The sequence below is a fragment of the Schistocerca piceifrons genome, chromosome 7, assembly GCF_021461385.2.
Source record: "Schistocerca piceifrons isolate TAMUIC-IGC-003096 chromosome 7, iqSchPice1.1, whole genome shotgun sequence".
In the NCBI taxonomy this organism is placed as follows: Eukaryota; Metazoa; Arthropoda; class Insecta; order Orthoptera; family Acrididae; genus Schistocerca; species Schistocerca piceifrons.
Genome location: NC_060144.1, coordinates 542,642,195 through 542,786,373, shown reverse-complemented (window position 1 = coordinate 542,786,373; position 144,179 = coordinate 542,642,195). Strand labels below are relative to the sequence as shown.

Genomic DNA, 144,179 nt, shown 5'->3' with positions numbered 1-144,179 from the left:
GGGCGACAGCCACTGGGTCATTTCACATGAAATTACTCTCCTGGCAATCTGTTGACATCCTGAGGTATTCTGCCCAATATCAGCATCGTTCTTGCATGATATTTCAACAATATGACTTGTCATCCATCAGGTGCTACCTGAGACTATTCATCAAGTAAGATGGGTCCAATATTTATACCTATGCTCTTCCCCCCTCCGTCGTTGGTTCTGGGTGTTCCATCTGCTGTCTCCTTCCACTAGCAGTGTCCCTAGTGTTCTCTCTTTGGTCTGGAGCACCCTTCTGTAGGCTGGTATTCCACTTTTGTTCTGCTGTGGTTACCCCTGTTCTCTCTATAGTCCACTCCCACTAGAAATATGCTTAGGCATTCTGTCTTTGGTCCAGTGCACCAGGCCAAGTGCTGGTGTTTCATCTTCAGTCTCATGCATCTGTCTGCATGCTGGCATTCAATTTTCAGTCCTATGCAATTCTAGGTGTTCCCTTTGCAGTCCGTTCCCACTGGAAGTGCCCTGCAACATCCCATCTTCAATCAAGTATGCCAGGTGACCTATATGGGATTCATTTCTCATATTCACACTCTCAGTTCTCATTTATGTGGAGTTCTGCTGCTGCTCCCATTGTATTTTCAGCAACTCCAGTTCAAGATCCCTGGCTCTATTGAGTTTGGTTGGTACTCAGTGTCACACTTCTTCAGGTTATTCATCACCTTTATCTCTATAGTCTCTTTTAAAGCACTGTCCCAAGATCTGTGGGTCTGTGCCAGAACCCTCATTTCATCATAGTTGGTGGAAAGACTTGAGTTCCAACCAGTGCTTGGCAATGGATGATTTAATTGCCCATGTTAGTTGAAAGTGGAATGCTGAAGATTAGATGGGTAGATCACATAACTAATGAGGAAGTATTGAATAGGATTGGGGAAGAGAAGTTTGTGGCACAACCTGACCAGAAGAAGGGATCGGTTGGTAGGACATGTTCTGAGGCATCAAGGGATCACCAATTTAGTATTGGAGGGCAGCGTGGAGGGTAAAAATCGTAGAGGGAGACCAAGAGACGAATACACTAAGCAGATTCAGAAGGATGTAGGTTGCAGTAGGTACTGGGAGATGAAAAAGCTTGCACAGGATAGAGTAGCATGGAGAGCTGCATCAAACCAGTCTCAGGACTGAAGACCACAACAACAACAACAGTTGAAAGTGCCTCTGATGTTCTTTGCATCTGATGTCCACTGTCCTCATTGTTTGGTCAGTGCACAACATGCCACATTGGCAAGGTATGTTATAAATTCCTGGTTTTCATAATCCCAGATCATCTTTGATATTTGCCAGTAGCCCTCTTATTTTGATAGATGGACAAAATTAGAGCTGTTGATAAAACATCAATATATCGATGTTTTTTTGAAAAATATATCAATAAATATCAACTTTATTTTGTATCCCAATATATCAATATTCGAATGGCAATATCGGGTGCTGATATTTTTATTTTATATTCATATATGTAGCTGGGGCTCTGTTGGCTGTGGTGTTCCTCAGGGTATGTGTACTTGGCCCCCTTCTCTTCCTCGTCTCCATGAATGACCTTCCCTTGTGTACTAGCTTTAAAACTCATTTTACTCTTTTCACTAATGACACCTCCATCCTTGTCAACTAAACTCCCAACCACACTCTTGAGGAATTGACCAATATTGTCAATAATGAAGTACTTAATTGGTTTGAAAATGATGGGTTATCACTTAATGTTAACAAGATCCAGGTTGTTCATTTCCAAGTAAGAAAAAAGTGGAGTAGCAATTAATAATTAAATGTAATGGTAGAGAATTACAACAAATTGAGTCATCCAAGTCTGTAGGTGTACACACTGACAACATTCTAAAATGGTCAGAATATATTTGACAACTTCTCAAAAAACTCAGCTGAGCAGCATTCGCTATTTATATTATTTCCACTGTCTGTGACCGAGAAACCAAAAAAATTGCTTATTTTAGTTACTCCCATGCACTATTGTTGAATGGCATAGTTTTCTAGGGTAATCAGCCACTCCCCCCCCCCCCCCCCAAAAAAAAAATATATTCATTGCCCAAAAGAGAGTTATTAGGATAATCGGGGGAGTTCAACCTAGACATTCTCATAGAAACCTGTTTAGAAAATTAGGGATACTGACAACTGCATGTCAATATATCCACTCCCTGTTATGTTTCATTGGTAGAAATGAGCAACTATACAAAATGAATGATTCATACCATACCCACAATACCAGGAGAAGAATGGACCTCCGTAATGAATTAAAAAACCTTAGTATTGTACAAGATGGAGTCCATTACATGAGCTGCAAGGTGTTCAATGCACTCTCACCATCACAGAAATCACTTGTCCACATGCTTACCAAGTTTAAACAACCCAAACACTATCCAATAGATGCTGCTTTTTATTCAGTTGAAGAATATTTCAGTTGTTTTAACTCTTAATTGATTTTTCTTTTATTTAAATCTGATTTACTCTTATGCATTATGATAGTTGGAATCATTGTCAACATTACTATCTTTTATGCACTTTTGTAAGTGTAATTTTGTCTGTAACCATTAATATGTACTTTGTCTTATATGTATATCTTCCCTTGCAAGAGGGGTTTTTGTGTGTTCCTTTTTATAATTTGTAATAATCTGACACCTCCTACGTCCATGCAGATGCCTCCCTGTATTGGATTTATGGGATCTAAATAAATAAATAAAACTTCTCTTCTTCAGCAATACTTTTCTTGCCATTATCAGTTTACATTTTGTATCTTCTCTACTTTGGCCATCATCAGTTATTTTGCTGCCCAAATAGCAAATTTCATCTTTTTCCTAATTTAATTCCCTCAGTAACACATGATTTAATTTAACTGCATTCCATTACCTTTGTTTTGCTTTTGTTGATGTCCATCCTACTTTCAAGAAACTGTCCATTCTGCTCAGCTATTCTTCCTAGTCCTTTGCTATCTTTGATACAATTGCAATGTAATCAGCAAACCTCAAAGTTTTTATTTCTTCTCCCTGGACTTTATTTCCTACTACAAATTTTTCTTTGGTTTCCTTTACTGTTTGCTCAACGTACAGATTGAGTAACATCAGGGATAGGCTACAACCCTGTCTCACTCCCTTCTCAACCACTGCTTTCTTTTCATGCCCCTGGACTCACATAACTGACATCTGGTTTCTGTACAAGTTGTCAATAGCCTTTCACTCCCTGTGTTTTACTAATTCTACCTTCAGAATTTCAAAGAGAGTATTCCAGTCAGCATTGTCAGAAGCTTTCTCTAAATCTACAAATTCTATAAACGTAGGTTTGCCTGTTCTTAAACTATCTTCTAAGAGAATTTGTAGGGTCAGTATTGCCTCACATGTTCTTACATTTCTCTGGAATCCAAATTGATGCCCTGGGGTTAGCTTTTGGCAGTTTTTCTTTCTTCTGTAAAGAAGTTGTGTTAGTGTTTTGCAACCATGACTTATTAAACTGATAGTTTGGTAATATTCACACCTGTCAGCACCTGCTTTCTTTGGAATTGGAATTATTAGATTCTTCTTGAAATCTGAGGATATTTTGCCTGCCTCATACAACTTGCACACCAGATGGAAGAGTTTTGTCATGGCTGGTTCTCTCAAGGCTATCAGTAGTTCTGATGAAATGTTGTCTACTCCCAGGGCCTTGTCTTGACTTAGGTCTTTCAGAGCTCTTGTAACGCTACCGCCCTACTCGGATGTACGTTAGCTCTATAAAGCCTGTACTGTAATAAGTTCACGGGCTTCACCTTATAAACAAGGATTTTAGTACATTAGTTGACCGCGTGTACCTAATAGAAGCAAGATCGGACTTATACTCAGTCAGTAACTACAGTGATGCATCAAGCAAATGTGAAGTATAATTACTCTTTCGCATGGACAAGAAGTACACACAGTAGATGCTACCTATAATTAATAATTCGGTCGCCAGCCTACTTAGGCAATGAGTGAGTTTTTCCTTGTACAAGTGGGTGCATGTACAAGCATAGTAAAACGTAGTAATGATGCGTTATATGGAAAAGTTTGGAACCAGAAAAATCCACTGAACTAAAGTTTTCTCTTTTTGTACTAATTTGGACGAGCTAAATTTACACAACAGCACACAGCAATGATTACTACGAACTGCATTTTGTATATTGATCAGACCGAAATCGGGCATAGATTGCCCTAGCATCGACAATCTTGAAAGTACACACACAATGTCACTATTAAGGATGGAAAAACACTAATACACTTAGGATTAATATAGAACTTAGCTTTACTGGACGAATCTGATCAGTACACTTCAAGGTTTGAAAGAATGGACAAGAGAAGGGGGGGGGGGGGGGCCTGAAACTGTTATGGTCGTTATACTGAAACTATTAAGTACTGAAGGCAAATTAACACTCAAAATTATCAATCTATGGATAACTACTCTTTTTGTCTTACTTCTGAATAATTTAACTGTCATTATTTCTGTCTCAAATTAATTAAATAACATCACTAACTCAATTAAAAAAAAACTCTCTTCCAATTTAGTCATACTTTTGTTCTTTACCAACATTTGCAATAACACACAGAACCTTATACTTCTTTATTGCATAGATTAATCTGCTGATAATTTTCGTTAACACTAACATTAAACTTTCAGTTCAGGACACTCGGGTTGCACAATACGAGGTAAGGACCCTGTCTAGGTCAGTGATCAGGATCAGTAATGGCTAAGACAATTCTGGTAAAAGTCACGTTATTATTGAACAGTTAGAAACAGTTTCGACACTGGTCCACACAGATACACTTCTAAAGATGAAATAAATGTTTGACCTGTGCAAGTCGATGCGGCGGTTGGCGGGCAGCGAGATAGCGTGCAGCACGGCACACATACAAGCACGGCTAAGGCTCACACTACGTCGGCACTTTCCATCTTCTTAGCGTCGTAATCTTTCCAATTTTGTGCCTCAGAATATAGCCATGCCAAGTAGTCATCGGAATCGGTTCATCCGAGGCTCAATGGAATCCACTTTCCCTGGGTAGCCGCCTCGGTACAGTATGTGTTCCTCTGACCGATTCACAACTCCGACTGTTGCTCGCCTCCGACTGTTATACTAAGCCCGTTGTGCCGAACCGCGCCCAGTGTGTGTTTTCCCGCCTCGCCTGCCTCCACCTTTTCCCGCTTCCCTACAGGTAGGGTATTCACCACAGGTTTTCTACTTCACATATCCTAATGCATTACCTACGTATGGACCAAGTGTATAAATTACAATTTTCACATCTTACAATAGTTTTAACATTAAATACACTTCCCTTTGATTACCACATTATTTGAAATCTAACATAAATAATAATATTCATTTCAAAAGTTGCTCACAGTTTCTTTAACATAACGAAACGAACCGAAACAGAAGTTCAAAACATTGCTTACATTAATTTATCTAAATTCATAAGGAAAAAAATTATTATATGTACAGTTGTCGTTACACTCTGTCAAATTCTTCTCACAGTAGCCTGTCTCCAATCTCATCTTCATTTACGTTCTCTTATGTTTCTATAATACGCACACCAAAAAAAGTTTTGCATCACCCCGGTTATCAGAACATCTGAAGGTAGATATTGACTGTGGATATTGTATCACAGTCCCTTTGACTGTTCAGGGATGTCACTAAATCCACCCAAAGATGTAGACAGCCATGCATGTAGACGGAGGGGGTCCAACAGCTGATCAGTTACAGTCATTCCATCAGGAGGGAGGTATGCGGCTCATATTGTCTGTAGTTCAACCATGTCTAGACAGTCAATACCATGGTTCGATCATGTCCGCATTGTTACTTTGTGCCAGGAAGGGCTCTCAACAAGGGAAGTGTCCAGGCGTCTCGGAGTGAACCAAAGTGATGTTTTTCGGACATGGAGGAGATACAGAGGCCAGGAACTGTCAATGACATGCCTCGGTCAGGCTGCCCAAGAGCTACTACTGCAGTGGATGACTTCTACCTATGGATAATGGCTCGGAGGAACACTGACAACAACGCTAACAAGTTGAATAATTCTTTTCGTGCAGCCACAGGACATTGTATTATGACTCAAACTGTGCGCAACTTCATTCCCAACATCCATGGCGAGGTCCATCTTTTCAACCATGACACCATGCAGTGCGGTACAGGTGGGCCCAACAACATGCCGATTGGACCACTCAGGATTGGTATCACATTCTCTTCACTGATGAGTGTCGCATATATCAGACAATCATCGGGGACACGTTTGGAGGCAACCCAGTCAGGCTGAATGCCTTAGACTCACTGTCCACTGAGTGCAGCAAGGTGGAGTTTCCCTGCTGTTTTGGGGTGGCAGTATGTGGGACCAACGCATGCCATTGGTGGTCGTGGAAGACACCGTAATGTCTGTAGGCCATACAACATGTGAAAGCCATTCTCCAACTGATAGTGCAACTACATTTGCAGCATACTGGTGAGACATTCGTCTTCATGGATGACAATTCGCGCGCCCATCATGTGTATCTTGTGAATGACTTCCTTCAGGATTATAACATCGCTTGACTAAAGTGGCCAGCATGTTCTCCAGACATGAACCCTATCGAACATGCCTGGGATAGATTGAAAAGGGCTATTTATGGACAATGTGACCCACCAACCACTCTGAGGGATCTACGACGAATTGCTGTTGAGGAGTGGGACAATCTGGACCAACAGTGCCATCCTGAACTTGTGGATAGTATGCCATGACAAATACAGGTAGGCATCAATGCAAGAGGACATGCTACTGGGTATTGGAGGTACCGGTGTGTACAGCAATCTGGACCACCACCTCTGAAAGTCTTGCTGTATGGTGGTACAACATGCAATGTGTGGTTTTCATGAGCAATAAAAGGGTGGAAATGATATTTACACTACTGACCATTAAAATTGCTGCACCAAGAAGAAATGCAGATGATAAATGGGTATTCATTAGACAAATATATTACACTAGAACTGACATGTGATTACAGTTTCATGCAATTTGGGTGCATAGATTCTGAGAAATCAGTACCCAGAACAGCCGCCTCTGGCCGTAATAGCGGCCTTGATATGCCTGGGCATTGAGTCAATCAGAGCTTGGATGGCGTGTACAGGTACAGCTGCCTATGCAGCTTCAACCCGATACCACAGTTCATCAAGAGTAGTGCCTGGCGTATTGTGATGAGCCAGTTGCTCGGCCACCATTGACCAAACGTTTTCAATTGGTGAGAGATCTGGAGAATGTGCTGGCCAGGGCAGCAGTCGAACATTACAGGACCTGCAACATGCGGTTGTGCATTATCCTGCTGAAATGCAACGTCCACTGTTCAAAGTGCCGTTAATGCAAACAAGAGGTGACCGAGGCGTGTAACCAATGGCACCCCATATCATTACGCCGGGTGATATGCCAGTATGACGAATACACACTTCCAATGTGCGTTCACCGCAGTGTCGCCAAACACAGGTGCGACCATCATGATGCTGTAAACAGAACCTGGATTCATCCGATTAAATGACGTTTTGCCATTTGTGCACCCAGGTTCGTCGTTGAGTACACCATCGCAAGTGCTCCTGTCTGTGATGCAGCATCAAGGCTAACCGCAGCCATGGTCTCCAAGCTGATAGTCCATACTGCTGCAAACGTCGTCGGAACTGTTCATGCAGATGGTTGTTGTCTTGCAAACGTCCCCATCTGTTGACTCAGGGATCAAGACGTAGCTGCACGATGCGTTACAGTCATGCAGGTAAGATGCCTGTCATCTCGACTGCTATTGATACAAGGCCGTTGGGATCCAGCACGGCATTCCGTATTACCCTCCTGAACCCACTGATTCCATATTCTGCTAACAGTCATTGGCTCTTGACCAATGCGAGCAGCAATGTCGCAATATGATAAACCGCAATCGCATTAGGCTACAATCGGACCTTCATCAAAGTCAGAAATACGATGGTACGCATTTCTACTCCTTACACGAAGCATCACAGCAACGTTCCCCTAGGCAGTGCCGGTCAACTGCTGTTTGTGTATGAGAAATCGATTGGAAACTTTCCTCATGTCAGCACATTGTAGGTGTCGCCACCACCTCCAACCTTGTGTGAATGCTCTGAAAAGCTAATCATTTGCATATCACAGCATCTTCTTCTTGTCGGTTAAATTTCACATCTGTATCACGTCATCCTCGTGGTGTAGCAATTTTAATGGCCAGTAGTGTATGTTGATCTTTATTCCAATTTTCTGTACAGGTCTATCTTTCACCTAGTGATATATGCTACTAAATCCTTACATTTATCCTCTGACCATTCCTGCTTAGCGATTTTGCACTTCCTGTCAATCTCATTTTTTAGACATTTGTATTCCTTTCACCTGCTTCATTTACTGCATTTTTATATTTTCTCCTTCTATCCGTTAAATTCAATATCTCCTGCTTTATCCAAGGATTTCTACTTGGCTTGTTTTTCTACCTACTTGATCCTCTGCTGCCCTCACTATTCCACCTCTCAATGCTACACATTCATGTTCTATTGTATCCCTGTCTTCTATCCTTGTCAATCATTGCCTAATGCTCCCTCGAAAACTTCCAACAGCCTCTGGTTCTTTCAACTTAACCATATCCCATCTCCTTAATTTCCCACTTCTTTGGAATTCCTTCAGTTTTAATTTTAATTACCTTCATTACCAGTTCTTTGGCATTCGCCAGCCATGGCTGGACAGGAAATGCCAATTTAACAATAACATTACCACATTAAAATTAATAAAAAATGCAGTTTAAACTATGATACTAAAATGGGTACTACAAAACATATATTTAAGAAATAAAATTTAATTGAATAGACAAAAAATCTACTCACCAAGTTGCAGCAGAACAGGCACGTAAAAGAAGGTTATAATTAAGAAAAATTTCAGAGCAAGTGGATCTTTCTTCCAGCATAAGGGTTGAAGGGGAAGGAAGAGGGGCAAAGGAAATGACTGGAGAAGTATATAAAAAGGGGTAGAATTCAGAAAAGTCACCCAGAACTGCGGGTCATGGGAGACTTAGCGTATGGGATGAGAAGTTTCCTTTCCTTCTCATCTGGTTCTAACAAGGCGTGTGCTCTGTGGACCAGTGTCTTCAGTACTCTGCCCTCCTGCACTGAGTGGTGACATCAGCTGGCTTGCAGGTATAAATTAGTGTGTATAGGTCTGCAATACACATTGTGGCCAAATGAGCCATTTGCTCTTCTTTTGACAAGTACATCTAGAAATGGGAACGGTCCTCCTCCTCCAGTTCCATGGTGAACTTAGTATTTTGGGTGAAGTGAGTTCAGCTGTTCCAGAAATTCATTGAGCCTATTGCCACCATGAGGCTAGATCACAAAGGTATCATTCGCATACCTGAAGAAGCATGTGGGTTTTTATTTAGCCGTCAAATGCCTCCTCTTCAAATCTTTCCATGAGCATATTGGCAACCACTGGACACAGAGGGATGCCCATGGCTACACCTTCTGTCTGCTCTGAATATTGGCCCCCATACAGAAAATAAGTTGAGGTCGGTATATGCCTGAACAGGTCCAGCAGACCTGTAATCAGTCTTATGAGCATTTCACTGGCACCCTAGTGAACAGGGATACCACATCAAAAGTCACCATTATAATCAGATTATGTGCTGTTTAGTTGCCTGAGGCATTGCAAGAAGTCCCCAGAGTTGTGAATGTGGTGAATACATTTCCCCAAATATGGAAACAGCAGTTTCTTCCAGTACTTGGCTGTTGGGTACATTGATGTGCTAATGTTGCTGACAACTGGGTGCAGTGGCGTGCTGTCTTTGAGTACTTTTGTCAGCTCATAATAGTCTTCGTGGAACTAGCACTTACATTTGTAGTTTTTAATGGGCTTGTCAGGCATGCCGCTTTCCCTCAATATAGCACTCGCCTTCTTATCCACTCTGTTTGTAGGGTCACTTTCCAAAAGTCTGTATGCAGGGTCCTCCAGAAGTTGACATACTTTCTCACCATAATCATCCTACTTCAAAATGACTATAGAGTTCCCTTTGTCTGCTAGCAACACCATGATGTTGCTCTCTTCCCAGAACCTCTAGAGTGCAAGCCACTCATTACTTGAGATGTTCAGTTTTGGAGGCTTTGTCATGGTGAGTGCCCTGTATGTCTCCAGTGAATTTATTCTGCCACATTTGGTTCCACCGTACTGATGAAACCGGAAATGGGCACATTTTTAGGAGTTGTTGCAAAGCTGAGCCCCCCTGCTGAGCCCCCCTGCTGAGCACCGTCTACATGGTGTCACAAAATTGCTTGCCACTTAGGTTAATCGCAGTGCAAGTGTCCGCCATCTTACAGGTTTTTTTACTCATGTGGTCAAACTACACAGCTTGGCATACTGAGGCATTCTTCTCGGTGCACTCCATTAGAGACCAAGAGGCACTTTTTATCCTGTCTCAAATGTCAGTTGCTAAGGATGCTTATGTGAAAATGAAGGTGTAAAAGCTCCCTGACTACCACATCTAGCCTGTGGCACATATATCGAATCCTGTCTCTCACAAGTGTCATGCTCCCCTGATGTTTTATCTCATTTGCCACTCTGGAGTTGATATGATGAAAACTATCTACTCAGAATCCTTCACTTCCTCTGTTGAAGCTTGTCCAGCTTCTTGATGTTTTGGTGTATCTCCTCCCTGTAGAGTCCTTTGCTGTGATTCTTTGGACTTTCCCAGTGATCTGTTGACAACTTGAGGTGTTTGGTATTCTGCCATGTATCAGCATCATTCTTGAATGACATTTCAACAGTGTGAATTGTTATCTTCACCAGGTGCTACCTGAGACTGCTCATTGAGTGGAACAGACCTGCACTCTTCCCCATCCATCATCAGTTCTAGGCATTCCATCTGTGGCCTGCTCTCGTTTGCAGGATTCTTCTGCATTCCCTCTTTGGTCCAGAGTGCCTGTCTGGGGGCTGGAATTCTGTTTTCAGTCTGCCACAGTTCCAGCTTTCTCCCTGTGGTCCATTACCACTAGAAGCATTATTAGGCATTCCATCTTTCGTCTGGAGCTCAGGCCAAGCACTGGTGTTTCATGCTGGAACCACGCCAGACCAAGAACAGAACGTCAGAATGCACATGGGTGCATAGGTTTGAAGACAAAGCAATTGGTGCCTGTCAGTGTGGCACGTCGGACGTTGGCCAAACAACTAGAACAGTGGACATCTGATAGAAAGAACAGAGGCACACCCAACTAAGATACATGACTAAATCAGCCATTGCTGAGCACTGCCGGAAATCAGTCATTCCATGTACTGTGATGGCACAGACCACCAGGTACTGGGCCTAAGACTGAAATCAAGACTATGAAATAAAACCTGTTGTACAGCCAAATGGCAGTTACATCTTTCAGAAAGCTTTATATGACTCTGGCTCCATTCAAAAGTAAAATCATTAATCCTATATATTCTTCTACATCTATGCGTACATCTTCAGTTCAGCTGCACGATGAATTTTGTTATATGCCTTGGATAGGTCAAGCTAAACTCCAGACACTTAAAAAAATGTTCGGGGGCTACACATTGGATTCCGTTAAATCTTAAATTGCTACTTATTTTGATTTTTCTTTTGGCTGTCCATACTGAAGTAATTACATTCTCTTTGTAGTAGATGAGTGCAGGGACTTGACTGTTCAGTATGAAATGTAAATTAAATCACCAGCAGCTGTCTCTTTTACATTTAATTTCTATATACAACTAGTTTCAGTGTTCCATCACACAACCAACAAAGGCTGTCGCATTTTCTGCTTCTTCCTCAATACACGGGAATGACTAAAGCTGAAGCATACAGATCCAAGCCATGACCTGTACCCAGCACATTTGAATCACATGCGATTTAGCCAGAGTGCTGATTTTCTTGAGCATTTGGCATCACACTGTTTTGGGGCCATGCTGCAGGCTGCAATAATGTGCTTTTACTGCAAAAGAAAGCAATGGGAATCATTACTTCAAGCGAAAAAACAGACCACTGTAGACCAATTTTCACCAGGTTAGGAGTTCTGACTGTTTACAGCCAGTATATATTGAACTGCCTCTTCCACATAAAGAGAGACCATGATATCTACAGAAAGAGAAATGAAGTTCACAAAGACAGTATCGACATGCCAAGGTGTCGATTAGCAAAGACACAAAACAGCTTCCCAATGGTGGCCCTAAAATCGTTTAATGCTCTACCTGATGACATTCAGTCTTTATCATGGGAGCAGTTTAAAGCTACTATTTTGTGTAAGCTAAAAGAGCAACTCTTCTACAACATTGGAGAATTCTTCTCTGGTAATAGCATAGTGTTTACTTGAGCTGCAGCTCAGTTCCATGACTCCAACAGCAACCATTACATTTAATTTCATTATATACTTCTATCTGTTTTGTTGTTGTGATATTATTGTAATTTAATTTATAACATAAATTTGTCTTGTGGTATTAAATTACTATCATAGTAGAGTTGTATTCATGTATTTTGATAATGTTGTATCTTGATGCTGTCTGTCCAGCTGTGGCTGGTGAATGACATAGAATTGGTAATAAAGGTAATAATAACATCCTCACACATGTAAGACCTGTAACAGAATATAATGACATCAAAGGAATGTTACACGGCCCAGAAAAATGGTGTGCTCTAGGTAACATATTGTTTAAATAACACTGCATGATGCAGATCTTGAACAGACATACAATAAACATGACAACAGAATCAGTGGGAGGCCACAAACTCAGACACAGTCAGAGACACTGATACAAATGTAGACACAGAAAATGATACAAACACAATGACAACATTAGACACCGACTCATACACAAGGAGTGTAACACTTAAAATAGATAAATAAGACAATTATAAAAGAGGTAGACATAGCACGTGATTGGTTCATGTATTGCAACTGCATTTTAAATGTGATAACTAAATAACGTAAAGGAAAATAACTAATATAAGCAATGAAACAATCATCTCATATCTAAGTAATAAGGGGAGGGGAGGCTCAAAGTTTAAGTTTCGAGGCTTCCCTCCTGCCGCCTGTGGCACTGGTCAAGGGAAAAAGCGTCATGCACACAAAGATACAACATAACAGCACACATGCAACATGTAGAACTACATCTAGTTATAATAACACAAGCAGTGCAAAGGGTATGTGCTACATAAGCACTTAAAAGATGTAATAAGTGGTACTAATTTCTTAGACAGTAGTAACAAGCACACAGAGTTACTCACAATGTATCTCAATTAGCAATGTAAGAAGACAATTTTGTACACTACTTCAGATGAAACAGACACTATGTTTCTCCCAAGGCCCTCCCAACTAGAATATCAACACGAAGTATAATCTGTATGTTGTCTTTTGTTTTAACTGTTAAAAAAAATGCAGATTGTCCCTTTCCTATCTTTCTATTATTTTCTTCTAAATCGCTAACATTTATTATTTGAACACTCCATTTCCTACACGCAATTTAATTTTCTTTTAATGCGTTACCATCACCCTTGTTTTATTGCTCAAAACAAATTTTGCTAGTGGAACAATGTACTGTTACATGTAAACTTGTATTATGTACTACTGGCTTTTTAAAACATCAGGCAGCAGGTCTTAAAATATGCAGCAAATGAAATGAAATTAATACACCATCTCAAACCCTTCACCAACATTAATTGAGAGGAATCCAGTCTAGTGTGCAGTCATAACAGGAGCCAGTATTAAATAATGTGTCTGTAGATCTCTGGTTTACATGACAATATCCAATCTTTCATCAACCAATAACTGTCAGAACAACATTCAAATTTTTTCATGAAAGCCAATGGTCTGTTAAGCATGAGCGAAAGCCTGACTACAGATACTGGTCTGTAAACGTTAAAATCACACACACTACCTTAAGCATTTTAAGTTGGTCGGGAACTATAATTTCTTGGGATCAACATTTCACAATCTCCAATTGTAGTACAATTATTTCCACTGCAAAGAATTTGTCAAATTATGATCACATGACAGACTAACTAATCAAACAGGAGTGTTCGATTAGCTGTCATGTAATCATAATTTGACAAATTCTTTGCTTTTACCTTTTAAGCAACTTTTGCCAGCTGCATCTTAGTTATCAATTTCAATAAGCTTTCAGTTTCTGTGACTATAGACTGATTACTCCTTTAGGTATTATTTCCATACTTCAATTTCTACTGAATCTCTTTAGTTATTATTCAGGATATTGGCAATATGTCTCTTACCTCTGATGATTTTATTACACACATTCATATTTTTTATTTAGTTTGTTCTATGTTTATGGTTTTTTTTTGACACTTGGTGCTGATAATGTCTCAAGCATTTTTTTTTTACTTTATTTGTTGATATTTAAGCACTCACCTTTATTGATTTAATATACCAACAAAAATAATCAATTTTTGAAAATGTAATATAGCTGAATTAGACAAAAAAATCTACTCACCAAGCAGTGGCAGGAGAAAGCAGAAATAAAACTTTAAGAAACATACAAGCTTTCAGAGCCAGTGGCTTCTTTTTATGGCAGAAGGGTTGAAGGGGAAGAAAGAAGGAAGATGGGAAAGGGCTGGTGAGGTTTAGGTAATGGGGAGAGTTACGTAAAAGTTGCCCGAAATGCTGGATGAGGAGACTTACCAGATGGGATGCAAAAGAAAGACTGATCAATCAGTATTATTGATTTGGATTTTGCTTGACTTAACAAATGTGTATATTATTGCTTCCTGTGTGCTTTGAATGTTCCATTACTTCTGTTTGATTCCTCATATGTAGCACTCTGTTCTACTAAGTCCTTTGTCATCCACTGTTTATTTTGAAGTAGTTTTCTTTTCTCGAAGTTCATAGAAATGCTGCTTTGACTCATTCCACATCATTACAAAACATTGTATTCATGATCCATGGAACTAGTATTAATCTAATCTAATCTAAATGAGGTAATGTGCTAAAGTACATTGAAAAGCATTGTACAATTCACTTGTCTACTGGGATTAAAAACTATTCATTTCTCAAAATTGCTTTTAATACATTGATGTTTTGTTAGTTGAAAGACCTGAGATCTCATCCTTTAATTTTTGTTTTCTGTTTACGAGTTTCCTGCTATGCATATTCTGTCACATTGTGCCACTGATATTGATGTCCAATTGAATCTTAATGAAACAAATAATCTATTTCCATCCACTCATAAAAAGCTCATACATTATTAATATCCATAGAGCAAGATTATCCGATTATTTTATGGAAACTTAGGACACCAAGGTAAAAAAAATGTAAAACATTTGACATAATTGCAGGACATTACTGGTCAGTACAAAAATGATGTAAAGTTTGAACTTAAATTCTATTTACATATACTCACAGGCATACACATTTATATTTTTCTTAAAATCCTGACATGTAGTGTTCAATGTGATCATCAACAGCAATGATTTATACTTCTCTCAACTCATCTTGCACAAAACATGTAGCCTGTTTGAAATACCATATAACTGAAGTTTTTAAAATTATGCTTCACAAAAACATTGTCATTGATTGAATTAATAGCTAATCTGTTCCTTTCATCTGTCCACTGCACACTTATTAATGAAAATACTCTCAACATTAGCATTTTTAGTTTAGTTTAGTTTATTAGCATCCTTTGCGTCACTTACACGATACAGAATTGACATAACACTATACAGCATAGGTGCAGCACAATTCTATTAATTAATATGAAATTAACACTTTCAGTGTATTAAAGAAATTATACAATGAACTAATGAAGTGGTATTACACATGTTCTCTGAATAAGTAAATAATAATTTGACATGCATGCACTGCACTTTGGTGAACACATTCACCACATCGTTTACACTTAAAAGAATACACAAAAAAATAAAAAAATTATAATGAGAATAGGATGATTTAAATAATATTGAAGAAAATACAAGTGTTTGTTAGTGATTTAGGGATTCAAAATATTCCTCTACATGATAAAAATATTTCTTTAACAGGCAATTCTTTTAATTCTGACTTAAATTTTCCATCATCATTATTCCCTTGATGCAAATTGGCAGAGTACAAAATGGCTTTATTCTGTAATGGGACACATTTTTTGGGTTTTTATTTTTCTTGCTCTTTCCACATGCAGATTCTTGCTGATACATGTATTATAGTGTTGGAAATCTGAATTTATATGTAAACTACTCAAGTGTGTTCTTACATACAGTACACTTTTGAATATGTACAAGTATGGTACTGTAACTATTTCTAACTAAATGAATAAGGGTCTGCAGTGTGTTTGTAGAGAGCTGTGTGCAATAATTCTAATGGATCTTTTCTGTAATTTAAAAATGTCTTTTAATTGAGATTTTGTTACATCCCACAACATTATTCTCTAAGATACAATAAAACGGAAATTAAAAAATACTCTATTCTTGCACATTCTGTGCTACAGTTCTAATGCTACAAATTATTTTCAGTGCAAAACATGCAGAACTGAGTTTTTGGGATATGTAAATGACATGGTCTTCCCAACATTGTGTGCAGGAATTGGGGGGAAAAATCCTCAACTAGTTTCAGCAGTTCAGAGTGGCACTAAAATATCTAATCCACTTATCTATAAGGGCAATTTCCCAAGTTCAGAGCTATGCCAGTACAAAAGCTGGTTCACACTACACACTTTATCACAACATTTTACATCCTCTATTACAATTCCTTTATCACTCAGGAATTGCACACACTTTTGTACATCATCTGTGCATACTTTATCATTTAAGTTCACTAAAGCATTTGAGTTCTTAAAATGTCACACACCATTTGTCTAAGTAGTCTAGGCATTCACCAGACAACGAAGTAGCCATCTGCTCAAAACTGTCAACTTTTTATCAAGGCTCTCCTCCCTAACATTTATCAATGTTTTTTCATCTCTAGTGGCATGAAATTACTTTCTAATCTGTTCTGAAGAAGGTGAGTTGTTAGAACAGAAGTCCTGGTCGCAGTGTGCAAATAAATGTTCACTGCCATGCACTGAGTCTCTCTCAAATAAATTGCATTCTTAGGTGACACGATACAATAATGATTTCTCAGATTTATGAACAATAATTTCATTGTTTTCTTAATAAATATATTGCTGGAAGTTTGTATGAGGTCCAGTAGAATGAAAATTTGTCAGCGACAATGTTTTTTGCCACGTACAACAGTTTCACACCTATTATGGTATTTTATCTTTTGTTTCTGAATACTTTTATCTTTTCATTATGCCTCTATAAACTCAAGAATGTTCACGGTGCAGATACACCTTACTTTCACTGATTCTCTCAGTGGCAGCACCATATTCAGGTTCATCAAGTTGCGGAGTTCCTTAAAGATGATGAACAGTGTTAGGTGTTTGTGTCATCTTCCCTGCAATGTCGCGTGATTCGGCATATCCACCAATCCTGCTAGGAGATTTCCAGGATGAAGGAACTGGCATGCCACTGTGTTTACTGGCCTTGTATGTTCAACGATGATGTACAGGTGGGGCAATTGTCAGGCACACTGGTCAGCTCCACTGCAGTTCTCGCCATTACCAGCTCAGAGGCAGCAGTAGGACAGAGTTCACACCAACTCCTTGGGACTCCTTTATCCACTTCATCTATGTCCTCCACCTCTAGCAGACAACCACAGTGGTAGTCTTGGAGAGGATCTTTAGAACAGAGGGTGCACCCCTGCACGCTGGTGACCTAGAAGTCCCCAATTCACAGTATCAAAATTCAAAAAAGTTTTGCACCCACAATGAATTTTAGCATCTTACCACACCCCTCAGCCTCAAACAGGCTGGCAGAATGGTCCATGCCAAAGTGCGACATATACCGGTATGTCCTCCAGGGATGCCTCCACACGACATTTCCAGATCTCCTGTGCCCACTACTGAAAACACGAAGCAAATGCAATGACATTATTCTGAGTGGGTGCCCCGGAGGGGGCATGCATGTCTGAGCAGAATCTGTAATGGACCCAGGGTCCATGGCAAAACAGCAAGGGTGTCAAGTGTTGCTGGTGGCTACAAAATGTAGGATGCTATATCGGCACCACAACCAGGTCTGGTTGCAGCATCCTAGCCAGTAGCCTCCATTATCAGGAAGCACTTCGCTCTCCCATTGTAGCTTTCTCCAGCTGCAGATGACATGGGTGGCCACCTGGCCCCCTCTTACCACAAGCTACGGGACACACAGACATCGATCCAGCTTTATTCAGAGTTGAATCACTGGATCTGCCACATGCTGCAGGGATGCCTCCATTCTCAGAAGACTGAGCCTACACAAGAAACTCCACATACAACACCACTGTCACCAGCAGCCCTGGATGTCTTCCAGGAACCTTTGATCTTGACATCACCCAGTCTCTGGCTATTTCTGCTGCCTCTTCCTCCCTCATACTGGCCGGACAAGTACTGGAATTACCTGCCAGTGCAACAGGATGGAGGGGGTGGGTGGGTAGGTTAAGTAACCCTACCGAATGTATATTGGAAGGTATGGGCATAGCAAAATGTGTAAAATCACCTATGTCTCCTTCTGTAATGGGCAGAAATATGACACCCCAGTGATGATTTTCCTGTTATCTGATTCACCTCCATCTGTGGACCAACTGCCGTGACTGTTTACTATGTCCATAGTGCTACAAAACCAACATTTTGGTTTCCATGACTGTTAGGTTTAATGGCACTTTGACTACTAAACACCTTCATATTGGCTAAGTAGTAATTGGACTTTCTGACACTTAACTAATCAGGAACTGTCTAGCTTTTATTTCTATTGTGGCTCAGAGGAACAGTCTGCTGAGAACTTCTACTGCTTGGTTTGTCAACACACACACAATTTTAATTTGTTGTTAAAGAAGCTACTTGTGTTCAACAAATGTTGTAACAACTTCCATTAGACTTTACAAAGATAATGAAAAATCCAGAATCGAAATAGGAGTCAGGCAACAGGTGTTATATCAAAACTATTGTCATTAGTCCATTTAAGTAGGTATAATACGCAACTTGTCACTTTTTGAATTTGATACAGTTTAACTAGTTTGTGAGACACTGTGGGCTCATGTGTTACAGCAATACTACTGGACTGTGCAGCTACACTCTAAGGTTACCATTATTGTAATGGCTCACGGTATCCATGACAAATTCATTTCACTTTCAGACATCCCAGCACAACTACAACAATTTACAACTACAATTCCGACTGTTCCTTGATCCAAGCTCGTCCTGTATTTGCCATGCACCCTTTGAGATTGCAGCCCACCCCGTACTTTCCCGAGGCCTTCTAACCTAAAAAACCGCCCAGTCCACACCACACAGCCTCCACTACCCGTGTAGCCGCCAGCAGGTGTCCAATAATCTGGATTCTCATTTAACAAAAGAGTTAAATTATCTCTTCCCTCCCACTCTTAATGACTTCATGATCATGGAATGTAACAATACCAGAGAAAGAAAGTTGCTACTCACCATGTAGTGGAGATGCTGAGTCGCGATAGGCACAATAAAAAGATTCTCTCTCTCACACACACACACACACACACACACACACACACACACTCTAACAAACTTGCACATACGTCTGCAGTCTCAGAGAGCTGAAACTGTCAGTGATATTATCTGTCCATTTGGTTTTCAGAAGGGGCCTGTAACAGATCTCAAAAGAATTCACACACTCCCTTTTCATTCCCCAAAGTCTAGTTCTCATACCCATTCATTGCCCTGTCCAAACATACTTTTAATAAACTTTTGATGTTTCTTACACTGTATCATGCCTCAACTTCTGAAGTTAATATCTTCTTTTTATTGAAGTCATACCTCTAACAGTGATATTCCACTACCTACTTGACTTACACAGTATCCTAGCCCCTCCTTATTCAATCTTGCTCCCAACTGCTTGCCCCATAGCTTGTATCCCTGCAACATACCTAGATGTGAGACCTTTTCCATACACTCTCCCACTACCACCCATTCCAGTCCTGCCACAGGTATCTCCTACCCAGTCATGTGAACTACCAATGTAGACACAACCACTGTACAGCATTCTACATGGGCCTGCCAATAGCAAGCTGTATGTCCATATGAGTGGCGACCACTAACTGGCAAGGGAGAGCTGGACAACCCAGTTGCTGAGCAGGCCATTCTACATGATGGGCCTGGTTTCAACAACTGCTTCACAGGCTGTGCCACCTGGATTCTTCCCACCAAAACAAGATTTTCTGAACTGTGCACATGGTAAATCTCCATGGAACTTATCTTTCATTTCCAGGAAGCCCCCTTGCGTCAACCATCACCACTCCCTGATCTCCACCTGCCGGTATCCAGCCGTAAACATTCCTATCCCAACAGCATACCTGTGCAGTCCTTCCCCCCCCACCTCTACTTCTCTCCTCGCACCTTTGCAGGCCCAAATCTTTCTCACCACAGTCTAAATATTTCTATGATAGTATCCATGGCTTTAAAACTTCATTGTGGTCAAGAACACTTTTAACACAGTTCCTTAAAGATAAAGGCCCTTTAATACCACATGCATTAAATTTCTCAAAAATATTGTTAAATATTTGGTACAAAATTGTTGTAGTAGTAGTAGTAGTAGTAGTAGTAGTAGCAGCAGCAGCAGCAGCAGCAGCAGCAACAGCACACGACAGCATGGTGTCACAAGCAAAACACACACACACACACACACACACACACACACACACACACTCTTGACTGCAGTTGGGGTTGTGTGTGTGTGTGTGTGTGTGTGTGTGTGTGTGTGTGTGTGTGTGTGCGTGCGTGCGTGCGTGCGTGCGCGTGACCTATTTTTAATGAAGGCCTTGCTGGCTGGCAGCTTATTTGTGACAGTCTTTTAGTTGTGCCTGTCTGCAACTCACCATCTCCGCTATATGGTGATTAGCAACTTTCCGTTTCATAATATTGTTACATTTATGTAAGTTTGCTGTATAAATCAGCTTTTATATGTTTCACAGATTTTGAAAGTGAAATTATAGTAATTTGATTACAATAACATGTTTCAGGGATAAATTTTCACAAGCATTTGAGTTAATTTAAAAAAAAAAAATGTAACACTAATCACTTTGATTATGGTTTTGGTCACTATGATTATGGTTTTGGCTGGGTATACTAGGAGCTGGAGATTATAAGACAAATCAGCTTTTGATTTGTGTTGTACTTTTCTTAAAAGAAAGTTTTTATGTTCCCTAAAAAATATGCACTTAACGAAGTTATGCTATTTCTAAAATGACTGATTCAACTGCAGAGCTTACCTTATTTTTTTGGAAAAAGCTGGTAGTTGGATGAGCTGGGAAATGTTCTTCCACAAAGCAGAACCAAGCCACCCGCCATCTGAAGTATGAATTATGTTTGACCTAAATAAACTGTTTCTGATGTTACAAAATTAGATTGTTTTCTTTCATGTACTAGGCTTGGAAAAATTTTATAGTCCTTAGTCTGTACCTCCAATCTCTTAAATTTCATCCTAAGTCAGGCACATTTCTCCAACGAACCCAATTTCTGGGAAGTCTTGACAACATAAATATGAATCAGATGTATAGCTTTTACTGTTGCTTTGAAAACTAGCACAGTAATAGCTGTCAAACTTCAAAATGCCATTACTCATTGTGACCCACACATTATTGTAGGTAAGTGTCCTCAAACCCAGATAATGGAGCTATAGTTCAATTCTTTTATCTTGGCGGCTCGCGCATGCCTGACCAGACGCGGGAGATTGCTGCGTTGCCAGTTGCACACGACGCACGCGCCAAGAGAAGCAGCGCCATAGTATAGCATAGCTCGCAAACTTACGTTTAGGGGGGAGCGCGCAGTTCATGAAGTAAAGCCACCACGGCCGCATTAACCCTTTTGCTGCTACAAAGACGTGCTCCCTGCCTTCCGCGCTGTGCGCGATTTTGTCACTGCACTGCTCGCCTGTGCAGGCACATCGTGTTCCGACTGCTTTGACGGTCTTATCAATCGATTCCACAAAAACTATTTGGCCCAAAAATTAGATTTTCACACATCATCTTGACTGATACCTTCCCCCCATAAATGACTTAATTTTGTTTCGATGTTCAACACAGTTATTATGCAGCATTAAATATAGTAAACCATTGCACGAAATTTTGAAGAGTTTGCAGAGGTAAAAGTCCATAGAGTACACTTTCCGTATGGTCGATTTTAGTTGCCACAATGTTGAGAATGAAATGTGGACAAGATACCTAAATTTCATATAAAATTTACTGTATAACAGTAGCTGATTTAAGTACCACATAGGTGTCGTATGTAATATTGAGAAATATTCCGTCTTTCGCGACTGTAATAAAAGTTTTATTTACACTGAGCACGTTTGGCTTTATTTTAAAGCACTTCAATCTATCAAAAGGAAGTAGACAAAACACATTAAACAAAACTGTGGACTTACAAAAACATTAGGACTTGAATATACCGTCTATCAGTGAAGTGCTCTGAGCTATGTCAAATATAATTTTTGTGTTTGGCACACACAAACATAATTTATTTGCTAAAACACTGATCTGCCAACACAAACGTTGAATATTGTGTTACCGCAGCACAAAACTACGAAAGGTGACTTTGCAATGGAGGAGACAAAATACTGTCCACTGAAGATGCTTCAAAAGAGAGAAACGCGTCTGGTCTAAATAAGCCCCTTATTACAGTTGCAGAAGAGGAATATATTTCAGTACCATTGGTAAAACTGCGACTGTAGAACAAAAACGAGAAAGAGCATGAGTACCATTGTGTATGTGCCATACCTTTCTTTGATTGAAGTGCTTTAAAATAAAGCCAAACGTGTCCGGTGTAAATAATACTTTTATTACAGTCGCGAAAGACGGAATATTTCTCAATATTACATACGACACCTATGTCGTACTTAAATTAAATGAGATATTGTTATACAGTAAATTTTGTATGAAATTTAGGTATCTTGTCCACATTTCATTCTCAACATTGTGGCAACTAAAATCTACCATACGGAAAGTATATGCTATGGACTTCTACCTCTGCAAACTCTTCAAAATTTCGTGCAATGGTTTACTACATTTAATGCTGCATAATAACTGCGTTGAACATCGAAACAAAATTAAGTCATTTATGGGGGGAAGATATCAGTCAAGAAGACGTGTAAAAATCAAATTTTTGGGCCAAATAGTTTTTGTGAAATCAAACGATAAGTGTGTCAAAGCAGTGGGAACACTATGTGTCTGCACAGGCGAGCAGTGCAGTGATGACAAAATCGCGCACAGCGTGGAATGCGGCGAGCACGTGTCTGCAGCAGCGAAAGGGTTAATGAAGAGACAAAGCACTAGAAATTTAAAAAATTGCATTCAAACGAATATAATTCGTGAAGTAAGGCACTTCGATATTGTTTTTAAATCATGAAAATATTAAGCAGTGCACAAGGTTTGAACTCATAACATTTCGCGTAGCAGCCCAACACCTTAACCGTTACGCTAACGTACCTCGTCTGACTATACAACTCCATGAGGATTATAACAAGTCACGCAAAATACTGACAAACACTGTTGGTATGACTATGAATTACTCACGCTTCGTCGAAGTACAATAGGAAATAAACAATTATCGCTGTTCTTTATTGCGAAAAAGCGGTTCGTGAGAGTGATACAAACACCTTTCCTTGCTATCGCCTGAATTAGGAGTCTTATTGCTTGTTTGTTTTAATTAATTAATAGAATATGAAGCAATTGGTATAAAGAATGCTTTTTCCAAACTTTCTATAAAAGAATGTCTGCTATCAAGACATTGCTTTTGTTCTATTACTTTATTTATGACTGAACGTTTCTAAAACTGAAGACACTCGTCCATGCTCTGCACTGCAGTCGAGATGTGGCAACGTCGTTCTCTGTTCATTGGCTGACTGTGTTTTGTGACGTCAGATGCGTAGAACGAACCTAAACTCAGCCGCCAACATAAAGGACGCGCACTTTAGTAAACATTATGTTTGCCATTAAGGCCATCTCACAACAAACAGACAGTTTAATAGTTTCTGATAACTGTAGTATTTTTTACTTCAATTTCACATGAAGTCCACTGATTTTTGCACACTGCTTTCCAAGACATCAAAAATTTAATTTAATTACTTTATCTCTGATACAGTAGCAACAATGGGGGAATTACTGTCTTTTGCTGTAAAATAGGTTTTCTCCTCGTTTAACATTTCATCATTACATTTTTGTGGCAGTTTCCTCCTCAGTAACAGTGTCTGCTGGTTAATTTTGTACAGTAATAATTTTTCTGCAAAATGTCTTGTCTTCTGCTACTTACTTGCCATTTCCTAGTCCTAGAAAGAAATGGCAATCTTTACTTAATGTAGGTTACATGAGAACTTTTATTGAACAATCCCCTGCAATGTGATGTTACATCCCCCTCAGAGTCATTACAAAACCTAAAGAATGACTAATGTGAATCCTTTGTTACTGTTGCAACTTACTGCATTACAATGCTTTTTTTGTAAAAAACAAAAAAATTAGAAGTCAACAGAAACAATACTATTAACATTCACATGTAACTGTATTCAACTGGAACCTGTTATCCACTTGGCATGCTGCCATCACAGTAGATAACAAAAACTAGGAGGAGGATCACTGATGAATGTGTTCTACTGTGTTAGCGTGATGATCACTGACTGTGATAGCTGGTTATAGTCTAGTTAGTCAAAGAAATTTTCATCACCAATGCTTGGTCAGGAATGAGGAGAATGAATGAAATGGTGATGCACATTTCTTTAATATCAGCTGCTGTTTCAAAGTCCTAGGTTAAATCACAAATCTGTGCATAGTCTATTACCTATAGAGGAGACAGGATGCTTCTGGTGATTAACCCCCCAGATATGATACAAAAAACACACACACACACACACACACACACACACACACACACACACACACACACACACTCTACACTACACTACACTTAGTTGCATAAAACTGTTACTTCTTTGGCAACAGAAAATGTGAATGAATTTTACCCGTTGTGGATGCTTTTGAACTCCCTGACTGTTCCTTTTTAGGGTGTAGAAAAATTTCCGCTACCAGTCACAATAAAAGGTTATCTATTTGTCATACGAGTTTCAGATTTCCCCTATCCTCAGGTGTTTATACATTCATGTACATGTTTATATTAAAAGCAGCGTTTGTGGAAAATATATCTGTAGTTACATGAAGATGAAGCATCATTTTTATGATGCTTCATCTTCATGAAAGATGAAGCATCTTCAGGTAAGTACAGATATTTTCCACAAATACTGCCTCGCCACTTACAATTGTCCCACTTGTATCTGTTTAGTCACCAGCAAATAATTTTTTGTATTTATACATTGATCTCCAGTAATATTAACGTGTACATGAATGTATGAACACCTGAGGATGGGCGCAAGCCTGAAACCGGTCGTGTGACAAATAAATAACCTTTTATTGGTTGGTTGGGTTGGATTGTTTTGAGGGAGGAGACCAGACAGCGAGGTCATTGGTCTCATCGGATTAGGGAATGACGGGGAAGGAAGTCGGCTGTGCCCTTTCAAAAGAACCATCCCGGCATTTGCCTGGAGCGATTTAGGAAATCACAGAAAACCTGAATAAGGATGGCTGGACACGGGAACTGTCGTCGTCCTGAATGCAAGTCCAGTGTGCTAACCACTGCGCCACCTCGTTCGGTAAACCTTTAATTGTGACAGGTAATGGAAATTTTTCTACACCCTAAACAGAAAACACGCCTTTGCATGTACAAAATTGTAAATTTCATGAAGTAGTTCAAAAAACTCTTGGGGTCTTTAGACCAACAGAATGATCAGAACATTTGTGACAAATTACAGTGGTACTATCAAAACCAGAACAAAATGGATTCAGCAGAATATGGTTGTGACCTACAAGGCTTTGCAGCCTCTGTGTCAAACTGACGCTCCCATAACATAGTACCCACAACCCTGCTTCCTATTCTATTGACTGCATGTCAAGAGGTACACATGCAACCAGTGCCAAGATGCCATTACGATTGTGATTTCCAATATTTTGTCTCCAGAATTCCCAAATATGTGATCATTCTACAGAATGATTGCGAGAAATATTAAACAATACTGGAAAGGTTCAAATATCAGAATAAAATTTATTGGCATGAAGCTATGATGTGGATACAGTGATTTTTCAGTCCCAACAAATGAAGATATAGCTGGTTGAAAATTTATCTTGTCATAAATCTTATTACAACTCTGTAAGAGAAAATGAGAGAAATGCGAGTCTTGAAAATGTCATTTAATAACTTAAAAATACACTAACAAGTAATATGCAACAAATCTACATTTTCTAAAAAAAAACTGTTTTTATGTAGTAACATGAAGGCACTTTAAAAATCTATAAATTATCATTATAAATATAAAAATACAGATTATATAAAAATACAGATTATATATAAAAACAAAGATGAGGTGACTTACCGACCGAAAGCGCTGGCAGGTCGATAGACACACAAACAAACACAAACACACACACAAAATTCAAGCTTTTGTAACAAACTGTTGCCTCATCAGGAAAGAGGGAAGGAGAGGGGAAGACGAAAGGAAGTGGGTTTTAAGGGAGAGGGTAAGGAGTCATTCCAATCCCGGGAGCGGAAAGACTTACCTTAGGGGGAAAAAAGGACAGGTATACACTCGCACACACGCACATATCCATCCAAGCAGACATATTTAAAGACCTTTAAATATGTCTGCTTGTGTCTGTATGTGTGGATGGATATGTGCGTGTGTGCGAGTGTATACCTGTCCTTTTTTCCCCCTAAGGTAAGTCTTTCCGCTCCCGGGATTGGAATGACTCCTTACCCTCTCCCTTAAAACCCACTTCCTTTCGTCTTCCCCTCTCCTTCCCTCTTTCCTGATGAGGCAACAGTTTGTTGCGAAAGCTTGAATTTTGTGTGTATGTTTGTGTTTGTTTGTGTGTCTATCGACCTGCCAGCGCTTTCGGTCGGTAAGTCACCTCATCTTTGTTTTTATATATAATTTTTCCCACGTGGAATGTTTCCTTCTATTATATAAAAATACAGATTTGTATACGTAGCTCTGAAATTAATTTCCTCTATTGCAGTTACATTAATGTGTAAGATTGTAGACCTATATTCTTTGGCATACAGATATCCTCTGTTTCTCTCTCTTTTTTGTTACATAAGTGAATGGAGCTATTATCAGTACTTCAGATCTTATGTGTTCTATAGGAATGAGCACAGCCAGTCACAAAGTTTGCAGTTTCTATTTCGTACCACCATTACAGTTCAAGAATGCAATACATAAATAGTGGAAGCACTAAATTGTCCACCTGATCTGTTTTTGCCTCAAGAAGGGATGTCAATACCACTGACATTACCAGCTTTGAAACAGATGCTACACTTGCATCAAGGTAACCTGGAACAAGACATTTTCAAAAGAGTTAGTTTACTCATGAACACGATGTCAATGTCTACAGTAGAACCCAACCTTTAACATGCAAGATACATCAGCTCAAGACTTACTAAGCAATAATTCTTTTCACACTGTGTAACAAAGTAAATGAGGGATGAATGAAGCAGAGGCCACAGATATTCCTAATATAAAGGAACCTATGTACAAAAGTGATTATAAACCACCATCACCCACAACCGCCACCTCACAGTTAATTTCTAGCTCAGTGGTGAATTTCTGGGGTTCGATTCCTCATCAAACCTAAGATTTTTATCTGTAGCTTATTACTTCTTTCACTTTTTATAATGTTTGAAAATGTGAAAAATGCCAAACTGCAGCGTGGTTCAGAATCCACATTAAGCTGTAGGTCCCCCTATAACTGGCTGGGTCAGTTAGTTCAAAAATGGGAGGAAAGCAATGGTATACCACCTCGAAGAGGACCAGGAATAGTAAATGTTGCGTTGTTTACGAGAGGAGACGAAACAGCGAGGTCACCGGTCTCATTGGATCAAGGAAGGATGGGGAAAGAAGGCAGCCATGCCCTTTCGAAGGAAGCATCCCAGCATTTGCCTGAAGCGATTTGGTGAAATCGCGGAAAACCTAAATCAGGATGGCTGGTTGCGGGATTGAACTGTCGTTCTCCCAAACGAGTCCAGTGTGCTAACCACTGCGTTACTTCGCTCAGTCATGGCTAGTAAAGCACTGAAGTGTTCAAAACAAGCTTCAGACTGATGACTACTTCACTTTTAAACTATGTTATAAGCCGGGATTAAGTACTTATTCACCACCATGAAACAAACTGCAAATAACCTAGTCTTGAATGGAAACATCTGGAATTTGATGAAGTGATGTTTTGGGACTCACAAGGCCAGTTATTTGTGATTATTAAGGATGACAATGTACTGTTAAAAGTGAGTGGTGTTCATACATGCTTCAAAACTAAGTGGAATCAGTGATAAGAATAAAATAACATGGTGATCTTGGCAAAGGTTCCAATGCACAGCATCACCTGGCCCCATACTGAGAAACAAACACAATGATCATCAATAATCTAGGTAGAGTAGAGAGGAAGGGGGGGAGGGGGGGGAGGGAGGGGGGGGGGGAGGGAGGGAGGGAGGGAGGGGGAGAGGGAGAGAGAGAGAGAGAGAGAGAGAGAGAGAGAGAGAGAGAGAGATATTCAGACACAGCAAAAAGATGAAACAAGCTGTACATGAGTAGTTAGAAACAAAAATTAAGAATTCTTCACCAATATCATTACAAAGCTCAGACTGATGATGATTATAATGGAAATTAGGGTAATGTTTAAATTATTTGTTTAGTTAGTTAATTCTCACTGAATATTTCTTTCTGCTTTCAAAATAAAATACCAACTGTCCCTTATACCTTTTGTGAATTCAAAAACCACCTCCTCTGCAAATGTACATACATTATTTGCAAAGATACACTTACACACAAATTATGGGCACGAAATCACCAGCTGCAACTTACCCAATGCCATCAAACACCCACTCAAAAAAATCTGGCTCAATATACAAGCAACAGTTCCTTCAATTGTTTTCACCGAATCTGTAAAAGAAATTACATATGCTGTATAAGAGACCAGAAGGTGTGTGTTTCAATACTGACTTCTCCCAATAAAAAATAAAAAATCCACGTTGCTTCTTTCCGAAGAAGCCAATTATAGTATCTACGATCATCATTACAACTGTGAATGTACCCACCCATGTAATAAACAATGCATTAATAAAGCTATTTGCACTACTGTCAAATTCGCTGTTATTTTCACAATATTATGAAAAGAATAGTTGGTACTCACAATGTAGCGGAGATGCTGAGTCGCAGGTAGGCACCACAAAAAGACTGTCACAAACTAGCTTCCGGCCAGCAAGGCCTTTGTCAAAAATAAACACACACACACACACACACACACACACACACACACACACACACACACGACCAGTGTCTGGCAGCTGAAGCCGGTCTTGTTTGCTGAAAGCTCATACTGTGACAGTCTTTCTGTTCTCCTTATCTGCGACTCAGGATCTCTGTGCTATGATGAGTAATAACTATCCTTTTCATAATATTGTTACATTCCATCCTGGATTTTCCATTATTTGATTTTGCTGTTATTTTCCATATTTATAATATAATTATTAATTATATTAGTAAGTGTGATGGGTGACACTCACTTGGCCACCTGTGACGACCTATCCAGGAACCAAATGCAGATGCAGCTGTATCTCCTATTCCAACAGCTAGAAGACCTGCTAGAAAGGATGATGGCAAATAGTTACTGACAGCAGCAGGGTGTAGCCACAATGGAAGTGACACACCCGTCAGCAGATACATAGGTGTCAGTGCTCCACCACCAGCATCTTTCTCATCTGCAAACAGTTCAAAACCTTGCTGCAGGCCAACATGTAGTGGTGGTATATGCAAAAGACGCATTGCCTGGAAATAGCATTCAGTGTTAGTAATGTGCACATAATATTTTTCTGTATGTGTAAATGAGTTTTCATTATTATTTATGAACAACATAAATATGCACTTTTGTCAGTTCACAAATTTGAGTACCACAAAATAAAGTTAAAAAATTCTTATTATAATAAAATAATTTTGTTTGTAGTGGGTAGAAAGAATGTAAAATAAATATGAGTAATAGCTTGGAACTTTTACACTGAGAAATTTAAAATTTGAGGCACTTTGAAGTTAATATTAAAGTCAGTACAAATAAATTATGGGATTTTTCTGCTTTTATTTTATGTGGTGCGATGTCACATTTATATATTACTGGCCATCCTGGATTTCAGTACATGCTGATAAGATATTGAAACCATAAAATCATAGGTAGAGACCTTCAAAACTTTGTTCCTCTTTTGTAACCCAAAAATTTTGTCCAACTTTAATATTTATGGTTTGGTCAACAAGAATGCATGAACCTACATGTCTTTTCTCTCTGCAAAAACTAGCTGCCAGCTCAGATACTATCAAGATTTTTAGAGCGACATGTGCTAAAGCACAGTCTTTTGCAGTATACCACTTTGGTAATGCCTATAAGGCTTCATCAACTTCACATTATCAGTTTTAATATAGTAGGTATAAAACTTTCACATATTCCTAATACTTTCAAGGAAGACTTCCAAGCCAATAAGCCTGCTTATCACTACTACTATAATTCTCTAATATTTAAATACATTAATTTGGAAAAAATTCTATTACAATAGAGCATTTTTAGTGCGTGCACAAAGGCTTGCTTCTAGTTTCATTTTTCTGGTTCTAGTCTGAGCTAAGCCTCCTCTCTTTCCTTGCTGATTTAAGTGCATGTTGTGTCCAGCAAAATTACTCATTCCATAACTACTTATGTCCAGTAACTTTACGTTCAGAAATCTGCCACTAAAGATTTTTAATATTTTATTAGGTAATCTAATTTCTCTGTTTGCACAAGACCGATGTGGTAGGTTATATGCGAGAGGCACAGTCATTACATCATCATTTGTGTAATATGAAATTTGCAGTACTGTGGTAAGTTCCCTTCTTCATTTCTGTAGGTGTCATTTGCACCTCTAGTAGAGCTTCTCTACTTGAAGCTGGCATTACAATGTTTGCTCTTCATAGATCTTAGTGTAACACTTTCCTCAGCTGCCTCAGCAACCTTTTTGGAGACTTATTCCCAATATAACTCAGAATGACATTGCTCAAGTTTTATTACACTGGCTACTCTTTATTTTCTCAAGTTCTCCAGGTACTGTTTCTTTGTGGGATCATGTGGATCATCTTATTTTTGAAGAACAGTGGTTTCTTAATATTAATTATTTTCATAACTTTGGTGGTAATGATTTCTTTCAGACTGTGTGTGGATATTGACATTCCTATGTGAAATTCTGCAAGTGTTCCGTTTGATTTTAGTCCTTTTGTTTGCTGACATGTTTTTACTAAATTCTGTTAGTTTTACACTGTTTCAATTTATCTTTTTCTGTGCAGCATACTCACTTGTCTTTCAGAATACATTACTAAGGAGACACCTAAGGCAATAATTAACATTTTTACAGTTTCTTTGACAATCTGTGTTTATTATCCAATTTTATTTGGTTACTTCAGCGTCTTTGCCCCTTTACTGTTGAAATGGCTCTGAGCACTATGGGACTCAACTTCTAAGGTCATCAATCCCCGAGAACTTAGACCTACTTAAACCTAACTAACCTTAGGACATCACACACATCCATGCCCGAGGCAGGATTCAAACCTGCGACCGTAGTGGTCTCGCGGTTCCAGACTGTAGCACCTAGAACCGCTCGGCCACCCCTTTACTGTGCATATCTACTTAAGGAAATAACTTTTTTTGGATACAAGAACAATCAATTTATAAAAATTGTAATAGGAGTTTTGTCAATTTTACTGAACAATCATTTATCTTCGAATTTTCTTGCATTTGGTGCTTAAATATAAGGTAGTATAATATTTTTCCCACTAATAAGTGGACCCCTTATGAAAATATATTGATGCAGTACATATAAACATTTAAGCCAGTCCAAAGCTGTGTGTGCATCATGAATGTTTACTGCACGTAGTATGCAGCGGGATGTAGGTGTAGCTGAATGGGGCAGTAATGTGTCACCAATTTTGCTGTATTACCCACAAAACTTGAGCATCTTTCAAATGTGTTCACAAGGAATAGCAGTCATGACATGGAAATAAGAGGAAATTATGAAAAACTCCAAAACACTGATACACAGGGACTGCAGATGTCTTTAGTGAGAGCTGAAACCATTTTGGTACTACTAATTAGTATCTGGAAGTAGACACACAGTATTGGAGGCTATTAGTCACTTACAGAAAGTCATCATGTGTGTTATGGCCATGAAATCTTGCACCACCTCTTATCAATACATGGAGCATCAGTTCCTTGAACTACGGATGTTAAATCCTACCATGCAGCACTCAATTATTATCCACAGGACAATCTGGAATGGTCTTTTCATTATAAACAAGATGGTGCCACCTCTTTGTTAGGCACCATCTGTAATAGCTGGTTTGATAAAAGAAGAGTAAAACAACATACCAAACTAAATAAGCCTCTCTGGTCTCAGACAGTGAGGAATAGTAGCCAGACTATTAATAACTAGCTGAGAGACTGCGAACCACCATGATGGAGAAGTAGATTAAAAATACAGAATCTTGCCATAACTTATTTTGGGTGTTCTACAGTGAGGCTGGAAGCTTTATTAGATGCAAAAGGTATTAATGAGAATGGTATGAGATGCACATAATAATGTGCATCATCAATAAAGAGAGAGACAAGCCTGGGCAAAAGTGGGTGTGGCTGACCAGCCCAGCGAGGTAACAGCAGACATTGATGTTGCTGGCCACAGACAGTGTGCGAGCCAGCACTGACAAAGCACATGCCGGGTCAGTGTCTGGTAGAATTCCCAGAAGTTGCTGTCCAACACTACCTGGTGGCTGCCTCTGGGTGCTGCCAAAGAATGCCGCAATTTCAGTTCCTTATCAATATAAAGTTGCGATAACACTGTATGTAGTGCTTATTAGGCAAAAACAATGTTACATTCGGAAAAATAAACATTATTTAAAACAAGAGTGCTTTTCATTGGATGAAAAATGACCAAGTCATGACAAAAGTAAGTGGCATGTTTCAACATTTATTTTTGATACTTTCATAGCAAAACTGTCATAGTTGTATTCAAGATGTCATTCGGTGATGCATTTCATGTGGTAGTGAATGATGTACGAAAAGTTTGATAGAATTGCAATTATAGTTAACTGATATTAGGTAAATGGACAGCAAATTACAACAGGAAATTTTAGAATACCTTAGACATTAGTAATATTAAACGTTTATCGATCAAAAACTGGATGAGTGCTCCCAGAATGAGATTCTCACTCTGCAGCGGAGTGTGTGCTGATATGAAACTTCCTGGCAGATTAAAACTGTGTGCCCGACCGAGACTCGAACTCGGGACCTTTGCCTTTTGCGGGCAAGTGCTCTACCATCTGAGCTACCGAAGCACGACTCACGCCCGGTACTCACAGCTTTACTTCTGCCAGTATCTTGTCTCCTACCTTCCAAACTTTACAGGAGCTCTCCTGCGAACCTTGCAGAACTAGCACTCCTGAAAGAAAGGATATAGCGGAGACATGGCTTAGCCACAGCCTGGGGGATGTTTCCAGAATGAGATTCTCACTCTGCAGTGGAGTGTGCGCTGATATGAAACTTCCTGGCAGATTAAAACTGTGTGCCCGACTGAGACTCGAACTCGGGACCTTTGTTGGAAGGTAGGAGACGAGATACTGGCAGAAGTAAAGCTGTGAGTACCGGGCGTGAGTCGTGCTTCGGTAGCTCAGATGGTAGAGCACTTGCCCGCGAAACGCAAAGGTCCCGAGTTCGAGTCTCGGTCGGGCACACAGTTTTAATCTGCTAGGAAGTTTGGATGAGTGCTATTTGCTAGAATCAGATTTTTTAATCTTAGATGTAGTTGACTGGTTTGAGGGATAAAGGGACCAAACTACAAGGTCATCAGTCCCTTGTTCCAGATGCAAACAAGGCTCACGGTAAAACAACTCTCAAAGTATGTTTGGGAAAGTAAATGGGGGGAAAATGAATGTGGAAGCACACCTAAAAAGAAAACAAATGGTACGAACAAAAAACAGGGAAAACATACACCATAGGGAAAAGTAGGAAGATTGTGTTAAAACTAAAGAGCAGATGGTCTGGGCTGGCTGATCGCACAAATAAAAGACCATGAGCCAGCCATTCTGTAACACCTTAAAATGTTCACCCCAAACAGACAAGGGGAGGTAAACACATGAATGGAAAAGACGAACACCAAGACCGACAAATGCAAAGAAAGTGTGACATGGTTAAAATGGAGGAAGGGTCGAGGCACCAGAAAGAAGACCAAATGCCCATCCTTAGATAGTATGATAAAAAAAAACCTCACGAACAAAATGTGACACTAAATCTGCCATTGTGCCACTGTCGCCCAACACCGAAGGTAGGGTGCTGGGAAGGTTAAAGTCCACCACAGAGCGGCTAAAATTGGGCAGTCAAACAAGATGTGCACGACAATCAGATGGGAGCCACAGGGACACCAAGGTGGATCCTTGCGACGGAGAAGGTAACCATGTGTTAGCCATGTATGGCCAATGCGGAGCCGGCAAAGGACAACAGATTCCCTGTGAGTGGCTGGCATGGATGACCGCCACACATTCGTTGTCTCCTTGATAGCACAGAGTTTATTTGGCGTACTCGTAGTGCGCCACTCAGTATCCCAGATCGCAAAAACTTTGCGGCAGAAGACTGCTCGCAAATTGGTCTCTGGTAGGCCAATCTCCAGAGATGATTTACTGGTGACCTGTTTGGGCAGGCGGTCCACAATTTCATTGCCTGGGGTCCTAATGAAGGTCACTAGGTGTCCACTGTTGCAGAGGGCATAAAGAGACTACTGGATTAACAGTACCAAAGGATGCCTATGGAAGCACTGGCTGAGAGCTTGTAGGCTGCTCAAGGAGTCACCACAAATGACAAAGGACTCACCAGAGCAGGAGCGGATGTGATTAAGAGCACAATAGATGGCAACCAACTCTGCAGTGAAAATGCTGCAGCCGTCCAGCAAGGAGTTGTTTGCAATGGCCAATGTGAGAGTAAGTGTAACCAACAAGACCGTCAACCACTGATCCATCGGTGTAGCTTATTTCTGAGCCCTTGAACTAGCCAAGAAGAGATAAAATGCCGATGGAAGGCCTCAGGTGGAACTGAGCCTTTGGGGCCTTGCAATAGTCCAGCCAAAGCCATGGCCAAGGTATGGACCATGGAGGTGTACGGAAGTAGACCAGCGGGGAAGGTGGTAAGGGGGAAGCGCCAAGTTCATGAAGAAGGGACCGGGTATGGATGGCAAAGGGAAGTCAAATTCTAGGCTGCCGTTGCAGGAGATGGACCGCCGTGTTGGGGAAAAGAAGACAATAATTTGGATGGCGAGGCGAATTATGTTATGTGGGCGGTATAATTTGCGAGCAATAGCTGCCGATGGAGCCGCAATGGAGGAATTCCAGCTTCCACAAGTAGGCTGTTCACGGGTCTAGATCGGAAGGACACCCGTCATGAGGCGAACTCCACAGAGATGGATGGGATCTAGTAGACTCAGTGTAGAGGGGGGCTGCCGAACCATATACCATGCTCCTGTAATCAATACGGGACTGTACGAGGCCTTCGCACAGCTGCAGCAGTGTATGACGATCAGGACCCCAGTTGGTGTGGCTCAGTTATCGAATAAGATTAAGGTGCTGCCAGCACTTGTCCTTAAGCTGATTAAGATGGGGAAGTCAACTTAAGCGGGCATTGAAGACCAGTCCCAGAAGCTGTAAGTCTCCACTACATCTAGTAGTTAGTCATCAAGATAAAGTTCTGGATAGGAGTGGGCGGTACGACGACAACAGAAGTGCATCGCTCATGTTTTGGCGGCCGAAAACTGAAAGCCGTGAGTGAGTGCCCACAACTGCGCCTTCTGTATAGCTCCCTGCAGATGGCGTTCAGCTGCAACAGTAGAAGAGGAGCTGAACAAAATACAAAAATCGTCAGTGTATAGGAGGGGAGATACTGACGATCCTACTGCTAATGTGAGACCATTGACGGCAATTAAAAAAGAGTGGGACACTCAGGACAGAGGCCTGCAGGACCCCATTCTCTTGTACATGGGATGCCCTGATGTGAACTCTGATAGTGTTGTGCGACAAAAAGTTCTGTATAAAAAAAATCGGGAGTAGGCCCTGAAGACCCCACTCACGCAGAGTAGCGAGGATGTGGTGTCGCCAAGTGGTATCAAAGGCTTTCATGAGATCAAAAGAGATAGCAATGAGTTGTCGCCACGAAAAGGCTGATCGAATGGCAGACTCCAGGTACACCAAACTGTCGATGGTGGAGCATCCTTGGTGAAAACCACCCTGGGATGGAGACAGAAGGTCCTGAGACTGGAGCCAACACAACCGCCAGCTCACCATATGTTCAAACAGCTTGCACAGTATGTTGGGGAGACTGATGGGACAATAGCTGTCAACGTCAAGTGAATTCTTCCTGGGCTTTATGACAGGAATGATTACACCTTCCCGCCATTGCAATGGGAATTCGCCATCACTCCAAATGCGGTTAAAGACAACAAGGAGGTGGCGTTGGGAATCTGCTGACAAATGTTTTAGCATTTGCGAATGGATGCGATCTGGGCCAGGGGATGTGTCAGGATAGTCGGCAAAGGCACTGAGAAATTCCCACTCACTGAAGGGAGCATTATAAGGCTCAGGGTGGCTTGGAGCAAATGAGAGGAGTTGTCACTTCACCCTTTGTTTGACGAGACGAAAGGTGGGGTGGTAATTCTCCAATGCAGAGATGTGAGCATAATGCTCAGCAAGACTCTCTGCAATTACATAGAGATCGGCAGATGTGGCTCCTTGTTTGAGAATTCCCGGTACACCTGCTGGGTTCTGATAGCCGCAAAGTCGGCAGAGCTTGGTCCAAACATGCAAGTGGGAGGTTCGTGTGCCATTGGTGGGGACGTAGTATTCCCAACACTCCTGCTTCGTCTGTTTGATGAGGAGGCAAACCTGCGCTCGGAGCCATTTGAAGGCAATAATTAGATGTAGAATGAATATTCAACGAACACACTTAAATCTAGGGACAAATGGATATCAGTGGAAAGAGCAAGATAAAATTTTCAGAAATCAATAGGCTCATGCTTATTTTTAATTATCTCTTTTAAATGAATATAAATGTAGTTACATATGACAATAGAAATGTAATAAATTATTGTTGAAGCTGGTAGGCTTTGAAAGCGGCACACTGTGAGGTCGATAGTTTTGATGTAGGTTATAAGGCATAGTTTTTATCTTCATTATACTGTACTTGTGTAGTAAATGTAAAGGGTTTGAAGTCAGAGTGGGGATGTGTCTATACAGTGTTGGGTGTGCAGAGTGAGAACTATAGGTTACTCAAGTGAAATTCTCATGTTATTTGAGGTGATAAGTTTAGTAGGTGCCACAGAGCCAGACACTGGGTGGCTAGAATGCTGCAGTGTTGAACTTTGTAGAATGCAGTGCAGAAGCGCAAGTTTTGGATTCAGAGAAAAACAGTATGCAATGCATGTGGCACAGTGCCCCTTTCCTATTCGTGTGGTACATCATGTCGAACTTAGCAAAACTTTCATGCAATGTCCCCAATCTTTAGTGATTTGGAGTCAACAATCAGTACTCTGACCTTTACTGGCTAATTAGTGTTAATCTTGAAGCTGAATTTACAGTGCTGAAATCTGTGGAATTATTTGACAGAAGAATGCAGCTTGGATCTGAAAGATAACTTGACTCTAGCACAATCGTATACTCCACTACAAACACATGTGCTCATCCTGGACAGGAGGTTACTAATATTTATTGCTGAATTCTGCTGATCAAAGTAACATTGAGCAAATTCTAGTATGTAGCCTAACATTAGTGATCTCCCACTTCTTACATTTTAATAATAACTGGTATTAGAAGCAGAAATTTTGAACTTGATTGAAACAAAGTGCAGCTATGTGTTGTCACTATGCTGAACAACCAACAGACAAACAATTTGGAGGCCACATATCATATTAGCATTCCTTAGTGCTGATAGGAAGCATTTATTATAGGAAGCATTTATTGCAGGTGGAACTATGTCAATCATACAGCTCCTTATTAGCAACTTTCTGCAGATGTCTAATCAGCAATGACTATTAATAGATATATTTTCAAACACTACTGTCACTATAACTAAAAAATTCTCCATCTGGAAAAATATTTCAAAAATACATACCTCTAACATGACGAAGAATGCCAACACAATGCCACTTGCTAAGTACAGGAGGCAGTATGTTCCAATAAGACCTGGTACATACACAGCAACAACCAAAATATGGAAGGACTTCCTGGTAGCTGTCGAAGCATGTTTACCAGCTTGTATTTGAACTGCTATTGCAGCCACCGCTACAGCGCAGCATGCAATCCAGTAGCATACCATCAGTATCTGTCTGACAGTTCCATCAGCTATTATTAGATCACAAATATTTGTACTATAGATACAGTGACACTGTACAAAAGTTTATCTAGTACTATAGCTCCAACATATATCACACGTTAAAAACATTTTTAAGTTTACAGCAGATTTATGCAAGGAAAGCTATTAAATTGAATGCAAGTATTTATAACAAACCAGCTGTGAATGTTGACAAAATTGGTGACATTTCTGTAAGTTGTAAAACAAGAATTCAATTTATGAATGCCTCCTTTCCTGAAATTACACATAATTTTGGTTGCCATATCTTCTTTCAACACACACAGTCAGGTACATCACAAACAGCAGTTATAAAATAAAAAATCAGAATCCAGCTTTTTTTTTAAAGATAATGGTTGAGTTTGTATGAGAGTTACTTATGATGGCTTACAAAAGCAGCTGGAAAGTAACATGGTTTTGTGATTAAAAAGGGTGAAAACCTTTCCTTTACCGACCCAAACACCAGAAATATTTGTTATTTACTGTTTAAAATTTCTGGAAGGTTCTTGAAATTTCCTATGTTTATAATGTTTGCATATTCTGGAGTAATACTGTTCATATAAATTTTTGCAGCACTTTCTATCCAGGAAACAGTTCTGTTCTCTATTTACATTTGCGTCTGCAATAAACATGCTTTCAGCACATTCAGTCTCATACTTGAATGATGGATCTGCTTATGGTTTTGCACTTGACTGCAGCTGCTATGTGACAATGGTCGGTGGAGGCATGAGGTATTTCAAAATGTCTACATTGCTCTGACTCCAATTACACAAGATAAAATTCATCGCCTGCACACACAGGAACCAAAATACACATAGCACACTGTTCCCAAAGTTCATTTATTCAGGAGATCAACGGATCTCATATGGCAGAAAGGATTTGAGAGAGTTACCAAATACGAAGGGTGCAATGACAAGATGTGGTGGCAAATGTGTACTTTTCCTAGGATGGCACAGACCAACAGTGGTTCAAGAATAATGAAGGTAAGCTCTACAGCTGCAACAAATTCCAGCACTAACTGAAGAGAACATTTGGTAACAATCAACTACAAATCTGCTTAGCATGAAGGATAAGGATAACATCATGAGGAAATAAACAGTCATCCTTACAGCATATTTTGTCCCTGTGCCACATTGTGATTACAAGTATGACAGAAGCCAACAAACCTTACATTTAATTAGAGGAGTCACAGAAGACATGTACCAAGTGCTTATTGTAAAGGATGTTACAACAGATAATTAAAGGAGTCACAGAAGATATGTACCAAGTGCTTATTGTAAAGGATGTTACAACAGAGGAATTCCGTAAGTTGTGCCAGCACATTGAGGAAATACAAGAGAAATAAGTCCAACTTCCAAATGTGGTCTATGCTGAATGTAGTAGACGGTCATGGCCTCGACTCTCATACAGCAAATACCAACTCCGCCAGCAGTCTAACACTCCATGAAGAATCGTCTTTCCCAATTTGGAGTTACAATGCGTGTGTCAAATGAAAACCCAGCATCTGACCAATTTAAGTACAACCAACTCCACTGTTTAGTGTAATGCCTCAAAGAAGAATAAACATTTGGAGGACAGAGTGCAACTTGCCAGTATATTTTTACTGTGGATGCCTTGGGCACATTGTATGTTTCTATCTACAGAGAAAGAAGATGAGGGTTTGAAAACAATTATGTTGCAAGCTGTCAACCATTACAACAGTCCTACACACGCCAGTGAATTGCAGCCAATCATAGTCTTTTCTTTGTCATTTGATGCGGCCCGCCACGAATTCCTTTCCTGTGCTAACCTCTTCATCTCAGAGTAGCACTTGCAACCTACATCCTCAATTATTTGCTTGACGTATTCCAATTTCTGTCTTCCTCTACAGGTTTTGCCCTCTACAGCTCCCTCTAGTACCATGGAAGTCATTCCCTCATGTCTTAACAGATGTCCTATCATCCTGTCCCTTCTCCTTATCAGTGTTTTCCAAATATTCCTTTCCTCTCCGATTCTGCGTAGAACCTCCTCATTCCTTACCTTATCAGTCCACTTAATTTTCAACATTCGTCTATAGCACCACATCTCAAATGCTTCAATTCTCTTCTGTTCCGGTTTTCCCACAGTCCATGTTTCACTACCATACAATGCTGTACTCCAGACATACATCCTCAGAAATTTCTTCCTCAAATTAAGGCTGGTATTTGATATTAGTAGACTTCTCTTGGCCAGAAATGCCTTTTTTGCCATAGCTAGTCTGCTTTTGATGTCCTCCTTGCTCCGCCCGTCATTGGTTATTTTACTGCCTAGGTAGCAGACTTCCTTAACTTCATTGACTTTGTGACCATCAATCCTGATGTTAAGTTTCTCGCTGTTCTCATTTCTACTACTTCTGATTACCTTCGTCTTTCTCCGATTTACCCTCAAACCATACTGTGTACTCATTAGACTGTTCATTCCATTCAGCAGATCATTTAATTCTTCTTCACTTTCACTCAGGATAGCAATGTCATCAGCGAATCGTATCATTGATTTACTTTCACCTTGTATTTTAATTCCACTCCTGAAACTTTCTTTTATTTCCATCATTGCTTCCTCAATGTGCAGATTGAAGAGTAGGGGCGAAAGGCTACAGCCTTGTCTTACACCCTTCTTAATACGAGCACTTCGTTCTTGATCGTCCACTCTTATTATTCCCTCTTGGTTGTTGTACATATTGTATATGACCCGTCTCTCCCTATAGCTTACCCTTACTTTTTTCAGAATCTCGAACAGCTTGCACCATTTTATATTGTCGAACGCTTTTTCCAGGTCGACAGATCTTATGAAAGTGTCTTTATTTAGACTTGCTTCCATTATTAGCTGTAACGTCAGAATTGCCTCTCTCCTCCCTTTACTTTTCCTAAAGCCAAACTGATCGTCACCTAGTGCATTCTCAATTTTCTTTTCCATTCTTCTGTATATTATTCTTGTAAGCAGCTTCGATGCATGAGCTGTTAAGCTGATTGTGCGATAATTCTCGCACTTGTCAGCTCTTGCCGTCTTCGGAATTGTGTGGATGATGCTTTTCTGCAAGTCACATGGTATATCACCAGACTCATATATTCTACACACCAACGTGAATAGTCGTTTTGTTGCCACTTCCCCCAATGATTTTAGAAATTCTGACGGAATGTTATCTATCCCTTCTGCCTTATTTGAGCATAAGTCCTCCAAAGCTCTTTTAAATTCCGTTTCTAATACTGGATCCCCTATCTCTTCTAAATTGACTCCTGTTTCTTCTTCTATCACATCAGACAAATCTTCACCCTCATAGAGGCTTTCAATGTATTCTTTCCACCTATCTGCTCTCTCCTCTGCATTTATAGTCTATGTGTAGGATTAAGACCATGACCTTACTCTGATCAAGGTCACACCCCAACACACTGCAGCCATTCCCCAGTCACTGTACAGAAGCGCCGGTCACTTTCCTAGCTGCCCAATTCAGGAAAACTATGCAACGTGACTGAGACCACCACAAACGAAAATGTGAAACACAAGACAGTTACACATACCTCAGGAACTCTCATCAAAGGCCAACCTATCTGGGTGTTAGCTGACTCATAGGTTCCTTTTTCTGTAATGTCGAATGCTTGTTACTGCCAGCTAAAGAAGAATATGCTCCACGATACAAAAGTGATTGTGTTGAAGGTCACAACTGGGAAATATGCCCACCTGATATGAACATGTACTGCAACATAACTATCAATTACAGATCACAATTCTTCAAATTTGCCACTTTTACAGAATGCAGAATACATATTTGTCAGAATATTCTAAGAAAGGACTTCTTGCAGGTAACGCAAGCATTCAGACTGTGGAATATCAGAGCTCCAGACTGATGAAGCTATTTGACAAGCACATAAAGATTGCTCTGGATGGTTGTTGGCCATTTACGACACTGCAGGTGGTCAAGGAGAACTTTTAAGTGCTAACTGCCACAAAAAACCAAACCAGTCCAGAATGGGCAGCCCAGTGCCACTGATGTATCACTACAAACAACACAGAAGAAGAAATTACTATCTAACTTGTGGTGTCATCCGAACGTGGTCATATGAGAAGATAGTCACTGCAAGTCGCATTGACAAATGGGCAACACCGGCATAGTCCCACCCAGAAAAGTTTTGCTGTGTCGTTGCAATTATTCTGCAACACAGAACCACTCAGCCCAGTCTTTATCATCGACTAGGATAACAGCATCATATCTAAACCATTCAGTCTAGTCAATGATCATCTAAGACAATGACATCGTCTTCTAGTAGGCCAGCAGTGTAATCAATGTATGAGGCAGATCTCAAAGTGAAAGTTATTATTAAATACAGTCTGAGTCAGAGACTTATTTTGTCTGTCTCAAGCAATATGTCAGTGTTCAGAGATGGTTGTAAATACTCATGACATTCCATGCAAGTGGACTGTAAAAGGTTAAGTAATTCTTCTTATCTCTATTACAATAAAGGGAACTAATATTTTGTGTGTTACAGTATCCACTACATCTCCACCTGCAGCAAATTAACAAACTCTCAATTTTACGAACGAGTATACTTTCGTTCCATTAAGTTTCGGGTGTGCAGCCGCAAGAAATCTCCTTCTTCTTATATTTCGGCTGTAAAACGTTCAACCCTCTTCAGAGTGAGCCGCAAGACTGCCGCTCCAGTGCTTGCTTTGTCCCTTTATACTGTTGTACCGCGCGACTGCACATGCGGCCACAGATGCAAATGCGCCAGAGGCGTTGGTCGGCGCATTTGATCAGCAGGGATCCCACTAATCGAGTGGCGAAGAAAACTGTTTCGCTTCTGAATGATTCTCCCTTTCCACCAGAAGTTGTTCGGAGATTGAAACCAAGTGGTCCGGTGCCTCCTAGACTTTATGGTCTACCAAAGGTACACAAGAAAGATGTTCCTCTACGCCCCATAGTGAGTAACATAGGCTCTCCGACCTATGACATTGCCAAACATCTGGCATCATTGTTGAGGCCTCTTGTGGGAAAATGTACTCACCACATAAACTCGGCTGACTTCATTAGTAAACTGAAATAATTGAAAATGAACCCGTCTGATATATTAGTTAGTTTTGATGTGGTGGCTTTATTTACAAAGGTTCCCCTTCCAGAATCTCTGCAACTTATTGAAAGAAGTTTTGACAAAGAGATTTCAGCTTTATTTAAACATGTTCTGACCTCCACACATTTCTTATTTAACAACGAATTTTTTGAACAGACAGACGGAGTCTGCATGGGTAGTCCCTTATCCCCTCTGGTGGCCAATTTATTTATGGAGGACTTCAAGAAGAAGGCGCTTGAATCTGCTGACTTGAAACCCACGGTATTCTGGAGGTATGTTGATGACACCTTTGTAGTTTGGCCCCATGGTGAAGACAACTTGCAAGACTTTTTAAGACATCTGAACTCCCTCCACGATCAAATAAAGTTCACAATGGAAATTGAAAAGGAGGGATGCCTTCCATTCTTGGATGTTCTGGTTCAGCGCAGAGAGGATGGCACTTTGGGACATGAAGTGTATAGAAAGCCAACACACACTGATCTGTATTTACGTGCAAATAGCTGCCACCATCCTGCCTTGACAATGAGTGTTCTCCGATCTTTGACTCACAGAGCGCATATTATTTCTGACGAAAGCAGTCTGTAAGATGAACTTTCCCACTTACAAAGAGTGTTTGAAGACAATGGGTACTCTCCACAACAAATACAGAGGGCACTGAAAATGAAACCGAAAGAGACCACAAAGAAAGCAGAAGATGATGAAGAAACCTTTAAATCGATGGCCTTCCTGCCATATGTGGGTAGTCTCTCATCAAAAATAGGACGCATTCTCGGCAGACACAAAATAAAAGTGATTTTTCGTCGTCCACCTAAGACAGCTGCACTCGTGGGCTCCGTCAAAGATGATTTGCTGCTCCGAAAATCTGGAGTTTACAAAATTCCATGTGAATGTGGCCTCTCTTACATCGGACAAACAACTCGTACTGTCCAAGAAAGATGTACAGAACACCAGAGGTACACACGACTTTTACAACCTAACAAGTCGGCCATGGCAGACCACTGTATTGATAATGGTCACAGTATGTTGTATGACAATGTCGAAATTTTGGCAACTACATCGTCATTTTGGGATTCGATAGTAAAGGAGGCAATTGAAATTCACTTGACGACGAACTTAATTAATAGAGACAGTGGTTTCAATCTTGATAAATCCTGGAATCCGGCACTTGTTGTAATAAACTCGCAAAGACGTTGTCACAGTGCAGCTCACAATGATATATCGATATGCCAACAAAGATCAACTGCGGAGTCATAGATACAACTCGCGCATTATGCACGTCTCTGCCGCCGACCAACATCTCTGGCGCACTTGCATCTGTGGCCACATGCGCAGTCACGTGGTACAACAGAATGAAGGGATGAAGCAAGCACTGGAGCGGCAGTTTTGTGGCTCACTCTGAAGATGGCTGAACGTTTTACAGCCGAAATATTAGAAGAAGAAGGAGATTTCTTGCGGCTGCACACCCGAAACTTAATGGAACAGTCTTTGTGCCACCAAAACCTGAAGATTCACAACAAGTATACTTTCATCTGGTACAACACAACTGCTAATACGATCTGGCCCAACCAAGGAATGATGGTGCCAATTTTTGGATGCTTCCAAATCTGGAAGTGGAGAAAATGTAGACCAAGCAATCTAATGTAGAACACTGTATCAACACTGGGTATCATCCACCCAACTAACCAGAACTCGCAAGGGTGTCACAGGCTAAACAATGGACAATCTAGGAGGACATGAAGGAGATGCTACAAGATGACATCAATGAACTTTCAGAGTGTGCTTGATCCTCTCCTGGGGTCCTTGTGAAGGACGGCACATGGCATGTGTGTGTCAGTTGCTGAAAGATGTCTAGCCACTCACTGATGCACATCCATCCTAGACTGCTTGAAGGAATAAAGTATTTCATAAATACAGACATGCAGACAGGGTACTAGTAAACAGGAATGACAAGGCTGACCAGATAAAGACAGCCTCCGCAACACCAGACAGCCTCTATGAGTTTAAAGTTATCTGTTTGCTGCCCAACAACCATGCTGAAAACCTCCACCTGAACATGAGAAATTGCATCTTGATCAACCAAGAAATAAAATTTTGGGATATCTAGGCTAGTTAATGGCAATGGAGTCTTTTCCAATCCAGAGAAAACAATTTGTCACTGGTTTTCCCGACTCCTCAGTACATTTGTGGCTTGAGAAAAATTCTCGCAATGTGCTTATTCTACCAGTGATTTATAATTGACTTCCGTACCACAGCATGTCCACTGCTAGAAATACTGATGGGATACACCAAGTTTTCCACGAAAAAGGTGCAAAAAAGATCTTTCCTTATCCTTAAATAGATGCTAACATTTTCTCGTCCTGGCATTCTATGAGAAGAGTGCGAAGACAGAACTTCACACCACTGACACTAGCAGGTAATGAATGGGTGCAGTTTTAGTACAAATTCAGCAAGGTGTTGAGAAGGTGACTGCTTAGGGTTCCAGAATTCTCTCTCTGTACAAGACAAACGATTCTGTAACTGAGAAAGAGTGCCACCCTGTAGTTATTACAGCCATCGACCAGTTCTTACCATACTAATTTGGCAAAACATTTACAGTTATAGCACACCACCATTCTCTACGCTGGCTGACTAGCCTGCAGTATCCATCAGGCCATTGGCGAGATGGATAATGAGACTTCAAGAGTACGGCCTCACAGTAATATACAAAAAAAGGACACAAACGCAAGTGACTGCCCTTCAAGGAATCCTTTGGTGGAACACTTCAGCACTGATGAAATCTAAGTCATCATTGCATTAAACTTCCTGGCAGATTGAAACTGTGTGCTGGACCAAGACTCAAATTATTCAGAAGAGCTCCTGAGAAGTTTGGAAGGTGGCAGATGAGATACTGGTGGAAGTAAAGCTGCAAGGACGGGTTGTGAGTTGTGCTTGGGTAGATCAGTTGGCAGAGCACTTACCTGCACAAGGCAAAGGTCTCGAGTTTGAGTCTCAGTCCGGCACAGAGCATTAATCTGCCAGGATGAGTGCACTCTACTGCAGAGTGAAAATCTCATTCTCAGATCATTGCATTAAGTGACATTGTTGCTGAAGAGAAGGAAGGTATAGCACTGCTGAAATAATACAAGCCTTGAAGAAGGGGTAACTGACTAAAGGTAAATTCCAATGGATAAAGAGACCGTTGTATGACATGTCCAGAAAGTAATTACCATTTTGGAAAAACACCAAAAAATATTTTTTTCAACCAAAATTTATTTTTACGAGAAAGAGCATTACTTGAATTATTTTTCTACGTAGCTGCCACCATTATTCAGACATTTGTTGTAGTGAGAAACAAACTTTTCTGTGCCGCCTTCATAGAAAGATGCCACCAATTAAGAGAGCCACTCCTGAACATCATTCTTTTGCACTGCCATTGTTGTCTAAGTGCTATTGTCCAAATTCAAAAACAAGTGATAGTCAGAATGTGTATGATAGGGGTTGTACAGCCTGTGATTGAACTGCACCCAGCTGAATTGTTATTCACTGTCATGATGCACGCAATACCTTGACTGAGCATTCCCGTATCTTGCTTTGAATTGTGAGCCAAAGTTGTCTCAGTGTTTTGCAGTATCATATCCAATTGAAGGTTTCAACCCTAGGAATGAACTCAACACACAGAATGCCCTGCCTGTCCCAAAACACAGAGCACATGATTTTTTTTTTTTCAGCTAACATTGTTTTGAATTTTTGCTTTTTGGGGGATCATGTGCACCTCCACTCCATCAACTGTTTTGATACTGGAGTGACATGAAAAAACCCAATTTTCATCACTGGTCACAGTTCTTTTTAAGAAGTCATCTCTCTCATCCCTGTATCAGGTAAGGAATGTCAAAGCAAAGCCATGTTACTTCACTTTGTGGACACCCATAAGCATTTACAGGAACATAATTTGTGAAAAGTTTGGCTATTTGCGACAATCTCATGCAGAACAGTTTTTGAAATTTGTGGAAACTCATCACAAAGCACTTTAATTGTGAACCATTTGATTTCATGAATTTTCTAATTAACTTTCCCAACCAATTCATCATTGACAACATAATGCTACCCATCAAAATGGTTCAAATGGCTCCGAGCACTATGGGACTGAACTTCTGAAGTCATCAGTCCCCTATAACTTAGAACTACTTAAACCTAACTAACCTAAGGACGTCACACACATCCATGCCAGAGGCAGGATTCGAACCTGCGACCATAGCGGTTTCTCGGTTCCAGACTGTAGCGCCTAGAACCGCTCGGCCACACCGGCCGGCTGCTACCCATCCCGAGCTTCATGATGAACTGTGGTTTGTCATCACTGAACTGTGGTTTGTCCATCACTGAACTATCTCACCAACTTTCTCACCATTCCATCAGTCATTACACCTTCACCATAAATCTCTACAAGTTGTTGATGTATTTCAGCTGTGTTAACATTCTTTGCACTCAAAAACCATATGCAGAATTCAGTTCACAGTTGGCAGGCTCAGAGATTCTCTTGAACATTTTGAAGCATCACTAACACACACAAACAACACAATCCATCTGTAATGGCATTAGTGGAAGGACAGTGAACCAGAAAGAAGAGTCTGAAAGTGTGGAACTGTGACACTAGTGCTTGAACCCCAATGAAATGGTACTTACTTTCTGGATGTGCCTCGTGTAAGAGGAATTACAATCTGGTGGGACAGAAATGACTGCTCAGCTGACAGCTCATCTAGGGACACCTATCCCAAAATTTTGCAACAATGCTGAGATTTCTGAAGACTAGACAGAATCAGATGTTTGAACCACTGTAAGGAATGCCAGTGACAGAAGCATGTACCACAATATGTGCAGCGCACCTGGTAACTATCTGTCTAGCAGTGACTTTCCACCAAATTGACATCAACTTCTTGGTGAGGTTTCTGGAGTCAACAAATGGCCTTAGAGAGCCTTTATCAGACAGATGGCTCACACAGGCTATGCATGCTGAGGGGGGGGGGGGGGGGGGGGGGACAGAGCACTCTAATGCAAAGTACCTACCAATAAGATACACCCTAGAAAACTTGTTATGGATTTTTACGCCTGCCAGGAAAGTGGGATTATTGTAAAAGTTTTTAAAATGCTACTTTGAGCCATAATGTGCCCTTTGTCACTTGCTGGACATCACATACAAAGGCAAGGATTATGACCCTTCATCATTAAGCCAAAAGTGCAGAGAGATGTCCAGTCTTTCCTCCATATGAAGTCCCACTATAGTCCTGAAGTGCAGAATAATGATGGGAATTTCTCACCCAAGGAAACTGAAGGTCCACTCAATGACTGCCTATCTCTGATGGGAGGGGCTACCTCCGTTCTCATAATGAAGAGGATGTGACCGTGCAACCAGAATGTTACAATCCTTCAGTGCTGCCATACAGAGGATACCTCTATATCTAGGTCGATGGTGCTACTGTCGGCTCCAATAAGAACCTCTGAAACAGTGGTTTGCCGTTTCTCCAAGACAGGGAGCAACGCTGCAAGCTGTGGTTCAAATCCAATCACCAGCAAATATGTGTTGTTCAGTGCTTATTTCTGGTTGGTTCCTGTAATTCTGTTTATAATGTTTACATATTCTGAAGTATTCTGTGTTAGTATAAATAACAACACTCTTCATTCATGAATTCAGATCTGTTCTGTCTGCATGTTGGTGTCATTAATAAAAGTGCTCTCCAGGCTGTGTGTTGTTCTGCAGTCACAACCCTGGTTTTGGATTTGGGCCTGAGTTGATTATTTTTTTATATATATATATATATAGAGGGAAACATTCCACGTAGGAAAATTGGCAGAATTCATTGCTTGACGGGCCCATGATGGATTATAGGCAGATGAATGCTAACTCAGCGACAAATGCTAACTCAGCGACAAATTCGGTATAGGATCTAATACAGATTACATCAGGCCATGGAGCTTTGTTCAGTTTTAAATATTTCAGCTGTTGCTCAACACCACTGACACTAATACTTATTTCAGCATTGAACTGAGGTGGTTCTCCCGGGTTTTTCTTTGTAAAGGAGCATTTGAAAATTGAGATAAACATTTCAGTTTTTGCTTTGCTACCCTGAATTTCAGTTCTTGTCTCATTCATTACAGGCTGGACACTAACTTTAGCACCACTAACAGCCATTACATACGATCAGAAATTCTTCGGTTTTGTGAAACATACTGCCATGGTAGTCACAAAGCATCACGCATTGCTTTCTTGACAGCCACATGCGTTTCATTCAGCATATCTCTATCTTAAGTCCTATGCTTTGTTTTACACCTATTGCACATAATCTCTGATTTTTATAGCAGTAACTATATACATTGGGGAGGTGGGGGGGAGGGTGGGGTGTCCTTCCCATTATGAACTGTTCTACTGGATATACATGTATCCAGTGCAAGGTACACTGTTCTTTTAAACTTGAGTCACAGTTCCTCTAGATCAGGCTGTTCCAGCTCGTCGGCTCCGTTGTGAGCTGCGGAGCGCTCCCTGCTCCAGGGAGCCGTGTCGCTCACTGTAACCAGTCAAGTGGGCCGGCACGCGGCACGGCTGGCTGAGGCAGGCAGCAAGGCAAGCGTTTTGATGTGCCAGCTGCGTCAAGATCGACAACCTCATACTCTTAGCTGCTAAGACGTGGTGACATGCTACACCAGGAAATAAATAAGAAACAACTGTTTTACAAGAAATTGCATACTAACTTTATTGGGTCTCTGTAGCTTGACATTTTCTTTTCATTACAAGATCGGAAATATCAGGCGTCGAAGTATTCGCAGAGTTAATGCGGAGGATGGCCTTCATTGTTGTGTTCTGAAGAAACGATCGTTCCTTGCTTTTTACTTTTTACTCTTTTCATTACAGAGAAAAGCTGCTCACAACAATACGTAGATCCAAACATGCACATGATCTGAGCGGCATTGTTGTGAAGCTTGGGAAATGTTTTTTGCTGTAATGAACGATACCATCGTGACAAATCCAAAGTGTTGTAGTACCTCTCTTTCAACAAAGTTGAATTTTGCAAATCAATGATCTCCAATTGAAGTGACGGTGACAAGTCATCGGGGGAAACTGAAAAAGGAGTGCTGAACACCTTAAGTTCCATTTCCAAACTAGTGAGGTCTCGGAATCGTGTTTCAAACGACGCGATGAGCTGCTTTTAACTTTGCTTGCTAATCGCCGAAAGTAGTACCTTCAGGTAGTTCTAAAGAAGCAAGACGACTGAAGAACATTAAATGTCCATTACTCATCTGCCTCTCAAATAAACGTAACTTTTCCATGAATGCTTTGATCTGGTCGTGCATGTCAACGATTAGCTGCCCTTTGCCCTGCAGTGACAGATTTAAATTATTCAGATGCATAGTTATATCAGCTAGGAACGCCAGGTCTGATATCCATTTTATATCTTTCAGACAACACATTTCTTCCCCTTTCATTTCGAGAAAAAGGGATATTTCCTCACGAATGGCAAAGAAAACATCAAGAACTTTTCCCAGACTCAGCCAACGAACTGTACTGTGGTAAGGTATATCCCCATACTCCACTTCGATATCTTTCAGGAATCCTTTGAATTGATGATGATTCATACCGTGACGCCGCACAAAATTCACACACTTCACGACATCTTTCATTACGCCACCTAGCTCTACTGTTTCAGCACACAGTGCCTCTTGGTGAATAAAACAATGAAGAGTCAAAATGTCTTTCCCGAATTCATCCCTGAGTATTTTTCAAACGAGAAGCAAAACCTTGGTGACGCCCGATCATTTGTGGTGCACCGTCTGTCGCTACAGAATGGAGCTTATCCCACAGCAAATTCATATTGTCCACTGATTCACAAACAGCTTCAAAAATGTCATGTCCTGTTGCGGTGTAATCGAGTGGTACCACATCCAAGAGTTTTTCAATTACTTGCAGCTCCATGTCCACACCACGCACAAAGACTGCAAGTTGAGCACAGTCCGATATGTCGATGCTTTCGTGAAGCGCTAGCGAAAATGCAACAAAGCTCTCCGCCTTTCTCCTGAGCTGTGTTTCTAAATCCGCTGCCATGTCCAGGATTCGACGAGACATTGTTTGCTTCGACAGGCAAACCCCTTCAATTGCCTGCACCTCCATTGGAAACAAACATTTTGCAACAGCTACCATGCACGATTTTACGAGTGGTCCCACCAAAAATGGCTTGCCACTTGTCGCAATAATGTGAGCGACCCTGTAGCTTGCTCGAAGTGCAGATTCAGTAGTGTTTTCTCCGCTCTCATTCACCTGAAAATTATAAGCGCATTACAGAACACGAACTATGTTGCATGTTTTGATACCCTCCGTATTACGAAACTGTTTTTGAACTTACGTCTCCTGCTATGTCGTTCTTAAGCCTGGCTACCAGTTCTCTGCGTGCAACGCCTTCTACCTGATCGTAGTGCGCAGCGTGAAGACGTGTATAATGTTGTTGTACATTGTACCTCTTCGCAGAATTGAATACTTTATGACATACAAGACATTGCGGACGACCATCCTTCTCAATGAATAGAAAGGTATCCTCCAACAGAGGTACAGGGCTCCCGCAGCTAGTCATAGCTGTCATTGAACAAGGATTATTGCGTCACTTGCGGCTGCATGCGGCCAGGGGGCAGTGAGTTCGCTTTCCCCCTCCACGCGGGCTCCGGGCTGCCGCAGTGAGTGCTCCGGCTCCCTGGAGCTCGGTTGGAACAGCCTGCTCTAGATGCTCCTGCTCTGTGCTGAAAGTTTGAAGTTCCTCATTGAGATATGGCACTGTTGATTTTTTTATCTAGTTTACTGGATGTACAGGGGAACTTTGCTTTTACAATCTCTGATTTTACATTTTTTGCAATTCTACACCATTAATTAGTGACCCCTATGAAAAATATATAAGACCAAAGCTAAAAATTCCCCGATTTTACATTTCCTCCTAGTAAGGTTTACCTTGATTCTAAGTACTTAATGTCTCACTTGACTTCATCCCTTTTTCTTCCTATTGACATTTGATGTGACTTAATGATTTGTAAGTGGCACAAAAGACAGATGGTTCGCACCAAGGATGGTGAAGGATTTAAGGGAATATTTATGCAGTTGTGGAGGGAAGATGTGAGAGAGCAAATACTAACATAATCCATGATCATTGTTGCCAACACAATTGCGCTTCACCACACAATTATGACACCACTACTGCATGGTTGCAGCAGTAATGGAAAAAGCGTTCTGGATTGAGCCAATATGTGACCATCTTATCTTGTGCCACTTATAACTTAGTTTCATCTTTTTGCATTTATTTCTGATGTACTGTATTCAGCAACAATATCAACCATCAACTCTTTAATTTGAACATTGAGTCTCTAAGAACATGCTCAGTCACAATCGTGGAAACATGGCCCACTTCGGCTAGTGAACTCTTATTGCTTGGTGACTTTTGTTAAGTCACATAATAGCCAGCATGGCCACCACACCACACCAACACATGTAAAATGAGCTCACCTACTGGATGTACGGAGAGGGGGAGTGGCTCTTCAGTGATGGGAGTACTGGTAGGGGTGAAAGCATTTTGTGAAGTGCTGAAAATATACTTTTCATACAGATGATGTGTTATGACAGGGATTTCACATGGAAACAGAGCAAAGGTTTTGCGATAACACATTTTAAAGACTTTCGTGTTCAAATCTGATGTGATATAGTTGCAACAACTACATACACTACTCATGTATACACTTTGCACCACAGGCTGTACATCATAAAGATTGGCTGTTGTGACTGAGGGAATGAAGCAAAACTGTAGCTACTGTGAAATGAAGAACTTGGCAGAGGGGAGGAATTCATGACAGGCCACATCAAATCAGTCAGAAGACTGCTTGAAAAAAGTTCACATCAGCTGTGACTGAGGGCATGAAGCGAAACTGTAGCACCTGAGCTTTCTTTCAAATTTAAATTTTACCAATGTGCAGAAATTCACTGAGTCCACTTCAAATAAGCTTGTAACGTCAATTGGGGAAGTGAACTCATTTTTTCACATCTACATTTCTCTCAGGAAGGTTAAAATAACATTTTAATGGTCATGAGCATATGAAGTGTGGCATGTAAGATACACATTACACAATAACAGCAATGGTGAAAAGTATGACATTAAGCAGATGTCTATACAGATTTTATACGAAGTATTGGAGAGGATTGAGATTTTTAATCATATATGCCAATCACATGTATTTTTGCTCACATTTTGGGTGGTTTTAATACTTTCCTTGATCCAGCATTTTCGTCAATTTCAAGTTTTTTCAAGTTTGAACCTCATGAAAACGTGAAATATGGGTTTCACTATATGTATCTTTCTACTTGTTTCAGTTGTCCTTTGTACTGAGGTAATCATTGTTGCCGCAACTGCAATCACGGTCACTGATACCAGTTTAGCTGTGGACATTCTCAAAGGGGTCATGTCTATTTATTGCAGTTACTGCAGATGCAATATATTCTCGTCATGACCGGTGCTCTTAGCTATTTGCTCTAGGTAGTGATTGGATCAAGGAACAGTCTGAATTGTAGTTGTAAATTGTTGTAGGTGTTCTGGGAAAGTCCCTGAGCTTCAAGCGCTAATAGAAAGCACAGAAGCTGAAATCGTTATAGGTACAGAAAGCTGGCTAAAGCCTGAAATAAGTTCTGCAGAAATTTTTACCAAGTCTCAGACGGTGTTCAGGAATGATAGATTAGGCAGAATTGGTGGTGGACTGTTTGTGTCTGTCAGTAGTGGTTTATCTTATAGTGAAGTCTAAGTAGATACTCTGTGCGAATTGGTATGGGTGGAGTTTATACTTAACAGCCGAACTAAGATGATAATTGGCTCTTTCTACCGACCCCCAGACTCCGATGATATAGTTGCTGAACTGTTCAGAGAAAATTTGAATCTCGTAACAAATAAATACCCCACTCTTACGGTTATAGTTGGTGGGGACTTCAACCTTCCCTCGATATGTTGGTAAAAATACTTGTTCAAAACCGGTGGTAGGCAGAAAGCATCTTCCGAGATTGTCCTAAATGCTTTGTCTGAAAATTACTTCGAGCAGTTAGTCCACGAACCCAAGAGAATTGTAAATGGTTGCGAAACCACGCTTGACCTCTTAGCCACAAACAATCCAGAGCTAATAGAGACGATCATGACTGACACAGGTATTAGTGATCACATGGTCGTTGTAGCTAGGCTCAATACCGTTTCTTCCAAATCCACCAGAAACAAACGCAAAATAATGTTATTCAAAAAAGCAGATAAAGTGTCGCTAGAAGCCTTCCTAAGAGACAATCTCCATTCCTTCCGAACTGACTATGCAAATGTAGACAAGATGTGGCTCAAATTCAAAGATATAGTAGCAACAGCAATTGAGAGATTCATACCTCATAAAATGGTAAGAGGTGGAACTGATCCCCCATTGTACACAAAAAAGGTCCAAACGATGTTGCAGAGGCAACGGAAAAAGCATGCGAAGTTCAGAAGAACGCGAAATCACGAAGAATGGCTACAATTTACAGAAGCGCGAAATTTGGCACGGACTTAAATGCGAGATGCCTTTAATAGGTTCCACAACGAAACATTGTCTCAAAATTTGGTAGAAAATCCAAAGAAATTCTGGTCGTATGTAAAGAACACAAGCAGCTAGACGCAGTCAATACCTTCGCTGCGCAGTGCCGATGGTACAGTTACCAACGACTGTGCCGCTAAAGCGGAGTTATTGAACGCAGTTTTCCGAAATTCCTTCACCAGTGAAGACGAATGGAATATTCCAGAATTTGAAACACCAACAGCTGCTAGCACGAATTTCTTAGAAGTAGATACCTTAGGGGTTGCAAAGCAACTCAAATCGCTTGATACGGGCAAGTCTTCAGGTCCAGATTGTATACCGATTAGGTTCTTTTCAGATTACGCTGATACAACAGCTCCCTACTTAGCAATCATATACAACCACTCGCTCACCGACAGATCTGTACCTGCAGACTGGAAAATTGCGAAGGTCGCACCGGTGTTTGAGAAGGGTAGTAGAGGTAATCCATCGAACTACAGACCTGTATCATTGACGTCGGTTTGCAGTAGGGTTTTGGAGCATATACTGTATTCTAACATTATGAATCACCTCGAAGGGAACCATCTATTGATACGTAACCAGCATAGTTTCAGAAATCATCGTTCTTGTGCAACGCAGCTAGCTCTTTATTCGCATGAAGTAATGGCTGCTATCGACAGGGGATCTCAAGTTGATTCCGTATTTCTAGATTTCCGGAAAGCTTTTGACACCATTCCTCACAAGCGACTTCTAATCAAGCTGCGGGCGTATGGGGTATCGTCTCAGTTGTGCGACTGGATTCGTTATTTCCTGTCAGGAAGGTCGCAGTTCGTAGTCATAGACGGCAAATCATCGAGTAAAATTGAAGTGATATCAGGTGTTCCCCAGGGAAGCGTCCTGAGACCTCTGCTGTTCCTGATCTATAAAAATGACCTGGGTGACAATCTGAGCAGTTCTCTTAGGTTGTTCGCAGATGATGCTGTAATTTACTGTCTAGTAAGGTCATCCGTAGACCAGTATCAGTTGCAAAGCGATTTAGAAAAGATTGCTGTATAGTGTGGCAGGTGACAGTTGACGCTAATAACGAAAAGTGTGAGGTGATCTACATGAGTTCCAAATAGAAATCCGTTGGAATTCGATTACTCGATAAATAGTACAATTCTCAAGGCTGTCAATTCAACTAAGTACTTGGGTGTAAAAATTACAAACAACTTCAGTTGGAAAGACCACATAGATAATATTGTGGGGAAGGTGAGCCAAAGGTTGCGTTTCATTGGCAGGACACTTAGAAGATGCAACAAGTCCACTAAAGAGATAGCTTACACTACACTCATTCGTCCTCTGTTAGAATATTGCTGCGCGGTGTGGGATCCTTACCAGGTGGGATTGACGGAGGCCATAGAAAGGGTGCAAAAAAAGGGCAGCTCGTTTTGTATTATCACGTAATAGGGGAGAGAGTGTGGCAGATATGATACGCGAGTTGGGATGGAAGTCATTAAAGCAAAGACTTTTTCATCGCGGCGAGATCTATTTACGAAATTTCAGTCACCAACTTTCTCTTCCGAATGCGAAAATATTTTGTTGAGGAATGATCATCAAAATAAAATAAGAGAAATCAGAGCTCGAACAGAAAGGTTTAGGTGTTCATTTTTCCCGCGCGCTGTTCAGGAGTGGAATGGTAGGGAGATAGTATGATTCTGGTTCGATGAACCCTCTGCCAAACACCTAAATGTGAATCGCAGAGTAATCATGTAGATGTAGGTTTCAGAGATGCTGTTTTCCCAGGATGTCTCATCAGACCCATCACACACAAAACTAGTTTTCCCAATTAATTATTGGATGATTAAAGTCTCCATTGATGATTATGGTACGATTGGGGAACTTACATAGATCTGAATTCAAGTTATCTATGAGTCAACTGGGTGATAGCACGATCCAATTATCATTTTATGCCCATCCCTGTTACTGAGTCTTGCCTTAACAATCTCACTTGCATCTACTATTTGTGTGTCAATGGATTTGTCTCCTGTCTACAGTGACAAATACACTACCACTTTTTCCCATTTGCCTATCCTTTTGATACATAATCAAGTTTTTTCCAAAAATCTCACAGCTATCAATTTCAAGTTATACTTTGATGACTTCATAAAAAATAGCTATTTGATTAATTTATGAGCATTACATTTAAAGTAATCAGTAATGTGTCTTTTTGATCTTGACATAAATAAAACTTGCTGCAGATTTCAAATGAAATGTTTTTTTGAATTTCAAGTAACCACAGAAATAGTTACAAATTTCAGCAAGATGACTAACTTCAGCAGACGTATTTTATTTTTTTCTAGGACATCTGATTTTCTAACGGAAGTCACACTGTTACGTGAGTGGAAAAGTGTAGATATGTATTCATGCTGCTAGCTGCTCAGTATGCCATAATAAGCACTTGACCAAAGAGCATTTACCACCAAAGTCTGTATAATGTTATTGGTTGCAGAAGTTTTCACAGTTGCTCCAACATGATAATTACTCTCTGTAAATCTTATCGCTTTCTGAAGCATAGTTAGAACCCTTGGGAAACATTTTTCCATATCTACACTTGTGTTACGAGATACATAGCCCATATGAGGCTTTGGGACTTAACCCTGAAGATATGCACAGTGAAAAAGTACCATAACACATCATGTCATTAGAACTGTTATTGTCATGTGTCGATGCAACTGTGGAGAGTTACTACAGTGAGCCAGTTTCTATGTGTTTTCTTGAAATGGATTAGAGGAGAAAGGAATTACATATCCCTTACAGCACATCAAGCCCATTCACAACATTCAGATTCTTGCATGTGTAATTTACCTAGACAATATTTTAGCACCTGGCTAAATTTTTGATAAGACCAGCCGTACTATTTCACATCGTAGGAAGGAATTTCTTCTATTCTTGACTCTTTTAAACTGTGACCGACTTTTATAGGAAGTAGCAATATTTATACTCACATTAGAAGAAGGAAAGAGGCATTTGACTTGATGCTGCTGTTGTGTTCAGTCCAAACACTGGTCTCATGCAGCTCTCCATTCTAGTCTATTCTTGATCTTTGATTAACTGCTACAACAAGACATTCATTTGCATCTGTTTACTGTAGTCAGGTCTTGGTATCCCTCTATCCCGTCAGCAGCTTAATTTTCCATCAGACTGACATGACCAGGGTCCTACATGAATGTCACAGTGGCACTGTCAACAGTGAGCAAGTGGTAGCTTTCTTGGACCCACTGCACAAAGAGATGTACATCACACACAAGCTCTGAAAGGCACAGAGAATAGGAGCATATGATGATAAAAAAAAGCCTGTGGCACTGGTTGCACTGGATGGTCAGAGAAAGAGAGAGAGAGAGAGAGAGAGAGAGAGAGAGAGAGAGAGCGCAAAGAGCTCTGCTGTAAATATTAAGCAGTGTTCTGGAAGCCAATACCGATAATAGTTGGTTATTTATTTATTTTCTTTTTTTTTGTGGTTTTAGGGCACACAACTTCAATGGTCATTAGCGCCCAGACTACGTTAGGAATGCACCATGAGGCACAAGTTTAAAACAGCAACTAAAAGGGAAAACACGATAAAAGACAGACTGACAGGCATAGGATTAAAAAAAAACAGCATAATCAAATGTCCTTAGAGAGGTTTGTCAAATTGATAAAACGAAGAACGTGAGCAGCTGCTCGTGGGTCATCCGCTAAAATGGCATCTAGAGTACATGGCAGGCCAAGATCAAGATGCAGTGTGTTAAAATCCGGACAGGACGTTAAAATGTGGCGGACCATCAGCAATTGCCCACATGGGCAGAACGGCGCCGGCGCAGCCGTCAGCAGATGGCGATGGCTGAACTGGCAGTGTCCAATTCGTAACCGGGCCAAAACGACCTCCTCCCGCCGAGAAGGGCGTGAGGAGGACGGCCAAGCCGCGGGAAGAGGTTTCAAGGCCCGAAGCTTGTTGTCCGTAAGTGCAGCCCAATCGGCATGCCACAGCGATAAAATGCGCCGACAAATGACCCTGCTACAATCTGATGAAGGGACACAACAAGAAGCTGTCCGAGGCTGGAGGACCACAGCCTTGGCCGTGGCATCTGCAGCTTCGTTCCCAGGGATACCGACATGGCCAGGAACCCACATAAAGCTAACCGGAGAACCGTCATCCACCAGCTGCTGAAGAGAGCGTTGGATCCGGTGCACGAAAGGGTGAACCGGATACGGATCACTGAGGCTCTGGAGTGCGCTGAGGGAATCAGAGCAGATGACATAAGCAGACTGTTGGTGGCGGAAGATGTAAAGAACAGCCTGGTAGAGGGCAAAGAGCTCAGCTGTGAAGACCGAACAATGGCCATGGAGCCGGTATTTGAAACTTTGTGCCCCGACAATAAAAGAACACCTGACCCCGTCATTGGTCTTAGAGCCATCTGTATAAATAAGGGTCATATTAACGGGAGTGGTATACCGAACCAGGGGTAACCTCCTTTGGGAGCGAGCTGAGGTCAAGGTGAACGCGAACCTGAGCCTGGAGCCAAGGTGGCGTGTGGCTCTCGCCCACTCGAAAGGTTGCATGGAGTGAAAAATCAAGGTGTTGAAGGAGGCGACGAAAGCGAACTCCAGGGGGTAGCAGGGCAGAGCCATACAACCCGTATTGACGGTCGAGAGAGTCGTCAAAAAAGGAACGATAAGATGGGTGGTCGGGCACTGACAGTAGCCGACAGGCATACCGACAAAGCAGTATATCGCGCCGGTAGGTGAGTGGCAATTCACCAGCTTCAGCATGAAGACTCTTGATGGGACTAGTATAAAACGCTCCAATCGCAAGACGTAAACCCCGATGTTGTATGGAGTTGAGGCGGCGTAAGATGGATGGCCGTGCAGAGGAGTATACGAAGCTCCCATAATCCAGCTTGGAGCGGACAATCGACCGATATAGGCGAAGTAGGACGGTTAGATCCGCTCCTCACGACATACCACTGAGAACACGGAGGACATTTAGAGAATGGGTACAATGGGCAGCCAAATATGACACATGTGGAGACCAGCTAAGTTTCCTGTCAAATGTAAGACCTACAAATTTTGTTGTCTCCATGAATGGGAGAGCAACAGGACCGAGTCGTAAGGACGGCGGGAGAAAAACTTTGTAGCACCAGAAGTTAATACAGACCGTCTTCTTGACAGAAAAACAGAAGCCATTGGCGACACTCCAGGAGTAAAGACGGTCAAGAGAATGCTGAAGACAGCGCTCCAGGAAACACGTAAGCTGCGCGCTGCAATAGATGGTAAAATCGTCCACGAAAAGGGAGCCTGATACATCAGCTGGGAGGCAATCCATTATTGGATTGATCACTATGGCGAAGAGAGCGACACTCAACACTGAGCCCTGTGGCACCACATTCTCCTGGCAAAAGGTGTCTGACAGGACAGAACCCAAACGTACCCTGAACTGTCAATCCATTAAAAAGGAACGAATAAAAAGAGGGAGGCGACCGCGAAAGCCCCATGTATGCATGGTGCGGAGAATGCCCGCCCTCCAACAGGTGTCGTAAGCCTTCTCCAAATCAAAAAACACAGCCGCGGTCAGGCGCTTCCGCAAGAAGTTATTCATAATGAAGGTCGACAAGGTAACCAGATGGTCAACAGCAGAGCGGCGCCTACGAAATACACACTGTACATTGGTAAGTAGGCGTCGAGATTCGAGCAGCCAAACCAAACGAGAGTTAACCATTCGCTCCATCACCTTACAGACACAGCTGGTAAGCGAGATGGGTCGATAACTGGAAGGCAAGTGCTTGTCCTTCCCCGGCTTAGGAATCGGTACAACAATAGACTCACGCCAGCATGCAGGAACATGTCCCTCAATCCAGATGCGATTATAAATACGAAGAAGGAAACCTTTACCTGCAGGAGAAAGGTTCCTCAGCATCTGAATATGAATAGAATCAGGCCCTGGAGCGGAGGACCGTGACCCGGCAAGTGCGTTTTCGAGTTCCTGCATGGTGAATGGGGCATTATAACTTTCACGATTCGAGGAGCGGAAGTTAGGTGGCCTATCCTCCTCTGCCTGTTTTCGGGCGAGGAAGGCAGGGTGGTAATGAGCAGAGCTCGAAACCTCTGCGAAAAAGCGGCCGAAGGCATTGGAGACATCCTCAGGGGCCACAAGGACGTCATTCGTGACCGTCAAGCCAGAATCTGGTGAGTGGACCTTAGTGCCAGATAGCCGGCGCAGGCTACCCCAGACAACAGAAGGAGTAAAACTGTTGAAGGTGCTTGTGAAAGCAGCCCAGCTGGCTTTCTTGCTTTCTTTAATAATACGACGACACTGTGCACGTAATTGTTTATAATTGATACAATTCGCCACTGTAGGGTGGCGTTTAAAGGTGCGTAAAGCATGTCGACGAACATGTAAAGCGTCTCTACATGCTGCGGTCCACCAGGGGACCGGTACGCGACGTGGAGAAGAAATAGGGTGAGGGATGGAATATTCAGCAGCAGTGAGAATGAGTTCCATGAGGTGTGCGACCTGACTATCGCAGCTTGTGAAGGTTTGATCCTGAAAGGTCGCCCTGGAAGAGAAGAGCCCCCAGTCTGCTTTGGAGATGTTCCAACTAGATGAGCACGGAGAGGGGGTATGCTGCAGGAGATGGATAACACACGGGAAGTGGTTGCTCGAATATGTATCAAAGTGCATACCACTCAAACTGGCGTGCAAGTTGGGTAGTACATATAGAGAGGTCTAAATGGGAATAGATGTGAGATGTGTCCGAAAGAAAAGTAGGGGCGCCAGAATTGAGGCAGACAAGATTGAGCTGGTTGAAAAGGTCTGCTAACAGGGAGCCCCTCGGGCAGGATGCTGGAGAGCCCCAAAGGGGATGGTGGGCTTTGAAGTCTCCAGTTAACAAAAATGGTGCAGGTAGCTGAACAATAATTTGCATCAAGTCTGCCCTGGTAACGGCAGACGACGATGGAGTGTAAATGGTACAAATGGAAAATGTAAAAGTGGGGAGAGTAATTCGGATGGCAACTGCCTGCAGGCCGGTGTGCAATGTGATGGGATCGTAGTAAATATCATCCCGGACCAGCAACATAACCCCTCCATGAGTTGGAATACCTACCACAGGGGGTAGGTCAAAACGCACAGAGGTGTAGTAAGGGTGTAGCTTTGTTTCCTGGAGGGCTACGACGAGCGGACGGTGCAAGCGGAGCAGCAACTTCAAGTCCTCTCGGTTGGAGCGAATGCTGCGAATATTCCAGTGAATAAGTGCCACCGTAAGAAGAAAAGGAAGATGAAAGAAGGGGTCACCTCGAAGGCCGCTGAGGGCCCGGCTTCGAGTGAGCACTGCCGCCGCTATCAGTAGGCGGACAGTCATCGTCCATTGGTTCTATAGGTTCATCGGCCATCTTGGTAAGATGGCCGGGAGGGGGAGCTTCCTCCGCCGGTGAATGGCCAGATGGTCGGCTACCAGCGGTGCGGCCAGGCGAAACAGATGACGGCCTGGGGCGGCAACCGCTGGGTGGCGCAGGAGAAGAAATGCGCCGTGGCGGAGAAGGAGAACTGTGCTTCCTATGAGCCTTCTTGGAAGGTCGTTTGGTGGAAGTACTGGTCGATGGCTGGGAGTTAGAGGTACGTAGGAAGTCTGCATGGGACGGTTCCTTCTTGAAGGCCCGTGCATCTGATTTCTGGGTCTTCGTCTTGGCAGAAGCTGATGAAGGGGCTTGTGTCTGTGGGGTGATGGGAGGAAGAGGAGACGTCGACCGTGCGATCTTAGCACTGGCCGAACGGACGACCGTGGTGCTGAAGGTCAGATCGCATGTCTGGGTTGCCACCTCCCTGGTAGTCCGAGGAGAGGCGAGGACAGTACTGTATTTCCCCACTGGGAGCAGCGTGGGCTTCCTACTAGCAAATAGCTTGCGAGCAGCCGAGGTGGACACTTTCTCTTTGACCCGAATTTCTTGGATACAGCGTTATTCCTTATAGATGGGACAGTCGCGGGAGGACGCTGCATGGTCACCCTGACAGTTCACAGAACGAGGAGACGGAGGTGGACAGTCACCCTCATGGGCATCCCTGCCACAAGTGACACATTTAGCCGCATTGGAACAAGACTGGCGAGTGTGTTTAAAACGCTGACACTGGTAGCAGTGTGTAGGTGTTGGGACATAGGGGCGAACAGAAATAACCTCGTAGCCCGCTATGATGCGCGATAGCAGCTGAACACTATCAAAGGTCAAGAAAAGTGTCCGGGTCGGTACAAGGTCATTGTTGACCTTTTTCATGACCCTATGGACAGCCGTCACGCCCTGCTCAGCAAGGAAAGACTGAATCTCCTCGTCAGTCAATCCATCGAGTGATCTAGTATAAACCACACCACGAGATGAATTCAAAGTTCGGTGAGCCTCCACCTGGACAGGGAACGTGTACAGGAGTGTGGCTCGAAGCAGTTTTTGTGCCTGAAAGGCGCTCTCAGTTTCTAGTAACAAGGTACCATTACGCAACCTGGTACAAGACTTAACAGTTCCGGCTATGGCATCTACGCCCTTCTGGATAACGAAAGGGTTGACAGAGGAAAAATCCTTTCCGGCCTCAGATCGAGAAACAACGAGGAACTGTGGGGCAGACGGTAGTACTTTTGTCACTGGTGGCTGGTCAAGTTTCTGTTTGTGGGCAGAAGTCGAGAGAGAAGAAGAAGAGAAATCCATTGCGGAGGAATCCCCCATGATTGCCAGCGTCTCCGATGGCGTGCTCCTTCCTTGTGGGGACCCTCTCAGAGGGCACTCCCGCCTTAAGTGAATGTTGACACCTCAGGTCACACCTCCCGAGAAACAGACGGAGGGACCAATCGGCATGGTCAGAAGGTATCAGCTCAGGCAATCACCCCTCCCTGGGCCTGGCCTTTACCAGGGGTACGTGCGTGCCTTACTTGTCTACCCAGGGCGGGGAATTACGCGTTACCCCGTCACCGGCTACGCGTGCGAATGCGTGGGTCGGCCTTCAGGCGCGCACAGGGAGGAAGGAAGAAGAGGAAAAAGAAGAGAGAGAGGACAGACTGTCTCAAACGCTGAGGCGGAGACCAGAAAAGGCAAGGAGAAGGAGGCAAGGAGAAGGAGGCAAGGAGAAGGGGGCAAGGAGAAGGGGGCAAGGAGAAGGGGGCAAGGAGAAGGGGGCAAGGAGAAGGGGGCAAGGAGAAGGGGGCAAGGAGAAGGGGGCAAGGAGAAGGGGGCAAGGAGAAGGGGGCAAGGAGAAGGAGGCAAGGAGAAGGAGGCAAGGAGAAGGAGGCAAGGAGAAGGAGGCAAGGAGAAGGAGGCAAGGAGAAGGAGGCAAGGAGAAGGAGGCAAGGAGAAGGAGGCAAGGAGAAGGAGGCAAGGAGAAGGAGGCAAGGAGAAGGAGGCAAGGAGAAGGAGGCAAGGAGAAGGAGGCAAGGAGAAGGAGGCAAGGAGAAGGAGGCAAGGAGAAGGAGGCAAGGAGAAGGAGGCAAGGAGAAGAAGGCAAGGAGAAGAAGGCAAGGGAAAGAGTAAGGTAGACAGTGAGATGGAGAAGAACAAAGAAAGGAACCAACCAAAGGAAGGAAGAAAAGAGAAGTAGTGAAAAACCAGAATGACCACAAATATAGGTCGTGGAACCGTCCGTCTCCAGACGCAGGCGCTAACTACCCCCTTGAGGGGGAGGGACTCCTTTTAGTCGCCTCGTACGACAGGCAGGAATACCTTGGGCCTATTCTAACCCCCGGACCCGCAGGGGGGCGATAATAGTCTGCGTCAATGGCGAAGGCATACCCGACACCACAGTCAGTCTTAAAGCCATCAGTGTAGATGAAGATGAAGTTGCGTGCGAAGGTCAAGAAACTTACAGTGAGAGATCAAATCTGGAGCTGTTTCCTTAGGAAGCAAATGAAGTCCAAGATGAACATGAGCTGCCACATGAAGCCAAGGTGGTGAAGGGTTCACACACATCAGGCACGTGGTAGGTAACATGAAGTTAAGCTGCTGGAGTAGTAGCTGAAAGAGAACTCCTGATCATAATAGAGAAGAAGGGTGAGCCCAATACTAGTGGTCAAGGGAGTCACCGAAAAAGGTGTTATCTGATGAAATGACAGAAGAAATAGGAGTTGACAGGGAAGAGCTTTGGATGACTTACGATCAAACAGGCAGGGCAGACAGGATAGATAACATTCCATCATAATTTCTAAAATCATTGGGGAAAATGGCGATAATACGAGGTCTGTTAGGAAAGTAATTGACCCATGGCCAGGAGAAACAAACTGGCTTACCTGGAGCACTGGACACCTAATCACCCTGAAAGCAGTTCCTTTGGGACTCCACACACTTCTCCCAGCAGAGCCAGCATGCCGAAAAAGCCTCTTTTGGAATGGAGTTTAGCTCAGCTGTTGTTGCTGCTGCTATAATGTCCTCCCTTTTCTGAGACAGCTTTCCTTTCAGTGGCCTCCTGAGTTTGGGGAACAGCTAGAAGTTGCAAGGGGCCAGATGACGAGAGTAAGGACCCTATTGAAGCACAGGATTCTGGTTTTTCACCAAAAACTTCTGAATGAAGTATGAGGAATGTGGTGGAGCATCGTTGTGATAGAGGCACCAATTTCCTGTTGACTGCAAGTATGGTCTCTTGCACCAAACAACAGAATGTAAGCAATGGAGGGCATTCCTGAGGTACGGTTTGGTGATTGTTTGACCCTGTGCTGCGTACTCATGGTGATCTGATAGGGTTAGGAATGAGGAATCAAAAGGTAAGGAATATATGTAAAAACACTGACAAGACAAAGTGACAGGATGGTAGGACATCCACGAAGACATCAGGGAATCACTTCCATGGACTAGAGGGAGCTGTACAGGGTAAAATCTGTAAAGATAGACAGGGATTGGAAAACATACAAGCAAACAATTGAGGACACAGGTTTGAAGTGCTACTATGAAATGAAGAACTTGGCACAGGGGAGGAATTCATGACAGGCCACATCAAATCAGCCAGAAGACTGCTTGAAAAAGTTCACATCAACTGAAATGAATTCCTCAGCAACACCAGGCTACACTCCGTTACCCTTGTTTCACTTAAGCTCACGTTCAACTTACAAATTATTTTTGAGTCACTATTTATTCCTTTCAACTAACTCTTGCAAGTGCTTTGCCCATCTGTGACTTAATTACAGTAACATCGGCAAACCACAAAGTTTCTACATTTCTTCTCCATGAACCTCAATTACTTTTCAAAATGCTTGTGCATTACCCCTATTTGTTTTTCCTGCCACTGCACTTCACTCAATCCCACTAACTTCATCTTAGCCATTTCTCTCTGAATGGCACTCCCAACATAAGTCAAGAGAAGCCTTCCTCAGTTTTTTTTCCATTTCTCTGGCTGCTCACAATGGTAAAGTGTACAGGTAGAAGTACACAATGGATTTGTCTCAAATACTTCCGTTGGTTTCGGGTGATCTTTGAACACCCGAATAGCCAATTGCTGCTTAGTTTGGAGCATGTATAAATATTGCCTCCTGTTATAATGTTGATTTTGGATTTCCTTGGTTGAATTTTTTGAGCATTTCCTAACATAAAATAATGCAAGTCCACTTTTGAGCGTGGTTGAATTGTCCACAACCCTCTGGGATACGATATTTTACACACCTATATCTCTTCACAAAACCAGATGTGCTGCAATATTCAATACTCCTAAGTATGTCTCTACCTCCTGTAATTCACATTCCAATCCTCTTCATTCCACACAATGTTGATGTTAATCTGGAAAAATTGATTTTGGTCAACATTCATGACTAGTATCATCAATGGCTCATCCAAAGCAACTACTAATAGTCTTATCTGAAGGTAATTGATTACCTGAAGGTGAATGAAGCTATTCGACTGCTGTGCTGGGCATGCATGAGAATCTTACAATGACAACCATATACCAAAAACCTTCATGTGAAATTCCATTTTTCACCTCACTGACCTGTGTTTGTTTTAATAATAAGAGACCCTAAAAAACTGCATTTACAATATGTGCGAATTCTGCCTCAAAATGGCGGAAAAATGTGAATTTATGTAATAAATGCTATTTCACAGAGACTTTCCCCCCCAGATGAACTCTATTTTATCAGAGATAGTTTTAAAAAGCGTTATTTTTTGCATATAAAGATAGATGATGAAAGTAAGCAATTATTAGTTACCGGTATTGCGTAACATCTAGTGAACCAAAATTTGGAAAGAGAATGTATGTTTGCAGAATACATTTCACACTTGAGTGTTGACACAAGGATATAACAGTACACTTATAAGCTGCACTCCAATCCCACATCAAAAAATGCATGGTTGAATGATCTCTAACATACATGCTGCATATGGCAACTTAGGACTCAGCCAAAGAGACGGGTCTGTTTTGTCTACTAACTAAAGTTGGTATTATGCAAAACTGCAGTCACTGTAACATGGCAGCTTCTGGTGTGGGGTACATAAGATACCAACAGAGGTTGCACTGAACCGCTTCATTTACGAAGTTGCCAACCACAAAATTCAATTTCGTGCTAGCTGTTGCCAAATGCTTTGTGCACGCCACTTTATTCTTGTTTTGCATAGCATGTTATTTTCTGTTCTTATTTTGAAATGAGAGACGAGACTGTTTCTGGTTCATCAAGGGATCAGAGTACGACTCGTGACACCACAAGGTATTGGCGATCCATGTATCAATTCTCCTGTCACAGAAACACAATCATTGAAGGCTATTGAACTGTGAGAAGGAAGCAGGGCTCATCTCTCACATGCATAGCACTCCTCGCCAACTGAACATCTGAAATCATCTGTTTACTCTCACACTACGTTGTAATGTCTGCACTGCAGGAATTGCATCAACAGTCTTCCTCAAAAGAATGAAAAAGAGTTATTTTTGCCTCTACATCCCCTATCTTGTCAGTCCTATATGCAGCACTGAAAAGGGCTCTACAGTATAGCCAAATTTGATTCCACCAGGAACCACCAAGTACAGTGACTGTAGACTATAAGAAAGGAGAGGTACACAGTCGTCAGTCGAAATTCCATTAGTTTTTATCACTCTAGCACATCTAGATTTCAGATATTAATAGCCATCTTCAATGTATTTTTGTTACGATTCAATAGACTTGTGGCAGTTCATGTCACCATACGTTCTTAAAGGCGGACAGGCAGAAGGCCTGTACACCTATAGGAACATGACATGAACTCAACGAGTCTATTGAATTGCAATGAAAAGGCAACAAAGACTGGCACTTATAGTCAAAACATAGATTTGCAACACTAATAAAAACTAATGGGATTGTGACTGATTGCTGTGTGGCTCTACTGTATGCTAACCATGGATTAAATGCCACAGATTCGATAGTGTTCTGCAGAATTTGTAATTATTGAACTGGGCAGGAAAAGAAACAAAAGGTCAACATACACCTTAAATCAGGAAAGCACACTGCTCACCAGTGAGAAATGCAGCTGTTTCTCAACAGCAACAATCATTTGATGAAAGTTTAAATAAAGCCAAAAGAAGAAAGTAAGCAAAGACTATTCCAGAGAAATAATTGAAATTTCTGTAGAGGCAAACATTCCACTCAAAAACTCTTCTTACTGAGAATAAAAACTAGTTTGTCTCCTTATTACTGTTATTTCAATCCAACAATGGCTTTTTTTCCTTTTTATCTTCTTTTGTGATGAACTACAACCTAGACACACAGCGTGGCAAACAAATTTATATGTCAAAAAATTTTAAACTACATCAATTATGGGAAAAAATGCTAATTTTGCTAAAAATAAATGCTATATTTTCAGTTCCCTAACAATAATAAATGACAAATTTGAAAACAATAATATTAGGAGATTACAATAGCATGATCTAACAGATGTTTGTAAAAAAATCCTTCATATAATTTACCGTTTTCACATCTGCAAACAGCAACTGGATAATCCACATAACTGGACTGGCTCCCATGATAATGTGCAATGGGAAGATCACAAGTCCAATGAGTACACTTGCACAAATGCTGTAGAAGCCAACTGTTGCTCTCAAAGCTGGAACCAGCCACAGTCCTAGACAAATAACTGTCACACCCACCAGGCCAACCTGTAAATTTCATTTGCAAAAGGACTTAGTATACCAACACACAATTTCTCTGCAAGCTAGGTGACACTGACCTTCATAATATATTAACTCATTTTAAAAGGGACACAAAGAAGCAACCAACATTGTAACTGCTTCTCTCTCTCTCTCTCTCTCTCTCTCTCTCTCTCTCTCTCTCTCTCTCACACACACACACACACACACACACACCGATAAACAACTGGAATTGCTATGCATAATTTGTTTTGCTCATGATTCCCTGGCCTCATAACAGACACAAAAATATACAGTAAATTAAGCAGATTTATTCATTGTTATTCCTAAAAGAATGCATGTATTTTATTACTGGGTGAGTAAACACCTTTTGTCACTTAAAAGAATTAACAATGTTTTTTGGTCAGCAGTCTTCCAACTATGCCACAACTGCCTCACCTGTGCCAACCTCTTCATCTCAGATTAGCATTTACAGTTATCAATTATGTATTACACAAGTAAGATCAGCTTTCAACAACTACTGTGGTTTGTCTTTATGGGGTACAATGTGACAAATCTATGTAAAAAAGGATTAGAATTGATAAATAATAAAAAAGGATTAGAATTGATAAATAATAAAAAAGGATTAGAATTGATAAATAATAAGTAGTAGTAAGAACAACAATATCAATAACAACCTAGCACATGAATGGATTAAAATCAAAGAATATGGAGGAAGAATAACTGTCTGGTGCAAGTGAAACAAGGCAAAATGTGAACTGCAATACAGAATGGTCAATGATTTTAAGAAAAAGTTGGACCAACACTCAAATTAGTTGCTTAGACAACATTCAGTGTGATACACTGAACCATAACTCTGACAAAATGTTACAGGTTGTTCAAGGTTTCTGAGTACTGTATTCTGATGTAAGGGACATGTGGTCTCTTGTGGCCTGTTACTGAGTGATACTATAATTACAATTCATCCAGTTTGTTCCTTCAGTTACCTATGTTTCTGGGTAAAAATCTTTGCAACAGTGAAAAAGCATATAATATGCAGTCATCAAAACAGAGTAATGCAACAACCCTCAGAAGAAAAAACAGATACTTTCTTAAACAGAAAAAATAATGTCACAAATAATGATTTTTATTTCAACATACAATGCACTTTGAGCCCAAGGGGTTCATCCTCAGGTGCTTGATCAGCTATACATTTTTAAAAAACAGATTATTACTGGTCCTGCTAAGTGTACATGGGTATATCACAATGTGGCACATTGCAGCTTTATTTTACAAAAATTGTAGTCACGATGTGCTGCCTTGTAGTATACCTATGTAGTCTTAACAGGGCCAGTAATAATTGTTTTCAAACAATGATGCAGACTGATGAAGCACTTGAATATGACTCCCAATCCTCACAATGCATCATGTATTGGAATAGAAATGACGATTTCTGACTGTAGACAGTTTGTTTTCTTTTTTTTACAGAATAACAGTCACAGCAGCAACACTGACAATGGTGGACAAAATTAAGACACACTTCTTTGGTTACTGTTTCTGCATTAACAGCTCAGCATAGCTTCTCTGTGCAGTCTCTCCCAATGCATTCAGCAAAACCATACACAAGGTGCATTCTCAAGTAAAACCATCCACACAAGTGTGTGACTTATCAGGGTAGAGTAGGTGGACTTTCATTGGTAAATCATATGGACCACATGAAAATTTTAAATCAGAGATGCATACTTGCTGGCATTTGTTTGCATCTTAGAACTCATTATACTATACAGTATTCCAGTCACTGTGTGACCTTACTTCCCTTTGTGATGAATATCAGTAATTATTTCAGTCCAAGTAAGTAATAATCTGAATTCTGGGAATACTCAAAGCTTTTTGTCTTTATCCCAGTGCTACATATAGAGTTCCCATATTCGTTTTCTGTGCCAAATTCCACTTCAATTTGAATCATCAATCATTTTATTATTAATTTCTTTAAAGGAACACAGCCATTTTTTGTAGAAGTAATATTAGGGAGGCTCCCGTTTTGTTACAAGATCTATTAAACCTGTGATAATTCACACTGCCATCCTTTCTACAAGTTGAGTATCTCCTGTTATTTCTGTTTGGTAAGAGTCCCACACATCTGAGCATAATTCCATTAAGTAATGAGTCAAATTTGATGTTGGACCTCCAAAACAGTCAAGAAGTTCAAGTGTAACAAAATTTCAAGGTTTATGACTGCAGACCAAGATGTGGAACAATTGCAAATACTTATCACACGCTTGCAAATGTGAAACACAGCATTTTGCCAATAGGCGGATAAGTAAAACGTGCTAACAAAGGGAAAATTGGTATGGAACTCATGTTTTCACCAGAGATTACTACCAAAGCACAAAGGGACAAACTTGGGTTATATGCTTCCACTTAAGACCAATTCACACTGGCCATCATGTCATGTCTGCTACATCATGTCAAAACTTTCTCAAATGCATTTCAAATGGTGACACACATACTGGCTTTCCGTCATGATATGGCATCATCAAGGTTTCTCTGGAAGAAAGTTTTGATGGTTGGCATCATCCAACCATTATTGATTACATGACCCCCAAGCTTATTTCCTCCCAATAAACAGCCGTATGGTGATCTTCATATTTTGTTTTGTCATGGTTTTCAAGGTTTATATCACTTATCTGTTTGATATTTGTTATATGTTGTTTTGTTTCATTATTTCTTTTGTTAAAGCTTATAATAAATGATGAAAGATTAATTGAAGCAACGGGTTTGCAGTCTGAATTGTATGACATGAATGTACTGAATTACTTGCCCTTTACTATGTTTACAAAGTGAATTTGTATACATACCAGAACCATTTTAATATTTTACAATGAAATGGTTTGCAATATGGCTGCAACTTTAAGTGAGAAAATACTTTGGGTAGAATCAGACTGATTAGTACATGTAATTTATTTTTGTGTGGTGTCAGGCATTTTTAGTGTTTCATAAAGAAATGAACTGAAACCTTCAGACACTGCAACAGTGGACAAAAGCTTCTTCAGTGAAGTATACATCAAGTAATGTATTAGAGTTGTTTGTTTAAATATGTTTGTGGCAGGCTTGTTCATTGCAGTAGCTCTCGGGAATGTGTGTGAAAGTTCTTCAGGCATCGGTGGTCAATATTTAACAATGTGGTTTCAGTGGGTAATGCAAGTACAAATAAAGCACTAACTATTAAAGCCAAATACACAATGTAAAGAAATCCTAGAAATCTTTAAGGGAAAGGTAATGAAAATATGACTACTGTGCAAAAATTTGTACACTGGCAACTAAAATTAATCTTAAACAAACCAGTTTTTCACGGATGTGATGGCAGATGTTCCTTTCAGTAATTCTGGGTGTAATTTGACAAAACAAATGAGAAAAAACTGTTGTTTCAACTTTCTAAAATTTGCAGCGCACGTTTCTCGTGCTTTACCTCCTTGTATCGTGTGAAATTCCCTTTCTGTTTCATGTAATGACATTTTTGAGACTATTTTTTGTACTGTTTTACACATCTGCCTTCCTTCTCCAATATACAAGCTACCCCTGCAAGCTGCAAACAATCTGAGTCCAATAAATGTCATTTCCATGCATGTGTGGACTCCAGCACCCATTATATAAGCTACCGCATTGTGTATGTACACCTTGTGCTTAAAAACATTTGACAATCATCTTGCAAAAGTCGCAATTCCTGAGTAAAAAGTTGAGGACAGCTGAGCAAGTTCAGATCAAGTGACTTGAATTGATTCGACATGTCATGACATGATGGACAGTGTGAATACACCGTGACGTGACGGTGCCATGACAGCCAGTGCGAATTGGCCTTCAGTGACGAAGTCCACCAGTTGATGTAAATGATGAGAGCTGCCCTGTGGAGGGTTGTTGCAAAATGTTTGAAACATCCATTACTTTGGGATTTTGTGTCATGAAGTAGCAGTACACCAGAAGGATTGGAACAAACCTTAATTTTTTTAATTCCATTATCTAAAGGAATTTTTGTAGTGAGTTATTACACATAAATCTCTTGTTATATAATTACCTTAAAATGCAACTGCACCTGTTCATTGTTTTAATTACCTGTAATATCACTGTAGCTCTATCAATGTCTTCAAGTGAAGTCATATTCCAGAAGCGAGGTATGTTGATTGCAGCAGAAAATAAAAATGTCAAGAAAGACTGCACAATAACCCCTGCTTCTCCATATGTGAAATATTTTGGGCAGTGTGTTAAAATAGTGGGAATGCCTAATGTATAGGCATATGAACCCAACACTGAACCAATAAAGCATAGTGGTACGCCTAAAACAAAGAACATGTATTATAATGTTGTAATAACTGTGCTAAAATATGCATGTCAACACATCAGGCCAAGAATGAAAAAACAATAAGAGGATTGTGGAGTATTTTGGCATCCTGGTAATAACTGTACAATAGAGACATCATAACTACCAAGAAGCTTAATAGAGAATGCACCTGAAAACATGAAGTTTACACTACATATTCAATTCAGGATCAATGGAAGCGTCCGATTCCACCCGTCTGCTCTCACCCACAACGTAAGGGTGTTATGGTGTGTGACATCATTACGGCGTGGAGTTTATGAATTGGTTGTGTTTGTAGATGTCGTCTTGTGCCTGATGGCGCCTTCTGGTGGTGTGTGAGTATGTGCTGAATGTAGTGTGCGGTACTGGGTTCATTTGAGCCTTGGTGTGGGATGTGTGAAGTCACTGACTGTGTTTGTAGTTCGGATCTAAGGTTTGGAATTTTTTTCAATGGTTATCAATTTTTTTGTTTGTGTGTCTGGTGTTTTTGTTGAGTGTTATTGGTTTGCTGTTCAAGGTGCGGTAAGACATTTCATTTATTCTGTGGCTTCCGTTGTCAGGTATGGATATGACGAAACAGGGCTATGTTGCAGTGCTGAAAGTAAGGGGAAACTACAGCCGTAATTTTTCCTGAGGGCAGCTTTACAGTTTGGTTAAATGATGATGGCGTCCTCTTGTGTAAAATATTCTGGAGGTAAAATAGTCCCCCATTCAGATCTCGGGGCGGGGACTACAAAAGAGGACGTCATTATCAGGAGAAAGAAAACTGGTGTCCTATGGATCAAAGCGTGGAATGTCAGATCCATTAATCGGGCAGGTAGGTTATAAAATTTAAACAGGGAATGGATATGTTAAAGTTAGATATAGTGGGAATTAGTGAATTTCGGTGGCAGGAGGGACAAGACTTTTGGTCAGGTGAATACAGGGTTATAAATACAGAATCAAATAGGGGCAATGCAGGAGTAGGTTTAATAATGAATAAAGAAATAGGAGTGCGGGTAAACTACTACCAACAGCATAGTGAACGCAATATTGTGGCCAAGATAGACACGAAGCCCATGCCTACTACAGTAGTACAAGTTTATATGCCAACTAGCTCTGCAGATGATCAAGAAATTGATAAAATGTATGATGAGATAAAAGAAATCATTCAGGTAGTGAAGGGAGATGAAAATTTAATAGTCATGGGTGACTGGAATTCGAGAGTAGGAAAAGGGAGAGAAGGAAACGTAATAGGTAAATATGGATTGGGAGAGAGAAATGAAAGAGGAAGCCGTCTGGTAGAATTTTGCACAGAGCATAACTTAATCACAGCTAACACTTGGTTCAAGAACCGAAGTAGCATACATGGAAGAATCCTGGAGATACTAGAAGGTATCAGATAGATTATATAATGGTAAGACAGAGATATAGAAACCAGGATTTAAATTGTAAGACATTTCCAGGGGCAGATGTGGAATCTGACCACAATCTATTGGTTATGAACTGTAGATTTAAACTGAAGAAACTGCAAAAAGGTGGGAATTTAAGGAGATGGGACTGGGTAAACTGACTAAACAATAGGTTGTGGAGAGTTTCAGGGAGAGCATAAGGGAACAATTGACAAGAGTGGGGGGGATACAGAATAATAATAATAACACATTAATAATAATAATAACACATTCACATCTAACTAAATTATTTAACAAATGTCTGCTCGTGTGTGTGTGTGGGGGGGGGGGGGGGGGGGGGAGTGTATACCTGACCTTTTTTCCCCCTAAAGTAAGTCTTTCCGCTCCCGAGATTGGAATGACTCCTTACCCTCTCCCTTAAAACCCACATCCTTTCGTCTTTCCCTCTCCTTCCCTCTTTCCTGACGAAGCAACCATTGGTTGCGAAAGCTAGAATTTTGTGTGTATGTATGTGTTTGTTTGTGTTTCAATCGACCTGCCAGCGCTTTTGTATGGTAAGTCACAAAATCTTTGTTTTTAAATATAAATTATTTAACAGTTACATTGCAGACCCATACACATTCCCTGTTACACTTACACATGGAATAACTTATCTGAAACCTAAAGATCAAGCAGACACAGCAAACCCAGCTAAATATCGCCCCATAACATGCCTACCAACAATATACACAATATTAACTTCAGTCATTACACAGAAATTAATGACACATACAACACAGAACAAAATTATAAATGAAGAACAAAAAGGCTGTTGCAAAGGAGCACGAGGATGTAAAGAGCAACTGATAATAGATGCAGAGGTGACATATCAAGCTAAAACTAAACAAAGGTCGCTACACTATGCATACATTGATTACCAAAAAGCTTTTGATAGTGTACCCCACTCATGGTTACTACAAATATTGGAAATAAACAAAGTAGATCCTAAATTTATACAGTTCCTGAACATATTAATGAAAAATTGGAAAACCACACTTAATATCCAAACAAATTCAAATAATATCACATCACAGCCAATACAGATTAAGCGTGGAATATACCAAGGAGACTCATTAAGTCCTTTCCGGTTCTGCCTTGCTCTGAACCCAGTATCCAACATGCTAAATAATACAAATTATGGATACAATATTACTGGAACATACCCACACAAAATCACACATCTGCTATACATGGATGATCTAAAACTACTGGCAGCAACAAATCAACAACTCAACCAATTACTAAAGATAACAGAAGTATTCAGCCATGATATAAATATGGCTTTTGGAACAGACAAATGTAAGAAAAATAGCATAGTCAAGGGAAAACACACTAAACAAGAAGATTACATATTGGATAACCACAGCGACTGCATAGAAGCGATGGAAAAAACAGATGCCTATAAATATCTAGGATACAGACAAAAAATAGGAATAGATAATAGATAATACAAATAATAGATAATACAAATATTAAAGAAGAACTAAAAGAAAAATATAGACAAAGACTAACAAAAATACTGAAAACAAAATTGACAGCAAAAAACAAGACAAAAGCTATTAATACTTATGCTATACCAATATTGACCTACTCATTTGGAGTAGTGAAATGGAGTAACACAGACCCAGAAGCACTCAATACACTTACACGATCACAATGCCACAAATATAGAATACATCACATACATTCATCAACTGAAAGATTCACATTAAGCAGAAAGGAAGGAGGAAGGGGATTTATCGACACGAAAAACCTACATTATGGACAGGTAGACAATTTAAGAAAATTCTTTATAGAACGAGCAGAAACTAGCAAAATACACAAAGCAATCACTCATATAAATACATCGGCTGCACCACTGCAATTTCATAACCACTTCTACAACCCTTTAGATCACGTAACATCAACAGATACGAAGAAAGTAAATTGGAAAAAGAAAACACTACATGGCAAGCACCTGTATCATCTAACACAGCCACACATCGATCAAGACGAATCCAACACATGGCTAAGAAAAGGCAATATATACAGTGAGACGGAAGGATTCATGATTGCAATACAGGATCAAACAAACACCCGATATTACAGCAAGCATATTATTAAAGATCCCAATACCACAACAGATAAATGCAGACTTTGCAAACAACAAATAGAAACAGTAGATCACATCACAAGCGGATGTACAATACTAGCAAATACAGAATACCCCAGAAGACATGACAATGTAGCAAAAATAATACATCAACAGCTTGCCTTACAACATAAACTTATAAAACAACATGTTCCCACATACAAGTATGCATCACGAAATGTACTGGAGAACGATGAATACAAATTATACTGGAACAGAACCATTATAACAGATAAAACAACACCACATAACAAACCTGACATCATACCAATAAAAAGAAGAAATTAACACAACTAAGCGAAATATCCATACCCAATACAACAAATATACAAAATAAAACAGGAGAAAAAAATTGAAAAATACATCCAACTGGCTGAGGAAGTCAAGGACATGTGGCATCAGGATAAAGCTGACATTATACCAATTATACTATCAACTACAGGAGTCATACCACACAATATCCACCAGTACATCACTGCAATACAGCTACATCCAAACTTACATATACAACTACAGAAATCTGTAATTATTGACACTTGTTCAATTACCCGAAAGTTCCTAAATGCAATGTAACATATACCGTACAGTTAAAAGGAAGTCACGCTTGATCAAGGTCGGTGTCACCTTCCATTTTTAACCAGACATAACGTCTGAGACAAAAAGGAAACAATAATAATAATAATGGGTAGCTTTGAGGGATGAAACAGTGAAAGCGGCAGAGGATCAAGTAGGTAAAAAGACAAGGGATACTAGAAATCCTTGGGTAACAGAAGAAATATTGAATTTAATTGATGAAAGGAGAAAATATAAAAATGCAGTAAGTGAAGCAGGCAAAAAGGAATACAAACGTCTCAAAAATGAGATCTACAGGAAGTGCAAAATGGCTAAGCAGGGATAGCTAGAGGACAAATGTAAGGATGTAGAGGCTTATCTCACTAGGGGTAAGATAGATACTCCCTACAGGAGAATTAAAGAGACCTTTGGAGAAAAGAGTACCACTTGTATGAATATCAAGAGCTCAGATGGAAACCCAGTTCTAAGCAAAGAAGGGAAAGCAGAAAGGTGGAAGGAGTATATAGAGGGTCTATACAAGTGCCACACTTGAGGACAAAATTATGTAAATGGAAGAGGATGTAGATGAAGATGAAATGGGAGATATGACACTGCGTGAAGTTTAACAGAGCACTGAAAGACCTAAGTCCAAACAAGGCCCCGGGAGTAGACAGCATTCCATTAGAACTACTGACAGCCCTGGGAGAGCCAGCCCTGACAAAACATTACCATCTGGTGAGCAAGATGTATGAGACAGGCGAAATACCCTCAGACTTCAAGAAGAATAATTCCAATTCCAAAGAAAGCAGTTGTTGACAGATGTGGAAATTACCAAACTATCAGTTTAATAAGTCATGGCTGCAAAATACTAACGTGAATTCTTTACGATCGAATGGAAAAACTGGTAGAAGCCGACCTTGGGGAAGATTGGTTTGGATAACGTAGAAATACTGGAACACGTGAGGCAATACTGACCCTACGACTTATCTTAAAAAATAGATTAAGGAAAGGCAAACCTACATTTCTAGCATTTGTAGACTTAGAAAAAGCTTTTGACAATGCTGACTGGAATACTCTCTTTCAAATTCTGAAGGTGGCAGGGGTAAAATACAGGGAGCAAAAGGCTATTTACAATTTGTACAGAAACCAGATGGCAATTATAAGAGTCAAGGGGCATGAAAGGGAAGTAGTGGCTGGGAAGGGAGTGAGACAGGGTTGTAGCCTCTCCCCGATGTTATTCAATCTGTATATTGAGCAGGCAGTAAAGAAAACAAAAGAAAAATTCGGAGTAGGTATTAAAATCCATGGAGAAGAAATAAACACTTTGAGGTTCGCCAATGACATTGTAATTCTGTCAGAGACAGCAACGGACTTGGAAGAGCAGATGAACAGAATGGACAGTGTCTTGAAAGGAGGAGATAAGATGAACATCAACAAAAGCAAAACAAGGATAATGGAATGTAGTCGAATTAAGTCGGGCGATGCTGAGGGAATTAGATTAGGAAATGAGAGGCTTAAAGTAGTAAATGAATTATGCTATTTGGGGAGCAAAATAACTGATGATGGTCGAAGTAGAGAGGATATAAAATGCAGACTGGCAATGGCAAGGAAAGCATTTCTGAACAAGAGAAATTTGATAAGATCAAGTATAGATTTAAGTGTCAGGAAGTCGTTTCTGAAAGTATTTGTATGGAGTGTAGCCATGTATGGAAGTGAAACATGGACGATAAATAGTTTGGACAAGAAGAGAAGAGAATAGAACTTTCAAAATGTGGTGCTACAGAAGAATGTTTAAGATTAGATGGGTAGATCACATAACTAATGAGGAGTTATTGAATAGAATTGGGGAGAAGAGTTTGTGGCACAACTTGACAAGAAGAAGGGATCGGTTGGTATGACATGTTCTGAGGCATCAGGGGATCACAAATTTAGCATTGGAGGGCAGCGTGGAGGATAAAAATCGTAGAGGGAGACCACACAATAAATACACTAAGCAGATTCAGAAGGATGTAGGTTGCAGTAAGTACTGGGAGATGAAGAAGCTTGCACAGGATAGAGTAGCATGGAGAGCCGCATCAAACCAGTCTCAGGACTGAAGACCACAACAACAACAACAACAACAACATATTGCAATCAGAAATGGGGGAGGACTTGTCTGCTATTAACTTCCTCCAGTTATTTGGACTGATTGCTGGGATTGTGAAGTGTAGTATTTGTCATGAGAACATGACGTTGACCAAGAGTTCTCTTGTACATATGGCGATATCGGCGCACACGTACGTGTGTGTGTGTGTGTGTGTGTGTGTGTGTGTGTGTGTGTTGGCCGACCTAGTCTGTAGTGCCAGAATTTGTTGGTGGCAAGTAATATATATATTTTTTTATTTTTTTTGGTATCAATAGTTATGGTTGACCTATAAATGTCATCATGAACAGCAATAACGTAGCAACCTGGTTGCATGTTGTTGCTTTTGCTTCTGAATCCTGAGTCAGACACACTGAAGACATGCTGTGCATGAACCTATAGTTAAACAAATACTAACAAAGAGAGAGGGGCTGGCCATTACTTACCTCAGCTCAGTACAGCCGATAGATACACAAAAAACAGAACCGAAAATTTACGTTCCTAGCTTTCGGAACAAATGTTCCTTCATCAGGGAGGAGAGAGGGGAAAGAAAGGGAAGAAGGGAAAAGTGGATTCAGTTACTCACAACCCAGGTTATGAAGCAACAGGGAAAGGAAAACAGGGAGGGTAGCAAGGATGGAGGCATGGTACCCTCCCAGTTTTCCTTTCCCTGTTGCTTCATAACCTGGGTTGTGAGTAACTGAATCCACTTTCCCTTCTTCCCTTTCTTTCCCCTCTCTCCTCCCTGATGAAGGAACATTTGTTCCGAAAGCTAGGAACGTAAATTTTCGGTTCTGTTTTTTGTGTATCTATCGGCTGTACTGAGCTGAGGTAAGTACTGGCCAGCCCCTCTATCTCTTTGTTAGTCTTTGTTTCACATCTTTATATAAGATTTTCCATTAATCATTTTGAACCTATAGTTAGTCTGCTCATCTGCACATTGAGTCCACTGGAGAGAAGTGATGATGGCTCCTTGTGCCTGCAACAGTTTAACTTGTTCTAGTCTGCTGTTTAGCAATTCTTCGACTGATTTCACCTCATCTTTTGAAACGCAGAATGACTGTATGCCAGAGATATTTTTCTGTACCCAGGTAAATAACTGAAGAGGTGTTAGAGTGTGACCTTCTGTAGGGTGCTGCAGACTAGCTCGTGTTGCCACACACTTAATGGTAGCACCAATACCATCACATACATTTTTACCGTGACTGTTGCGAAAAAATTCCATTCTGTATGAATCTGAAAAGCATGGTAATGCATGCATAAATTTTTGAGATTTTTACAGGTTTTGTACTGACTAGCTGCCCCATCACTGAAGTATTTCACAAAATGTATGAGGCAGCTTGTTTTGCCATGACAGTGCGAATGTGGGCATGAACTGCAATGGTGTCATGAATTAAACAGTCACTAAAAATGCACAGGTTCATGACAGACACATCACCTGATTCACCTCTATAGTAAATCGCAAATGGCTGGAGAGTTGCTTGACTGTTGTCCCAATGATATCCTTGGATGGCATCTTGAACTATAGGCCTAAATGCATAATTTTCAGAAAAGTCTAGTATTACTATAATTTCATCTTGTTTCAAATTATCCTTACAAAACTGGAGATAAGCCGATTGTGCTGTTGCTGTGAAGCTGTGTGTGGTCAGTTTATCCATTTTTTGACAACACATTTCAACAAAATCTTCCACTGTACTTTGCTTTGTTTCAAGACTTGTGCGATCCATGTGTGTCCATTGTTTATAAGAAACAAGTTCATCATCATCCGCAAGGAGTTCACCATACAGTTTGTTATTCATGTATTCTGCAAGATTTGCCTTACCAGGACACTTTTCACACCTGTGTATCATGTACTGGTAGGAACTGATGTCACACACTAGCAGCTTCATTGCACCTTTGTAATCCAGACCAGAATCCTTTATAGCAGCAAACATCAGCTTAGCATTTTGATGGGTCTCACATAAACAAACATTGTGTGTGCCCCTTGCACTTACAGGCGCAACCCATTTCGGCCGAAGATTGAAAAAAAGATGATAAACCTACTTTGGTATTGGGATACTTTCCCTTGAATTCTACATACAGTTCTGATATGTTGCATAGCGACAGTATTTTTTGCATCTGTACATGTACATTTCCCATTTTTACCATTACATAGTCTTTTTTTCCAGGCATTATTCGGCTGTAGTCATTATTTTCATAGAACTCCGACACTAGCACCTTTATTTCTGAACTCAATTACTTACCCTGAGTCTGCTGAAGTTGTGGAAGCACTCCTTGGGTTGCTTTTATTTTCCTAGCTTGCTTTACCACATATGTAGAAACATTAAATTCCTTAGCAGTGTAGTCAATAGACCAGCTGGGAGGTGCAAGGGTAAGAATAGCTACTTTTTCCTGGTGTGTGGATATGGCACATTTTTCTTTCAAATCATGCAAAATTTTGTCCGAATCAGAGCATTTCTGGCACGATTTCTGTTCCTTTGGAGCAGATAGTTCTTCCTCTTCCACCATTAGTGTGTCAGCTATTTTGTGTTTTAATTCCATTTGAGCTTCTTGCAGTTTTCTTCTACCATAGCTGGGCCCGTCTATTCCCAACTTTGTGTGCCTTCGTGGGAGACAAACCAAGAGCAGTCACTGAAGTATTTAATTGTTCATCCGCTGTGGTTTTAGGTGGTTGATATTCTTCAACAGTCATGTAAATTATCAGAATAGTCTTCATTTTTTTTAGCAGTGTAACACACCTGGAACATAACTTTTCTCCTGGTTTCATGTTAAGTCCCACACACTGATTCACTTTCAATACTGATTTCTTTGAGGCTACACTTCACTGTCTTCTTATGAATCCGAAATGGATCAAAACAACTTCTTTGTAGGAAAGAATACTTATCCAGAAACACTTTCATATGATGTTAAACACTAAAGTTTCCTGGAACTGCACTTCTTGTGCCCACAGGGTGTATCCCAGATCTCCATAGCAACAAATCTTGGTCCAATTCATCCAGATTATACAGTACAAAGTGAATGCCACATTTCGTTCCATATGTTGTTTTATGACATTCAGATGCTTGTGCTCTAGCAATACTGCAACTTGTTTGAACAACTCTGCCTCCAGACTGACTTTCCATAACAGTACTGACCAGTCTGAACTAGAATCTTAAAAACATTAGTAACCTGTAATTGTTGCTTTGTTTCCTTTGTTGTTCCTGCCCAACAATGACTCATTCTGTCCCTGAAAGCTACCATTGTTTAACTTTTTGTTGCCTAATGGTTCCCAACAATTACTTCAGCTTTATCCGAAACAAGCTGTCTGCATCATCACTATTACTCGCTAAATCGCGTTAACAGCAACGTAACCAAATACATCTCTGTCAACTTTTATTGTACACAAATGCCTTGCAATAACAAGTTGAAATTTTGCCACATATTATATCATGGTCTATTTATGCAGTGTTTGAAATTTGGCTTGGGTATCACTTGTCCCTTTTGTGCTACCACACTTAGAAAATCCATGTTTTCAGGTAATTTTTCAAATTTTTGTATTTTCATGTGCATGTAACTTTGTGTGAGTGATATGGGCAAGATGAGTTGTGTGTGTGTTTCGGCCACATTAAGCTTATCACAAAAAAATTTATACTCTTTTTGAGTGAATTATATTTGGCACAGAGGGCACCTACAATTTTACCTTTTAACGTATGACATTTTTTAAATCACATTTTGGAATTTTTTATTTTCCCTCAGAAATATGTTGTTGGTGTTTTGATTAATAGTGTGTTCTCTAAGTGGATGTTACAGGGTTGTAAAAATTTCACTGGACTGTGCGGAATAGTTCCTAAGCTATTAAGACCTGAAGTTGGGTCTGAAGATAGATTGCCAGATGCGGGTTGCAATTTCCGAGTCATGCCACTTTCTTTCACAAGCCATAATTCTTGAACTAATTGGCAGGAGAACTTAAAATTTTGTACATGAGTGTTCCACACTTGGTAGCATTGGTGTGCTATATTTCAGCCAAATCTGAGACTATCAGCTGGAACATTTTCTCAAATTGGTTGAATTGACATGGAATGAACCTTGTCTTATCTATACCTATTTTCACGCTTGTTGCCCTGTGTAAGTATGGACATAATAGGCACCATGTTGGAGACAGAATAGCCATTGCCGCAATACTGATTACGTCATAGATCAAATAAGACATGCACTTATGTTTCTACAAAAGCATATCGGAAATAATTATTTAAATGATTTTTGGTAATCGTGACAAATTTTGTTGTTCCGTGTTACAGAATACTACAGCACAAAGCTATTACAAATAGTATTGCTTCCTAATTAAGTATGACACCTAGTGGAAACAGCCAAACACATCTCAACCTTAATATCTACACACCTGACACCACCCCCAAAAATTAAGAGATACTGTTTGTGTAGTATGCACAAAGCCAACTTTATATTGCATGACAAATATTTCAGACAATGGAGCCAAAATCTTACTGTTTGCAACTGAATAATTTTTTTGATAATTACTGAATTACATGTGAGTAAACGCAAACAGACACTTCATAGACAGAGAATTTATACGCCATTTGGAAATGATCGATCGAAATAAAACTCTATACGCAATACTGTGTGCTAAAGATTACTAAATTGCATACACAATGGAAGTAGCCTATTGAGGAAGCATGCTGATCAAGATTTGAAACAGAAATACCTTGTAATGAAACTTTCATAAACACAATATCCAGCAGGCTTTGCTCTGAAGAATTTCTCACTGACAATCGCTTGCAATTGTCAAATATAATTTTAGGATAAAACCAGTGTTGTATGTCGTCAGTGTTTACAGTTTTAGACTACAAATTGTTAAAAGCAACACTGACCACCTTCCAATATCATCAACCAAGTAAGTATCTTTTAGCCGTCAGATTTATTGGCAAATAATAATACGGTAGCTTCTACTGCAACATTTCTGGGCCTACCCTCATGGACGAACTACGGGTGATGTACTTACTTGTTTTCTGCAACTTTAGAAGCAGAAAGATTACAGCGCCTGGTATCACATCATAAACATCGAAATGTTTCAAAGTATAATTTTCACATAAAGAAATTCTTATAAATTTCCATACGGCAGCGCCTAGCAGACCGGCACTGAAAGTCATCAGCAAATAGTTTGGATTGTGAGTTTTTATTGTACTCAATACCACTGCCATTGGGAGGAGAGAAATCAGCCATTCTCCTGTTGACGCGCCGGGCCTGTTAACAGTAAAGGCTGAAACAATCCTTAAATTGACAGAAGCATCTGGCTGAAGGAAAACCGTATCTTGTCTGTAATCTAGTGTTTCACTGCATAATAATGTAGAGACAAGGTTTACAACTGACCTCGTGTTATACTTATCCCTCATTAAAATTGCCTGCAATCGACTGCCCATTATTTTGATTTTGCACCTCTGCGGTACTCTGTTCTCGGCCAACAAACAACCGCTGCCACTCATCAACAAAGGCAGCCTACGTACTGAAATCAAAGTTCAATCATCGTCAGCAGTTCGGAACAGATAACTCCTGCTACATCTCAGCTTCTTGCATTATTCCTGTCACGTCTTGTTTACATCAGATGCACACCACCACAGATGCTACATACACACGACTGACATTCCAAAGTCGAAGGAAATGTCACCGTCAAATAATCGGTGAGACTTCGATCAACATCACTTCACTTAGTCCAGTCGCAAACGGTGAAAGTTTACAGCCAACAACACCTGGTATGTACCATCTACAAGACACAAAACTCAGAATATGTAATCCAAAGCAAGAAACTAAAAATAGGTGTTTATCAATGCCCAAGAAAAATTCGTAACAGATGCTCTTCACAAAGGTTGTACAGCAAACATCGCACAATGCAGAGAAGTGAAAGATGAGGAATACTGTCATCCAGACATTTCAGTTATTTTTTATTTGCCCCAGGAAAAGTAAATATACAAATATGTTTAAATGGCAATATATATAGTTCTTTTACCTTTTCTTCTTTGTCAAGTACCAACCAACGACAAAAACAACGGAGTTTTTCTCCTTCAGTAGAGACAACTTTTCACTGTTAAATACTTCGTCTTTTTATGTTCTTGTTTACGTGCACTTTGGACTGTTTCTTTGTCCGCGCATTGTAAAACGTAAACATTTTTTTCCGTTTCAGAAGAACACTCAAAATAAAAAATATTCAGATCGTCATGGAACCTTCGTAAACAGAGCATGTAAAATACACTCCTGGAAATTGAAATAAGAACGCCGTGAATTCATTGTCCCAGGAAGGGGAAACTTTATTGACACATTCCTGGGGTCAGATACATCACATGATCACACTGACAGAACCACAGGCACATAGACACAGGCAACAGAGCACGCACAATGTCGGCACTAGTACAGTGTACATCCACCTTTCGCAGCAATGCAGGCTGCTATTCTCCCATGGAGACGATCGTAGAGATGCTGGATGTAGTCCTGTGGAACGGCTTGCCATGCCATTTCCACCTGGCGCCTCAGTTGGACCAGCGTTCGTGCTGGACGTGCAGACCGCGTGAGACGACGCTTCATCCAGTCCCAAACATGCTCAATGGGGGACAGATCCGGAGATCTTGCTGGCCAGGGTAGTTGACTTACACCTTCTAGAGCACGTTGGGTGGCACGGGATACATGCGGACGTGCATTGTCCTGTTGGAACAGCAAGTTCCCTTGCCGGTCTAGGAATGGTAGAACGATGGGTTCGATGACGGTTTGGATGTACTGTGCACTATTCAGTGTCCCCTCGACGATCACTAGTGGTGTACGGCCAGTGTAGGGGATCGCTCCCCACACCATGATGCCGGGTGTTGGCCCTGTGTGCCTCGGTCGTATGCAGTCCTGATTGTGGCGCTCACCTGCACGGCGCCAAACACGCATACGACCATCATTGGCACCAAGGCAGAAGCGACTCTCATCGCTGAAGACGACACGTCTCCATTCGTCCCTCCATTCACGCCTGTCGCGACACCACTGGAGGCGGGCTGCACGATGTTGGGGCGTGAGCGGAAGACGGCCTGACGGTGTGTGGGACTGTAGCCCAGCTTCATGGAGACGGTTGCGAATGGTCCTCGCCGATACCCCAGGAGCAACAGTGTCCCTAATTTGCTGGGAAGTGGCGGTGCGGTCCCCTACGGCACTGCGTAGGATCCTACGGTCTTGAGGTGCATCCGTGCGTCGCTGCGGTCCGGTCCCAGGTCGACGGGCACGTGCACCTTCCGCCGACCACTGGCGACAACATCGATGTACTGTAGAGACCTCACGCCCCACGTGTTGAGCAATTCGGCGGTACGTCCACCCGGCCTCCCGCATGCCCACTATACGCCCTCGCTCAAAGTCCGTCAACTGCACATACGGTTCACGTCCACGCTGTCGCGGCATGCTACCAGTGTTAAAGACTGCGATGGAGCTCCGTATGCCACGGCAAACTGGCTGACACTGACGGCGGCGGTGCACAAATGCTGCGCAGCTAGCGCCATTCGACGGCCAACACCGCGGTTCCTGGTGTGTCCGCTGTGCCGTGCGTGTGATCATTGCTTGTACAGCCCTCTCGCAGTGTCCGGAGCAAGTATGGTGGGTCTGACACACCGGTGTCAATGTGTTCTTTTTTCCATTTCCAGGAGTGTATATGGGCTGAGAAGTCACAAAAGCACAAATTCCTATACTATTCGTCTGATGACGATAGCACCTCCATGCCCCTACCTAGATATCATTAGTTTTTTTCCACAGAATCGTTGACGTTACATTCCATCCCATTCCGTCAACGATCGGTGAGAATGCCCCAATTTAAAATGCATTGTCGCACTGTGAATTGTTTTGCTACGTCCTTTGTGATTCAACATAAAGATTGGGGAAAGGTGCCTGTTGATGTAAAAAAAATCGAAAGAAGTAAATAAATCTAACTTCGATATATTTTCCGTTCTGTCCTACTGTAGCACCTCGCTTCATATTCTTTGAAACCCCTCTACTGCAAAACTGTACACTCTTAGTCTAGTTTAGGCTTTGGCTTAATGTGGGCTGTGCAAGAACGGCAACGACACAAGGTTTTGCACTGTCCCCACCACGTCGTCCCAGCTCTAACCAAGCGATCAATGAAAAATCAGAACTCGAAGGCCAATCGGAAAGTGCTATGTTATTCCAATGTGCCTGTAAAAACAAATGATTTTTGTTTATTGGCTACAGCACTGTTGCTTCTTCGAAAATGTGCCTACTTAAGTGCGAAGAATGTTTCCTCTGGAAATTATATTTATTTGCGATAATTTTACTTGTTTGTGAAAATTATGTTCATTGTTTTTTCGTATTGCTGTTTCAGAAAATGAAATCAGAAAACTATTCATGTATGACGTAAAATGTGAAGTTTCTAGAATAGTTTCTGCCAGAAATTTTTGGTGAAGGTGTACTTCACACTTGAACGATAGCGCAGTGGTAAAGACAAGCCCTGTTTCATGAATGCTATGAAATGGGCGCCAAATAAATTACATGGGGTGCACTTATTTATACAGAGTGTAAAAGCATATATCGAGAAATTGGTATTTTTCATAGCTGTTTGATATAGTATTCACACACAGCATATATTGTGCTCTTATACATTTGTTGTATCAAGCATTTTTACATTTTGATTGGATGTTTGGTTAAAAAATTATTCTGCTATGAAATGTAGGTAAACGGGACCTCCTGAAGTTCCTTAAACCGGGCGCCTTTATTTTTCATGATTAAAGTCTTCCCGTATTAGTGCATTACTGTTTCCTTGTAGTTCTCTTGCTGATTTCAAGAGGATAATAGAGAGGGTAAATCAAAGAAAGTGGAGTCTGTCGAAAATGACTAAAGTTAATGATGTAGTTCAAAAACAGCTGAGTTAGAAGAAGTAAACAGTTCAATGGCACCAAAAAAAACTCTTATAAGGGTGTCCAGCAAGAAGTGCGATGCACCTGATCAATAGCAAAAACAAGAGGATGGAGACCAACACATCTTGGTAAAGATCTTGAAGAAGTGTCGATTTAGTGATGTCTTGCTATGGAAGCTTCTTCCTTCATGCTTAATCGCAATGAGTGTGAAGAATGACTTCACAACTGTAAGAGAGAAATAACGTTGAACACCCATTTAAAGACGAAACTGCTGGGAAAATGTGGGGTATTTCTGGAAGACTGGGTGATGTTTTCTCTAATTTAATACCTCCTCCTAATTTTGTTCAGTGTCATTTTGATTATTTGTACATGGGATCCGATTTAGCAGCTATTTTAGGAACTCGCTAAGTGTAAAGTTTTTAAAAATATTTTCTTCCTGATAACTTCTCGTTTATTTCCTATTACTAAAATGTAAATGGCACATAATATTATAAATTAAATATTACATGCTTTTAAAGGATAATTTTTTAATATTTTCTATTTTTTAAAAATAAAAACGAAATGGGAGTTCATTTTTAGGCACTTTCCTCTCCAAATGCCACTGCTGTTAGTTCACTCACAGCAACGTAAGCTGTAGTCTTAGGTTGCTGCCTAACCACACTCATGGGAATTGTGACATAGTCACAAAAACTGTCAAGTATTTATAACAATAAGAGCCTAAATATCATTGCTGGTCTCAGAATCCGTCGCAATGGCGAAGATTTAAAAAAAAAAAACCTTTCAACAAGTTTTGAATCTGTGACACAGTAATCTGATGATTCTAAGTATATGACCAAAGATAACACTAGAGTTGGAGGGAAAAAGTTTTTGTTTATGCTATAATCTTCTGCTGACTCTGACAATGTGTCGTTAGTTGATATTTAACTGTAAGAAATCCTATGATGGGTAACATATTTGTGACAAGTCTTCAATGCACCAAAAACAGTCTTAGTAAGGAAACAAGGAGAAACCTGCATGCGGGTGAAACATAGCACATTCCAATTGATCTCCCAGTTCTGACTTTTCATTGGTCAGTTGGTTAGAGCTGGGACAACATGGTGTGGTTAGTGCAAAACCTTATGTTGTTTCCGTTATTGCTGTGTGCTGTAAATGGGGCAAAACATTTATTTTGGAGTAACCGTTATCATGGTTACAGTTATTTTTGTAACCATTACTTTTAAAGATCATATTATGGAAATGGAAGAGGATGTAGATGAAGATGAAATGGGAGATATGATACTGCGTGAAGAGTTTGACAGAGCACTGGAAGACCTGAGTCGAAACAAGGCCCCCGGAGTAGACAACATTCCATTGGAACTACTGACGGCTGTGGGAGAGCCAGTCCTGACAAAACTCTACCATCTGGTGAGCAAGATGTATGAAACAGGCGAAATACCCTCAGACTTCAAGAAGAATATAATAATTCCAATCCCAAAGAAAGCAGGTGTTGACAGATGTGAAAATTACCGAACTATCAGCTTAATAAGTCATGGCTGCAAAATACTAACACGAATTCTTTACAGACGAATGGAAAAACTAGTAGAAGCCAACCTCGGGGAAGATCAGTTTGGATTCCGTAGAAACACTGGAACACGTGAGGCAATACTGACCTTACGACTTATCTTAGAAGAAAGATTAAGGAAAGGCAAACCTACGTTTCTAGCATTTGTAGACTTAGAGAAAGCTTTTGACAATGTTGACTGGAATACTCTCTTTCAAATTCTAAAGGTGGCAGGGGTAAAATACAGGGAGCGAAAGGCTATTTACAATTTGTACAGAAACCAGATGGCAGTTATAAGAGTCGAGGGACATGAAAGGGAAGCAGTGGTTGGGAAGGGAGTAAGACAGGGTTGTAGCCTCTCCCCGATGTTGTTCAATCTGTATATTGAGCAAGCAGTAAAGGAAACAAAAGAAAAATTCCGAGTAGGTATTAAAATTCATGGAGAAGAAATAAAAACTTTGAGGTTCGCCGATGACATTGTAATTCTGTCAGAGACAGCAAAGGACTTGGAAGAGCAGTTGAATGGAATGGACAGTGTCTTGAAAGGAGGATATAAGATGAACATCAACAAAAGCAAAACAAGGATAATGGAATGTAGTCTAATTAAGTCGGGTGATGCTGAGGGAATTAGATTAGGAAATGAGGCACTTAAAGTAGTAAAGGAGTTTTGCTATTTGGGGAGCCAAATAACTGATGATGGTCGAAGTAGAGAGGATATAAAATGTAGGCTGGCAACGGCAAGGAAAGCGTTTCTGAAGAAGAGAAATTTGTTAACATCCAGTATTGATTTAAGTGTCAGGAAGTCATTTCTGAAAGTATTTGTATGGAGTGTAGCCATGTATGGAAGTGAAACATGGACGATAAATAGTTTGGACAAGAAGAGAATAGAAGCTTTCGAAATATGGTGCTACAGAAGAATGCTGAAGATTAGATGGGTAGATCACATAACTAATGAGGAAGTATTGAATAGGATTGGGGAGAAGAGAAGTTTGTGGCACAACTTGACCAGAAGAAGGGATCGGTTTGTAGGACATGTTCTGAGGCATCAAGGGATCACCAATTTAGTATTGGAGGGCAGCGTGGAGGGTAAAAATCGTAGAGGGAGACCAAGAGATGAATACACTAAGCAGATTCAGAAGGATGTAGGTTGCAGTAGGTACTGGGAGATGAAAAAGCTTGCACAGGATAGAGTAGCATGGAGAGCTGCATCAAACCAGTCTCAGGACTGAAGACCACAACAACAACATATAATTGCCAGTTATTTTTCACTACCGAATACGCCAGATGGGGTTACTGTTAAAAACAACTAATAAGGTGGAATCCAACAGTTTAGTTATCAGTATAATCATAACTGCGAGTAGTGCAAAGTGGCAGCAATGTCATATTAATTGTGCCATAAGCTTAGTAAATTAACATCTGGTACATTTCAGTTGATGAAACTTCCTGGCAGATTAAAACTGTGTGCCCAACCGAGACTCAAACTCGGGACCTTTGCCTTTCGCGAGCAAGTGCTCTACCATCTGAGCTACCAAAGCACGACTCACGCCCTGTACTCACAGCTTTACTTCTGCCAGTACCTCGTCTCCTACCTTCAAAACTTTACAGAAGCTCTTCAGTTGATGTCTGGATGGTTATTGGTGTTTCATATTATATGTAATTAGGTTATCGGTAGCTGTTATGTTATCCTTGCACCTGAAGCAGAAAGTACACGGAACGTCGCCACAGCTCTGTTTCAGTGAAACGTTAAAAACATGCTTTTTAAAGCATGAACTAATATGTAAGCTGAATACTGTAGATAAAATTCGAAGCTTAATTTCTTGTGCTGTTCACTTAATTGAATAGGTGGATGGCCCTGTAATATAACACAAAAAGATACATAACATGATAGATTCGTTTTCTCTTGTACAAGATAGTCCATTTGAGGAAAGTGGGAGTACTCTAACCCAAGTCTTACGTGAGATTTGAAAAACTGACCGATTTCTTCAGCTAGTGTGAGGGTCTTCACTTTTTGGTGGGAGAATGACTAGATTTCATTTCTCCAAGGCTTCAGTTTGTTGTGTATCTCTTATGTTTGGAATTACTGTTTGCAGAATTCCAGTGGATGATTAGTCGTGTTGACCTCATAAGGGTAAGAGATTTAAATAGCTCTGACGTCATTATGATATCTTTTTTACTCTGTTGATCTAATTCTTCTTTGGGTATCCAGATTGTGAGAGTATGAATTAATAGTATTGATGTTGGGAATACGAATTTGCATTAAGTTTTCAGAAATTCGTTAATAACAAAATTTCGTGTCCTGAGGAATACTTTACGTGCCGATTCAGTGTTTAACTTTTTTTCGTTCTATCACACATATGAGGCAATAATAAACACTTCATCTGTAAATGCCAAGTGTCTGCTTTGACATTTTTCCTTTTCACTGTTAATGTCATGACAGTTAACTGGGGTTGGGTTGGGTTATTTGGGGAAGGAGACCACACAGCGAGGTCATCGGTCTCATCGGATTAGGGAAGGATGGGGAAGGAAGTCGGCCATGCCCTTTCAGAGGAACCATCCCGGCATTTGCCTGGAGTGATTGAGGGAAATCACGGAAAACCTAAATCAGGATGGCCGGACACGGGATTGAACTGTCGTCCTCCCGAATGCGAGTCCAGTGTCTAACCACTGCGCCACCTTGCTCGGTGACAGTTAACTGTCTGAATATATAACAGACTAATTCATGAACGAGATTGGTGAGCACTTAAAATGAACAGCTAAGTTTTGCATATAACAGAACCCCAACATAGCAATGGGTGCACCTGACAAAGTTTTTTAGTGTTTCTTAACACAACAAAAAATGAACTGACTTGAGCTCTTTGAAAACAAAACAAAAAACATATATTATTCGAAAACGTTCATGTTGTATGCACAAGTACTAGTAGGCTCTAATAGTGGTAAATCTATACTTTTATTTAAATACTGCTGAAAAAGTATCTGACCTGATTATTGTTGTAAGTATACCTGTATTCATTCCAAATATGACTCCATGAAATGGTTAATTTGCCATACATGTGTCTGAAGTGTAAATATTTCATTGTACAATTTTCCTGTATAAAACTGATGTGCTCAATGCTATGTAAAAGATGATTCAAAGTCAATGGCCGAAAATAAATGAAAAAGCCCATTTGCAATGGATGCATACAAACTGAGAAAATTCATTTTTCTCTTAGTAAAGCCACAAAGCTATACTTCACCAAATTCCAGAAGTTTTTTTGTACTCTAGTTGATAAGACACAATTTAATGAGATTGATCTGATACAGCACTGGCACTTTTTTATCATGATAATGCCACTAAGTGTTAGGGTATGGTATACTATTTTCCATTTTTAGACCACCTACCACACTCAAATATTTCAGTAAGTGTAAAACTCCCAAAAAATATTAACATGTTGCATACTCTTTACAGCGCCGGCTGGAGTGGCCGTGCGGTTCTAGGTGCTACAGTCTGGAACCGCGTGACCGCTACGGTCGCAAGTTCGAGTCCTGCCTTGGGCATGGATGTGTGTGATGTCCTTAGGTCAGTTAGGTTTAAGTATTTCTAAGTTCTAAGGGACTGATGACCACAGCAGTCAAGTCCCATAGTGCTCAGAGCCATTTGAACCATACTCTTTACAATATTTCGTAGCTTTCCATGTATACGACTATTGCTGGTACTACTAGTCTAGTGTCAACAACACAGAGGAAACCAGAACACAAAACGAAAGTCAATACCCTCTATCGCAACCAAAGGCCAGAAAGAGAGTGACACCTGTTCCAGAACCTCAAGAAATGGAAAGAATAGAATCCCATTATTTGTCAACTCTCTGGAACCCTGAAGGCCAGCGATTATTTGCGTAGCAGTAAGAAAATATTTTGTTCACTCCAATAACTATCCTTTCTGGAAATATCATCAGTTCTATGACTTTTAACTGGAGTTATGAACACAGTTACCATCTTCGAGGTACTGCCAAATAACAAGAACTGTGAGTGAATACGCTAACTGCCAAAGAAAAATACCGACCTCTGAGAGTTATTTCCGTAGTCGCATGCATTCCTTACGGTGACCATTTGTACTACCCACACTAACTAAATTGACACACAGAGTGGTGACTTAAAGAAAGAACCGTACAAGTGCAATAGCTTTGCGGTCGCTCCTATTAGTCACCACTCTGACATTAACTTTATTTAATTGTTTGTTCTAAAAGTAGCGAGAGCACACGAAGTAGTACACAATTCCATCAACAGATGGCGCGCAGTCTCTCAGTTATTTCCATGGCATGCAGAACACCTGTCAGATGTTGTATTCTTTCCATTGTAGCCAGATCTCAGACGAGTTGACGCGAAAGCATAGCACGATCTTTGGTAAACAGATGGCGCTAGACACTAGTGGCAGTTATTGAAATAACTGCTAGTATCAGATGAGTGGTCATCAAAGTAAGTGCTACTTCTCAATGACCGGTTATTTCTATCATTTACATTATTTTTTGCCACCTCTAATGCGCTGTTGTTTTGTGTATCTGTGTAGCTACAGGAAGTGAGCCTTACTTACTAAGTGTTTAGTACATTTCTTGCTACAAAATGTGTCAAAGTAGGGCTCTAAGGCGAACTAGAATCACTGCTGAATGATATAAGACACGATTATACATGAACCGTTTTATTGAACAGAGCGAATTTACATAGCTTCCTCAACCTTTAAAATGTCGAGAATGTGCTGCTCCTCTCGTTTTCTCACAGGCGTCTGGAGCTACCAAGCAAGGCGATAGATGTCGCTATGGTCGCGCTACTGTCATCCCTTACCGATTAATTAAAGCATTAACTTAAAAAAAATATTTTAGGCCGTTCAAATTTACGCAATATGTATTTTTCTGGAGAATATATACCGGTATGTGTACAGTTTGGAAATTTACTCGGATAGCTCGCAGCTCCAAATGAATTCTGTTGCTGAAAGGAAGGTATAGGAATGCGATTTGTACAAAATAAGGTTTCCCCGTTTAAGTAAAACTGTGAAAATTAAAAGGGGATAGTGTGTGGTTGGACCCAGAACTGAGGTTTGATTGTGGTGACACACTGATGTGTAGCCTAGCCCAAACTGTAGTGTAGGGTAGGAGGTGATACTTTTGCCTGTGAGTTGGCAAATGTGAATGCTAAATAAAGGTAGTGGTAACAGACTGACATGTTACGTTACCTAAAGTTTACATTTGCACTATATGTAATCCATGTTTCCATAACTGATGAACCATAAAAACTAAAATTGCAAGGTGAATTCAAGGAAAGTTTATTAGATCATGGATATGTTTCAGATATTTTAATAATAATACAGGCATTTCTATTATATTTTCTGTGCCTATGTTTACTTTAAAATCATAGTGATAAACAGCAATTTTGAATATTCTTCCTCCTGAGAAATTTTTTCTGGCTGCGGTGTTGTATCCTATATTGATGCCTTGCTCATGCAGCTTGAGTACTTAAGTCAATGTAATTTTCATAGATGAAATGCTCATCGTTTATTTGAAACATTCGATACCACCATCGACAAAATACATGTGTAACCATATAATAACAATAATTATAGCTATTCTCACGAAAGCACATTCATTTACTTCTTGAACTTACCATCAAACTGTCACATTTAGCCTACTCTAGACTTAGACTATTCCACATACCTATCTGCCAAAACCTATAACCAAAAAATACTACTGCTACGAAAGATCACTGAAGAATGAGTGTGAACATTTGATCAAGCCCCCTGGACTCACAAAGGATCATGGTAGCATGGCCATAGTGATATCTGCTGGTCTGTTTAGTGACTGAGTTATGATGTTGCATAGACCATATATAACACAGACCACGCATGTCCCTATCTCTGCTGTGTTCAGACTTGAAACCAACATCTAAGTCACATGACTTGAGGCAGAAAGCTGAGTTCGTGTCATTACTTGCTGTGTGAGGTGGAGCTGACAGTTACAGCTTTTCTCATATACAGCTGAAATTATCAATTCATCGAACTGTAACACTACTGTTACATATATACACATATATACCAGTGCAGTTAACATAGTTTCTTCGAAATTACTGATAATAAAGCAATTGTTATTGTTTTTACATGTGATCAAGCCCAAAAGTATTGACAGTTCTTTTTAACAAGTAACGGAATCCTGTTCATTAGTGAATCCTTTTATTGCGCTGTGAATTCTTGTAGTTAACCGAAACGATATCAAGATAGTAAGTGTAATATATTACAAAACATTATTACACATGTGCAGTGAGCTAGATATTAATGATACATCATTTCAAAATCTTAGTCACACATCAAATTTAACATGAAGGGACCAGCATCCATCCTAACTTTCAACTCATGGGAATACCTCTGCAATGATTTTAATAATAGTTCCTTTTCACAATTGAGATTTTCGTCTGTTTGTGAAGTGTGTGGGGTGAAAAGAAGACTTCTCTGGGAATACATGAAGGTCATTAATTATGCTGCTAATACAAAGCACAAAATTTGATCTGTAACAAAATTATATTTTAGATGGAGAACGCTCAGGGGTGTGGAGTCAGTCAAGACTTACTGTAACAACACACAAATTTTAGATAATCTGTATTAACATTAATGTACCCACCTCTATTCTGCGTAGTTGTGTACATACCTACAGCACCTAATTGGTTAAAGAAAAAGAAAGATGCTACTCTGAAAAAAGCTGCTGCATTCACAGTTACACTAAACACTTGCTGCTTGCCTCCCACTGACAGCTTAATAGTAACTTCACCACACTTGAATTTTCCAGACAAAACACAAAATAGTTGCTTATATCCGCAAAAACAGAGTTTTGCTTGCAGTGCACTACTATGTAACATATAACATTGCAACATGTATTTGTACCTGCCAAGTAACCAACAGAACTTTTTAATTATTGAATCTAGCTCATCAAGTAATAAAAAGAGTGGCTAATTTAAGTACAGTTTTCTTTTGAATTAGTAGAAATTTCCAGTTTCTTGCTTCATGTCAGATCAGAGCTTATTGGATACCATACCTTTGCAGCAGAATCTGTTACTCATCTCAGAACACTGGGCATGAATGTAAAGTGCACATGAAAATGATTTTGATTGCCTTCTATTGTGTTAAGTACACCACAGTTCAGCTGGAACTAGTTTTTGTTGTCAGTAAGAAAAACCATTAAGAGGTACAGGTATTGGGTGTAAGCATTCCAAGAGCCTTAAAAAGCACTCTACTCAATGTGTGGTTATCTGCTTTACACAATAATCTTGCTGCTCATTTCTGGTGATTGGACACTATATACTAAACACATGCCTAGTTACTTAAAGTGCTCTGCTCCAGGGGATTCGTTTAGAACAGAGTGAAAATTTGCCAACACCAATGCCACCCCCCCCCCCCCCCCCAAAATCATCATTTACATGCACAGTGCACAGCAATGCACACCCAAAACACTTTGTACAGACATTAATCAAGCTTGACACCATTGTGTTTGTATAAATATTGTTCCATATTTCTTATAGATGAACTGCTCTCTCAGACAAATAAGTTAAACAGTCTTTTTTTAACAGGATCATTATCAGTGTCATAACTTATTTATGATCAGCAGTAGGCTATATTATCTGTATTAAGGATGCAGCTTTTTCTGGTAAAGTGTCTGGAGGGGAGTACATTTCTGATGACACCATTTTCACTTGCTCACCCAGCATCAACATGTTGAAGAGAATTCTAAAACGAGCACTTAAACAAAATAAAAATAAAAGTACTGAAGATAATAATACAATTACTTAATCTGTCACAGAAAAACAGCATTTATGTAAGACTGACATCCCTTTAATGTGGAAGTTCATTACTCTAGCATGTAACACAGATCTTATAGAATCAACCTTATTTAACCCAATTTTGGAAGCTGTATGAGAGGGAAGAAGAAAAACTTGTTCAGTCATCTTAAAATTAAGATGATAATTGTGGTGTCACCGCCAGACACCACACTTGCTAGGTGGTAGCCTTTAAATCGGCCGCGGTCCATTAGTATAAGTCGGACCCGCGTGTCGCCGCTGTCAGTGATTGCAGACCGAGCGCCGCCACACGGCAGGTCGAGAGAGACGTCCTAGCACTCGCCCCAATTGTACAGCCGACTTTGCTAGCGATGCTGCACTGACAAATACGCTCTCATTTGCCGAGACAATAATTAGCATAGCCTTCAGCTACGTCATTTGCTACGACCTAGCAAGGCGCCATTACCAGTTTATATTGAGATTGTTATGAATGTATCCACAAGAGCGATGTTCTCCAATTATGGATTAAAGTTAAGTATTCCAAGATCTTCGTACTTTATTTGCAATTGTCAAGACATTGTCCTGTTCCAGACCTCATGCCAGTCTGCGTGAGCTTAAACGCGTGCCTTTCGGCTACCTCCGAGTGGCTTGGCTGTCTTGCCAAGTCACTACAATAACACAGTTTTAAGGCACATAAATTTGGAAACTGATATTCTGAATTACACACTGAAACAAATATAAGGCATTAGTTTCTCACTTGTCAGCAACAGAGTATAAGAAAAATACAGAGCAGGTCTACCGAATGAGACTAAAATTCATTAATTTATTTCACACAAACAAACAAAAAAACTGCAGTTCAGCTGTAAGTGACTTGATCTCTGCAACTATAGGTGCTACCACATATGTAAGCAATTCTATTTTCAAAATCACTGAATATTAAAAAAACTATTTTTGTGTGGCTGCTTCTAATCAGAGCATGGTGTCGTTTCTTACTGTAGAGCCTCACTACAAAGTGTAGTCTTATTTTACAATACTCAATGAGTACAGCATTGTTTCAGTTGATGAATGTGATTATCAAGAGGAGGACTATTTGGACCATGTTTATTCAGCTGAAGGAAAACATCATTCCTTATGTCCTGCAAAACTAAGGTAGCTAATTTCTTGAAATGATTTTTCACATTAAAACTGGACATTTGAAGAACCACATCTTTTTTTCTGTTCAGTGTAATAGGACTAGAAATTTTGGGATACAGTGAAATTTGCCAATTGTGGCACTCCAGTTCTTTGTTCAGTTTACTAGTCAAATACAAAGTGTTAGAAACTGGATGAGGTATGTAATCATAGTCGTTATTTATTACAATAGCAGAACAATTTGTGCTAGTAGATGTACCAGTCTCAATGTGCACCAAAAATCGCTTGGAAGCAGCTTCAGACTGTTGGATTGACATTCTGCTCCTCCACGAATTATCACAGCATTAAATAATACTTCCACCAGTAGGAAAGTCCTTTGTGGTGCAGATTTGCTTCTGACAGCGTCATGCACAACTAAAGGTGAATGTAAACTGTTGATTGTACCTAGAAAATCTGTTCTTGTTGAGTGAATCAGCTACATTCCCTCAGGAGATTCTTTTAATAGAAACTGGCAGTTCTTTACTTGCTTTACATATCTGCATCACTAAGTGGCAAAACTCATAAAAGTGAATGCTTATGTTGCATAAAAACCGAACCTTATTGTTATAAAAGGATTTAATTTCTTGTAAAAGCACAACAAAACATCTTCCACATTTGTTGAGGGATCTTCAGAAAAGTAACGTTGCCTGCCAAACCGATGTTTTTACTCGACTCTTGTGGAAACGGTGCACAAAAAGACTCACAGCACAAGAAAAACAAGTGTTCACTGAAGAACTGTAATTTTGTTGCTTGTAAACAGAACTGTCAGTATGTTTCACATCGCCACATACAAAAACGATAATCAACGCATCAATATCTGGAATTTCGGAGAAACCAGATTAACTGCACTACTACATGTGTAATAGCAATAAGGTAAATTGTTTTCTTGTTAAAATCAATGTTTCATTCCAACTACAATTGAGAAAAGCTGTGTCAACTCTACACCACACAGTGCTTAATAAGAGAAACTAGAAATTCGGGCCGTGCGGGATTAGCCAAGCAGTCTAAGGCGCTGCAATCATGGACTGTGCGGCTGGTCCCGGCGGAGGTTCGAGTCCTCCCTCGTGCCTGGGAGTGTGTGTTTGTCCTTAGGATAATTTAGGTTAAGTAGTGTGTAAGCTTAGGGACTGATGACCTTAGCAGTTAAGTCTCATAAGATTTCACACACATTTGAACATTTTTTATTTTTAGAAATTCGGCGTCCTGCCCCGAGTCAGACGTTGGTTTAAGTCTAATGACGTAACACGCAGTCTAGGTTATTTATGGTCAACGCGATGTTGGCTCCAGATACCTGACTTTTTTGCCGCCAAAGGTACTCTCCCTGGACGTCAGAGAGGTTTCGACCTCTCAACACTCTCTATGTTACCACACATATTTTCGTAGTTCACCACAGCAGATTACAGGTCCTGAGTTGAACGCAGTAGTTGTGATAATTATAGTACTCATTCAATGGACTATTTGTCGGTTACTAAACTACACGAGGCAGCAAAGTTTGTGGCAAGAGACTGACACTGTCCTTCAGCAGAATGATGACAGTAGTCATACAGAAATTTGCAAGTTCTCAGGTGAAGATCTGTGGGAACCATGGAAAATGGCAAGACCATTTTTGTTTCAACGAACATTGCCTTTGCTTCATTGGTGATTAACGGAAGGAGAAGAACCGTTTGACACATTTCGCTGCTTGCAACACAAGAATGCAGTGGCAGCTTTTGTCATCAGAATGTACTGGAGGAACTATCTGCTTTTCATGTATGATATAAGACTGAAGCAAAATAACTCTGAACAGCCGTTTATCAATGTTTGAACAATCTTCATTGGAGCGACTGTTAGTTTGAAATGACAGAAGATGATGTCACATGAGTAACAAAATATCTGTCACTGCTCACAAACATTTCCGATGACTTATGCAATGAACAGAGAAAATTATGATGCAAATGCAGTGCTACCTCTTTTGCTACTTTAGCATCATATTTTTAAAACATTAGGTCCTGAATATTAATTTTATAGGTGGACATTTATAGCTTTTTTTTAATCTGAACAGAGGAGGCGATAAAGTTTTTTATTGAGAATTCACCAGTTACATATGAGAAGACTCAGGCAGCTGGCATTTTCTATGGAAAATCAAAATTGGACAAGCAACAGCGTAAACAGAAGAAATTGACAACAGAGTGGAATAAGACAAAGAAACCTCACTCATAACTATACTACAATAAAACTGGACACATTACTGCAAACTGCTCAAAACCCATTGCTGCAGCTACAATATACACATCAAAAAAGGTTTTGCGTCACCTTGGTTCGAAGAGTTCTGGAACCTGTACAGAAAACTGAAATACAGATAAACATAAACATCATTCCCGGCCTTTTCACTGCTCATGAAAACCACACATTGCATGTTGTACCATGATACAGTGAGACCTTCAGAGGTGGCAGTCCAGACTGCTGTACACACCAGCACCTCTAATACCCAGTAGAACGTCCTCTTGCATCGATGCATGCCTGTATTCTTCATAGCATACTATACACAGGTTCATCAAGGGACTGTTAGTCCAGATTGTGCCATTCCTCAATGGCCATTCGGCGTAGATCCCTCAGTGTGGTTGGTAGGTCACGTCATCCATAAACAGCCCTTTTCTATCTATTCCAGGCATGTTCGATAGGGTTCATGTCTAAAGAACATGCTGGCCACTCTAGTCGGGCTATTTCGTTATCCTGAAGGAAGTCATTCACAAGATGTGCATGATGGGACCACAAATTGTCGTCCATGAAGACGAATGCCTCGCCAATATGCTGCCGATATGGTTGCACTATCTGTCGGAGGACGGCATTTATGTATCGTACAGCCATTACAGTGTCTTCCATGACCACCAGCGGCGTTCGTCGGCCCCACATAATGCCACCCCAAAACAGCAGGGAACCCCCACCTTGCTGCACTCACTGGACAGTATGTCTAAGGCGTACAGCCTGACCAGGTTGCCTCCAAACACGTCTCCAACGACTGTTTGGTTGCAGGCATATGTGACACTCATCAGTGAAGATAACCGGATGCCAATCCTGAGCGGTCCATTTGGCATGGTTTTGGGCCCATCTGTACCTCGGTGCACGGTGTCGTGGTTGCAAAGATGGACCTCACCATGGATGTCAGAAGTGAAGTTCCACACATAGTCTGAGTTGTAACACGACGTCCTGTGGCTGCACGAAAAGCATTATTCAACGTGGTGGCGTTCCTGTCAGTGTTCCTCCGAGCCATTATCCGTAGGCAGCAGTCATCCAGAGCAGTAGTAGCTCTTGGGCGGCCTGAGCCAGGCATGTCATCGACAGTTCCTGTCTCTCAGGGTCTCTTACACGTCTGAACAACATCACTTTGCTGCACTCTGAGATACCTGGACACTCCCCTTGTTGAGAGCCCTTCCTGGCACAAACTAACAATGTGGACGCACTCAAGCCACTGTATTGACCATCTAGGCACAGTTGAACTATAGACAACATGAGCCCTGTACCTCCTTCCTGGTGGAATGACTGGAACTGATCAGCTGTCGGACCCCCTCCATCTAATAGGCACTGCTCGTGCATGGTTGTTTACATCTTTGGGTGGGTTTTGTAACAGCTCTGAACGGTCAAAGGGACTGTGACTGTGCTACAATATCCACAGTCAACGTCTATGTTCAGGAGTTCTGAGAATCGGAGTGATGTAAAACTTTTTTGATGTGTGTAGTTCTAGTTCCAATTCAGAAGTGAACAGTAGCTGATAGTGCTGATAGTGGTGATTACTGGATTTCTCTACATTTCAGCAAACAGACTGTACTTCGCTATGTTTGAAAAGTTTGTGATTCTGCTATGTGTATTCTGCTATGTGTATTCTGCTATGTGTACAGACAGCTAGCAATAAAGTTACTTTTGAATGTGGGAGTGGCAATATTATTACTGAAATATGCATGAACAAAAAGTGTATACCTGTTTCCCTAGATTATGTTTGGTATATACCTCGTATCAAACATCAACTTTTCTCTTTTGGTCAAGATGAACAAAATAGTTGTAATATGAATTATGATAAAAATGGTGTTATCAGTCTGATGTATTAAAACAACCGCAGTGGAAAACTTGTTGATTCAGTGAACATTATGAACATGCATGTTCATTTTCCAGACTCACAAACACAGGTTAACTTAGCAGGTGCAAAAGAAAAATCACATGGCTGCAATGAGAGACTTTGCCATCAACATGTACGTTATATATGAGATGTGCTCTCTCACTTTGGTATGTTGTTAATGTGTACAAACTTGTGTTGTGTTGGATGTGTTCTTGGTAAACGTCAACACAAACCATTCAGTCCTAACAGAGATCATCCACAATCTGTCAATGAGTTGATTAATGTTAATGGTCCAGTGTTTGTTGCTTCTATAAGTGATTTTCAGTAGTATGTGATTTTCAAAGGTGATTATTCTTGTTTTGCTGGTGTATACCTCATGTGAAATAATCTGAAGTAGCCAACAATTTGTAAACATTTTTGAAGGAGTGTGATGCTGCTATTCACAAGGTAGAAGTGTTTCAGTCTGGTGGTGATAGATAGTTCAGTTGTAAAATGGTCACTCCAGTGTTATGCAAGCATGGTACTGAGTTTCATTTTATGTATCTGAATAAGTCTGAACGAACTGGTGTCATCCACCAAACAAATCGACAAATAACAGAATTAGCTCGTTCCATATTATCATTTAGCAAGTTGCCAAAACCATTTAGGGGTCATGTATGTGCAACAGCCATTTATCTACTCAGCCATACTGGTAAGTAAAGTGATAAAGGGAAAAAAACCTTTTGAGTTGTGGACTGGCAAAGTGTTTGAAAATTTTAGTTATTTATGCAAGTTTGGTTCAAAATGCTATGTTTATTTGCCAAAGAGATGTTGTTCCACATTCAGTATATCTTGCCACTCCATTTTATTGGTTGTGTGAATGACAAAGATTGTCACAAACCGCGTATATAATCAAAACATCGAGTACTGAAATTATGCAATGTTGATTTTTGACCAGAGAACTTATATAAAACTGGAAATCAACTTAAGCTGGATTTTATTTCTATACCTGGAGAAATACGAGAGGAAAGTGAAGAACTGATTAGCAATTCTCCATCAAATTAAAAAGTTAAATCTACTACTGATCAGACTGAAATTAGCAACCAAGAATGTTCAGATGATTTACTAAATCGTCATCCAGTTAAAAAAAAAATACATCAACCAGTAAGTTTTAACGATTATAAATTAGGTTAGCAGACTCATCAGTCTCAAGAAATAAATACATTAGTCAGTCAGACAAAAGCAGTCCATGAATAGGTTGCACCAAACAAACCAAATAATTCTTAAAGTTGTACATATTTTTTATTATAAATGCTATTTAATATCTGTAATTGAATGACTCATCGTGCACATACCCAGAGAAGGCAAACTTGATGTATATATGTAAACAACGAGGAGGTGCTCCACAGAATTGGTGAGAAAAGGAATATATGGAAAACACTAACTAGAAAAAGGGACAGGATGGTAAGAAATCTTTTAAGATATTGGGGAATAACTTTCATGGTATTAGAGGGAGCTGGAGAGAGGAAAAACTGTGGAGGAAGACAGTATTTGAATACATCCAACAAACAATTGAGTACGTAGGTTGCACATGCTACTCTGAGACAAACAGGTTGGCACAGGAGAGTAATTTTTGGTGGGCTGCATCGAACCACTCAGGAGACTGATGATAAAAAAGTGTATATGTCGGTAACTGCGGTAAAAATCGACAAAATTTGTTTCCGAATTTTTGTGAGTTGTTCACCAGTTATCTTTAATAAACTTTATCTCTTGTCTTCTTCTTCTGTTAGCCTACTCTCTCCTGCCTTGGTCATTTCTTGTGTAAGCATTTGTGATTATTATGTAGGAATAACTGCATTAACTGGGAATGGTATGCATGCATTTATTGTAAGACTAATAATCACCATTTTTACAGCTGACAGACCAGACGTCCAGGTTCCAGTAAGTAACTGTAACATTTTCCGGAGTAACATATTGTCCATGAACTATTAGCAGCCATTTTCTACATACCATGCAGATCATTACTAAAGGTCGCAAATATTATGTTTTTTCAGCAAGGAAGTACTAGGCTGCATGATCTCATTCTGAAAATATAGACAGTTTTCTTTGTCAATGTAACCGTTCTTCTCAGTCAGAGAGGGAGAAATACACTGGAAACATCATAAGCAGGACTTGATTTGTATGCTGTATATTATGCTGCATAGCAGAGGTGCCAAATCTTTCAGCTTCCCTGGGCCTCATTGGAAGAAGACGAATATTTTTGGGCCACACATTTTTTTCAGTTATGTTTAGTAATGTTAAGTGTATTATGTGTGGCCCAAAAATATTCGTCTTCTTCCAATGTGGCCCAGTTTCAGATTAAAAATATGCAGTTTATCATAGTGGTACATACACAGATTTTTTAAAGGCCACTTTGATACTTGTTTTTTGCCACATACGACCAGTGGGCTACAGGTTGGACACCCCTGCTGTATGTGTTGTAATAATTTAGTTCTTTCCCCGAGAATAAATAATGAATGAAATCAATGGGCCAATAATTAAATGCACTGAGAAATTCAGACGTGACAAGAAACGGAGGATAAAATATACTGTCTCTATAAAAGGCAAGAAATTCTGGAAGGGAAATAATCTGAAATCAAAGAGTTACAAATATATTATCATAAAGGTTCTGGTGTATGCAGCACCAGGCAATGAGAACAGAACACTCAAAGCTTTTAAATTTAGATTGGCTTCAGTAGAAATAAATTTCTGGGCATTGAGACCGTTTTTTGCACTTAGTTATATTATTTAGAATTTTTTGTAACTAAAATTGGAATCTGTAGAAATTCCTCAATCATAGTTAAGTGCATGCCACTGATTAGTGTGATCAGCATCTGTTACCAAAGATACGGTTTGCCACATTTATCAACAAGTGGCAAGTGATATTTCTGTAACATCTTTAATTCTGTTATATAAAAGTGATAACGTTTTAGGAAGCTACAATTCCTTGTTGTGGTGTTAATTCGCCAACAGTTGCTGAAATTGGCCTAAACTAATACTGTAAATGAGAATATTCAGACAGTTAATCGTTAGTTCACCAACGTAAACGTAACTGCCAGTCCAGCTGCGGTGAGCAGCGTTAACATCGCTAGCTGAAACTGACATGCATACAGAATACAATATTATGATGTACAGTCCTTTTGCTGAAGTATGGATTTTCATACTGTACCTGCAATTGATCCAGATGCAATGATTTCTAACCCTATTATGGGAGAAAACAATGTAACATCAGCCCCAAATACTGAACCTATAACTAACTATATTCTCTTGCACTGATTTTGCAAAAATTAGAATACTTTTCTACTGACCTATCAACACTAAATCAAAAACAGGAAGCTGTGAATTGCGATCTATTCTCTATGAATCAAAGAATAAACGACATAGATCATAAGCAAGACACTATGTCTAATGATTTTTCTACTTTGAAACAACAAATGGAGCAAGTCACTAAACAAGTAAGGAAGCAAATTAAGCAATTGGAAGTATAAGTGCCCAACAATGTAACAGAAATATTGAAGATTTGAATCATGTAAATACCGAAATATCAGGTTTGCAGGAAACCATTAAAAGTATTGCTAAAAACAGATTTGTCTGAAAGTTTTACACTTTACAACTAGATGAAGATATCTAAAGCCCATAGTGAAACAAGCAGAGTCGCCCATGGAAAATCTATCTGCTGAGCCTGAGAGCAAAATAGAGGAATTTCTAAAAGCAAAGAGTAATCAAAAATTGCTGAAAAATTCGAAGTAGAACTAAGGCAAGTGACAGATGAGACTCTCACTGAGGTACATGCTGAACAGGGTACTGCAGTGCAAGCTGTCAAAAGCGAACTTAGTTTTGTGAGAAAAACATTGACTCAAGATCTGCCCAAATGGCAACGAGAGATTCAAGTTAAATTAACTGGTCAAACTGATAATGTGGAAAAGGAATTACATACTGTAAAAGAGCATACTGGTGATAACACAAAATATATCTCAAATAGATGGAGCCAGTGACCGGTATTAATGACATATTTTCAGGTGGACAACTGCCACAAAACTATACCAGTAGGAATTTAGTGGAAAGATCCAACCATACTTCTATCTTGTTGGAGGAAAGTCTTCCCAGACACAGAAAGTTTCACATGATCATACCAGACAAGAAACTGTGCATCCTGTTGAGGCTGCGCTATGGGCTACAGCGACTGCAAAACGTTGTCACTCACATGAACAGTTCAAAAATGCGTGTTTGGCAAGGTATTTGTCAAAATATGTTCAAGAAAAATTGAGAAAAGAACTCTTTAATCCAGACTTATATAATCCTAGACAAGAAATTCCAAGAAAGTGTTTTGAGAAATATTTGAACAAGACCGGGTTCTGGGATGAACCCATATCACATAAAAACTTGTTATGTATTCTGAAAGTCATGTTGCCTATTTACATTAGAGAAAAGTTTGTGTAGGTACCTGAATATAATTTGGAATAATTTTTATCTGTACTAGACTCTGCTGATTTAATAAATGAAGATACAAGGACTAGTAATAATGTAAATAATCATCAGAATGGGAATGAAATGGGCCAGACAACGCCATCTCGCCACAGTATGTCAACAATGGCGACCAATCAGCTTAGACTCGCGCAGGATTTGTTGCCCCGGTGCAAGCTCCTCAGTTGTCAGGTGCTGGTGGGTATGTAAATATTGACTCTCCAGATCATACGAGGAGGAGCAGGACCGATTATAGGTACAATATGTGTTACGAAAATAATGAAATACTCCCCTCAAATAATCACAATAACTGTAATCAGTGGTATTCCAATGCTCAAAACACATCACAGTTCAGTACAACGCAAAATAATTCAAACAACCAGTGGCATTCCCATCAGCAGAGCAGCTATACTTTAAAGAAAATAGTAACACCCACAAAGGAATCCTGAAGTGAATCGTGATGTCTACATTAACTGGCCTGATCTATATTCACTATGTATGTTGTCAGAGTCACAAATGAGACTTGTCCTGTAGTGGATAGTTGAACAAACTTAACTGGCCACATTAGTACCCCTATCCCAAAGTCGGCAATAGGATGGAGTGGGGGTGAAAGTGATTTATGCAGTCACTGTTGGTGTATAACGAAGATGTACATTTGAGAGATGAAATAATGGATAATTTTTACATGTATACTGAAGGTTCAAAGGAAATAGTGTGAGCATGAATCAAAGCTACTATAGAAACTAGCCCAACCGTTACCTTTCTCAATACTGGGGCAATGATCAGTGTTATGTCTATAGCATTAGTTGATAAAATAAGTAAAATTCGAAAGCTTCCCAACTCAAAACTGCATTAACTTGGAGCAGTGGGTAGTAAGTCGAAACAAGTAAAAATTCAAACCCATGCTAACATGATAGTAGCAGGCACAGCCACAAAATACATCTTTTTAGTAGTGGAAGATTTGATAGGAACTTGTATCTCGTTACTAAGTTATTAAAGGAGAAATGTTTCAAAATTGAGTTAGAGATGGGAAGATGCTCTCTTCATGTTGATCAGAAGGAAGTCAGTGTGGATTTAATCAAAATTCCTAAGTACCACGATAAGTATTGTCGAAACATTCGATTACATCTTGTCAAAATGAGATGTATTGACTGATGATTCGTTGGAACATAGCACTTTGAGTTATGAAAATGAAAAATTAGTTCAGGATAAAGCATCAGAGTCTACCAATATTACTCTTCAATGGCAGGAGGAACTGAAAGATTTACTATCAGAGTATATTGGTGTGTTTGACAAGAAGTCTAGAATAATTAAAACTACAAAAAACATGTGGAAGTGAAACCATATGAAACCTTAGTAAAAATGCCTAATTAACTGTTTGATCTAAGAGAGAGGTTGTGATTCAAGAAATACGATACATGTTAGAGTGGAGGGGGGGGGGCTGTCATCAAGCCTTCATTCTCCCTTTACTGCAGTCTTCTTCTTGCAGCAGCTAAGCCTAGTGTGAAAGTACATCTTGTACTCCACACAAGGGAAATAAATCGCATAATTGTGCCAGTATGAACAGGTTCTGAAAACTCGGAGGAGCATCTACAGAATTTTTTCAGCGATAGCACTTATGTAGCTTCAACGTGCAACCTTCATACTGATAGATTTTGCTGTCAAAATACTCGAGGAAATCTACTGCATTTATCTGTGCTGTAAGATCTTACCACTACCACATGTTGCCCTTTTGAATTAAACATTAGTTTAGGAGGCTTTATAGCATCACTTGACATGGTGTCTGGATCAGAATTACTGGATAAAATAAATATGTGTCTGTGTGACATCCTAACTGCCACCCCTGTCTGGCAAGAACATAATGAATTTTTAGAAAAAAAATTTTATCTACTGGAGCTACTACAAATTTATCAAAATACAAGATAGTGCAAAATGGGGGCAAATTCCTAGGTCATGTAATTTCATCTGGATGTGTAATACCTGATCCTGAGAAACTGATCGCTGTTAAGAACTTTGCACTTCCAAGGAACAATGACAACTGAAACCCTTTATAGAGTTATGTACATTTTTAGGTTATTTGTGCGACATCAGTTGTTGAATAGCAATCCACATAAAATATTTTAAAGAACAGTCAGTGATGCTGTAAAGCGCATTGCGAGAAGGATTTTGAGGCTACAAAGCATGTGTTACTTCATTCTGATGTATTGTTTCATCCTGACATGCCGAAAGACTTTTGCTTTGCGTCTGATGCCTCATTTTCTGAGATGGGGGCATGCCTCTTCCAGTTCATGCCCAATAAAGGAAAAGATGAAAAAAAAAACGATAATATCTTCATTGGTAGGATATTATCCCATTGGGAAAGGGGATTTTCTGCAAGTGAACTAGAGACTTTGGTTACTGTTTTCGCGTTTTGTCGTAAATATATACTCTTTTCTATTTATTTTGGTTTTGTTTTTGTTATTGCTCGCGTAATAATGCATATACGAAAAGAGCCGCGAAATACCTTTTAGTAATGCTGTGCCAAGAATTTCTTTATAATCATTAATTTTCAACAAAACAGAATATCTTGTGTTCTTATTGTTCTGTATCTGGCTTTCTATTAAAGGAACATTTTTGGTTACTGTAACTCACTATAAAAAAAACAACATATCTTCCCTACTTTATAGTTATGGAAAATGAAAATTACTTTGTTATGAAATACTGATGTTACAGTTCACAAAGATTGTTCAACATTTTGCAGTGGATTTTTGTTAAGCGTAAAACACCAATAATTACCACGACTAGCACAAGAACATGAGACTATTGTCGGAGAAAAATACGTTTTCACTATATGGTTTGCCAGACCAGAACTAAGCACAACAAAATTCCTATTATGTTACGAAGGTAAATTATCTCTTTTGTACTGTTAGCAATATATTATCAACAGCCCACGTCAACCTGCAAAACACATCATAAAATCTGCTGCTCTGCTCTGCAAGTCCGGAAGCTGAAAGAGATGATTTTATTTCACTATTACCTTCCCGCTTCTTTGCGGTATGATCGATTTCTTTTAATGCAGTTTGAATGCGCCGCGGCAGCGGCTTGTTCGTTCGTAGCGCAGCTCTGCACCACGGATAATATTTAAATAACTGAAAATGTCTTAAAAGGATGGGATAATAATTTAAGCAAGCTACTACAAATAATAATGCAAAGTTTCATTAAATAACTCTATTCAAAACATTCAAATATGTTAACTTATCTACAATACACACCTTTTTTAAAAATGAGTACGTAATGGCGTACATCGATTAACCATGACAAAAGAAGACTACGTTAGCATGTACAACTGCGACACAGGCTATCGTACTCCCGTAACTCCAAGAGGAAGACAAAGAAATTAATGCTCGTTCTGTATTATTTATACTATTGATATTTTTCATCTTTGTATGATATTTATCGTCTGTGCGGTTTCAGTACTCGCCGACACAGATATTATCTAAAATAAATAATAAAAAAAAATACATAATTCCATACAATAACTGAATACGATGCACAATATTTTCTCTTTACTACAAAATATGTCTTTTGCTAAGGGACGTTACAATGCCCCCTGGCAGCAATTGACTAACGTTAAGAATGTTCGGCAATATGCTGCCATTAACGTCCGTTTTGTCATTGTCTATCACCTTGTTTGGAATATTCACTGTTCACTTCTTTCTTCTTTTACATTATAGTTTTAATTACATTTTTTATAGTTTTTCACACTTTGCGAGGTGACCGTAAACCTAGTCCCAGGGTCATTACAGTTTTCTGGCTCCCCCATTTGGGCTACGTGCGATCAGAAAACCTGGGTAAACTGCGCCGGAGCCATGGTCATCTCGCCTGGTTTGTCTTAACACACGGTTTTGTTCATCAAACAAGGGTGGACTTTATCCAATGTTCACAGATAACAATGATTATTTATGTCAAAATGTTAAACCTTTTAGTCTCTCTATTAAAAATGTACCTTCTACACTTTTTCACATTTGTGTTCTGTGTCACAATTAAGGTCAATCATTAAACAGTTCGATAGCAATGTAATGGATTGTCTTTACACTTACTCACGACAAATGTTCTACCATTGTATGGCATTCGTGTCAGTTTGTGTCACTAATATGACGAAAACATATGACATATATCATCGAACAAGTGAATGTTTTGAGTTATACTCAGCAAAAAAAAATGTTTGCACGTAATTTCGTGTTCAATAAATCATTTTCATATTAGTACATGAACAACGTAGTTGGTAATGTTCGGTTGAACGTCAACAATGTCGTACGGAGCGGGCGGCGCGAAGCAATTGTTGCGTAGCGTCGTCTGGAGCGCGGCGTGCCAACGACCGCTGAGGTCGACGACCTGCTAGCAGCAACACCGACGGCGTGCTGCGGTGGCGCCCGAGCAGTCGCGAACCGCTCCGAACCATTCACCAATGCCGGCGTGTTGTAGTGGTTTCCTGCGACCGGCTGGCTGGCGGCACGGCACCCGTCTTTGCTTCTCCGCATGGCTCCCCGTCGTAACGCATGAAACAAATATTCCACAACGGTGTACTGTCTTTAAGGATACAACTTATTAGCTGTGGAAGAAAATGCACTTTGGTTAAAAGCGTTTATTCTTCATTACGCCGTCGCTTCGCTGGTATGCACAGGATGTTTTGGCGTGATAACAGGTTTCTTGTGGCATTGTGACACTGGTATTCAGGGTTCGTCACACGCACATTGTACTACACACTTTCACTTGTTCTCACGGTTGATACACTGCCAGAGCGTCTTTCAACACGCGAAAATATTTCGGTACACACATACTAAATGTCTCCGTCGAGCGATGTTTGTTTGAATCGACTCCGAACGGATCACTAACTACCGTTTTTACTCACAGTGTACTGTTCGTTGAGCACTGCGCTATGACAGCTAGTCACTCAACACTTAACTTATACCGACGTATATATTGGTGCAGATACAACAGTCATTTTCTGTCCCTACTACACACAATATTCCGTCCTTTCCTAGATTGTTTATGCACACAGTTTATTTTTAATGCATAACAACTGTTCTTAGCATAATCACTCTCATCTACATTGAGTCCATTGTGTTACCTTCTCATTACACACTTTTAATACTATTACTAGGCATATATTGCTTTTTTGTAATTATTTAAAGGTGTGTGATTTTTTTGTACATAGCTTTCTTTTCCTCTTTTAGTGTAGCTTGCCAGGTTATCACCCATCCAGCAAACAGATTTTACCATGTGCATGACAGCTTGACTTGGGCATATTGTTCAATAAATACTTCATTTAGTACTAGTATTATTTCTAACGGTCCGTCCTACAGGACTACAATGTAGTTTCCGCGTAACTTGATTCGCGTACCGCGTAATTAATATTCAAGAACGTGTACCAAGTACACAGGCTTCAATTGAAGCATTAATACATACAAAGCATAGGTTACACGGAACGGTTTTGTTTTTTATTGGATTCTGCTCCAGTGTCGTTCTCAGATCACTATTGGCAGTAAACGTTACATCACATAATTATTTCGTACTACAAAGTCAATTTTTGGCTAGGATAGACTCTCTCTCAGGGTTCCTTAATTCTAACACAATTACATCTGCTACATATTTATATGAGATTTCATCATTAATTGTACTTACTTACTACAAAATGATTGAAGAAATTAATCATTATTTTATCAACAAAAGATTATTCATTGCTTGAAGAGCATGTAGTATTTTAATGCCACTAACTGTCTGTAAACAAAGTCTTCCATTTGCATATTATTGCTCAGTTTACTGATTCTACTTCCTCAAAATTGTAACTATACACAAATTCTTTCTTAAAACTAACATACTTATACTCTAAAACACAATTGAAATCTTCTTACCACTACTATTTACATCAGACATGTCACTGAATAAATAACTTTACATCTTTACGTGGATACAGTCCTTTTATTTTCCACATCTGGGGATGTGCTAACAAATAGCTACATTCGTGTGGCACCTTTATTACTTCAAAGGGCCCTGAATATACCATTTGCCACTTACTATTTCGCTTTAGGGTGGCTGAGGATTTGGGGTGGTTACGAATAAGCACCATGTCCCCTACATTGTATTTCTGTTTGTTAGTTACACCTCGGTTGTACTTCTTTTTTCTCTTTGCAGCACAGCTGGTTAGTTTGTCCCACATTTTTTTTTCCTTTTCCTCTCTTGTTTCTACCCTGGCTGGTAGTCTCGGTAAAGGCGTGAGCCATTCATTCTGTGTCTCATTAACCCCTTTCAATATCTCTACTGGTGGGTATCCTGTACTTGAGTGGGGTGTTAAATTGTGGATTTCTACAAATTTAGGTACCAACTCAGGCCATCCGGTGTGTCGGTTCCCTATGTAAATTCTAAGGAACTTATTCAATTCTCTGAACGTTCTTTCGACTAAACTTGCTTCTGGATGGAACCAGGATACTAGAATATGCTGTATACCTTGTTCCATTAGGTAATTTTTCCAAGTGTGACCCGTGAAATAAGTGGCATTGTCAGTCGTTATGGCTTCAGGTTTCCCCACTTGAGGCAAGTATTCTTGATTGATCCGTCTGACTATGGTTTTGGCAGTAGCTGATTTTATACAATAAATTGCCAAGTATTTGGAAAAAATATCGTACATGGCCAGTATATATTTCATACCTCCTCTGGCCATGGGGTAGGGACCTGCTACATCCACAGATACTAATTGAAGCAGCCGGAGTGGAACTATGGGATGAAGTTCAAATTTGGTGGACCTATTATAATGTTTTGCTTTCTGGCATATAGTACAAGTCCTAACTGTTACCTGAATTTGGTGTTTTATTTGGGGAAAGTGGCAGTATCTCGCCATGATTTCTGCACACTTCCCGATTCCTGCATGGCCCCATGCCAAGTGCGTGTGCCATATTATGACTTTGACAGACTGGTTAGGTATGCATACTGCCCAGCCGTCTTCTTTCGTGCTAAGTTTATAATACAAAATATTGTCCACAAATTTAAAACCTTGCTCATCTCTATTGATGACACCGTTTTCAATATTGTTAATGATTTTTGCCCACATCGGATCTGACCTCTGTAGTTCAGACATATTTTGACATATATATAGAAAATCCTTCCTGTAAGCATTGTCTCGTACTAAAAGCACTTTATATTCGGCGGATTGTTCTAGCATCTCGGCTAACTCCGGTAATTCTACCGGCAGTCGCAACAAAGCATCCGCTACTATGTTATCTTGTCCTTTTATGTACATAATCTTTATTCGGTGTTCTTGTAATGTAAGCATCCATCTCCTTAGTCGGGTATGGAATAGCTTGCATGACATCAAAAAACTTAACGCCTGGTGGTCACTATACACTTTAATCTCCTTCCCATATAGGTAGTAATTAAACTTTTTTTACAGCCCAGACTACGGCGAGCGCTTCCAGTTCCGTTGCCGAGTAGGCTCTCTCACAGCTAGTTAAAGTCCTACTGGCAAAGCCGATAATCTTTATTGCTGCCGGGTCGTTGCCTTCCTCCCACTGGAACAGGCACGCTCCCAAGCCATAGGAACACGAGTCCGTCGCAAGGCAAAAATTTTTTGATAGGTCCGGGTGCTGCAAAATATTTGCATTCAGCAGGGCGGTTTTAATTGCTTCGAAAGCTTGCTGACATTTGTCAGTCCAAACCCACTGCACATTTTTTCGCAGTAGATTTAACAATGACGCGTCATTTAACAACTGAATAGGTACGAACCTTCTGAAAAAAGACGTAAGTCCAATGAATGCTTTCAATTGCCTCTTAGTTCGGGGGCTCGGAAATTCTCGGATCGCCTCTAATTTTTTGTTGTCTGGGCTGATACCAAGCGGCGTGATAAGGTGTCCTAGGAATTTAATTTTATTGCGTCCGAATTTTGATTTTTCTAAATTTGCTGTCACACCTGCTTGCTTAAATTTCTCTAATACTCTATGCAGCAATTCCATATGTTCGTCCCAAGTAGCAGTAGCGATTACAAGGTCATCAACATATACTGTGATTTTTTCTAACAAGTCTGGACCCAGTACCGTGTCTAGAGCAGTAATAAATACTCCAGCACTTACATTCAATCCGAAGGGAAGTACCTTGAATTGGTAACTTCGCCCTCCGAATATAAAGGCTGTGTACTTCCTTGATTCTGGTGTAAGTGGGATTTGCCAGTACGAACTTTTAAGATCAACCGAGGTCAAGTACTGCACTCCGTGGAATTTTTGTATCTGCTCATCTAAATTTTCTGGGCGAGTTCTGACGGGTATAATGATTTTATTGATATCCCGTGCATCTAACACTAGCCGGATTTTTCCGTTGGCTTTCGCCACTGCTACAAGAGGACTACTATATGGAGAGAGAGAGGGCTCAATGATATCCCATTCTAACATCTTCCTAATCTCCTTAGCCACTACTTCCCTCCTCGACCAAGGGATGGAGTAAGATGCGCGACAGTATGTTTTGTGAGGCATCACCTCTATGTGATAGTGGTACCCTTTGAATATTCCTGGTCGGTCGGTAAATACCATGGTATATTCCGATAACAGCTGCGTCAACTGTTGCTTTTGTATGTTGCTTAAACTTTCAGATTCCTGTACTTTGGTTCGAAATTCATCAACATTTGGTTCAAATTTTCTATCTCCTATATTCGGATAATAGAGATCCGTCACAGGTGAATAATCATTAAAGTGTAGTACCCAGGGGTTCCTACCTCTGATATTAATTCGATTGCAACATGGCACAAGTACCTCCTTCGATTTCATCATAGACAACTCAATCTTCCTACCTTTATTAACTATACTTAGTTTTCCCGAGGAGAGGTCGATCACTGCGTCCCTCTCACGGAGAAAATCTACTCCCAGAATGCAGGCCACCTTTAACCCTTTAACAATGAGGAACGAGCTCACTATGGCTTCGCCCTCCTTACAAATCTCCACGTGCACCTGGTACTTAACTAACTGGCTCTGTGCACTTATAGCTCCAGACACCTTGCAATTATTAACCGGGAAAGTCGGTATACTACGTCCCTTCCCTAGCGCTTTAAACAACTCTGTACTCATTACACTCACTGAGGCACCTGTGTCAATGATTATATTCACTGCAACATCATTGATTTTCGCTTCTATTATGGCTTGCACATTTTCGTTGCTATCTTTCTTACATTCATGCGGTTCGGTCAGTAGATCTTTATCCATACTGATACCGTCGTTGTATTGCAGCATATGTATTCCAGGGATACTATTGTTATTCGTGTTGCTCTCACTCCACCCCTCGGCCAGCGATGGAGAGCATATCGAGGCCGATTCTAGTTTGTTGGATGGCTTGCTTGCGAGGTACTCGGACGGCTATTGTCCGCGACCTCTACTATGTTTACGCTTTGGTTTGTGGGCCGCCACGACTGCGCAATAGGCGCGTTCTGCAGTGGTGGTCTGTTGTTATCGTACCGGTCATTACCCTGCCGCTCTGGGCTTGGTCGCTGATTCTGATTCCAATTACGATTACCGTCATTGAAATTGCTATGCCACTGACCTCGCGCATTTTTCCAGCGGTTGGTCCCTGGCAATCCGGAATCGTACCGGTCGTCAAATCGACGCTTTTTGTTATGGGACGGCTGCCCATACCCGTTCTGACTTCTACCATTATTACAATTTTGCGAATGCTCTTGCCGCTTGTTACTACCCCCACCATTTCCATGCTTGTGGTTTTGTGCACTATTATTTCTGTCATGTTTACATCCCGATCCATTATTCCGCGAGTGATCACACGCTGCTTTTGCGTATTCCTGGATTAAGTCTATTGGATCTAGAACAGACAGGAAATGTTCCATGTCGCTTTCTGGTACGTGTATTAATTTCTCTTTGATATGAATGGGTAAATGTGATTTTAGGAGTCTTATTATGTCTCTTGGTGAGATAGGCTCGTCCCAGTAACGCGTTTTGTTTATGTACTTCTCGAAATACCGTCTCAGATTCCCAAGACGGGGTGAGTACGGTTCGGGATTGTATACTTCTTTTCTTAGCCGCTCTTGTATACAAGGCGACCAGTATTTCGACGAAAACGCCCTTTCGAACTGTTCATATGTCATGCAGCTGTCTGCTACTTCCGTAGCCCACAACGCTGCATCACCCTGAATGTATGACATTACGTATTGAATTTTCTGTGCTTCGTTCCACACACTAGGCAAGATATTTTTAAAGCTTTTTATAAATACTACTGGGTGTACTGACTTCCGTTCAGTAGTAAACGTTTGAAACTGCCTATTTTTTATCAAACTTTCTTCAACTAATATTTTTGGGCTATACTGGTTTGCTCCTGGGACATAGGCTGTGTGCTCCGAACCGAAGCTACAGCTCTTCGCATTATCGCCTAAAGATTCACCATTGTTGCGTCGCGTATAAGTTTATGCGTTGCCAAAAACATTGGCTGTTGTCGACATAGTTTCATGTTCAAGATGTTTGCTACTTTGTGTTAAACCCTTTTCCAAGTCGGATATCCGTTTGTTAATATTCACTTGCCACTGCGGAATATCCTCACTGAGTATTTGTTTGATGGTTTGGACGTCGTTCTGTACCTGACTATTTACTGCGGTACTGAACGATTCGGAATCTCTATCCGCTATGGCTGCTTGTACCTTAGAATTAATATTTTTGCCAATCTCACTCTCCTTCGCTTCTAGCCATGAGTTGAATTCGGTTTCAATTTTAGTCGCTTGTTCGTTCCACTTCTGCTCTACAAGCTGTGTGGAATCTATTTCTAGCTTTTCTACTCGGTTGGCTAAGACACCTATCTCGTCTACCCTGTTAGTGTTTGCTACTTGCAGGTTGTTGACCTGTACCGTCAACTCCTGCACAGCCTTAGGTATCGACTCATAGTTCTGTTTCATACAGGCAATCTCTTTCTTCATATTTTCTAACGATTGCACAAGTTGCTGGTCCCGCTCAGGTTGCTGGCGATCTCTCTCAGCTTGCTGGCGATCCCTCTCAGCCTGCTGATGATCTCGCTCAGCTTGCTGGGCAAGTAAATTTTCTGCTAACTGGCGATCTCGCTCAGCTTGCTGGCGATCTCGCTCGGCTTGCTGTTGCGCAAATTTTGCCTGGTAATCCAGCACGCGCTCTAATATCGCCTGAAGTGAATTCCCACCAGGCAGATTACCACTCTCTGGTTCCTGCTTTTCTGGAGGTGGTGTAATTTCTTTATCTACCTCTCCTTGAGCACTGGTGGGCGGTGGCACCACTTCCTGTGCCCCTGCCCCCACATTTTCGCATGGTATATCCTCAAAGAGAGTACTTGTACTGCTTAATGCACCCGCTTCTACATTTCCTGCACTAACTAATGGCTGTTCCTCAGTATCCATATTGCTCGGACGTTGACTACGCAATTTAACCATATTCATAAATTACCTACTCGAACACAAGACCTGACAGTTTTTTCACTTGCACACAAAATATGTTAGTTTATCTACAATCAACTTTGTCCTGTCATAAACACTAACATCAAACTACACACCACTAGCGATATGAGATCACTTCACTGGTGTTAAGCTTCTACAAACTGGACAACTACACTGTAGTCTTACCTTTTATTTATCTGATCTCGGGGTTCGGCTGCCCCCGGATTATGTAGTCGTTACAGTTTCTCAGTACTATCAGGATCGTTTCCTCTAACTTGCTTGCAGTGGTGCGGTTTTTCATGAAAAATTTTTGTACATTCATTAATACATAGCATTAATCATGATACACATACATACATTTATCACTAAATACAAACATATATATAACAATAAACACTGAAAGAAAGTACATAAAATATTCTTATTTTCGTGGCCACTGCAAATTCGGGCCCCGCGTTTTTGGGCGCCAATTTCGCGTTTTGTCGTAAATATATACTCTTTTCTATTTATTTTGGTTTTGTTTTTGTTATTGCTCGCGTAATAACGCATATACGAAAGAGCCGCGAAATACCTTTTAGTAATGCTGTGTCAAGAATTTCTTTATAAATCATTAATTTCCAACAAAACAGAATATCTTGGGTTCTTATTGTTCTGTATCTGGCTTTCTATTAAAGGAACATTTTTGGTTACTGTAACTCACTATAAAAAAAACAACATATCTTCCCTACTTTATAGTTATGGAAAATGAAAATTACTTTGTTATGAAATACTGATGTTACAGTTCGCAAAGATTGTTCAACATTTTGCAGTGGATTTTTGTTAAGCGTAAAACACCGATAATTACCACGACTAGCACAAGAACATGAGACTATTGTCAGAGAAAAATACGTTTTCACTATAAGGTTTGCCGGACCAGAACTAAGCACAACAAAATTCCTATTATGTTACGAAGGTAAATTATCTCTTTTGTACTGTTAGCAATATATTATCAACAGCCCGCGTCAACCTGCAAAACACATCATAAAATCTGCTGCTCTGCTCTGCAAGTCCGGAAGCTGAAAGAGATGATTTTATTTCACTATTACCTTCCCGCTTCTTTGCGGTATGATCGATTTCTTTTAATGCAGTTTGAATGCGCCGCGGCAGCGGCTTGTTCGTTCGTAGCGCAGCTCTGCACCACGGATAATATTTAGATAACTGAAAATGTCTTAAAAGGATGGGATAATAATTTAAGCAAGCTACTACAAATAATAATGCAAAGTTTCATTAAATAACTCTATTCAAAACATTCAAATATGTTAACTTATCTACAATACACACCTTTTTTAAAAATGAGTACGTAATGGCGTACAACGATTAACCATGACAAAAGAAGACTACGTTAGCATGTACAACTGCGACACAGGCTATCTTACTCCCGTAACTCCAAGAGGAAGACAAAGAAATTAATGCTCGTTCTGTATTATTTATACTATTGATATTTTTCATCTTTGTATGATATTTATCGTCTGTGCGGTTTCAGTACTCGCCGACACAGATATTATCTAAAATAAATAATAAAAAAAAATACATAATTCCATACAATAACTGAATACGATGCAAAATACTTTCTCTTTACTGCAAAATATGTCTTTTGCTAAGGGACGTTACACTGTATGGGATTTAAAAAAAATTAACTATTTTTTGTTTGGGAGACATGTCGAGGTTTACTGTGATCATGAAGCCTTGAGTTTATTACTGTCATGTAAGTGGCAATTTTTTCTGTTATAATTTTGAGATTGTTTACAAAAAAGGAAGTGAGAAAATAAAAGCTGATGCCTTATCATGAATACCTCAAGGATTACCCGAATTTGAACATCTGGTAGAACAAATCTCAGAAGTCAAAATAATGCTGATGAAAGATTCAAAATATAAGCAATATTTTCTGGACTTTTGTAAGGAAACGAAGAAGTTACTAAATAACGACTCCAGGTGAAGTAAAGTCAAGCATCTTCTACAGCAAAAGAATAATCCCAAATGCAACAACATAATCAATTATATGAAGGTGCTTTCTTTTGCAGGGGAGACATCCTATGTGGAAGTGGTGCATGTGTGTTCCTGCTGACTATCGAAACGCTCTTGTATGACATTCAGGCGCAAGAAAATGTTGCAGGAAATTGAACCTATATTGCTACTTCCAGGATATGTTTCAGCACACACAACAAATTCTGAAAGGTTGTGTACTCTGCCAAAAGACAAATCCTCGAAACTTGGGTAGTAAGACAGAAATTCATCTCGTACTACCTTTAAAATCTTTGAGTATGGTTTGTATTGACCTTTCAGGACCACTACCTTCTGCCTGAGGAGGCATCTTTTCTAAATATGTTAAGTTCTATAGAGTGAAATCAGGTGCTGCCATGGCAGACATGAGAAGAAAGGTAAATGACTATCTTTCTATGTTAGGCAAGCCTGAATCGATTTTATCTGACAATGCATACAATTTCGATTATCGTAAATGGAGGGAATTTTCGAAAGATTATCAGAATAAGGAAATAATGGTCTCGTGACTCATCCCAGAAGACAGCCCTATGGAGAAGATCTTTCTTGAGTTTAATCGTTTTATCTCATAAAGACACCAAATGGCTAGAATATTTAGGTGTGTTCGAAGAAATAGTGAATAGTCTTCCTGTATATTCCACCTCACACACTCCAGCTGGTTTAGTGAAATGGGGGAAAGAAAAGAATACGTGGCTAAACCCCATTTCCCATGTGCCACGAGTAGAGGAAACCTTGGAAGAAAACATAAAACAAGTGTTGGTCACTATCATGGAAAATGCTGATTTGTGAGAGGACAGTATGACAATAGGCTAGGCAGAATGCAAGTATACCCTATAGGTGAGAAATTGATGTTGAAAACCCACATTGTTATTAAGAAGGAATAAGAAATGGCAACTACTATATATTGTAACATTCCAGATAATGCATATTTCACTATTGGCCTACCTGATTACGAGGAACATTAAAGGTCTGTACACTTATCATTAGCTGAAGAATTATTTCCAACAGCTGGATGCATATATTGACAGAACCAATAAAATACAGTGAGCATAGGCTTCAGTAAAGCAATTGGGCTAATTACAGTGAATATAATTTTCTGCTGATCTGATAATGTTAAGAAATTGGTTTCACTCGTTTCAAAGTATTCCTAAAACAAAAATACTAAGGACCGATTTTCGCGTACTTTAGATCTGGGTTTTCACACAAATATAAGGCGTTTGTGTAAGTATTAAGTGATGAATTAAGGTTGCTTTTGTTACACTTATACAGGGTGTTTGAGAATGAACATTCTGGTTTTAAGTATTAATTTAATGGTGAAATGAATGAAAAATTACATCAGTGAGTACATATCATGGAAGAGAATTCCTTCAAGTTTTGTTTAATGTTAGTAGTGGGATCCATTTGTGGCCCTGCACACATCGAGACGATATACCGCGCAATTTAAGTCTTTTACGCACAACATCATACATAGTACCTTTAGGCACTCCTAATTGTAGACTACGTCAGGCCAATGACTTCTTCGGGCCCTGAACTCAAAAAACATGGACCTGTTCAACAACATCTTCAGAAGTCCTCACTCTACCTGGTGATCTTGCTTTTAAAACTCTACTGGTTTCCTTGAAAAACTGTAGCCAATGACGCATAGTTGTTGCTGTAGGTGGTTCGCGACCATACTGATGTCTAAAATTATGTTACACTGATATACCTGACTTAGTTTTCAAGAGCCAAATAAGACATTGCACTTTCTGTTGTGGAGCACACATTATGGCTGAGTTGTTCTGCATTACGCTGCATGCACACCTGGATTAAACTGAGGGAACAGAGGAAAAAAAACAGCACTGGAGCCATCTCAAGGTTAAGCAGACCTGCCAACTGCAGGGGAGCCAAACTTGGAGAGTTGATGAATCAAACACCACATACTAGAATAGTGTATGTCACTTTGTACAGATTCTATGACACATTAAAACTAGGGAGTTCTTTTTCAAACACCCTCTGTTTAACAGTGCCATATCTACTTGAAGAATCAAAGGTTTTAAGCTCTACTCTTAATTTCTTTTCAAAAATCGTAAAGTCCATATCGCGCAAATGCGATATTAAGCCTAATTTTTCTCTTAATTGCATTATGTTATTATGTTAATAGTATACACATATGTTAGCATTGCACATAACTCTATTGACTGGTGTGATCTACAGCTAACAGAATATTACTGTTATTGGTTAGATAAATTTTGTAAAAAGATTGTAAATAATTGTGAGTGAGAAGTGTTTGAGCTGCTATAGGAAAGTTGGTTGTGGGGCTCTCTGCAGCTGTTGTGACAGATGGTTACATTGGGGGGAATGTAATGGAATGGGAATTTGGGAATTAAAGGGATCTCTTCCATGGCGTTGCAAAGTATGTTCAAGGGATGGGAAAGTAGCTGAATGGGAAGGGAGGATTAGAGACCTTAAGGTTGAACTGTATAGTTCTAGGGAGTAACTGGTGACGTTAAGGGGGCAGATGGGTGAAGACAGGTGGGAAGTCGTAGCAAGGAACAGGGACCACAGAAGGAGAACAGTGACAGTTCCATCATTGGGACAAACAATAATTGGCCTTCCTACCTCAGTTGACTAAGGAAGGGGCTCAGGCAGATTTAAGTGTAGTTAATACTCAAAAAATTTTCACCAGAAAAACAACTGTTTAAAAAAAATGAAAGTAGGAGGAAAGTTATGTTGTTAGGTAGTAGGAGCTGTGGAAGAGGTTTGGGCCAGATCTTGCAGGAAAAAAATAGCTGAGAGGTACCAGGTGACAAGTTTTTTCAAGACCAGTGCGTGTCTTAGCCAAGTGACAGAGGATGTAGGATCACTGTAAAAGGCATTTACAAAGCAGGATCATGTTGTGATAGTGAGTGGAGAAGGAAACAGCACTGACAGAGATCAAGGCTACAGTGTTAAATGCAACCTGGCAAAAATAGTATTTGCAACGAACCATGCAAATGTTGGCTTGGTTTCTGCTGTCATGCAATATGATCGGCCCCAACTGAACAGGTCTGTCAAGAGGATCAATATGGGGCTAGATCAGCTGCTCTGTCAGGCACAGTTTTGGTTCCTGTTAATGCTATTGGTAGGTGGGATTACACAAGACATGGCCTGCATCTCAATAGGAAATGGAAGGATAAAATGGGCAGGAGGATGACAAAAACTTTAAGTGGGGGGGGGGGGCACTGAAACTCATATGAGTACCTCTTTTTTAGGGTAAGATCAGAATCTAATAATTCAACACTGAATGAAATTAAGCTTAATGAGAAGCTCAGACAGGCAGGTACTAGAGATGTTAAAATATCACAATATTCTCATAAAAGTACAGTGAAAAATAATGTTAGTATATCATTAGATTCTCATAAAAGTACAGTGAAAAATGATGTTAGTATATTGCATCAGAATACAGGTATTAAAAGACAAAGTAGATGAGCTTCTTGTCTGTTTATAAGATTTAGTAACTGAGGGTGGAATAGATGTACTACACCTGTCTGAATATCACACACTCACAGATATGGAAAAGGTAAATGAAGTGGATATAAGCTTTCAGCACATGTAAGTAGAGATGCTATGAAGAGAGGAGGAACTGTCGTATATGTTAAAATTAATCAAAGTATGAAAAATTTAGAAACTAAAAACTTTTGTGCAGAGGAATATCTAGAACCATGCATGTGTGAGCTTGAACTAAATAATGATACTTCTCTAACTGTAACTGTGTATAGTTCCACAAGCGAAATTTTCGACTATTTTTGAAAAACTGGGATTTTTTGTTGAGCTGTCAGACAGAGGGAAGCTAATTATTGTTTGTGAGGATTTCAATGTAGATTTTCTGAAAGAGTCCAACAGAAAGCTTGACTTTTAAATATTATTTGGTTCTTTCAATCTGACACAAGTTATTGATTTTCGTATGCAGGTAGTACCCAATAAAATAAAGAAATTTTCGGTTAAGAATTATCTGTGGGATCATTATGCACAGCTAGTTACAGTATATGACGCAGCTGCATACAGTAATGCAAAACAGTCCTGCAAAATAGTGGATTCAATTACCTATTTAATGACTGCAAAGTATAGGAAAAGCTTTCAACGGTTACACTGGGGTGATGCGTACAGGGTATCCAATGCTAGTTTAAAGATTAACCTATTTCATGATACATCTGTGAGTATATTTGAAAACAGTTTCGCTAACAAAGGAGTGAAACACAATTGAAACCAAGCATCTAAAAAGCCATGGTTTACCAAAGGATAAAAATATCTTGTAAACAGGAAAGGGAAATGTATCTTAAGCTAGAATCCAGAAACTGTGAAACATCATAAAAACTACTGGACTGAATTAAGAAAAGTTTTAAAGAAGTCCAGAAATATCAGCATTATGTCTGAGATTAGCGCCTCTGATAATAAAATTAAAACAATTTGAAATGTTGTTAAAAGGGAAACACGGCAACCAAGAGCACAGGAAAACTATATTTCTATCAACCTCAATGAAGAGTTTGTTATGAAAAAGCCTTAGGTAGAAAACATCTTTCATAATCAATTTTTAAGTGCTGTAGAGAAACTTGATAAAATTGAAGTTCAGCCCAACAGTCCGACTGAAATTAGGAAAGTAATAAATTCATTCAAAAGTAAAAGCTCACATGCAATCAATGGCATTTCCAACAGAGCACTGAAAGCTTGTTCCTAACAGATAAGCAGGATTCTCAGCCACATATTTAGTAGCTCATTGAAACAGAGCATATTTCTCGATAGACTGAAATATGCTTTTGTTACACCATTAGGTTAAAAGGGGATAGGTCTGATGTCAACAACTACTACCCAATCTCACTTCAGACAACTTTATCCAAAATTCCTGAAAAGGTGATGTATTCAAGTATAGCTTCATATATTTATAAAAATGAACTACTACCAAAATGTCAGTTTGGTTTTCAGAAAGACTTTTCAATAGAAAATGCTATACACACATTCACTGATAAAATATTATGGACATGTGAATCATGAAATTTTTCCAGATAAACTTAAATGTTGTCATATGAGTGGAACTGTGCTCAAATGGTTTAATGCATATTTAACTGGAAGAATGCAAAAGGTTGCATTAACAGTACAGATTCTATGCAAAAATCAGCAGAGTCCTCTAACTGGGGGGGGGGGGGTATCAAGAATGTTTTCCCACATGGGATCGGTCTTGGGTCCGTTATTGTTTGAAATCCACACAATTCCGAAGACGGCAAGAGCTGACAAGTGCGAGAACTATCGCACAATCAGTTTAACGGCTCATGCATCGAAGCTGCTTACAAGGATAATATACAGAAGAATGGAAAAGAAAATTGAGAATGCGCTAGGTGACGATTAGTTTGGCTTTAGGAAAAGTAAAGGGACGAGAGAGGCAATTCTGACGTTACGGCTAATAATGGAAGCAAAGCTAAAGAAAAATCAAGACACTTTCATAGGATTTGTCGACCCAGAAAAAGCGTTCGACAATATAAAATGGAGCAAGTAGGGGTAAGCTATAGGGAGAGACGGGTCATATACAATATGTACAACAACCAAGAGGGAATAATAAGAGTGGACGATCAAGAACGAAGTGCTCGTATTAAGAAGGGTGTAAGACAAGGCTGTAGCCTTTCGCCCCTACTCTTCAATCTGCACATCGAGGAAGCAATGATGGAAATAAAAGAAAGGTTCAGGAGTGGAATTAAAATACAAGGTGAAAGTAAATCAATGATATGATTCGCTGATGACATTGCTATCCTGAGTGAAAGTGAAGAAGAATTAAATGATCTGCTGAATGGAATGAACAGTCTAATGGGTACACAGTATGGTTTGAGAGTAAATCGGAGAAAGATGAAGATAATGAGAAGTAGTAGAAATGAGACCAGCGAGAAACTTAACATCAGGATTGATGGTCACGAAGTCAATGAAGTTAAGGAAGTCTGCTACCTAGGCAGTAAAATAACCAATGATGGACGGAGCAAGGAGGACATCAAAAGCAGACTAGCTATGGCAAAAAAGGCATTTCTGGCCAAGAGAAGTCTACTAATATCAAATACCGGCCTTAATTTGAGGAAGAAATTTCTGAGGATGTACGTCTGGAGTACAGCATTGTATGGTAGTGAAACATGGACTGTGGGAAAACTGGAACAGAAGAGAATCGAAGCACTTGAGATGTGGTGCTATAGACGAATGTTGAAAATTAGGTGGACTGATAAGGTAAGGAATGAGGAGGTTCTACGCAGAATCGGAGAGGAAAGGAATATTTGGAAAACACTGATAAGGAGAAGGGACAGGATGATAGGACATCTGCTAAGACATGAGGGAATGACTTCCATGGTACTAGAGGGAGCTGTAGAGGGCAAAAACTGTAGAGGAAGACAGAGATTGGAATACGCCAAGTAAATAATTGAGGACGTAGGTTGGAAGTGCTACTCTGAAATGAAGAGGTTAGCACAGGAAAGGAATTCGTGGCGGGCTGCATCAAACCAGACAGTAGACTGATGACAAAAAAAAATTGTTTGAAATATATATTAATGACTTGCCACTCTATATTCATGAAGGTGCAAAGCTAGTGCTTTTTGCTGACGATACAAGTATAGAAATCACAACCAACAAACAAGAATTACCCGAGGAAATTGTAACTAATACATTCCAGAAAATTATTAAGTGGTTCTAGCAAATGGTCTCTCATTAAATTTTGAGAAAATGCATTATAAAAATTTTGTACAGTAAATGGCATAATACCATTGATAAATATAGACTTTGAACAGAAGCCTAGTGCTAAGGCAGAATGTTTCAATTTTCTGGGTGTGTGTTGATGAGAAATTGAATTGGAAGAAACACATTGATGATCTGCTAAAATGATTAGGCTCAGCTACTTATGCTATTAAGGTTACTGCAAATTTTGCTGATAAACAGATCAGTAAATTAGCCTACTATGTCTATTTTCTTTCACCACTTTCATATGGCATCATACTTTGGGGTAAGTCATCATTAAGAGAAAAAGAATTCATAGCACAAAAGCATGTTATCAGAATAATAGCTGGAGCCCACTCAAGACCACCTTGCAAACATTTATTTAAAAAAACTTCCTGGCAGATTAAAACTGGTTGTCGGACCGAACTCGAATTTGGGACTTCACATTTTGTGGGCAAGTGCTCTACCAACTGAGCTACCCAAGCACGACTCACTACCTGTCCCCACTGCTTCAGTTCCACCAGTACCTCGTCTCCTACCTTCCAAACTTCACAGTAGCTTGCTTGTGTACCTTGCGGAACTAGCACTCGTGGAAGAAAGCATATTGTGGAGACTGGCGGAATTGCAGCTTAGGGGATAGGACATGAGTCGGGTCTCGGTAGCTCAGTCGATAGAGCACTTGCCTGTGAAAGGCAAAGGTCCTGAGTTCGAGTTTCGGTGTGGCACACAGTTTCAATCTGCCAGGAAGTATCACATCAGTGCACACTATGCTGCAGAGTGAAAATCTCAATTTCGATTTATTTAAGGAACGTGAGATACTCACAATACCCTTGCAATACATATTAGCTTATGAAATTTTGTTATTAATAACCTATCCCAATTCAAAAATAATAGCAAAGTACATAGCTACAACACTAGCACTATTCTGGGTAAAATCTGACTTTGGCACAGACAGGAGAGAATTATGTTGCCTCAAAAATCTTTGGTCATTTGCCAAATAGCATAAAAGTCTGATAGATAGTCAACCAGCATTAAAAACCAAATTAAAAGAATTTCTGAGTGACAACTCCTACTCAATGGATGAATTTTTGGATATGAGTTAGTTACTATAAAAAAATTGTGTAAAGAAATCTTTCATTAAACTGGCACACTCTACATCATTACGAAATGTCAATCTATGGAACAAATATTAATGTAATCTAATGCAACAACCCATTACGTTTCAGTTTTTTTAGATAAAATTCCTTGGCTGCAAGTAAGTCAGAAAATATATCTAATCTATGTGCCCATGTTATTGGTAATACCAACAGGAGCTAGGACATAGACAACTAGTCTCTCATTTAAGAGACTACATGCACTTGATGTGTCAGAGCAAAACGTTTGCATAGTATGACCTCTGTGACCTTAGGTTAAGTATTGATTAAGGGCATTGGAGTCGATGGTCATGACACATCTAATATGTAAGTAAAAGCAGTTTGATGATACAACTATTAGTTAAGAGAGGATGAGAAAGTAACGGCCCTCTACAAGGTATGAAAGTATTTTGTATAATATCTGAATGAGTGCATGTAAGAATTTCTTATGTAACACATATAACCAGCCAAATGCTATATTCCTGCAATATAATTTACCAAAGGATACAGTGTCAGCAGTCAGAAAGTTTACACAAAAAGATCATACTGTAAACTTATCTGCCTTCTGTAGCTAAGATCTAATGTAAATGTGTTAGGCTATATTACAAGGATTTTACTTAACCATCATGTAGCTGAATTTGGGTCAACGAGTGTTTTGTCTGTGTTGTAGAACAAGTTTTGTGTCATGTGATTTTGAATCTGATAAGCAAAATGCAGTAAGCATTATATGATTTCTAGAACATAAGTATATGAAATGACCAATAATTACAATAAAAAGGGTCTAGATAGCGAAGGTTTCTAATGATCGAATGACTGTTATCAAAGTAAATGTCAAAGAAATATTTATTAGTAGAAAGTGATGAGATAAATCATGCAGTAGAGACTTTTACAGTGACATATGGTCAAATAATGTGAGAGTATTGTATCAACTAAATGATTTAAGTAAGTGTCTACTTTGTCGGAAATTCGGTAAAATTTGTTACTGACACAGGATTGTGTGAGCCCATGAATAAAATTAACTGTACTACCAATAAGGGCAGAATGCAGCATATCACTGGACTGTTGGAATAACAGTGGTAGCAATAAATTTTACTTTATTTATATCATGAATTACCATGCCTAAGCATTTTAGTATAAGTATATATGCATATATAGTGGCAACAAATTTTGTTGGACACAGTAGTAACCAGGTACCTCATATAATGGAAACAAAGCAAGAGACGAAAATAATGTCATACAGCAAACACTTTAGGAATGTTTCAACGTGAGTATTTTGTATGAAGAATTGCGTTACCTGTGTCCAAGGTCGAGGACTAATGTAAAACAAGTCTTAAACTCACGAAATGTTCCTTTTCCTTTTGTAAAGCAGTTACATTGGTAGTGATTTTACTCCATGTTTCTGATGTTGAGGTTTATTTCTTGTAAAAGTATGATGCTATTCATAGTATGAATAAACTGACTGACTAGTCAGTGATGCCAAACATTACAGAGTGATTCTACTCTGTTAGGGACAATTGACGAGAACTCTGTCTGTAATGAAAAATGTGTTTCCATAAAACGAGAATGAGATATGCAGACAATCTGTAAATGTGCCAATTGTTGTAATGAAATGTTAAGGAACTAGACATGTCAGTAACTGTATTCTTCTTTGTAATAGGATTTCTCATGAGTGAGGTCTAGAAACATGTATGTAAACTACAACATAAGTAAGGCAACGCAGACAGGAACCACGATAGTAATCAATTTCAAGCAGCCAGCACAAAAAGGGACTTGAAAAGCTGACAGTGTGACTGATAGAGGTGTAGACAACAGCAAATGGCAGTAATGAACACTTGTTTACCTGTAATATGGTGTGGCGATCTGGAAATGAGTTCTCATTGGCCACTCGGAATATTATTTCATCCAAGAGATAATTGGTGTTGTAGTAAAAGCTGCAGCTGAAAAGTGCATACACAAAATTGCGCAACTATTTCATGCCGTCTGGGTGCTACTATTGACTAGCAATGGAGTGGTGTGAGCAGCGAACTGGCTGCTGAGGCGGTTGAATTCTAATTATTGGCGGTGATTTAGACATAGAGTCCACAATCTTGAAGTTTAAATGGATGAGTAGAGACAACTTTTCAATTTACAAGATAATGTCTAAAGACAGTGTCACCTGTTGCATCTGTTTTGTTATTTGCATTTAATTTGTATCACATGAATGAACTAGTTCAAAAGCTATTTACATCACTTTGTAAGCAATGTATGTACAATGTAAGACCACAGCAATTGCCTAATGGTAACACAGAGCTTCTGTTACTCTCATGGGAATTACATGCAAATCAATCCATACAATAAAAACGAAGTCTAATGCGGAATATCCTTAAAGACCAAACAAACAATTCGCTAGGTGAATTCTGGAAACATCCCCCAGTCTGTGGCAAAGCCATGTCTCCACAATATCGTTTCTTCTAGTAGTGCTAGTTCGGCAAGGTTCGCAGGAGAGCTTCTGTGAAGTTTGAAAGGTAGGAGACGAGATACTGGCGGAACTGAAGCTGTGGGGACATGTAGTGAGTCGTGCTTGGGTAACTCAGATGGTAGAGCACTTGCCCAAGAAAGGCAAAGGTCCTGACTTCGAGTCTTGGTCTGGCAGACAGTTTTAATCTGACAGGAAGTTTCAGTTCAATAGGTATATGTATTTAGTCGCATAAGCAATTTATTTGCTTGTGCAATAACTATACTTACTATTTATATGTCTTTTCTATGTAAAGCACCAATTATGGAAGTCTATGCAACTTCCTGGAGTCCTAGCAAAAGCTGCCTGGAGGTAACCTAAAACGATTGTGCAGATGACAGGTCTGTGGATGTTCCATCATTGTACCTGCAATTCGCCATTCCTAATCTCCTATCTACTGTAAGTATCACACAATCCAATATGAATGAAGTACATTTTACCTGAAACAAATAATAGAGTGACTATTTCTCAATTTTTTTTAGAAAAAATATGTGAAGTAACATTTTTGTAACTTTCTCTTATACGTATGTTAAGTGAACAGATTAAAATCAAGCTATCTCCATGAGCGAGATTGCCAACTGTGGAGTGGTGCTCGACAGAGGGGTGACCAGTTCGAATTCTAGTAGTGGAAAAAAATTTAAACTCTCAGTATTTGGCCGACAATGGGAGGAAAGATGGTGGCATACAGTTTCTTGTCACCAGACTTGACAAAAAATGTCGTAGTTTCAATTCCAAACTTAGCCACAGTGTCTCATAAAGTGAGAGCGTGTGATACTGTTGATGGTGATCCATCTATTGGGTGGGGACGTTAAGCTTGACAATCCCCCTTGGTGCTATTCGCAAGGAGCTGGCTACTTACAGGCACTGAGTTTCACCCTCACCCTTCTCTCAACATTGTCGGTATGCAACAGAAACATTACACTGCTCTACAAATGCACACACACACACACACACACACACACACACACACACACACACACACACACACACACTGGAGCAAGGTGTAAATAAATAAATAAATAAATTAAAGAACAGAGTAAATTCGAATGAAATGCATGAAACTTATATTTGACAAGTATAAAGAGACTTAAGTTCTACTGAGATGAAAACAAAGAAACGAAGAGAAAAATAAACTGTGAGCTTAAACTAAAACGATCTGGACAAAAAGAATTTAAATTTTTATATTGTACACAAATCATTACGTGAAACTTATAAAACTGATGTTAAACATAAAATAAATGTCCTATATAGACACTCCTGACAATGAAAGGAACATTTAATTTCACTGTGTATTTTATAAAGAAAATTTCTTGCCTCAATCAAAGTGGTCAATGTAACGATACATCAATTTCTTTTACTATGTATGGTAAATGATTCTTAAAGTTGTGTATATTTTGTGTTATAAATGCTATTTAATAACTGTTATTGAATGACCTTTTACTCACATGGCCAGAGCAGGCAAACTTAATGTATATATATCAGTAACTGCAATGAAAATCGGCTACATATTATTTGAATTTTTGTAAGTTGTTTATCACTTGTCTTTAATAAACTCTCTCTCTGGCCATCTTTTTCTATTAGCTTTTGTTTCCTTCCTTGGCCATTGCTTGGGTAAATATTTTTGATTATTAGATAATAATAATTGCAGGATAGTTGGGAATGAAGTACTTGTATTTTTCGTAAGGCTAATTACAAGCATTTTTACAGCTGACAGAATAGATGTTCAGATTCCAGTAAGCACTTGTAATGATTTCTGGAGTAATGGCTTGCCAATGAACAACTAGCAGCCATTTTCTACATCTTATGCATGTCGCTACTAATGGTAGAAAACTTCTTCATAGCCTGCAGACATTATTTCATTACAAAGTCCAGTGTCCAAGCATGAATAAAGTTGGTGCATCTATAATAATTAATATTCACGTGATGACACATGAGGTGTTGCAAGCCTGTTATTCTGGCAATGGAATACTAGTCTCGATACTCTCATTCTCAAAAATATAAAAAAAATTTTGACAATATAATTCTTGTTGTTGGTCAGAAAGGAAGAGTTATAGTTTGATCATGTATATCGCCTCAATAAATCATTATATACATTTAACCAATCACCTCAGTGCTGGATTAGTATGTTTGTCTCATTCACGAAGAAAAATGGACTTATTCATTGTATTTACATTTGACAGAACAAAACGAAAAATTGCTGATTGCTATTTACTTTGATGATAGCCTCATCACAACATCAGCTCGAAGTTCAGTGAATTCGTTATTAGGTTTGTTAATGTCAGAATGCAAATAACAGTGAGTTCGCCAGGCTTATTTTTATGAGGGAAATAGAACAAAGAGAGTCTCGTATGTTTATTTCACAATGAGTACACACAGAGAAGTTTCTACATATTTCTAGCAGCATTGATTCGAAACCATGTCCGCCCCGATAGCTGAATGGTCAGCATGATGGACTGTCGTTCTAAGGGGCCCGGGTTCGATTCCCGGCTGGGGCGGGGATTTTCTCTGCTCAGGGACTGGGTGTTATGTTGTCTTCATTATCATTTCATCCCCAACCAGCGCGCAGGTCGCCCAATGGTGGCGTCGAACGTAGTAAGACACGTGCCAAGGCGGCTGGATCTGCCCCGTAAGGGGCTTTCCAGCCAATGTCACCGAACGCTCATTTCCATTTCCATTTGAAGCCATTAAAGTCTCTGTGTGATAGCAACCAGTGACTCTCGACAGCACCATTCATTCCTTATTGTTCAACTGTGGGACCATTGGTATCTGACATGTTCTGTTCATCCAGATCTCGCATATGCTATTTTAAAAGCTACTTGATCAGTGGCTGAACCTACTTCCTCTGTATGAAACGAATTCGCAGTGGCGAATACGACCAGACTCCTGCTGCACTATGTATTGGTGACAACGAAAATTTGTTCCAGACCGGGAAGCATATCCAGACTTCCCGCGCTATACGCGACTGGTTGCCTCAACTGCCTCGACCATCAGAAACACTCAAGCAGGACTGACCCAAATATCAGAATGTCACTGTGTGTCTGTGTCTTGTACTCGCACTACTGCTGTGACTTCCACACAGGGAGAGAGCTATGATTATTGTCATGGCCTTGTCTCGGCATGAAATAATGTGTTATGCTGCAGTGCATCATTATTACACAACACGATGTACTCAGCAATGTCCATAGTATCATTTATTACGACTGGAAACCTGTAAAAGACATTTTCAAATATCGGTGTGATAAACTTTGCGGTATACTTTATGCCTATGCCGATGCTCACTTTGCAGAAACATTACAACTAGATGATCAACTAACTGTCTCGTCGGCGACGAGGTTGTAACGTGGACGACTTAGTTGAAGAATCCAGTCACACTATCTCTCAGTGACGTGAAGTTCATTGCTGCCAGTAAAATAACCAAAGAACTGGTATGGTTTGAAAGACTCTTTTTGTAGAACAGTAAACCACCAGTCAATTGCAGGTTGGAATGTTTATTAAAACCCCTTAACTGTGGTTTCAGCGTTTATAAAAACGTCTTCTTCAGAAGAAAATGTAGAGAGCTGGATTAAATGTTGTGGTAGAGATATATTAAAATATTATAACATGTGATCCAGCTGCCTAAATATCTTTTTTAAGAAGAAGTTTTTATAAATGTTGAAACCATGGTAAACAGGTTTCAATAAAACTTCCTATTTGCAATTGATTGGCTGTTTACTATTTCTACAAGATGATTTCATTCTACAGTTTCTGCTCCAGCCATGTCCAAAACTTGAAAACGTTTGAAAGATAGTTCTTGGAGATTATTGAGAAAAGGGACATGCCCATATAATTCATTGATTAAGCAAGTGGCATTAAATCCAGGATTCCAAAACCATTCTAAGGATATAAAACTACTTTGTTATTTTGAGTGTGAATTATAAGGGCCTGTGGGCTGTGACCCTTGTGGATACAGGATGACGAAGTATGGAGCACTGTAGTGAGAGCCTGTCATGTGCCATGGGGCGCTAATGAGACAGCGTTAGTGGATTATACATCTATTAGCTTTAGTGTACAAGTGAACTGTCTTCTTCAGAACAGCAGAGAGGAGAGGTGTGACACAGTACACAGAGTGGAATGTGCTGATAGCACGACTCAGTGGTTTCTGGAGACCGTCAATGGGGTTAAAGTAGCTCATGCAGGGGAATAGCACAGTGCTGGCTGCAGGCATTGCTTGTGCGATATTGACGCCGAACTGGTCGCTGAATCTCTTGACTATGGCACATGCAAGGCTTTCACAGGGAGTCCCCAATCAGGTTCCAACAGTTCTGCAAGGACTGTGATGGCAGTGCAGAGTTACAGCACGCCCTCGCTACCAGAGGAAAGCTGTGGACACCTGTGTCAGCTCGCAGATGCGACTAAGGGACAGTGATAACTTGCACTCCTCTCAGGTACAGCAACAGTGTTGTAGTGTGTCAAGCACCATCAGTTCAGTCCCCGTGAGCCAGTGGTAGAAGGCTCCAAGTCTAAAGTCCAGCAGACCAGGCTGGTGGTGGTCTCGAAAGTAGCAATAAAGTGGTGAAGGGTAGAAAGCACATCACAGGTTCTGCCTCGTTGCTGGCTCACTGCAAATGGAAGACAGAATGGCTTGGGAAACCAAGTATTTATAATTGTCTGTTGTAGGCAATGATATTATGTCTTGGCAAGGATGCCTCAATGTGGCCTCATTTTCTAGGTTTGTCAGCAGTCTTCACCACACCACAGTGTCACAAATGTGATTTTCAGCTCTAGAGCTTGGTGCTTTTTTGGAGTGTCACCAGGATGAAAGGCGTTCTTGTATAAGTAGTTACAGCACCTTGCAGTGCTGTCAAAATGACGTCATGTTCCATTCACAGTGAGGTCATGTTGCTGAATTGATGAGGCACACCACTAGCTCAAGTTATGTGTGGCAGTGACCTCTGTTGTGTGCCACAGTATTGCAGTATCGGCTTTTCCGCCTGTTTGGCATTCCAGTTGTGACACTGCACTCGTAACTGCCTTGCCATGGCTCACTGCTGGTTGAAGAAAACTATTTTTTTTTGCATTTGCCCAGTATATCTTCCTGTGGAGTAACGCTCCCGTTCCCTTTAGAAAATTCGCCTCCAGTTTTTCTGTTTGCTTCTGAAATAATGTTATTACATATCTGTTACATGGACAATTACGCACTCTAAAAATTTTCTCATTTAATTGTTCTTTGAAACTGACTCACAAAGTGCTTATTTGCGTATTAATTCTATGTTGTCTCTGTTGACTCTATATACGCTAATATAGTTTACTATTTTATTGCATTACATTTATGTTCTTTTATTTACTCCAGTTATCCACACGATAGGTATCTCATGTTCTGGCAACTCAGACGGATGGGCAGCTTTACATTTGAAGCAAAAGTAGAGTTCACAAACTGCTAGCAGAAACATGGCAGCACAAGTAGTTGTACTACCTATAGTCATGATGGTATACTGTTCTGTCTATTGCTGAATATACTGGAATATTTGTTTTAGAGTAATTCTTCGTCTTTGCGATACTGTAAGTTTGTTCAATGAACAACAGATGATTTCATTGGCAATTGTAATCTGGCATTAATGACAAATTCTCTTCAGTGACATAGTATGGACCATGGTGTTTCGTTAAAAATCTCTTAGTACTGCGAACTCTGTTCTGTGGCAGTTTGGCTACACTTTGCCTCACCCATTCCTCACGTTCTAAGGCCTTCCTGGAGGCTCGTTTCATTCTTTGCCAAACTTAATGTAAACGTTTTGCAACCTCCTTTTCTGATTCACTATTGGCTTCAAGTTTAGGCACTATCATACCAAAGGGAGATGGCATCTTCCTGCCATAAACCACCTCACATGGCGAAATATTGTTACTTGTATGGACTTTGGAGTTGTATGCCAAGACTATGAATTCAAGATATGTGTCAGTTCCTTGTATTGTCTATTAACGTAGTGTCTTAACATTCTAGCAGAAAGAGTTCTATGTACCCGGTCTGCTCATCCATTTGCTTGCAGATGAAAAGGACTTATTCAGAGTTTCTGAATGCGAAGCAACTGACACAATTTTTCATTAACTCTGATTTGAAATTTGTACTCTGATAAGTAATTATGGTATCTGGTAAACGGAACTTAATGATCTGACTATTTACCATAGCTTGTGCTATGTGTTAGCTTGTTGGTCTGCAAATGCTATCATTGTTATGCATCCCAAAAAATGTTCTATTATCACTAGTATGTACTTGTTTCCTGCCAGTGCCCTACTGAATGGTCCTCATATATTTAATTCAGCCATTTCGAAAGGTTTAGATGCATCTGATAATCTCTGTAACAGAATTTTCTTATGACTAAGGTCAACCCCCAAGTTCACAAGGAATATGGTCCTACATATATTGTTCCAAATCTTGTTTCCCAACTCTCCATCAGATCTTCTCTGCTCCTAGTCTATCCATCGTCCTGTGACCACTATGGTATGCCAACATGCAGTGACGTGCATCCCTGAACACTGCTGGAACCACCACACACTTTGTCGATCTGTAGAGTAAGACATTATGCAATACAAACTGTGTCTGTGACCTGAATGTCTGATAGTCTATGTCAGATGCTCGTGCCTTTTGCTGTTAAGTTGTGCTTTTGCCCAGTACCTGGAGCACTGCAATTTTTTAACTTGAAGTACCTGTATTTGTAGGCTTAATACCCAGTTTATGGCCGGCCGCAGTGGCCGAGCGGTTCTAGGCGCTTCAGTCTGGAACCGCGTGACCCTACGGTCGCAGGTTCGAACCCTGCCTTGGGCATGGATGTGTGTGATGTCCTTAGGTTAGTTATGTTTAAGTAGTTCTAAGTTCTAGGGGACTGATGACCTCAGATGTTAAATCCCATAGTGCTCAGAGCCATTTGAACCATTTGAATCCAGTTTATGATTAACTCCGTAATGAAATTTATGCACTTTGAATGCTCACCTCTTCAGTCTACTAGAAGGATCTTTAAATCCCAACAATCACTTCTGTGATGCGTGGTCAGTTACCACCTTAAGTTTTTGACCATACAAATAGCAGCAAAAATTATTGATCCTGTACATAACTGCTAACACCTCCTTTAAAGTAGAGGAGTAATTCCATTCTGCCCTGTTTAGCTATCCAGATGAATAATCCACTGGATGTTTCTTACCATCTGTGTTTTGACTTAAAATACGACCAATGGACTGTTGCTGGCAGCACATGAAAAGATGAACTCCTTCCAGAAATGATGAAATATAAATACTGAATCTGATAATAGCATTTTTTTATGTTTCAACAGCCATTTGACACTCTATCAAACACCTCAAATTTTAGATATTTTTTTAACAAGTGACTGAATGGTTACACAATTTCAGCGAAGTTACTGAAGAATTTCTGATAATAATATAAGCCAATGAATGATTATAATTGCTTTGTAGCTTGTTGTGTTGAGATGTTATGGACTGCTGACACTAACTGGGGATAGGCTTTCACCATCTCCACAAATCACAAGTCAGTGGTGGTTAGCTTCAACCTCTGCAAAACGTCATTAATCCAAACTAAGCATCAGAGATGCTGTTCATAGTTCGCAAAATACTTCTTCCTAATGTCTCACTTGTTCTTGTATACCTTTCGAAAACACTATTACGTCATATAAGTAGACCACACATTTCTCATGCTTTAATTCATGAAGTGCTATGTCCAGAAATCTCTGAAACGTAACTGGTCCATTCTTACGTCAATATGGGATTATACAATACTGGTAATGAAGGCAGCTTCTGGCCTATTTTATGGGACTACTTCAAGTAAATATTATCCATTTGTTAGGACCACCATTGACAAATACCCACACTAGCCGAAATTGTCCAATGTGGCAGTAATATTAGGGATAGAATATGTGTAAGTGACAGTTTTTGCAATGTTGGTAATTCCAGCAGAATCTGTATTTCTTCGACCCATCTGATGATTTGTTCAGAAAGATGACAACACTTTCGGCCCATGGACTATCACTATGTTTTGTTCCATCTTCTGCCAGCTGGTGATGAATGAATTCCTCAATTAATGGTGCAGATGCCTTGGGACATGGTACAGGTTCCTATAGACTGGAATGTTGATACCTATGAGCATATATTGTGTAAAAGGCGTCGCAGGTAGCAGGCCATTTATACAGGATGTTCAGGAATTTCCATTGCAAATTCCAGGAGTTTGAGAGTGAGTATACAATATTTTTTTATTGGCACCCAGATCCATAAATGTACCGTTTCTGCACTATGGCTACTTGATAACATGTTTCCTAGATAGGTATGAAAAGGGCACTCGCAATGGTGTTGGGGGGGGGGGGGGGTGGTTACATCAGATGGGTTTATGTTATTTGATAGCTGTTGTACCTCTCTGACCTGCTTCGAGCCTTATTCACGTATCTGTGTGTTAGAGCAACAAGGCTGAGTACATGTTTGCAGAATACACCGACATGATACTTCTGAATGTGGAAGCACACAGTGATAGAAGAGCTGCTCATTGTGATTATCAAGACTGTTCTCCACAATGATCGACCCTTTTCGCCAAAACTACTCGATGGCTTCGATAAAGGGTACCTTCACTGTCAGCAGGCGTGACACTGGCCCTTAAGGAGGCGCCACATATCCGAATTGAAAGAGATTGTACTGGATGATGTTGAAGAGAACCTGTTAATGAGTTCACGTGGAGTTCCTCTGGCTATTGCTGAGTGGAACTGTAAAACAAACGATGTACATGATCACACCTAATCAATTACCTGTTATAGCGTTTGTGTTACTAACATGTTTTCAAATGGTTGTAACCCAGAAAAGGTATTTTTTCAGACTTGGGCTCCAGTTCAAGGTATTATCCACTCACTCCCCTCTACAACCCATAGAAGACTGTATTGGGGATTTACGAACACTCTGTGTTAAACAAATCCATGAACTGTAGTCGTAAAGCTTCCATCAATTGACGATCACTCTTTTGTGAGAGATCCAAATTTTTGTGTAATGCGGAGACACTAACGATTTCCTTGTGACTTTGATCATCATCTATCAGTACCTTCATTATCCAGAACATCTAAATTGGCAATCATTAAGCCTTAGGCACACTAAATCCTTCAATCTCAAAGTTGTCTAGGATAACAGGAACTACAAATACAATGTTTATTTTACTAACACACTCTCTCTACATGTGTCTGTTTAGTATTATGTTCTACTCGGAATGCTTTCCGACAGGCGATGCATTCCCGTTTACGTTTAACAGAATTTTCGGTTCCTGCTTCTCTTACAGTCTACTCCTGCTTTCCAGTGCCTTATGACATACTCAACCATACTCATAGAAATCTGGTTGGCGATGCTGCTGTTGCAGGTGGGCCTTATGTCCATATATATAACACATTACTTCAGATGTGAAGACCCAACAGTCATAATATCCTTTTACAGCAATATCGATTTCCTCCAACTGTCTGGCGATTCTGATGACTATGGCCAGATCCGATGGGTTCTCCACCCTGAGCCCGCGTGATATATCCATGGGAATACCGTGCAAGAAGACATGATGAGCCCTGTTCTCAGCTTCATGTAATGTGACTGCATCAGCCTCTGCATTCCACATCAACACATACGTTTGTGCATTGATATTTCGGATTTTATACGAGGAGCGTTCCATCGATTCGTTGTGCTTCTGTGCCAGATCATTCAGTTTTTCCCTGGAAAATCTCGTGCTATTCTCTTTCCAGTAGCGCAGGTGCCGGTCTTCATTTAGTTCCTGAAACATTTCTGCCTTGCTAAGTGCTTCATGACACATTTCGTGTGTTTTACCCTTGCCCAATAACTGTAAGTTAACCACCTATAAACATGTTTCACCCGTACAATTACTCAGTTTGGTGGTAGCTATGACATCATTAACAAATACAGTTTCATCCTTTGTTGATTAGATTAGATTAGATTAGATTAATACTAGTTCTATGGATCATGAATACGATATTTCGTAATGATGTGGAAAGAGTCGAATTTTCCAATACATGACATAATTAGGTTAATTTAACAAAATACAAAAGTTAATAAAACAACTTTATTTTTTGTGTTTTTTTGTTTTTCTTTATTTTTTATTTTTATTTTTTTATATATTTTTTTCTTAATTTATATCTAAAAATTCCTCTATGGAGTAGAAGGAGTTGTCATTCAGAAATTCTTTTAATTTCTTCTTAAATACTTGTTGGTTATCTGTCAGACTTTTGATACTATTTGGTAAGTGACCAAAGACTTTAGTGCCAGTATAATTCACCCCTTTCTGTGCCAAAGTTAGATTTAATCTTGAATAGTGAAGATCGTCCTTTCTCCTGGTATTGTAGTTATGCACACTGCTATTACTTTTGAATTGGGTTTGGTTGTTAATAACAAATTTCATAGGAGAGTATATATACTGAGAAGCTACTGTGAATATCCCTAGATCCTTAAATAAATGTCTGCAGGATGATCTTGGGTGGACTCCAGCTATTATTCTGATTACACGCTTTTGTGCAACAAATACTTTATTCCTCAGTGATGAATTACCCCAAAATATGATGCCATATGAAAGCAATGAGTGAAAATAGGCGTAGTAAGCTAATTTACTAAGATGTTTATCACCAAAATTTGCAATGACCCTTATTGCATAAGTAGCTGAACTCAAACGTTTCAGCAGATCATCAATGTGTTTCTTCCAATTTAATCTCTCATCAATGGACATACCTAAAAATTTGGAATATCCTACCTTAGCTATATGCTTCTGATTAAGGTCTATATTTATTAATGGCATCATACCATTCACTGTACGGAGCTGTATGTACTGTGTCTAATCAAAATTCAGTGAGAGTCCGTTTACAAGGAACCACTTAGTAATTTTCTGAAAGACAGTATTGACAATTTCATCAGTTAATTCTTGTTTCTCAGGTGTGATTACTATACTTGTATCATCAGCAAAGAGAACTAACTTTGCCTCTTTATGAATATAGAATGGCAAGTCATTAATATATAATAAGAACAACAAAGGACCCAAGACTGACCCTTGTGGAACCCCATTCTTGATAGTTCCCCAGTTTGAGGAATGTGCTGATCTTTGCGTGTTACGAAAACTACTTATTTCAACTTTCTGCACTCTTCCAGTTAGGTACGAATTAAACCATTTGTGCACTGTCCCACTCATGCCACAATACTTGAGCTTGTCTAGCAGAATTTCATGATTTACACAATCAAAAGCCTTTGAGAGATCACAAAAAATCCCAATGGGTGGTGTTCGGTTATTCAGATCATTCAAAATTTGACTGGTGAAAGCATATATGGCATTTTCTGTTGAAAAACCTTTCTGGAAACCAAACTGACATTTTGTTAGTACTTCATTTTTACAGATATGTGAAGCTACTCTTGAATACATTACTTTCTCAAAAATTTTGGATAAAGCTGTTAGAAGGGAGATTGGACGGTAATTGTTGACATCAGATCTATCCCCCTTTTTATGCAAAGGTATAACAATAGCATATTTCAGTCTATCAGGGAAAATGCCCTGTTCCAGAGAGCTATTACATAGGTGGCTGAGAATCTTACTTATCTGTTGAGAACAAGCTTTTAGTATTTTGCTGGAAATGCCATCAATTCCATGTGAGTTTTTGCTTTTAAGTAAGTTTATTATTTTCCTAATTTCAGAGGGAGAAGTGGGTGAGATTTCAATTGTATCAAATTGCATAGGTATGGCCTCTTCCATTAACAGCCTAGCATCTTCTAATGAACACCTGGATCCTACTATATCCACAACATTTAGAAAATGATTATTAAAAATATTTTCAACTTCTGACTTTTTGTTCGTAAAGTTTTCATTCAATTTGATGGTAATACTGTCTTCCTCTGCTCTTGGTTGACCTGTTTCTCTTTTAATAATATTCCAAATTGTTTTAATTTTATTATCAGAGTTGCTGATTTCAGACATGATACACATACTCCTGAATTTTTTAATAACTTTTCTTAATATAACACAGTAGTTTTTATAATTTTTGATAGTTTCTGGGTCACTACTCTTTCTTGCCGTCAGATACATTTCCCTTTTCTGGTTACAAGATATTTTTATACCCTTAGTAAGCCATGGTTTGTTACAAGGTTTCTTACGAGTATATTTAACTATTTTCTTGGGGAAGGAGTTTTCAAATGCATTTACAAAAATGTCATGAAATAAATTATATTTTAAATTGGCATCAGGTTCACGGTACACCTCATCGCAGTCTAACTGCTGTAGGCTTTCCCTGAAATTTGCAATTGTTAAATCGTTGACTGAACGTACTACTTTGGAGGACTGTTTAGTATTGCTGAATGGAGCTATGTCATATATTGTAACTAGCTGTGCACCATGATCAGAAAGACCATTCTCAACAGGCTGAGCATTTATCTGGTTAAACTTATCTTGGTCTATAAAGAAGTTATCTATCAGTGAGCTGCTATCCTTTACCACCCGAGTAGGAAAATCAATGACGGGTGTCAAATTGAAAGAACCGAGTAATACTTCAAGGTCATTTTTCCTATTACCCTCTTTCAGAGAATCTACATTGAAGTCCCTACAAATAATAATTTGCTTCCCCC

At 40.0% G+C, this 144,179-nt stretch overlaps 1 protein-coding gene across 2 annotated transcripts; it reads right to left on the bottom strand.

Annotated features, from left to right (window-relative positions):
• Nucleotides 1-26,973: 26,973 nt before the first annotated feature.
• On the bottom strand, nt 26,974-85,627 carry LOC124804836 (dolichol kinase). 2 transcript variants are annotated; one of them, XM_047265185.1, is made up of 8 exons: nt 85,213-85,627; nt 84,845-85,102; nt 73,370-73,590; nt 69,101-69,289; nt 38,312-38,521; nt 29,670-29,931; nt 28,969-29,046; nt 26,974-27,444 (listed from the first exon to the last, which is right to left on the bottom strand). In XM_047265185.1, the coding sequence occupies exons 2-8, from the start codon at nt 85,041-85,043 to the stop codon at nt 27,308-27,310; spliced, it is 1,296 nt and encodes a 431-aa protein (XP_047121141.1). In that variant the 5' UTR covers nt 85,044-85,102; nt 85,213-85,627; the 3' UTR covers nt 26,974-27,307. The 2 variants fall into 2 exon arrangements, with proteins under 2 accessions (XP_047121141.1, XP_047121139.1); XM_047265183.1 differs by having other exon boundaries at nt 84,845-85,086.
• Nucleotides 85,628-144,179: the final 58,552 nt, after the last annotated feature.

Excerpts from the sequence above, each read along its gene's own strand:
- LOC124804836 (XM_047265183.1), bottom strand. The coding sequence starts at position 85,325 with ATGAGTGGCAGCGGTTGTTTGTTGGCCGAGAACAGAGTACCGCAGAGG. Across the intron at positions 69,290-73,369 it reads GAGCTACAGTGATATTACAG|GTTGGCCTGGTGGGTGTGAC; the intron begins GTAATTAAAACA and ends TGAAATTTACAG. Across the intron at positions 29,932-38,311 it reads CATTCTTCGTCATGTTAGAG|GCAATGCGTCTTTTGCATAT; the intron begins GTATGTATTTTT and ends TGCTATTTCCAG.